Raw genomic sequence first — 144,179 nt, forward strand, 5'->3', positions numbered from 1 at the left:
TATAAATTTAAAGATATTAAATAGCTTTTTCATTTTAAAATATCATAATCCTTATAATTAAAATAAGTAATTTTTCACTTATATAGTGTTTGTTAAAACGAGTAAGATAATTTTATATTAAGATCAGATTATTATGTTATCCGCATTGAGCAACATAAGAATTGTTTGACGCAAGTAAAATTAAAAAAAAACATGGCCCTATCTTTCACCAACAGATAATTATCTTGTATCAATATAAAATTATAATATTTTTCAAATCAAAATATGGAATTATTAAGATAAGGTTAAGAAACATTTCAAATTATTTATTAAAGTTTTTACAATGCACTAAAAGATATATATATCATTTTTTTTATCTCTAAAGTTAGTATATGTTTATTTAAAAAATGCTAGATAAAAAATAACATAATTTTTTATCAAATAAATTTAATAAGTACATTAAAAATATATATTTTTAATTATTTTTCATATCTTATCTTTTTTTTATTTACATCTTGGTTACAATCAACGTTTATTTATTTTTATTTTAACTAAATATAAAAGGGTTGATGGAGAATTAGACCAACTTTAGAAAATCAAACTCATTGGTAAAATCTTAAAAGAATTATTTTAATAAAAAAATCAAAAGTTAAAAGAAGAATTAATCTAAAAGAAGAACAACTCGAACAAGGAAGCTGTGAGTGGAAATTGTTAACGTTGAATAGAGCAAAAGGAAGGAAGAGAGCTGGTTGGCCGTGCATGCTCCGTAGTACATCTCTTATCTGAGAATGCCACCTGCTCTGCTTTCTCCGAGCCTCATCTCTAAACCTGTCACGAAGACCCGCCTGCACATTTTCCCATTTCCCACAAAACATCCTTCTAACTTTCCTCGTCATCTTCCACGGATGTCCACTAAATCAAATTCCTACCCTCAGACTCAAAACGGGTACCCTCTCTCTCTCCCCCCTTTTGATTTCACCCGGAATAATGCGTATATTGTTGGCTAATTCTTGATCTACTTCGTAGCTAATCGTCTCTTATACGTTACAAGAATGTCCCCTTTTTAGGTTATTTTCTGGGTTAGGTTAAGCATTGAACATAAACTTACTACTCCATCCGGATTTATGTTTCTGTGTTTGTCCATGAAATTGTAGGTTTACGTGTTACGGGTTCATTAATGTTTACTTAGTGCAAGATTGTTACAGCAAAGTTACTAAAGCCAAAAAGTATTGCTTTGATGCAAGTGAATAAGCCCACTGATGTATTTTATGGGCGTATCTTTGAGTCTCTACAGTCTACATTAATTATCAGGCTTTTGATCTTGCAAGAAAAGTGTTCATGTTTTTCTGCCTGATTTTTGAGTTCTCTTGTTGCAAAGGGAAGAAGCACGAGTCGGAACTTTGTGGAAAGCTTCATGTAGTTTAACAGTGGTTATTGCGGTGCTAGGAATTGAAATGAACTTGATACAGAAAGCCAAATAGGCTGCACTTTCAAGTTTCTTGTGTTCTATTTCAAGGATTATTTCTCTCTTTCTTTTTCTCCTTTTTGTATGGATATGTGTAATTTGGGGTAAGATGAAGAATCGGTGTTTTTGTACTAAACTGGATTTAAATAATATACCAAATTAATTCAACCTAGGTATTTGATGACCCCCTTCAGTTCAGAGAATAACATTATAGTACTTGTTCTTCACATGCACTTTCTTGGTGAGGATATTATTGGTTACGCGTCCATCCCTTGTAAGCCTAATCTTCCACAAGCATTCATTCAGTCATAGTCACCATCTTAAGGATTTATGTGGATGCTAATGTAGGAATCTTTTACAGTCAAGATTTGTAGATTTGAATTTTAGACCTACCCGTTCATTCTTCCCCAGATTTTGGACTTGCAAATAGATTTCTTTTCCACTGTGATAAGTTTATTGAACAGCAGGCTAAGATTGTCTTTCTTTTGAGTTTTTCATCTCGTGAAGTTTGGGCATCTTTCCAAATATCTTATACTGTCAAAAAACTTGTAGTGCAACATAATTCACATCTCAGACCTGATAAATTTGTAAATAGGAGTTAAAAGTTAGATTTATTAGAATAACGTATATATTCTTTTGCTATTTGTTGAATTGTTAACCACTATCTGATCTAAAAGTTTAACTTTTAGATAAAAGGTTAACTTTATCTTTTATATTATTATTTTACTTCAATGTGCCCCTTCACATGTGGCCAGTCTTCATTGATAACTAGTCCAACCACGTTCAACAATTTTAAATATTGGTGGCAGTGAAGTTTGAACTCAAGACTTTTTTCTGCTCTAATACCATGTTGAATTGTTAATCATTATCTAATTAAAAAATTTAACCTGTTTGTTGGACGAGAATTTAGCAAAAGAAGAAGAAGAAGTCTAAATTGAAAAGGAGTGGAGAAGCTTTATAAGACTCGGTAGATATCAAGATTATCCTAAGATGTTTTTAGTAGTAGATAATTGTTGTAAATAATTTATAAATATTATATCTTGTATCTGTTTTTATCTCCTAATTTTTAAGAGATAGTGTTTTCTAGATTTTAAGAGTGGATGGCTCAAATCATTTCCTACTTTATAGGAAAGAGATTTGGCTAGAATTTGTATATATTCTCTAAAACCTCTCGGAATTAATCTAAGCAAGCATTCTTGAATTTTCATTGTTAGATGGAGGGTTAACTTTATCTTTTATACTATTATTTTACTCTCAACACTATTAAATATAGGGAGTGGTTTTCTTGGAAGCAGCCCAAACCACCTTCTTTGACTTTATTACATTGGTTAACATTCCTATATTATTCAAGTAGCTGTTATAGAAACCTTAAACTTGATCTTCATTAGCCAAGCATCTAAAACCAAGTGCGTCCACCTTTTGATTAAGCATGTGTGTTGTGGATTGTTCTTGAATGACTTAAGACATGTTCAAGAATGTTGGAAGTTACAAACAAATCCTTTCACTCTGTTCACGCCTAAATCAATTTCTGTGTACGTATCAGATATATCATTTACCTGAAACATTATACTTGGCTAATTATGTTATACTGTGATTGTTGATATGAACTTCAACAATAATGGCATCTCATAGTCTGATTTTAGTGGCATTAACGAGTCTTTGATCTTTGGAAACAGCACTTCCTCACTCTCTTCCCTTGCTCCTCTGGAGGCTATACTATTTGATATTGATGGAACATTGTGTGATTCAGATCCTCTGCATTACGATGCCTTCCGTGAAATGCTGCAACAGGTATGTTGTGTAAACTACTTATACTTGCGTGGACAGATGATTTTCTGCAATGATTCTGTTAGAGGCTAACTGAGAAAGTGTTATACAGGTTGGTTTCAATGGGGGAGAACCCATATCTGAGGAATTCTTCAGTCAAAATATTAGTGGCGGGCATAACGACGAACTCTGTCATGTCCTCCTTCCAGACTGGCAGTTTGAGAAAGCCATGAAATTTATGGATGATAAGGAGGCGATCTTCCGGAGGTAGACTCACTCTTCTCTCTGCTTAATAATATGTTTGTAGCCATGCCAGGTGATGAATTATAGTATGAAGTACCAGGATTAATCTCACTCAGGTTGAAAACGCTAGTTCCATCCATTTGATATCTGGAATAGATCCTGGAAATACCTTACTATATTTGAGAATTATAAATGCATCACAAGTTCACAACCTCAAATTTTGGATAAAAATGCAGATTAGCAAAAGAGAAACTACAACCTGTAAATGGTCTGAACAAGTTGTGCAAATGGATTGAAGAGCGTGGCTTGCAACGAGCTGCAGTAACTAATGCTCCAAGACCAAATGCTGAGCTCATCGTCTCAATTCTGGGCCTTGAAGATTTCTTCAAGACAGTAATAATTGGTGGTGAATGTGAGAGAGCCAAACCATTCCCTGATCCCTACCTGAAGGGTCTCCATTTACTCGAAGCATCCCCTAAGCACGCATTTGCGTTTGAGGTTCAACTTCCAAATATTTCATGTGCTTTTGGAAGAGAACTTTTCACAATAAGCCTCATTGTTTGATTTTTCTATCAGTGATTTCCATTTCTAATTTGCTCTCTATTTTTGTTTGCTAAGGACTCCGTTTCTGGAATAAAAGCTGGGGTTGCAGCTGGGATTCCAGTGGTGGGTTTAGCTACGAGGAACCCTGAAAATTTACTGGCAGAAGCTGGTGCAAGCCTTGTCATCAAGGATTTCAATGACCCCAAATTGTGGGCTGTTTTGGAAGAGCTAGATAACATGGCAGATATAAAAACAGGTACTACTTAGAGAGGTAATAATAGCTCATATTAATTTATTGTGAGATGTGGGATATTTGGTAGTTACCATTATATATCAAATAAAGTATTTACAAGTATGTATTGTTGAAATAATTCTTGAATACCTTCCATTGACGTAGTATCAACTCTGTCATGACCTATATATTTTGTCAACATTAGATGACAGCACATTGAGATTTCACTCTTATGGCAGTTTCAACTGCTTTCAATTTTACCTATCAAAATTGTAACCGATGTGTTCATACTTCGAATGCTGGAATAAGCATTCATTGCGATCAACTTTCAGTAAACAGCAGTACAGCTTCCAGTTCATATAATTTTGTACAAGTTAAACCCTTCTAAATCCCTCTTGAAGTTATCTTGCCATGCCTTTCTGCAGATATTCTTTCCCCATGAAGGAAAGTTAGTTGAATTCATGAAACATTATAATCTTGCACAGCATACAGCCATACTTTCAACATTTGGGTATGAAACATTCAAGGAATTGGTTGCTAACTTTCCCTTCAAGACTTGGCTTGTTAGCATGGCTTACTTGAAGAATTAATTTGATGGCTTGAAATAGATTCTGTTGTTTCACTTTGGTTTGAGGTTAACTGGACTGCGAACAATAAGGGTTTATCTCATTTTGGTTTCATGTTAACTAGACCATCGAACAGTCAAGAGTTCGTTTCATTTTGATTCCCCAGAAACAGTTGATCCTTTCCTGTTTGTAGAGAATAAATTCACCATATATACTGCAAAATGCCCCAACAGGGTGTGCATCTGTATGAAGGAACGAGCGAGTTTTTGCACATTTTTGTGCATACCTAGTGTACCTAAATGTAGACAGCAAACTCTAATATATGGTAAATAAAAAAATAAAAAAAAAACACACAATGATCGCATTGCAAACACAAAAAAGTGAAACCTTTACATTCACAAAGTGGGACGGGTAATAAATTAACATATTATAAGGAATCTAATAAATTTTACAAGGATACAGAACATCTAAATTTAGAAAATGTGGAAAGCCCTGGAATCCAAAAACCCCATCCAAACAAAAATTGAACAAGGGCGTAAACGAATCTCAGCTGTCAAATAATTCAACAATCAACAATCTGGCATTGTTTTCGTGGTGAACCATGTTATCACACAAAGCAGCCTGTTGCCGAGTCTCATCGGGTCCATGACACCGAATCGATCTCGTCCCTTGCTGCCTTGTACAACTCGAGCCGTTTTGCAGATTGTAGCCTCCTCTCCATCAATGCTGGATCTTCATCTAACCATTGTCCAAGATGTTTACCCTGAACACAGCAAAAATGACACTCAGAACGCTGCATCTACCGAACAACCTCAACAACTATCTCTTCTCATGTAATTTATACCATCCCATAACTAGTTTGATATCATAATTTTCTTTTCATAAATGGGCCATTTTATCACTATACTGCATCCCAGAAGGTATGAACCTTGTGTTTCAAATAACAAGTTGTTGCCAAAGATTAGAGAAACTCTATTAAAAGCTTTTGACAAAGGCACAAGAATAAACCAACATCCAAAAGAACAACAAAGAAACTACCTCTTTCTTGCCAATCTGCGTGTAGAAGTGATTGAGTAATGACTGTTTGGCCTCTCGAACCTGACAATAGACCACTGCCTTGGGTATGGTGTTCTTGAGTGTGTCAGACACCATGTTGACATAAGAAGATACGTTTGACCCTATCCGTCTGAAGTGCCCCTCGCCGTAGCGATCTGCAGCTAAGGCAGCTGTTGGGTTTCCGCCCTTTTCTACTTCTTGGGGCAGTCTCCGGAAGAAATCTACTGTCAGGTACGACGCTTCCATGTCCACCAATCTTATTGCTGTCTTCTTACTTTCCTCCCGAAACCTTTCTAAGGATTCACTCGCAGCCGCAGCTATTTCAGCTTGCAACCTAGGAAACCGTCTCAACTCCTATCCCACCAAACACAAAATGTCACACTTCCCAAATGACAAAATTGAAGTAATACTTCTTTTTATCTAAAATACTATGCAATGAACATCTAAAAGGTATTTCACCTGAGTTTCACCGATAGACTTTCTGACAAGTTCCTTCAGAACGAAGTGAACCTACATAAAAGAGTTTATTGCTCAGTTGCACATTCAGAAAGAACTTTAGTATGTCTTTGTAAATATAGGTCAAATGAAATCAGCATGCATCATAGTAGGCAAGATTACTACTGACAGCATCAACTGAAGCTTCAGCTGGCCCCCTAAAATAATGTAGTGCCCCCTCAATAAGTCGTCTATAACCTTGCTCAGGTGCAATCAAATGTGGTTGGTAACCATCTGCTTCTGAAACAATTTTCTTCACATTCTGCAGAGAAAGATGCCGATCAAATGGAAGCTTCCTCAAAGCAGCTGGAAGCTGGTTGTCAAATACTCCATAAATCCGATCACCTCCAGGTCGACTGAAATGCAAAAACAATCTTACATTTGTAAAACATGAAAAGTTTCAAACCGAAAAAAAGAAGGCAGACAAAATAATCGAAATCACGTCCATGCCTCAAAGATTCTACATCCATAGCAGCTTGTCATACTAAAGAAAAAAACTCAACATAAGGACTAGATGGCTATTAGCTCGGAAATGATCAGCCCGGATTGATCTACCCACGTATTAGGAAGACAAGTCAGTCCCCTGAATTCCAACAGGTATGTACCAAACACACAAGATTCTTCCACTTAAGGTCATAAAAATTATCAGATGCTCCTCTCAAACAAAATAATAATGCACCAATCACAGTGCATCTCACATGAGGTCATGTATTATTCAATCTGTAAAATGTAGAACAAAGAAGTCTGCTATCAAATATCTTCCATGAAAGACTAATCTCCAATATTTATGTTTCCTTCACAGGTTTCTTCCACATTTCATCATAATGCAAACTCCATGTCTATAACATGTTAATACAGGACAAAAGGTTAGAACTTGTCAGTGAGTTCTCCCTACTTAAACAAGCGTGCGTGCATGTCTGGGGTTTCCCCCACTTTTGTCCTTATTTTTAATCGATAACAGGAGAAAGGATCTTTCCCATCTATGAAAAGAACGACACTTGATTTAACATTCAAAAGAGAACTAGAAAATATTAACACTCTCCAGAGTGTGGGTATCAACTCATGTATACCCATACCAAGTATGCAGTTTGTTAGGACTTCACTGGCCAATTGCGTTGGCATATTACTTAAGCACAACATTTTTCCCCATTTTCAAGTACAAAATTTGAAATTGACAGGAGCCTTATTTTTAATGATGATTAAAATGACTAGAAAATAAAAAGGGTAAATTACTATTTCCACCTAAGGTTAGGTGAAATCTGCGATCACTTTTAGAAACACCCCTCTTACCTCCTACATTTCAATTTCATCAATATTCATTAGTAAATTGTTAACGTGGCAAATAGACCCCAAAATAACTTACTAATGATCCCACAAATGCCCTTCTTTTTAACAAAAAAAAAAAGTTGTAAAAAGATTAAACAAAAAAAAAAAAAATTGATATTAACAATATTTAAACTTTACACAACTTATTTTAAACTCCTCTAATATATATAGAATTTAAAACTTTTATTTAAACTCAACTTATTTTATTTAGAATTTTGTTTAAACAAATTAAAAAGTAAACTATAATCATAAAAAAAAAATTATTTAGAATTTTTTATTTTTTACATGTGATTTACTCCTCTAATATATATATGCATAAATTTAAAAAAATATATCTATAGATAAACTTTACACATAAATGTTCAATCTTGTGAAGTAAAAAGGATAAAAGGGAATAAATATTTTTTCTTAATGAGGAAAAATAGACAAAACAAAAAAAAATTAATGAAAAATAGTTAAATATGATATTAATTATAAAACAACTTAGGTAAGTCCATATATATTCTAGTTACTACAATATATAATTAATTTATTTTGATAAAAAAAATATAAAATATTGTGCTAAGGGATGATATAATAAATTTAAACATTTTACAAATACATAATTATCATACAATTTATATAAAATTGTATGAATTATACATACTTTGTTAAAAAGATGGGCAATATGGTCTTTTTTTCAAATTTTGTTAAAGGATACCGACGGAATTGGAACGTAGAAGGATAATAGGGGTATTTCCAAAAATACATGTGATCACAAACTTCACCTATCCTTAGGGGCAAAAAGTAATTTACCCAAATATAAATTCATGTGGTACAATCAACCATAGGGATTGTTCCCGTTCATCTGAGCGCTTAGAAGACAGCTGGCAAGGACACCTCTAGTGAAATATGCAAAGAATATCCAATAATATTTATGGTTCTTTTTTTGTTTTGGATTGGTACCCGCACCTTTTTATCCCTGGAATGCAATATGCACGTGAAGCTGCTGAGGCATCCACTAAGGCTAAGAGGCACATAATATAACGAGGGAAGTTCCAAATACAGTTCAAAGTACAATATCTAATAATGGCAGGTAGTTTGAAGTTCAAAGAATCAACTACGCATGATAAGGGAAAGAAGACAGATGGCTTACCCCCCATCCAGATGCTCCTTAAAAATCCGGTCAAAGGCCCGACAAAGTTCCAGGATGGTGTACAGTTGAGCCTGCAATGCAGTTTTTGGTCACTGACAACATAAATGGTTTGTCTGATTCAGGAACAAATTAAAAAGAGAAAACTACTCACCCCTGCATCAACAGCAACAGGCCTACCAAGGTGATCCAGCTCAGATTCAAGTTCGTCAATATTTTTGTTAATCAGTGATGTGATACTTGGAATTTTTGCCTTAATTACTGTTTCCAAATGCTGAAAGTAAAACATTCATTAGGACATCGTATTGTGTTGAAACAGAAAGAGGAAAAAAAGAGGAAAAAAGGACTTCAAATACAAAAATTGATACCAAAGTATACCATGGAGAGAAGTTTTGCAAGATACTCTGAACCCATTTTACTTGCTAAGTGTGAATAGTCAGGACTTGTTGCAAAGTATTCACGCTCCTTCCGCCTTGCAACAACCATGTCAATATTTTTATTGATATCTGCTTGCGAGCGGTTCACAATACCCACCCAAGGCTGTTGTAGGCGGTAAGATCTCCCTTCAAGAACCTTCAAGTGGAGAGAAATCATTGATTCATTCCAACAAAAACAATCAGGGAAGCAAAAAACTGTTGATTAGAAGTATCTCATAATGCTGCCTTGTTGCATTTAATGAAATGCACAGGACTGATGAGTAAAGAAAATTTTAAAAAAGCATCTAATGAGGTCTTATGGCATCGCTTAACATGGACTGAAAGTCTTGAAATGTGTCCCTGATTACCATGAACATAAAAGAATCCTCAAAAAAACACCAGACTTCTTATGATGATAGCATGTCTATGTATTTGTGTGTGTGTGTGTGTGTGTGTGTGAGGGAGAGAGAGGACACTTACATCCAATGCATTAGTTCCTTTATCCATCAAGTCCAACTTTGTCAACACACCGAACGTTCGTTCCCCTGAAAAGGTGAAAAAGTCATAAGATAGACCAAAGCAATCTAAAAGAAGCTGATAAATTTCCACTTGTTAGACAAAATCAGAAGCAAGCCTAACGTACCGGAGGGGTCCACCTCTCTAGAAAGTTTCATAGCATCTGATGTTGCAATATCTTGATTGGCAGGAGAGATTGCAAGTATGAGGCTGTTAGGCTGCAGAACAGAGGCTAAGACCATTTTAGTACATGCAAACCCTTTGTGTGTATAAAAGGCTCCAAATATTTTTGGAAAGAAGCATCAATTGCGAGGTTTAAGATAACCCAGAAAGAACTTGATCATTTTATGGTACCAAAATAATCTACAACCAGGAATTTTAAACTGCTGAAGCATCTACCACCTGTGCACAGTTGAAAGCAAAATAAAGAAACCACATAATACAGCATTAGACAGATCTATAAGAAACACTTGTTCTTGTAGGACGCGTGCAACGCCACCTCATCAGACATCTGGAAGTGTTAACCCCCCCCCCCCCCCCCCCCCCCCTCCTTCCCTCTGTTTTAAACCTTTTAAATCACACTACTTCAAAAACCTAGGAAGACGTGGGCTCTTAAAATTAGTGAAACACATTAAAAGTAAAAGAAAATTGCTTCACAACTGATGATAAAAAGGAAACAGTGACTTTTTTTAGTTTTAGCAATTAAAAACCCAAAAATCTTACTTTGTTTATGAATAAAGCTTTTCTTCTACAATTTAATTTGGATATGCAGGATACGAATATTAGCTTTTCACTACTAAATATAGACACTTGAAATGTAAAAAATAAAGAAGTAATTATTAATTTATTCAGATATATACAAAAGTATATGTACTTGTTGTCGTGCCCCTATAGCCACATCACTTGATTTGTTTAAAAAACTATATTTACTGGTTTATGTCTGTATTAATGCTATAAGCTAGAATGCCCAATTTATCAAACCTAATCTACAGCTAAAGCCTTAAGTTGTTGTGTAGCATAAAAATTTCTTAACAAGTAAATTGTTATCTTGATAATCAAACATTAAGGCGAACAATGTTGATTAGACTTTTTACCATAGGATTTGATACATTCATTGCTAAAGTGCTATGAGGTTACGGAAACGGATATGGAAACAGATATCGACACAAATACAGAATGTGACAATTTGAAAAAAAACAAGGATTATGGACGTGGTGGGGATATGGCAAAAAAGTAAAACTTTTACCTTTTTATTAATAATGTTCATGAACATAATAAATAGAAAAACATTGAAATTATTATAAGAGTACCGTTAATCCAGTATAAATTACCTTTCATTTTATATAATTATAATATATAAAACTATTAAAAAACACCAATTCAATATAAAGAAATCTATAATATAATGATAATACAAGAAAAAGAAATAAAAAAGTAGCAACTATTTTTGATGGAATTGTAATTAGGCTCAATTGTATTTTTCAAAATTTTGCTAAAAACTGTCTGTAAATTTTATTATAAAAAAGTTTTACAGGCTCTAAAAAAGGCTCCTCAGCATCCTTAGGTGTGTCCTTCGCACATTCAACTATGGAGACGAGTGTCTATCATGTGTCTTAGACTTGCCCAAAAATGGAAAAGTAAAAACAACAATTGTAGGCCTTTATCCCACTATGTGGGTTGACTACATGAATTCCAGAGTGAAAACCGTCTCTATCAATGGTTATATCTTCTGCAAGGTCATTTATCATGTATCAACTCTTAAGGGTTTCCCACCAAGTCTCTTTAGTCTTTCTCCACCCTTTTGCTACAAATTTCTTCTATTTCATCCACTCACTTTAGGGGTGCTACTATTGGTCTTCTTTTCACATGTTCAAATCATCTTAATCATATTTCCTCATCTTATCTGCAATAAAGGCATCACTCCAACCTTATTACACATAATCTCGTTTCTTATTTTACCTTTTATTGTATGGTTGCACATCCACCATAATATTTTCATCTTCACCATGCTCATATTTTACACATGTTGGCACTTAATTGCCTAACATTCTGAGCCATGTATAGAAAATTAGGATACACCAAATGGCATGTCCAACAAGTACCATAGAGTATTTGACAAGTATCTCCAAAGCAACAACAAGACCTTGTACATAACGTACCAGACATAATAACGAATTCCTAACACCTTTTTCCTTTTTTTATTTCATTTTGTATTCTCCCCTTTTGTAGTTCCATTAGTACTCACTTGTTAAAATTTGGTCATTATTGATTGAACCATGTCAGAAAATGAAACAAAAAAAAAAACGTAAAAAATTTCCAGATATCAAACCTAACCAAATGTTTTGTTTTTATAGATAAAGCAAATCAAATACCTCATTACCTTTTCAACATAAGATCGCACCATGTTTTCGATGTCTTGTGCAATAGTTTCAGGCTGTCCCTCTGCAATGAACAAACTTAAAGTTCAAGGTGGCCCAAGCATATACCAATCGCAAATTTTTCCCAAAAAAAAGTAGGCGTGCACACATACCAACAGCCACTTTAGTCAGACCAGGCAAATCAATTAAGGTTAAGTTGACCACTGCCAGATAAAATAGCCACGAAAGTGTTAGTAATGAGAGAGGGAGATCATGCAACAATGGACATAGAAAGAAATGCAGAGATTGTAGTCATATAGTTATAGAACGAGGAAAGAGTAGACCTAACTTAAATTAGAGCCAAAGCACATTAGAAAAAAAATATAATGTTATGTAGATTTTATTACTTGTTTTTTCACACAATATCAAAAATTTAATGCCAGAAAGAACACTTATACATTAATAAAACAACAGACAGATTCATGAGTTCACAAGCACAAAAAGGAAAAATTTGGGAAAGCTTGACTTCCAAAACCTAGAATATCTTTAGGGAACAGAAATCTAATGCATCAAAGTTGGAGTCATACCATTTCCATAAATATTTATTACGAATTCCTGATACTATTAACAACACATTTCTCTACTAACCACGGCATAAATCACCAGGTCATCTCTGTTCAAGGTAAAGTGGCACATTCACAATGGGAAGGTGACAAAAGAACTATTAGGATTGAACTGTAACCCACCATTTGGAGAGTATATACTAAGATGGATTGGAACTGGAGAAATTTGCTTAGATTTTCCAGTCACCCTATCAGTTTCATCCTGAATTTCCTTGCGAACCGTTGCTGCAAAAAAGAATCAAACGATAAAAGATCATTACCAGCATCAATCTGTGCAATAATTTCCAAGGAAACAGGAAAAGGAAAAAGGGAAAATAAATATCAATAGGAAACAGCAAATGGTTTGTAATACGTGTTGCAACTAGCATACCGGTAACAATTGAATTGAGAATTCTTTTCCTACATTGCCAATTACAACTGGACGCAAAAAATTTAGAATTCACAAGGAAAATAGAATTTTGCATTTTGCATCTGACTATATGAACATGGTCCACTAACAAGATTTTGAAAAAATTGTTTCCCATTTGAGTCCTTGACCCAGACTTGATATAACAGAAGTCTAACAACAAGCCAAGTATATCAATTATTAAATTAAGAAACCAATAACTTCATTATCTCTCCATTATTTAATCAAACAGATAACTTCATTGTCTATCCATTATTTAATCTCAAAAAACACAAGCTTATATTGATCGACCATAAAGATTGCTTGCAGTAGAAATGCATACCAAAATCAGTGAATCTCCTTCTAGGCAAATGTGAAAACTCAGCATAGTCTTCTCCTTCATCTATTTTGTACAGTTGTAGTACCAATGGCCGCCTTGTGACAATCCCTGCATATCCTCAAAAAGCTTAAATCAGAAAAGTTATATCACCAAAAATTAATTATATAGAATGGTCACTTGAGTAAATAAAAAATAGAAGTTCATAACGGGAGGAGATTTACAAAATCCTCACCAGATCCTCTAGGAAGGAAATCTCTCCCAACTATGCTTTCCAGTACTGAAGACTTTCCAGAACTCTGATCTCAATTCAAGGCCAATAAAAGTTAAAAGTGAACAACGATCAAGCAAAACAAAACAAAAATAAACTAGCAAATGAATCCCAAGTCCCAGCTAACAACACACTCTGTTTGAAACAGAGGCCCGCACTAAAACAGGATTCTCTCTCTCTCAATCAGCCGGTTTTTTCAGTCTCTGCAGTTGCTAAAGATTCTCATGTCTCTCTTGCAAGGCGCTCAAACTACCTAACAATATGTTTGGAACTGCCACTTTCGAAAAATGAAATTGCATAGACGTACATATCCTTACAAGAAATATATACTATTTTCTTCTCAACTACCCAAACAATATTTATTTTCCATTCTTTTCTATCCCTATGTACATATCCGAGTTCCAAACCCAGCATCCTATATAACTTTCTCACATGCCATTAGTCACCGGAATAAAAACTTTCAGCAGCTTAATTTCAATTCAAATCGAATGAAAGATTATACACTTCTCTCTCTCTCTCTCTCTCTCTCTCTCCCTTGCGCGCGTTTACATAAAACAAATGAGAGGATTAGGGAGAAAGTTATACCTGGCCACCAACGACGGCGACTGAGGGAAGGGCGTCCCAGAGGGAAGTCAAGGCGGCGTCGCCGCCGCCGTGGTCTCCGAGGGCAGTACAAGCCGTCTGGATCCGATTCACCAATCCAATCAAGCTCTCCATGGTCGACCTCTCAGTTCAAAAGCCCTACAGAGTACAGACTCCTTCCACGTGAAGTAAAGCTCGGAAACAGAGGACAAAGATAACGAAGAAGCAACAGAGGTATAGTTTTTCGAGAGAGAGAGAGAAGACGTGTGTGAACAAGGCTTTCGAAGGAAGGGAAGGAAGATGTTTTGAACTGCAACGAACGAATGAAGGCCAAATCGAAGGAAACGACTCGGACGAAGAAATGTCTGTCTCAGCGTCTATAGGATTAGGAGGACAAACAAAAATATCCGCCTGCGACGAGAGTTTTATAGCCCCCTGTGAAACCGCCTCTAGGATCATGCGAAAGGCTTCGACATTCCCCGTTGAGAGATCCCACGGTGGAGGGGGGCCCACAATGTTGCCGTGTCCAGCCTTCCGATTGGTAGGTTTCTGGAAGGTTCAGCTTTCCGCTTTCCATCTTCTTTCTATATATGTGCATTAATTAATTAATTAATTTATTATTATTATTATTATTATGGTCCAGCCGTTTGAAAATTTTGAATTCTGAATTCGTAGGCTCGCCTTGCCTTGGTCAAACGATGGGTGCTTGCTTGCTTCATTTGTTTTTGATGAAAGATTTAATTTATCAAGTAAAGATAATAACTTATAGATCATGCGATGTGACTCGTGTGAATTTGTGTTCAATGAGATCAACCCTTTTTTAGATTGAATCATTTTTATAATTTTTTTTGTAAAATTCATTTTTAGTTTCATTCTTTATATTTGAAATTAAAAAAAAATTAATAGAATTTAATCATAAGAATGTCACACTAAATCAAATTTTACTAACTTAAAAATGAAATTTGTTTATGGATAAAAATACCATCTTTTTCTTTTCCCACTATAGATCTTTGTTGTTGACTTTGACGTTAGTGTTTATTACTTTGACCTCACTATTGAATATCGTAAACCAAGTTGTTTTAGATTTTATTTTATTTTATTTTTTTTAAATTATTGAATATAATATATTAATTAATTCTTGATTTTAAAATTAAATTTGAAATTTAATATATATGTATACATTACAAGATATAAAAATCTATATATGTTTTCCCCCCTTTTTCTATAGCATTTATTTTTTTCTTTATTTTATTAAAATTATTATTATATTAAGTGTATTTTGGAAAGTAACAACAACAAATAAAACTTTACTTTTTGATTGATTCATTGCAAATACAAATTTGTAGGATTTTAATTAATTTTTATATTTTAAGTTATAAATAAAAAACTATTTTTTTAATAGAAAATCAGGGTTACTGGGTTCCCTTATTTTATATAAAAACATTATTATGCAGTTATTTATATTTCTATATTAGAGTCAAATTATACATTAAGAATTGGTTGGAATTCGATTTGACCAAGATTAAAGTGATTAAATAGATATTAGTTTATTTATGAAAGAATTTTGTGAAGATATATTTACGTTCATAAGATAATATTTTCTTTTAACTAATTATAAGAAAAGATAATGGTTTTAAGAAAGTCTTTTAACAGCGACCAAGTTGCAACATTAACGTAACCTAGCAAGCATTTCACGAGTCAAACCAATGGCGAGGAAGGAATAATCAATCAATCCCATGAGGATGAGATTTATCAAGCAGGTGCCTGAAATTGAATGCAATTAAATTTAATAGTAGTACCAACCAACATTTCAACACGTGCGATCATCATGCCAATTAAAGAAGCTTCGTATAATATAGGATTTTGTTTATATAAGTACCAGGTGCGTTTAATATAGATCACTTAACAACCATTAAACCCAAAGAAAAAAATGCCATAGCCATTGAGAAATTAGCAATCAATAGTAGAACCTAAGTTCAATATTGACCAGAATTATATCCACAGCCCTGTATCCAACACAAGAGAAAAAGTGGATTGGTTACACGTTGTCGAAATCTTTAAAATTCTATGTGAACCTTGCACATTTTATAGCGAAGTGGGATTATGTGCCAAATAATGATCAATTGTTACAATAAATACAGGCAACAGTACTTTTCTGTTGTGATACAAATATTGCATAGAACCACCTTAGTACAACACTATAACCATTAGCCAAGCATTCGTTATTAATAACCAAATATTTCCCAGGGCATAAAGTACTTAATCATTCTTGAAAACTAATGTTGGGTACTCTGGACGCCACATGTTATCGTGCACGTATGCCTCAATTTCCTCCTGCAAATCAAGTATATTAAATCAGTATTAAATTTAAAATCCAAGAATTCATCACAGTACCATAACCGAGGGTGAGATTGGCACGTATGTTCGATTGCCAACAGCTGCCTGATGGCAAACCTAGAGCCAATATCTCGTCACCTAATCATTTTAATGACCTAAAGATAGAAGTTAGGTTGCACAAAAAGGGTTACGAGAAATAGAAAAATAAAACAAATACAATACAAAACTGAAATATGAAAACGACATTTTTCAAAAAAAGTAAGAAATGGGAACGTGAGAGAAACGGGTAAATAAAAAAAATACTGAGAGGGAAGGGGTTTTTTTGTAAATATAATTTTTAATATAAAAAATTATAAAAAATAATTATTCAATTAACATAAACATAAATTCAAACAAACATAAATACAAGTTACTTTTATCACTAACGTGATCACGGGGATAGCAGAGATGGAATTACTTTCGTCTCTAATATGGTCGCATAACATAAACACGTTTCCAAATCAAAAATGTATTTTTTTATATATTTTTCTAATATTATAAAATGACCCCAAAATATTTTCACAATTATGAAAATGGCCCAAAAAAATATATATATATATATATATATTTTGGTGTGTTTCTTGACAACGGGGTAAGAAACGTTTTGGCATTGTTTTGGAAATGCCAAAACGGTGTCATTGTTTCCGTGCATCAGTGGATAGAACAGCTCCAGCTTCATGTCAATTCATATGCGTTTACAATTGGATAAGGTTCATTCCAGATAGGCAAAGTGTCAGTCAATACAAAATGTATACTGCCCAAAATCAGAAGCCAAACAAATTGATGAAGTTCATTGCATGAGAGTAATTTGAGGATTTTAAGTATTTCAAGAATTTGCTATAGATTCATTATCTATCCAGCTAAAAGCGCCAATGCTGCCCAATGCATCAAGCTTCTTTCTGGATTTGACATTCTCCGTTACATTAAATAGGTTCCTCAGAGTAGGCTGTATTAACTCCCATTCCAAATTTCTCATTAAATGTCCTTAAGACATTTGGAAGAAATCCAGATTCCTACATATCCCTTTCTTTCAAAAGAAATGAAGAGATAAATCCTACAGAAAAGAGGCATGTCAAACAGGCCGGTCCCAACCATTGGCACTAAAATAAGGAGTTGGCCTGGGCCAACTTGTCCATGGGACTGGTTGGGCCTAGACCTGACCCATCAATGAAACACACGGCTCAACTTTTCCCATGAGCCCGCCGAGGGCAAAGTTGAAGCTGGCCCATCGGGTCATGGGTTGGGCCAAGCTGAGCCCAAGCTCGCAAGCATGGGTTAAGCTGAACAAAAATCCATTGGGCCAACCTGTTGTTAATATAGTTTTAAGATTAATTTAAAAAAATATTTATTTATTTAATGAATAGAATATAAAAATATATTAAAAAATGCAAATTTCACTTTTAAAATGAAAATTTAGAAGTTAGAAATTAAGGTTGTATTCTCTTTACCATTTTCAACCCATTTTGAATTTTGAATTTTTTAAAACACTGAAAACGCGTTTATTTTACTATTTTTAAAAATACATTTTCGAAAATAAGAAAAAAAAAATTGTAAAGAAAACCCAAATTTTATTGTTTTGGGTGTTTTAAACCAAAATACGCTGAAAATACCCAAAATGCGAAAAACACGTAGTCCCCCCCCCCCCCCCCCCGCGTCACCAATCTCGCACAGACCCAACATCTTTCTTTTCTCTCATCTTTTCTCTTCTCTTTCTTCGGCCATCAACTATCACCGCCACCGCCACTACGACCACCGTCATCAACCATGCCTGCCAATGACGGTGCAAGTCGCCGTCGACCTCCCCTGTCGCTTTTTTGCTGGTTTTTGTCTCCTATTTCCTTTCTTCTCTCCTCTCTCCTCTCTTCTCTTGCTAGTTTTTTGGTATGTTGGTCGATGGGCCCTTGGGTGTCGAGTGGTTGCCTCTGATCATCGGAAATCACCGACCACCAGTGGCGACTAACAATGCGTATATAGGCGGGTGTTGGGTTTGGTCGAATGTTTAAACTTAGATTTAAGGAGATTTGGCCGTTGGATCTTGTTGATTTTTGGTATGTTGGTCGATGGGCCCTTGAGTGTTGGGTGGTTGCCTCTAATTGCCAAAAACCACCGGCCACGGTGGCCGATGGCGACTGGCAATGCATTTTTCACTTGTGGCCGAAAATTAAAAATTAGATTTACAAAAATTCAACAGTTAAATTTGGCCAATTTTTGTGTATATTAACCCTCATGCCTTGGAGTTTCTAATGGTAGGCTCTGATCGTGTGAATCTCCAGCCGACGGTGGTTGCCGACGACGGAAAAGATGAAGGGCACCAGAGAAGAAGAAAAAAAAAGAAAAATTTATTATGAAATTTTGGAAATAAAATTATATATTTATTTAAAATTTAAAAAATATAGTATATCTATATTATAATTAAAAATATTGGATTATATATAGTATATTATTAAGTCTGTAATTTAATATAAATTATTGTTAAGATGTATGCTAGTAATTTATTAATCAAATTTATTGTGTTTATTTTAATAGTAGAATTTCATTAAAAAGAGTTAATTTTATTATTTAATAATTAAATTCATTGAATAAAATATCATAATGACAAAAAAAAAAATTCAAATTTTCAAAGTAAATGCATTTTCTAGTTTTCTATTTTTCTATTTTAAGAAATGATTTTTCAGAATGACAACAAAAAAATATGTTTTCAAAAATCTCAAAACAAACACTCACACAAAATTGAAAAGGAATTCAAAACTCAAAACTGAAATATGAAGAGAACACCACCTAAAAGTTTCATTCTAACGATCCAATCCCACTTTTAAAACTATATTAAATTTTAGAACTTATTAGATTTTTAGTTACATAATTTTGTAACTAAAAATCTCTTGGGACATGGTCATAATTTGTACATATTTGTACGTGCGCCCAACATTTGTGCTAGGGACATGGTCTCTTGGGACATCGACAGGACTTGGACCTGCCAAACACCCCCTGGATGGGCAACACATTGACACATGGCAGGAAATTCAGCATATATCTGAATGTAGCTAGACCACCCAGCGGCAGGAGCCTAGCTGTGCACTGAGGTTTCCTAGTTTGGTTACCCATATTCTATGGCCTCATTTAGAGTCCCGGACGTGGCTCAAGCCTTCTGCAAACAAGAAGGAAACTGGCATTTTCAAGAGACATTCCTTGTGGCATAGTTGACTCACCAAAGTATAAGTCAACTATTGATGGAATAGCCAACACCTTTAAGACAAAATAACATAGGACTGCATGATGGAAGCATGAACAAATTTGATCATGCACGACTGCGACATAATAGCAATCCACTATGATCACATCACCGTTTCTAGGTTAAGGAACCCGCTCTCATGAGAAAATGTTCCTTGCAAAGTAGTTAGTTTGTGTCAGCACCCAGCCAACATTGTACCTTGCTCTAATAATCCGTACCAACCAATTACAACCCCCCTTGTACATACTTCACTTTACTTCAAGAGCAACCTATTAAATGTAATAGAGCGTATTTTTGATGTATTTTGTTAATATTTTGTGTACAGTTAGTATGTTAGAACATGACATATAAATAGGGGCAGTGTATTTAAACATTTTATTCTATTCATTTTGATAAACGAGGCATTTTTTCTATATTCTCTTTTTGTCTCAACATGGTATCAGAGCGCGTTCAAAACCCTAGGCTCGTGATTCCGCAATTCCGTCTTCGTCAATCTTGTTTTCTTCTTTGCTGATCTCTGACGAGCCTTAGGTAAGCTTTTCTCTCTTCGATTGATGTCGTGAATCTCCATTGTTCAGAGTTTCTCATTTTCTGCGACTGTGATCTCTTTTGATTGGAGATCTGCAAATCGATCCCTTTCTTTTGCATCCTTTCTTCGTTTGAAGGCTGCGATTTTGTTTTTTTCTTTCAAAGCTTGTTGTTCGCCCATAAATTGTTCTTCTGGCAACATTGATTCCAGATCTGTATTCACCGTCGATGAGTAATTCTTCTGTCGATGATGGATCGAGTCCATTTTTTCTTCATCACTCTGATAGTCCAGGCTTAGTCCTGGTGTCTCAACCTCTCACCGGGGATAATTACCCTTCCTGGAGTTGTGCTATGTTAATTGCACTCTCTGTCAAGAACATAGGGTTTATCGATGGGACGATTGGGCGACCGATGATTGGAGATCCAAATTTCAACGCTTGGATCCATAATAATCATATGGTCATTTCCTGGATACTCAATTCTGTTTCCAAAGAAATTTCAGCTAGTGCGATCTACTCAGAATCAACACACGAAATCTGGATTGACCTCAAGGAACGCTACCAGCAAAGCAACGAGCCTCGAATTTTCCAATTACGTTGTGAGTTAATGAATCTCAATCAAGGTCAGCTTTCTGTAAGCTCTTATTTTACCAAACTCAAGATCATTTGGGATGAACTTAGCAATTATAGGCCGATGTGTTCTTGTGGAAAGTGTACTTGCGAGGGGTCTAAGGCTCTGGTAGAGCATTATCATATTGAATATGTTATGTCCTTTTTGATGGGACTAAATGAGTCTTTTGCCCAAGTTAGAGGTCAACTGCTTCTCATGGATCTCATTCCCCCAATAAATAAAATTTTTTCCCTTATATCACAAGAGGAGCACCAAAGGAATATAGTTACCTCTATTGGACATGAATCAGTAGCCTTTTATGTGAAGCATGATGGAAATAAAAATGTTTCTGGTAGGAATCATAAAAAGGAACGTCTAGTTTGTACATATTGTGGTTATAGTGGCCATACAATTGAGAAGTGTTACAAATTACATGGATATCCCCCAGGATACAAGCCTAGACAAAAACATAGTCAGGAGAATTTAACCACGGTTAATCAAGTTTCTGAGGTTCCTAACCAGTCTAAAGGCCATGAGAATTTTGGGAGTTTTATGCAGATGTTGAGCCTTGTTCAGTGCCAACATTTAACGGGAATGCTCAGCTCACACCTCTCAGATGCCAAGGCTGGCATGAATGCTGATGCTTCTCCTGATCAAGCATCAGGTACTTGTTATTCTATTTTGGTAAATCTAGGGCTTAGATATCCTAAAAATTGGATAATTGACTCGGGGGCTACAAATCATATATGATGTATTAGATCTTCTTTTGAATGCATGAGACCAATTAAGGATTCTTTTATCATTCTCCCTAATCATAGTCAAATTTCAGTCCATTTTATTGGGACAGTAAAAAATAGCACTCACTTAATACTAGAGGATGTGCTTTATGTGCCATATTTCAAGTTCAATTTGATATCAGTGAGTGCATTGACTAGGAAGAATGATGTGTCTATCAGTTTCTTTAATCATGCATGTATAATTCAGGATGTACGCCACCTGAGGATGATTGGCAAGGGTAATTTGCTTGAAGGGCTATATGTTTTGGATGCACATTTCCTACGACCTAATAGCCAAGATGTAGATAAGACTTGCACTCCCTTTTTAATTCCTTGTTCAGTCAATGTAATAAGTAGCCATGTTTGGCACAACAGGTTAGGACATCCTTCTATGAAGAGATTGAATCTGTTGAAAGTTGTGTTACATTTTTCCCATGATCATAAGAAGATTGATATTCCTTATTTAGTATGTCCATTGGCCAAGCAAAGACCTTTGTCTTTTATTTCTCATAATCATTTGTCTAAATGTGCCTTTGATCTTATTTATTGTGACATATGGGGTCCTTATCATGTTCCTACATATAATGGACATTGTTATTTCCTGACTTTGGTGGATGACTACACGCGATTCACTTGGGTATATCTTGTGAAACACAAGTCTGATGCAAAGCATATCATTCCCAAGTTCTTTTCATTGATTGAAACTCAATTCCATAAGGTCATTAAGGGTTTTAGATCTGATAATGCCCCTGAGCTGTCTTTTAGTGATTTCTTTGATTCAAAAGGGGTAGTTCACCAATTTTCATGTGTCGAGAGACCTGAGCAAAATTCAATTGTGGAGCGTAAACATCAACATCTTTTAAACGTGGCTAGGGCCTTATATTTCCAGTCTCAAGTCCCTATCTGTTTTTAGGGAGATTGTGTCCTTACTGCAGCTTTCTTGATTAATAGGCTACCAGTCTCTCTTTTGCAAAATAACTCTCCTTATCAGTTGTTGTATAATGCCTATGTGGAATATACATCTTTTAGAATATTTGGCAGCTTGTGTTTTGCTTCCACTTTGTCTTCTCGTAGGACAAAATTTCATCCTAGAGCTACAGCAAGTGTATTCATGGTTATCCTTCTGGAATTAAAGGGTACAAGCTATATGACATCACCATTAAAACTGTCTTTGTCTCTAGAGATGTTTTTCATGAACACATCTTTCCTTTCCATCTTGTCACTCATTCTAATGTTGTACAAGATTTGTTCCCTGATTTTGTTTTACCTAAACTAGCCATTGATTTACCAGCTACTGATTTGTCTTCTCCTATTCTAGATGCTGATTTACCAGCTAGGATAGTGGTTTCTTCCCCTGTTCTAGATGCAGATCATCTTACCCATCATGATCCTAATCATGTTATTCGAAGGTCTACTAGACCTTCCAAACCTCCTTCTTATCTACGTGATTTCCAATGTAATCTTTTGACTGGGAGGCCTCGTTCTTGTATTCAGCCTTTGTATCCTTTGCAAGATCATCTTTCTTACACTCGTGTTTCTCCTTCCCATAGATTTTTTATTCTTACCGTATCCTCTTCTTTTGAGCCCCAACATTATAGCCTGTAAAATTTCCTCATTGGAGGGATGCAATGGCTACAGAATTGAAGGCTATGTAGCAAAATCGCACATGGTCTATTGTTCCACTTCCTCATGACAAACATTCTATTGGTTGTCAATGGGCATATAAGATCAAGTATAATTCTGATGGTACCATAGAGAGATATAAAGTCCGGTTAGTTGCAAAAGGGTACACTCAACAAGAGGGACTAGACTTTCTTCACACTTTTTCTCCCGTAGCTAAGCTGGTCACTGTCAAGGTACTCATAGCTCATGTTGCCATTAACAAATGGTCTCTTGTACAACTAGATGTTAACAATGCTTTTTTGAATGGGGATATTTTTGAGAAAGTCTATATGGATATTCCACTTGGCCATCAGTTTGAGAATTCGGTTCATTCTCAGGGGGAGAGATTAGTGTGTCGACTCCACAAGTCCATTCATGGCTTAAAACAAGCCTCAAGGTAGTGGTTTTCTAAGTTCTCCACTATCTTTGTTCAACATGGTTTTGCTCAGTCCAAATCAAATTATTCTTTATTCACTAAGGGTCTTGGTTCTTCTTTTGTGGGTCTCCTAGTTTATGTTGATGATATCATCATAACAGGCCCAAATATTGCTGTCATTGATTCCCTTAAAGGATTTCTTCATACTCAGTTCAAACTTAAGGACCTTGGCCATTAGAGATACTTTCTTGGGCTGGAAATAGCAAAATCTGATAAGGGTATCTTCTTCTCTCAGCGACAATATACCCTACAACTTCTTGAAGATACTGGATTTTTAGCATCTAAGCTTGCTTCTGTCCCTATGCTTCCTAATTCTAAACTTTGTTCATTTGAGGGAGATTTGCTTCTAGATCCTACTATATATAGAAGACTTATTGGCCGCCTATTGTATCTTACTGTCTCAAGACCTGATATCACTTTTGTTGTGCACAAACTCAGCCAATATGTTTCTCAGCCACGACAGCCTCATCTTGATGCTGTTTACCATCTTCTCCAATATTTGAAATCTACTCCAGGTCAAGGATTGTTTTTTTCAGCATCTTCTTATCTTCAACTTTGAGCTTTTTCTGATGCTGATTGGGGATCTTGTTTAGATACTCAGAAGTCTATAACTAGTTTTTGTGTATTTCATGGGGATTCGTTAATATCATGGAAGGCTAAGAAGCAAAGCACTGTTTCCAGGTCATCTGCTAAGGCTGAGTATAGAGCTCTTGCCTCTACTGCCAGTGAATTGGTTTAGTTAACTCAACTTTTGTTTGATTTTCATGTTGATTCTACTGCTCCTGCAATTCTATTTTGTGATAACCAGGCTGCTGTACACATTGTGTTTTCCATGAGCGTACGAAGCATATTGAACTAGATTGCCATTTTGTTCGAGATAAGCTAACTGCCAGTATACTCAAGCTTCTCCCTATTAGTCCTCAACACCAGCTTGCTGATGCATTTACTAAGCCTCTGCCAGCTGCTAGATTGTTCCCTTTATTAGACAAGATGGCTATTTTGGATATTCATAGTCCATCTTGAGGGGGAGTATTAAATGTAATAGAGTGTATTTTTGATGTATTTTGTTTATATTTTGTGTACAGTTAGTATGTTAGAACATGACATATAAATAGGGGCAGTGTATTTAAACATTCTATTCTATTCATTTTGATAAACGAGGCATTTTTTCTATATTCTCTTTTTGTCTCAACACAACCCAAACAAATGAGAATGAAAATCTAAACTGGATTGTTACATAAAAACAAGAATACCTGGTTAAGTTTTCGGAGTTCTCGGGCATCCATTTCACGGTATCCTTCTGCCAGATCCTCTTCTATAGCTTCCTTAACCACAGCTGCAGCTACCTTCTTTGTTATATCACGTATTCTGCATTGTGAGTAAGATCAGCACATGAGCGCCAGGTATCTCAACTGAAGCAGTTGGAAGTTCTGGCAAATTTCTAATGCATTTACCTAGATATTGAAGGATATATAATTCCACCGTGAACTTCTTCCTCTGTCATATATGCAGCCAGGCTGTGGATTGAATGAACACGAGCAACCCAAAATGGAAAAATTGGTTTGTTAAAATATCTCTTTCTAAATAAAAATCTTCTTAAAGATAGGGATTGTGTATACAATTATGCCCTAAATATCAAGCACATGCAATCAATTTCTCTGAGTGTACTGATCAATTTCATATACTACAAATAGTACAACAATATTTATATAATTCCCAAATTATTCAAATGGTTCCAAATGAGAATATATGCCTCTATTTCAAAGGAAGAGGGAGAATAGGTATGAACTTCGTTAATTTTTGGCAAGTGGGATCAATAGGAACAGACTTCCGTCATTTGATTTTTAATTATTGGCTCTTCAAGTTATTCCTTGAATTTCCAGCATGATCCATGTATCTCCAAATAATGGGCAATTGTATACCAAGTGTGTCATACATGCCTGATTCTAATTAACTTAAAGAATGACAAGGTTGTACGAACCCAATGTTGGGGTGTGTTTGATAATTGTCAGAGTACAGCATATCCCATACACAGGCAGCACATCCTCCCTCCTTCCCTCCCTGTCTACCTACCTACACTTTTTGGCAAGTCCAATTCAATCAGGATTCACCAAGACTCCAAGGAGTACAACAGACGGCAAGCCTGCCACTGAGGTTAACCAAAATGGGGTATAGTGAATTGATTTGATCGTAACGAGCATTTGAATAGTAATAGTGATTTGAGGTGGCATGTAAATCCCCACAATCTTTCTGTCCAGGGGTCTGTAAATCTCTAAATGCCAATATTATCGAGGTGACATGTAAACCTCTATAAATGCTCTCTGATGTAGAACACATATGGTATCATGTGAATACCAACTGATGAGAAGCTTATTTAGAGTTAGAAGACTGGGGGAAATGGTTGAAAAGGATAGGGTTTACATATGTAATGGGTTGGTATGCAATTTAGAGGAAAACCATGGCTGTGAGATAAAATTCGGGGGCTGAAAACAGGTCTGGATGTAGGGTTAGAAAATAAGAATATGAAATTGAAAGATTAGGAAAGAGAGAGAAATATCTTCTAGGTATCATGCCCCCAACTGAAAAGAGAGGAAATGCAGTAATTGTTCCATACACTCACTTAAAAAAGAAATTAAAATGGTATTTATAGAGTTATGCTATTCCTACAAGGGTTAGGAAAATACTTTTCCTATTAGGAAAACTAAATAAAACTGAAACCAGGAAAAATAAGACTGAAAAAACCATAAATAAAACCTAAACACTATAAATAGTTAACAGTAGATTTGAGGAATGTAGAAGGACAAAAATACCCTAATACATAACACACAAAAACTGTCTAAAAAAGCTTCTAGGAGGGCTTTTCTTCATCCAAAACATCCCAAATCAAGGTTTGGGCCTTAGAACCAACTTTAAGAAACCTCTTTTATCTCTTTACAGGCTGCAGCCAACATCCTCTGTCACTCTCCCCCTCGGGATTGAGTCTCCATGACGTGACTTTCCAAGTGCTAGCCATGTGAGGTAACACATCAATCTCCACAATCCATCCCTGCTGGATTCAAAAATCAATTAAGTCAGCATACACAGCACTGTACCCATGGGTCATTGCCATAAGAACGGTTGTCCTACCTACTTGGCTTGGAAGATGGGCTCCCCAGCTAGGCCCTCAAACCCTAGTGGGCATCCTCTACATGATTGATGAAATTCTCCACCCGAGTGCTCTGTACTGTCTACTTGTGGCAAGGATGCTTGCTCCGGGTCCTTGCCTCAGCTGATGGACCTCTTAACCTGAGCACTCCACTCACCATTAGAGGATCTCTACATTGATGCTCACATCCCCTCCACAACTGTACCAGTAGGACTCTCCAAGCACTTTTGTCATCAAAAGGTGAAACCTCCATTTCCATTGCCTCCATGATGCTAACTTGCACTCCAGAAGCCAATTGCTTATCTCCAACCATGTGATGACTCTTAAAATTAAGTTGAGGTAAAATGTATCTTACTCTTCACTATACCCATGCCCCCATCCTAAAGACGACAGTGTCATCACTATCTACATCCCCCCCCCAACTATTGGGGCGTCGATCCATGTGGGCATGTCTGTTGGACATTGGCATGCTAGACCCCTTCACCATAAAATAGGGGTCACTGCTTGTTGGGAGAACAATAGAGCAACAGGTTTTTACTCTATCCTTCAACAGATTTGAACAGTCTCTCTCCCCCTTGCTACTCTTTCTCTCTCTAATGACTTCCTAGCTCTCCACCCTCCCCCGGACAGTCTCTATGCTTGAAGCCTACTGTAATTTCCAGGTTCCAGCAGGTTTTCCTCCACTAAAACCACATATACAGTAATTATTTGAGTAGTACTGATATTGGTAAATTTATATGCAAGAATGAAAGAAGTGGACATACAAGTACCAATTGCTGTCAATTCTATTGCCAAAACAAGTAGGGTGGTGATTAAAGAGGAAAATAAACCAGCAGAACTTTCTTTACAAAAAAAAATATGTGTGAAAATTATTTAGCAAAGGAAGAGGAAGAGAATTCACTACTGTTTGGCCCAAATAAGAAAAAAGAACCAAAAAAAAAAAAAAAGGGACTCCCAACATGTTACATCCAAAACCAAGCAGTAAGGAAGGACCCTAAGCATCTTACATACTAGTTATGACAATAATCATCCAAACAGTTAACTACTGTTTGACCCAAATGAAAAACAGGACCCTTAGCATGTTGCACATTGAACCAACTAGTAAGGAATTTATGTCAACAGGACCCTGAGCATGTCATTAGTTTATGACTACAATAATCCAAATGACTATTCTAATGAATGCTTAAATGCAGAGGACATAATCTCCAGGTTTATTTATAGCAATTTTCAGAAAGCATCTTAACCTAGGAGAAGAATAATTTCCACATCCTAAAATTTTTGTGGACATCTTTGGCAGAGTACAAAGAAAAAGTACCACTCAGCTGCAGCTTGTAACATGCCATCAGATATGATCCTAGAGCCAGACAGAAGAGTACCAAGTCCAATCCTGTATAACAAGGGAACTGTAAAATCAGAAGACAGGAAAACAAGAAAATGCTGAAGCCACTGTTTGGTCAAAAGGTTGAAATTGAGACTAACCCAGGAAATATGTACATGTTGTTTCCTTGGTTGCAATGCCCAATATGACCATTTCCTGCAGAATTTGTCAATGGAGACCTTCCAAATTACGTGATGATAATTCTACAAATTCACTTCAGTAAACGTTCAACACAAGGATATTGCTCACAGATTTCACAATAAAATGAAGTTATTAAGTGTAATGTTAATTGATGAAATAACATCACGTTATGAATTTATTACAGAAAGGTTGAGCAGAAAAATGGAATTTGGCCAGCCTCCAAATTCCTTATTAGTTACTCAAAAATGAAAACAGGGAAGAGGAAGAACAAAACAACAACTAGATCTAGCCGCTATATGGAACCATTGGTAAAAGAGAGTACAATCAAGAGATTAATAGAATAATATGTGCATGTATTGGTTGGAGGATACACAAGTCTTACTCAGATGCAACATCATGGTAAATTTTTTGCTGATAAAGGGAACAACAAATATTTCTTAATAAATAAAAACTGACGCACATATCAGAAAATAAATATTAAATCCAAAATTCAATTTTCAGAACTGAAATGTCTACATTATGGTAGGCAACAAAGTAAGTACCTACAGTATTAAATGTTTTAGAGGTGATGAGAAAAATGAGTTCACCTCATTAACATCAGTTAATGGCAAATACTTGTTTCCAAATGAATAATGGGAAAACTATTGGGCTGAACGGCAACAAAATCATAGCTCAACAGTGATCTATTATCCTATCTCCACTGTCTTCATATATCCCCTTTTTGTTTTTTCCCCAAGTATGGGATTAAAAAGAAATTGACTAAAGCATTAGAAACCATGGACAAGTATTCAACACATACACCAAACCACATACCAAGATCCACATCTTGAAATGGACTTCCACTTGCAAATATAATGTTCTCGCCTAGAGTTGAAAATGCTTCCTCAGGAGTGCATTCAGCTGTCAAGGAGTAATTTAAGAGAAATAAGGTCAGGAACTTTCCTTCAGAATTAGAAACCAATAAAATGAGCGTACCATTTTTTGTAGGGTTTGACATGGCAAAGATTGCTGGTTTGGTCGAAGTTGAACCTTTAAGTGCCTCTAACACCTAAAAACATAAGCCAACCATTTCATTTAGCAAAAACTAGATCATGTTATCTAGAACCAAACTTTGAATAAGAACTAAGGCAGATAACTCCATTAATTGATTTTTTTTTTTTTTTTTACATCAAGCAAGAATACAGGTTGACAAGAGCCTAGCAAAAATGGGGGGGAAAATTGTAAATAGATACTACAAGCACATTTTTCAAATTTAGTTCAGGGACAAAATAGTCAGCATATTACAGAAGGACAATAGAATACACAGGATCATGGGCCTGTGGATTTCAATGCTTTAATATCACCCATCCTCACAAATAGCTTAAGCCTTCCAAAAAAAAAAAGATCAAGAAGAAAGGTTAAATGGCTTTGTAACATTAAGTTCTAATTAGTTCGCCTATGCACTGAAATTCCAATTTTCTAGATCTAGTAGAAGTATAAATATAATAAGCTGGTATTAGTATCATAGGTGGATGGACTAAAGCATCTGGGCAATTATGCCTATGAGTGAGAAGGAAATAAGCACTTGTTTTCTTTTCTCCTCTTTTTCTTTTTTGTTTGCATTATTTTTGGGTGATTAGCGAGAAGGTGCACAAACTATTTGTGTGTGTCATGGAATTGTCTTACTCATTGTTGCTTGGAAAGCAATATGTTTTGGGGCATGGTAAGGGAACAAGTACAGGGTATTTTAGCATGCTAATATTGTGGTAAGGTGGGGTAGGCTTAATTGGTTCATTATTCTGGGATGTGGTTGTCACGTACCTAGACTGCTGACCCTTTATTTCGTAGCTGAATTTATAATTCGTAGCTATGTTTGTAATTTTGGAGGGAATTAGCTTGCTGGAAGAATGTTCTAGCAATGCAAGTTGTATGCAAGTGGTTAGACAAGTTGTACTGATTCTAGAAGGGATTTGGCAACCGTTTTGGCACCAATCCCAAGCTGAGGCAGTATAAGAGGACTGACCCAGCTCATTTGAAGACAAGAATTGATAATTGAATCAGTCATTATCCCTCTCAATTCTCTCTCTCTCTGATTTCTCTCCCTCAATTCTATAATTCTACTCTCCCTCCCTCAAAAATTCCCGCGTAATTCTCTCTCAATCAGAGAGAATTCTCCTTATCAGATCTCAGATATGACAGTGGTACATTTTATAATTATACAAGGGCTGAGATTAGTTGGATCAGTACTTTGCTATTATAGAAATTGGTTCGTTTCGTTTTGTTTTGAATTCCTTTTTATATTCTTGTACGAGTTATAGATTGAAGAATCCTATGCAAACAAAGCTAGTTTGAATATTATCGAAAATAAATGCAATAGAATGTACAAGAAAGTGAGGTAGACAAGCTTTTTTTTTTTTTTTTTGTTAACTTTCAGTTTAGGGTTTAGGTGAGGTAGACAAGCTTTGTTTCTTTTTTTTTTTTTTTTAATTTTCAGTTTCTTCCCATGTTTTAAATTGTTTGGGATTGCCATTCTTAAGGATCTGAATCGCATTCCTTGTAATCCAAGGATGCAAAAGAACCATGATCTGGAATGCCCAATCTGGATGTGGTTCTGAGGGGGAGGAGTGAACCCAGTAACTATGGTCTAACTTGTTAATATCTTCTCTTACACTTGAATTGGAGAATGATAATTCACTGAATGCACTCAGAAATAATTAGTTTGCTGGTATAAGGTCATCAACATTATCCACATGCATAAGCATCAATGGCCATGTTCTGTGAAATGGGAGCCTAAAGATGACTTCAATGTTTTGTATGTTAATTTTTACCCATGTGGCTTCAGAGGTAGAATTATTAAAACTGAGAAGGTTAATAAAATGTTGCCAGTGCCTGTAAAAGTTCTGGCATATGTCTTCATGAAATTTCTTAAGTGACTTTAAAACTAAAGCATTGATCAAATACGTAGTGCTGATTGACAGAATATGCCAATATTTCCTTCATGAGGTAGTAACTGTTAAGACATTATGATTTATATATATTGTGAAACTGTATATATACTACATCTCCATGTTATAGTAACTGTATATCTTATATGATATATAGAATATATACGTTCCTTTGTGATAGTATAGGTTCATGTATTTAAGTGATGTACATGTTATTCAATAAACAATTTTACATTCTCTTATTTTACATGGTATTGGGGTAGGCAAAGCTCCTGAGTTCAAGCCTCATAACTAACTTAATATTTAAATTGCTATATACATGTTTGGACCAGTTATATAGTGAAACCTAGCCACATGTGAGGGGGCGTGTTGAGTGTAAAGATGATAATACAAAAGATAAAGTTAGTCCTCTATCTAACAACTTAAACTTTTAGATGAAATGGTGGTTAAAAATCTCGTCGGGCTTGGTTGGAAGATTCAATTTAGTGGTTATGGAGTTTGGGTTAACTTGGAGTCAAGGAGATCATTCAATTTTTTATTGCTCTAAATCTGGTTGCCACATGCTTTTGGTAGTATAAGTTGATGTTGTTATTCGGAAGATGATGTTAGCATCACTGAGTTGAAAACGCATCTCTAGCAACAATTTCAAACCAAGGATATGGTCAGTTGAAATACTTTTTGGGCATAGAGGTGGCACAATCAAAGACTGGCATCTATATCTCCCCGAAAAAATATGCATTGGACATGCTTGAAGAAACATGGATGCTCAGGTGCAAGCCAATAGATACCCCTATGGATCTAAATATCAGGTTGCCATTGGGATAGGGGGAGCCTATTTTGACCTTGGGCACTATCATTAGTTAGTTGACAAACTTAACTACCTTACAATCACATGTTCTAATATTTCATTTGATGTTAGTATAGTAAGTCAATTTCTAGATTCACCTTGTGATAGTCACTGGGACACAGTAATCCTTATCCTTCGGTAAAATAAAAGTGCTACTGGTCATTGTTTTGTATGGGGATCATGGGGCATAGTCAAATTGTGAGATATATAGACGTTGATTAGGCAAGTTCTCTTAGTAGCAAGTAGTTCACATCTAGATATTGTGTATTTGTTTGTGGCAACTTAAATCTTTGGGAAAAATAAGAAATAGAGTGTAGTTGTCATATCTAGTTTAGTGGCTGAATATAGGGCTATGGCCTTCGCATCATGTGAGTTGATAGATTGAAACAACTGATTGGGGAGTTAAAAGCAATTCAAGTCTATGCAATTAGTTTATAACAAACAAGCTGCCAAACATATTGCCTCTAATCCTGTGTTCAATGAGAGAGCCAAACACATTTGAGGTTGACTACCATTTTGTTAGGAAAAAATTGCTTTCTGGAGATATTGTTACCACATTTGTGGGTTCTCATGACTTAGCTAATTTGTTCACTAAGTCACTTAGAGGTCCTCATGAGAGCTACATATGCACCAAATTGGGTATGTTCAATATTTATGCCCCAGCTTAAGGAGGAGTGTTAAGATATTCTGATTTACATATATTAGGAAACTAGGCATGTTCAATATATTATATATATCATTTAAGATATGTAGTTACTTCCTTCGTGATAGTATAGGTTAGTGTATATAAGGGATGTACATATTATTTATGTTAGAAATCCAAAAATCTCTCCTATAATGGTTTCCTTCCTAGAATATCTCTATTGTCTTATTTTTAGAGTTTCCTTATTTAGTAGGATAAGAGTATGTTTCCTTATTAGAATTATTTCTCTTATTTTTCTTCCTTGATTGAGTTGACTAATCTATAATTATTTGGGATTGGTTGCCTAAATCAGGATCCACACTTATAATAGATACCTAGTGTATCGTTCCACAATACAATACAAAAAAGTATTCTTCTCCACATGGTATCAGAGCCACCATCCTTGGGGGCTCTCTCTATTAGCATTCACTACTGATAATCGGCCTTACTGCTGGTTTTTTATTTTCTCTGTGCCTTTTGCAACTTGCCGATAATCAGCCATGCCTTCTAAGCCCTTGCTGTTTTCTTTTTCCGACCTGCCCAGCACCTTTCTTCTCTATTCTTCCTAAACAGTCATAATTGACCTCCTACAATTTTTCCGACGATGATTGATTTAGGAAGCATTACCTCCACACCAACCAGGCTTATTTCGCAGCCTTCAACAAATTCATTGAATGGAGACCTTCCAAATATGAGAGAATACGGACTTGATGGAAAGGATTACATTCAGTTGTCACAAATTGTGAAGACACATCTCGAAGAGAGAGGAAAACTTAGCCAGCCACCTGGAAGGAACCAGACCTAGCAAAGAGGATTCCAAGTTTCAAGCTTGGGATGAAGAAGATTCCACGATAATGTCATGGTTATGGAGCCCGATGCAACCTGAAATCAGTAAAAACTGTATGTTTCTTCCCACTGCTAGAGAGACTTGGGAAACCGTTCGTCAGTCATACTCCAAAGCTCAAGATGTAGCAGTCATATTTGAACTCAAGACAAAGGTTTCAACGCACAAGGTACTTTTTCAGTCATCAAGTACTACAATGTCATGAAGGGACTTTGGCTTGAAATAAACCACTATTAAAACATACAGATGAAAAGCCCAACAGATGCTAATACTCTTCAAAGCTATATGGAGCGGGATCAGATACTTGAGTTTCTGGCAGGTTTGATCATGGACTTTGATCAGGTTCAAATTCAAATACTAGGACAGAAGCGGCTACCATCATTAACTGAAGTTTTTGCTATTTTAAGAACTGAAGGGAGTCGGCGGACAGTTATGCTTGAGACCCAGCAAACAAAAGGGTCAGCCATGGTATTAAAAGGGGACAAGGATAGCAGCGGCCATGGACAAAATCGAAAGCCAGATTCAGCAAAAACATCAAGCTGAGATGGGTCATGGTGTACTTATTGCAAAAAGCCTCGACACGCGAGAGGGAACTGTTACAAACTCCGCAGAAGGGCCAAGTTCTCAATTGAACTAGGGGCCAACAGCAACCCAAGCCAATCTAATGAATAAAGAAAGAACTCCTTCTCAAGAGAAGCCAAAATCTGCTGGCAAAGAAACTTTGCAAAGGGAAGAGCTTGATAAAATCATGGCCTTTCTTGACTCTCTGTAAATCTTCTAATGTGCGTTCGTTAGTTCAATCAATCAAGTGCCTAATCTCTGAAAACTCCAAGGTTTCAAATTATCGTGACTTGCAGGTTCTTAATTTAGGAGCAACTAATCATATGACACATGGCCCAACCTATTTTGACACCCTTCCCCTGGTACCAAAAGAATCATTATTGTTGATGGATCTTTTGTTACTATTGTCGGACAAGGACACATAAGTCTAAATTCTCAACTCACCCTAAAAGATATTCTCAATGTTTCTAAGCTCTCTACCAACCTTCTCTCCATCCAACTCACCAAAAATTTAAATAGCAAAGTGATTTTTTTCTACTAACCATTGTGTTTTCAAGACCTGAGAACGGGGAGGATGATTGGATTTGCCAGGGAATGGAATAGGCTCTACTACCTTGAGGATTCAAGCAAGTTCGATTGGGGTGATGCTTGGTTAGTGCTCTCTAATGCTCATGGTGTTCCTTCAACTCATCCAAACTTTCAAACTCATGAAATTTGGCTTCAACATTTTAGGCTAGAATACTGATGAGTACTAGAAAGAAAATCACTGAAACTTTGATCCAATTCACCAACTCAAATCGAAATTACAAAAAAAAAACTAGGCATTCGAAAGCCCCTTAACTATCCAGAAGAACTAAATCCAAAATCAGCCTGCTCTCCTACAATTTTCTCCCCTCTTTATATTTTCTTTTCCTCCTCCTTTAACCGAATTTGGACTCACACCTATTGGTTTGTTACACAAACCAGCGATTACCAACTCTACCCCTTCGCACATGACAGGCTGTTATGCTAGTTAGCCAATTTACTCTCCTATCCTTGGCCCTTGGATCGTCTTTGGTACGTCCAGGGGCCCCTATCAAATACCCTCCTTTTAGTTTACTCAAGACCATGTTTCCTATACTTTTTTCTAAATGTTGCAATTGATAATTTTCATTGTGATATTTGTGAACTTGCCAAACATTATTGTGTTTTCTTTCCTTTGAATAATAATAGAGCTTCTAAACCTTTCTTTTTAATCCATAGTGATATGTAGGGACCATCAAAAGTTGCAATTCTTACAGGGGCTAGATGGTTTGTGTCATTTATTGTATCTTATGAAAGAAAAAATAGAGGTTAGTTCAATGTTTTAGAATTTCCATAAAATAATAACTACTTAGTTTGGAATATCAATCAAGAGAATTAGATCTGATAATGGAAAAGAATATTTTAATCAAAATCTTGCAAATTTTCTCAATAAAGAAGGAATTGTCCATGAATCCTCGTGTTGATACACCCCAACAAATGGGATAGCTGAGAGGAAAAATAGAAACATTCTAAATGCCACTCCTACCCTCCTATTCCATACTAATGTCCCTAAGCACTTTAGGAGAGAAACTCTTTCGACCGCTGCCTACCTACTCAATCAGGTTCCCTCTAAAGTCTTGAGTACCAAGAGCCTGATACAGGTATTATCTGAATTCTATCCTGATTTCTCACCTAGTCACAGAATACCTCCTAGAGTATTTGGATGTGGTGCCTTTGTTCATATACACAATCAAAATTGAAGCAAACTTGACCCTAGAGCTCGAAGATGTATCTTCATTGGGTACTCCAACACTCAAAAAGGCTATAAATGTTATCACCCATTGACCCATAGAGTCTTCCTCACCATGGATGCCACATTCAATGAAAAAGAGTCTTATTTCCATTCCTCCAATCCCTATCTTTAGGGGAAAAATTCATTGGAAGATAGAGGATTCGACTTCACACTACCACTTCCTTCCTCCACTCATATACCACCTTTTTCATCTCCACCTAATTCATTGGAGGACAATGTGGCTCAAGAACAGCACTAACCAGTTGAACCAATTCCAAAGATAGCTCTGGAGCCAACCAAACTACAAGTTTCCTCAAAGAGGCCAAAGTCTAATCTAGAACCAACACAAATCCAAGCAAATGAACTGGTATCAAGTAATGAAATCACTCAACCTACTTAATTGTTGATGAACCTGAATTTTGTGATTTAGATTTACCTACTGCATTGAGAAAAGCTAACAGGAACCCATCATCCCATCTCCCAATTTGTTTCACTTCATAAACTAGCACCTCAACACAAAGCCTTTATCACGACTCTTGATTCACTTGCTATTCCCACCTTGGTAATTGAGGCTTTATAGAATAAAAATCGAGTACAAGCTCTAAAGAGGAGATGAATGCACTAAAGTAGAATAACACGTGGGAAATTGTGACTTTACCTGTGGGGAAGAAACCGATAGGATGCAAATGAGTCTACACCCTCAAGTATAAGGCAAAGGGAATCCTTGAAAGGTATAATGCAAGACTAGTCGCTAAAGGGTGCACTCAGACTTATGGAGTTGATTACCAAGAGACATTTACATGGATAGAAAAAATGAATACCGTGCAAGTATTGCTGTCCCTTGTAGCTAATTTTAGTTGGTGTTTGCAGCAATTTGATGTGAAGAATGCATTCTTACATGGGGAGCTAGAAGAGGATGTTTTTATAAAGCCTCCACCAGGTTTTGACAAGAACTTTAGATCTAATCAAGTGTGTAGACTAAAAAAGACTTTGTATGGTCTCAAACAATCTCCACAAACCTGGTTTGAAAGATTCACAAAAGCAATGCTTGGAATGGGCTACAAGTAAAATAAGGAAGACCACACTGTTTATTAAGCATTCAAGTCAAGGTATGTTTACAGCCCTGTTGGTGTCCGTTGATAATATAATTGTGACTAGAGATGATAAAGTTGAATAAGAGTCCTTCAAGAAGTGTCTAGCCAAAAGAATTTGAGATCTAGGTCCTCGGCAAGCTCAAATACTTTCTTGGTATTGAGGTGGCCTATTCTAAGAAGAGCATCTTCATATCTCAAAGAAAATACGTTTTGGATATGCTCTATTATGTCCTAATGGTAGTTTTGTAAATTTTTGCAATTTCTGTTGTAATAACCGCAGCCCACATGGGCTATTTATAGCGGGAGCTAGAAGCTTTTTCCCACGGTTACAATATGAACCTTGGAAGGGCCTATATAAGGCCAATTACTTGAGGATGGGACTTCTGTGTTGAATGAGAAGATCTTTCCCTCTTAAAACTCTATCTCTCTCTTCCCTCTCAATTATCCCATTTTCCCTCCCAATCCTACCTCTATCACTCTCTCGATCCTTCTAAATTCTATTCTCTCAAGTCTCATCTCTGAGACTTAACATTTTGGTATCAGAGCAAGTTGTCCTTGGCTGAGATTCTAGTATCAGGAGGTGTGTCATTGGTGAATTGTATCGGGCCAGAAGGAATTCCGAATGGCAGAAGGCTAGGGATGAAGTAGCTGGAGAATAGGATGGAAGCGATGGAATTCAGAATAAATTAGACGCAGGAGGCCATGACCCAGAGTAGAGAAGAGATAAGGACAATCCGAGAAGAGTTGTGCGAAGATATGGCAGCTTCTCGAGAAGGAGTACAACGAGAATTAGCAAGGAACCGGGAGAACATGGAGCAATTTGGACAGAGAATCAACATGCTGTCATCATTACCTCAATTCTGATTGCCACCGGAATTCCCTCCCAGAATGGGTTCCGTGCAAGGAATGGTGGGAGCATGCATCTTCCTGAGGCCACAAGGAGTCACTGAAGCAGGAAACTCATCCTACAAGGAGACGAGAGTTCAGGTAAGAGAAGCTAATTTCCCTAGATCCAATTAAGGCCCAATGCTGAGATTGGAGATCCCTCTCTTTGAAGGATCCAAACCAAGGTGGTGGATCTGTAGGTGTGAAAGGTTCTTTCAATTTTATGGGGTAGTGGAGAATCAGAGGATCAATCTAGCTACCGCCTATCTAAATGATACGACAAATGCCTGGTTTCAAGGCTGGTTTAGATCGAGGGGAATGAATGTGAGGTGGATAGATTTTGCTGAAGAATTATGTGTAAGATTTGATGAGAGAAACATGGCAGATATAGTAGAAGAGTTCAACAAGCTTAAACAGGAGGGATCAGTGACTGAGTATCAAGAGAGGTTTGAAAAATTAGGAGCACTAATGTGGAATGCGCAGCCTACATTAACGGACTAGTACTTTGTGTCTAGCTTTATTAGCGGTCTCAAAGATGAATTAAGATCAATGGTAAAAATGATGATGCCCACCATAGTTAAACAGGTTGCGGAGAAGGCGAGACTTCAGGAGTTAACATTGGACGCCATCTACAAGAGGAAACGGACAATGATCAGGCCCCTACCACCCAATAATCATACCTCGGGAGGAAATTCCCAAGCCTTAGTGACTGGAGGGATAGTAGGAGGGCCTAAGGCCAATCCCAATCCTTTACAATCCACTACTATGGAACAGAGGAGACTCATGGGGCTATGTTACAAGTGTGGACAAAAGTTTGGGCTGGGACACATCTGCAGGAGACAATTGTTGAACATGGAAAGGGAAGAAAAAGATGAAAGTGAAGAAGGGGAGGAGGTAATGGAAGGGGGGACTAGCCAAGATGCAACAACAAACTATAATAGGGAGGAAACAGAGCAAGAAAGGGTGGAAATCTCATTTCATGCTCTTAGAGGAGGCACAACAGGAAAGATCATCAAGGTGCCAAGGAAATGGGGAGAAAGGAAACTGCTAGTATTAATTGATAGTGGCAGTACACATAGCTTCCTAAATGAAGCTACTGCCTTAGAGTTGGGATGTAAGATGATGGCCACCACTCCCTTGTCAGTGATAGTGGCTAATGGTAGCAAAATGTACAGCCACAACAAGTGTGAAGGGTTCAAGTGGTTTATGCCAAGGACAACAGTTCCAAACTGATTTAAGAATACTTGAACTGGGAGGGTGTGACATAGTGTTGGGCATTGATTGGATGTGAACTGTAAGCCCTCTCACATTTGACTTCAACAAACTGGAAGTCATAGTGGATATGGGTAGTACCAAATTAACTCTAAGGGGCATCTCAGACCAGGGAGAGTGTTAAATGATAGAGGGGGGGGGGAAATTGCAGAGACTGATGCAGAAGAAGAAAGGGCAGATTATCGAATTATATTCTATTCATGTGCGGGAATGGGACGAGCAAGAAGGAAGAGAAGAGGCGAATGAACAGAGGAGGGAGAGTAGCTTGGCCACCTTATAATCCCCTACTAAGGTACTACTTCCTGATAACTTACACTTACTCTTGCAAGAATTTCAAGACCTCTTTTCTGAACCCCACTCACTACCACTCAAAAGAGCCCTTGACCACTCCATACACCTTAAACCAAACTCACTACCCGTGAACATACGTGCCTATAGATATTCACTCATCCAAAAAGCTAAGATAGAGAAGCAAGTCTCTAATATGCTCTCTACCTCTATCATCAGACCCTCTCAAAGCCCATCTGCCTCTCTTCTGTTACTTGTTAAGAAAAAGATAGATCATGGAGGTTTTGTGTTGACTATCGTCAACTCAATACAAACACTATCAAAAACAAGTACCCTATACCCCTAATTTATGACCTTTTAGATGAATTGAATGGAGCACAAATTTTTTCTAAACTAGACTTAAGATCCAGCTACCACCAAATCCGGATGACCCCTAATGACATACCCAAAACTGCATTTACTACTCATCAAGGGCTATATGAATTTGTGGTGATGCCCTTTGGACTCACCAAGGCCCCAGCCACTTTCCAGGCCCTAATGAACCAAGTTTTCCAACCTTACTTGAGGAAATTCATTCTAGTTTTCTTTGATGACATCCTCATATACAGCCCGAATTATGAACACCTAGACCACCTTCGTACCACCTTTGAGGTCTTGACTTCTAACAAGTTGTATGTTAAGCTATCAAAGTGTACTTTTGCTGAAAAGGAAGTGGAATATCTAAGCCATATTATATCGGGAGAAGAAGTGAAGACTGATCCAAATAAGATCACAACCATGGTAGAATGGCCCAGGCTGCGAACAGTAAAAGAACTAAGGGGTTTCTTAGGGCTAACAGGTTACTATCAGAAGTTCATACAGAGTTATGGCCCCATCAGGAAGCCCCTAACTGAACTTCTCAAGAAGAACAGTTTCCAATGGAATCCAAGAACAGAGACAGCCTTCTTGACACTCAAGAAAGCCATGACAAAGGCACCGGTGCTAGCTCTCTTAGATTTTTCTAAGAAGTTTGTGGTCGAAACAGATGCATGTGACAATGGGATAGGTGTGGTGTTAATGCAAGAGGGAAGGCCCTTATCCTACATCAGCCAAGCTTTGGCCCCTAGGCACCTAGGTCTAAGTGTGTATGACAAGGAACTACTAGCCGTATTAGGAGCTGTTGATAAACAGAGGCATTACCTGGAAGCAAGGCCCTTCATTATCAAAATAGACCACGAGAGCTTATAATTCTTGGACCAACAAAGGATACACACCCAGTTACAGAGGAAGGGAGTGTCCAAGTTAATGGGGATGGATTATACTATTGTGTATCGCCAGGGTAAGGAAAACGTGGTAGCCGATGCCCTCTCAAGAAGGGAAGAAAAAGGAGAGTGCAAATCGATAATGGCTGTGGTACTCGAGTGGTTAAGGAGGTAATAGGAAGCTATGACCAAACACCGTGGGTGCAAGACCTAATAACTTAGCTTGCAGTACAACCCACGAGTAAACTAGGGTATACTCTTCCAATGGTCTGCTAATGTTCAATGGCAAGGTAGTAGTGGGTGAGAATGAATCACTCAAAAGATAGATCATAACCTCTCTACATGTTTCACCCATAGGAGGTCACTCGGGAATACATGCCACTTATCAGAAGGTGAGACAAATGTTCTACTGGCCAGGGTAAAAAAAGGTTGTGGTAAGTTTTGTGTTGTCATGTGAAGTTTGCCAAAGATGCAAGCACGAGAATGTGGCTTACCCGGGTTTGCTGCAACCCTTGGCAGTGCTCGATCAAGCATGGGAAGGGATCTATGGACTTCATAGAAGGGCTACCCAAATCAGAGGGTAAGGATGTGGTGTTAGTGGTGGTAGATAGGCTGACTAAGTTCTCCCATTTCATCGGTCTAACCCACCCCTTTTTAGCACAAGAAGTAGCAAGAAAATTCATGGATTTGGTAGTTAAATTACACGGAGTTCTGAAGTCAATTGGCTTGAATAGAGACAAGATCTTCGCAAGCATGTTTTGGCAAGAATTGTTCAAAAGTATGGGGGTAGGGCTGCGCATGTCCACAGCCTACCACCCCCAAATGGATAGCCAAACCAAGAGAGTTAACCAGTGTTTGGAAACTTACCTGAGATGCATGTGTTTCAATAGGCCAAGGAGTTGGAATAGATGGTTGTCATTAGTTCAGTGGTGGTACAACTCCAACCACCACAGTGCCATCAACAGGAATCCTTTTGAAGCAGTGTTTGGCCATAAACCAGCCCTCTTACCAGCCTTATCGAGTTCTACAGCCACCTTGGCTTCGGTGGAGCAATACTTACAACAACAACAAGGAGTTTTGAAGGAATTGAAGAGGGAATTGGCCATAGCCCGGAACAGAATGAAGCAGAATGCCGATAAGAAGAGGAGTAACAGAACCTTTGAAGTGGGGGACCAAGTCTACTTGAGAGTGAAGAGATCTATGCAGCAGCCATTCACTGCTACCTCGGCATCCAAGCTAAGTCCAAAGCACTTTGGGCCATATACTATCAAGACTAAAGTGGGACGGGTAGCCTACAAACTCAAACTACTGCCATAGGTCCACATGCACCTTGTATTTCATGTGTCTCTGCTTAAGAAATTCATAACTAAGTCCCCAAGCGACATTTAGTTCAGAGCTCCCTACGATGGATGAGGAAGAGGAAGTGCTCGTGGAGCCACAGGCTATTTTGGACAAGAGGGTCATCTACAAGGGGTCGTTGCCCTTAACTCAAGTGTTGGTCAGGTGGTCTCACATGGATCCTCATCACACCACTAAAGAGTACTTATCGGAATTGCTAACCCAATTTCCGCGAGCTACCGAACTCCTACAGATTCTTGAGGACAAGAATGTATTCTAGGGGTGGGGAATGTTATGTCCCAATGGTTTTGTAAATTTTTGCAATTTTTGTTGTAATAACTGCAGCCCACATAGGCCATTTGAAGCGGGAGCTAGAAGCTTCTTCCCACGGTTACAATATGAACTGCGGAAGGGCCTATATAAGGCCGATTACTTGAGGATGGGACTTCTATGTTGAATTAGAAGATCTTTCCCTCTTAAAACTCTCTCTCTCTTCCCTCTCAATTCTCTCATTTTCCCTCCCAATCCTATCTCTATCTCTCTCTCGATCCTTCTAAATTCTGTTCTCTCAAGTCTCATCTCTGAGACTTGACATCCTCAAAGAAATTGGAAGTACTAATAGTAGGGTAGGAAGTACTCCTATTGATCCAAACTACAAAATAATTGAAAAGGGAGAGAGTAGCGTGATCGATAAAGGAAGACATCAGAGACTATTGGTAGACTTATATGTCTATCCCATACAAGGCCTAACATAACTTATGCAGCTGGAGTGGTAAGTCAATTCATGCATGACCCTAGAGAAGAGCACATGCAAGCGAGCATATGCAAGCGATCTTCAGAATCCTCCATTACTTAAAGGCATCTCTAGGGAAAGGCATCCTATTTAAGAAAGGTATCAAGTTGACTCCTAAAGTCCATACCGATGCTGATTATGCTGAGTCTCTCACAGATAGAAGGTTCACATCAGGATATTACACTTTTCTAGGAGGGAACTTAGTAACTCGGAGAAGTAAGAAACAAAGTGTGGTTGTTAGATCTAGTGCGAAAGCTGAATTTAGAGCAATGGAAAATGGAGCATGTGAACTTCTATGGCTCAAGATCATTGTTGAAGATCTCAAAGTTAAGCAAGAAGGGACTATGAGACTTTATTGTGACAAGTAGTCAATCATCAATTGCTCACAATTCGATTCATCATAATCGAACTAAACATATAGAAGTAGATAGGCACTTCATAAAGGAAAAGGTTTGATTGTGGATTGATTAGTACTCCTTACACTCCAACTAATTACCACCTAGCTAATGTATTAACCAACAGACTACTGGTGTCAAGATTTCAAAAGATCATCAACAAATTAGAAATGGATGATATCCACTCACCAACTTGAGGGGGAGTGTTTGAAATCCAAAAATCTCTTCTATAATTGTTTCCTTCCTAGAATATCTCTATTTCCTTATTTCTAGGGTTTCCTCTTTATTAGGATAAGATTATGCTTCCTTAATGGTATTGTTTCCCTTATTTTTTCTTCATTGATTGAGTTGACTAATACTAATTATTTGGGATTGGATGCCTAAATCGGGATCCACACTAGTAATAAATACCTAGTGTACCATTCCACAATACAAAACAGAAAAGTATTTATTCCCACATATTCAATAGACAATTATTTTACAGTAACAATACAACGGCTTTAGCTTTCCCAGCTTTTACAATTGGCATGATTCTTGTTATTCCAACCACCAATAATAATGGAACACATATCGACTGTTATAGAGATAGAATGTGGATATGCATGATTGCATCCATAGCATAACAACCCAAAGAGAAAGGATTCCCTCCAAGAGTTTTAAATGTTAACCTGCTTAGGAGTACAATGCACTTATGTATGATCAAAGGAAATTTATGTTTTAATCATAAAATGATCTTATTTACTTTGTCAAATTCTATACCTCTTTGGAAAACAGGCCTCCAACAGCTGACAACCCAAGCAGTACATCAGGTTTTACTTGCTTCACCTGAATAACAGAGAATGTCAAAGATGTTATTAAGATCCAACAATGATTCAATCTAAGATCCAAAACTTAGAACTACAACGATTTATAAAGATGCAAGGAGGAGAAGCATCTCTAACATAACAATACCAACATGCAAGCTACAACAGATGATAGCTTGTGATGATGTTATTAAGAATAAACATAAATATCAAAGTTAAAAGCAGAAGAAACAAAATTGGGAGATGAAAGAAAGCCGGTGAAAGGGGCATAATAATCAATAAACTATAATAATCAAAATCTCTAAATATAAATCATTCAGATGAGTGGGGCAAATAGGTGTGTCAAACCTGTGGGAAATTGTGAGACTACAGCACCAAAAAGTTTGAGGGTTAATTTCTAGAGATTGACTTCACTAGTAGTTACATCATTTTTAGAAATGATCCTAGCATCAACAGGAAGCCCATAGAGGACCTCTCATTTAGTCAGTCCCACAGGTTTCTTCAAGGGAGAATTTCTTATTAAATGCAGTAATCCCACCCCCCCCCCCCCCCCCCCCCACCTCCCCCAACAAAAAAAAAAAAAAAATCTGGTGCTGCCTTCTATCTACTGCTACTGGACATCAAACTCATAGCTATAGCGCCAGAATAGACAAGAAACTAAGTAGCATAAGTTGAAAAGTAGAAATATTGAGAGTTTTACAGCTGCAAAATTGACACAAAATGTTGTCAGATCATTTAACATCAAAATGAACTCCTTGACAGGAGAGCTTGCAATTCTGGTCTGGCATCAATCTTTCCTGGCTATTTTTCATTGTCTAGGGGTGATGATTTCTCAATGTATCGTGGTTGCGATTCTGTCGTCACGAGGGTTTAGATTTCGATCTCTCATTTTCTGTCTAGTTCAGGTTTTCTTGGGGTTGTCCATATTAGGTCAGATTGTTGCATTGCTGCTTCTAGTGGCCTTGCTTTAGAAATATAATACTGAATTCAGTCTGTCTGTCTGTTTAAATGCAAGAAGGAAAAGAACTAGCATAACACTCATAAATCATGCACGACAACAACGTAATGAATTCTACAAAGAAGAAAAAAAGATGAAATAATGAATAAAAGTTTCGGGCAGATCCTGTTATCTAAGAATGAAGACTATTCTATGAACCAGTTTGTGCAATGTTATTTCTGATTAGTTACATCAATCATCAATGCGTGTCTCTCTTAACTGGCTTGCCAAAGTAAAGGGAATTTCTAGTGAATGCCAACAGGTGCCCAGTTATTCGTAATGTCTAGTACCATGCCTCAGTTGTACGGAGGTGGCAACCATGGTCCCAATCCTTTTCATTCAGCCTTGATGTGGAGAATTTTGGATAAGTAACCAAGGAAGAGTAAAATTTAGAAAATCATCAGTGAGCAATACAAAAAAGGTGGATGCTGAGATTTGCTCCACCGTCAGTAGTAGAATTGTATCAGATTCTTTTACTGAATAATTCCCTTTTCTTTATTTTTGTTTTTATCCCCATTCCCAGATGCCCCAAACAGAAGCCTATATAACATAAAAAATTAACCCTAAATGATTTAGACAGTATCTAGGAGGCAGCTCTAAGACAGAAAAAAGATTATATTTTGGTCTTCATGGTGATTGATTCTATCTGGATGCTTCATTTAGGAGAATACAATTTTAGTATCAAAGATAATCTAGGTCAAATTTGGGTGCCATGTGTATTTGCATATATGTAAAAACCATGAAAATTCAGCAAGCAATTCAATGGCATATTTGTTATAACAATAAAAGCATCCAATTATGCAGCTTAAGTTATAGCATATGAAGAGAAGATGCAACTACTAAAGTGACAACTTGACTCCATTTTAGGTCCAAGAACACTCTTAAGCTACCCCTAGTTCCAAAAACTTAAACTACTAGGAAAAGGAACCAACAATATATCTTGGATCTTTTGTAACACTCTCCTTCGTGTCTGACCACATGGTTTCCTCACATGGAGAGATTCAATTAAGGTGCATTGACATATATAGAACAAGATTACATAAAAAAACATGAATAACCACCCGGAAAAAAAAAAAAAAAAAAAGACCTGAAAGCCAGGACATACAATAACCATTACAACTTACCAAAAAAGCATTCTAAGAAGCACATCCAGGGAGTCCAAAACCCTAGGTCCGGCTCCCCTCGAGTTAAATTTTTCCTCCATCTCCTCAAGTTCGAGTCCAGATTTTTGACACATTATTAAGAAATAATCTAAAGAGAGAGGGTGTGCCAATAAATTAATGGCTCTCCTAATTGATCTCCTAAACCAAAAGCTGACTTAATGCTATTCTAATTATTAAAGATACAAAAAAAATAAAAGATCTAAAAATTTTAGGAAATAATAGCCAAAACTTTTTTTCCATTAATGCCCGAGACAATTTTGATTCTTAATTTCATTATAATTTTTAATCTCACATTTCATTGTTCATTCTCCATAATATCAATTTTGTTTTCATTTTATCATTGGCCATGAATCTTCTTTAGAATAATTTTTTAAAAAAATTGATCAACTAAATATAAACCATTGGCTGTGAATCTTATTTAGAATTATTTAAAAAAAAAAAAACTTGTAACATAAACCATAAATCTTCAAGTTCTTGTAATTTCCAATAGCCTTAGAAATACAAAAAGCAACCTGTCAAAAAAATGAAAAGAAAACTGATTGTATGTAGAATAAATAATGCAACATGAAATCTAAAAAAAAAAAATTGAAACTAATAATTGGCCGAACACCATAAAAAAATATATAAAAGTGCTTTTGTAATTTTTTTTTAAAGTGCTTAATTTAATGGCCACTGCAAGGCTAAACAGACCCCAAGACCAATTGTTACTACAATTACCCACAACTAAGCAAGATGTATTCATGATAGTATGCCTAATGTTATGATGCTGCACCAAGAAAAAAATGATTTCACCTATAGTAGCATAAAACTACATTAGTTATTGAAGTGTCTGATTTTTACTAACCACTTCTACAAGACTTGCCCCTTCTTTTAGTCCTTGACGATCAGCTTCTTTGACTTTCCTTGCAAATGGCAAGGCCTCTGAGTCAATATGCGCACGCTCCTCTGTGATCAGACCCTAGTATCACATACACAGTTATCCACTCAGTAATCATCCTAGTAAAAAGAAACCTCTTCCAACTAAGTTAAGAATGAAAACACCAAGGACAAAAAGTATAGTACAATAATAAATATATGAATATTTTAGTGGCACGTATCAAGATAATGATGTCATTCCTGAATTGAGAGACCATAGTAAAAGAAAGAAATATAATCTAAATGTCAGTATGTTGAGCTCAGTCAGATATGTAGGGATACACTACAAATATCATGTATCCCAAATCTAAACCTCCATAAACAGGGGATACAAGTGAAGGTAACAGCACTTAAGTTAGACATTTCAACTGTGACATGAAATGCTTAAAATTCTGACTGGAATATGCAAGAGGCTCCAGAGAAAGACCATTTCTGTAATGCTAATGGCTGGTACTACTCAGTTAAAGTAAAAATTTACTTACTGAGTAAAGAATTATTGAAAAGTGAGTGCACGACATACTCATAGAAATTTTGTATAAGATATGCAAGTTTCCTAGACAAGGGCGGTAAAATTTCATAAAGCCATATGTCTTAACAGTATTTAGTTACAAAAATATCAATTTTTTGTTTACTGAAAATAAGGAGATACACATGCCCATCAATTGATCTCATTAATCATGGCTGTGACAAACCAGGTCAAGGGTTAGGATATAAAGGCAATTTAAACTTCTTAAAAACATATAGAATGACCAAGAGGATTCAATTTCTTATTTCAGAAAACCATCCAAGAATATAGCTATTCCAAAGAAAAAATAGAAACCAGATCAATTAGTGGTACAACCAGCAGCACATGAGCCAAAGAAAGGAGAACCCAACGGTAGATAATCTGTAGGATGGTAAATGATCCCATGAGACTTTGAGACTACCAACAGAATGCAACATTCTGTGGTTATCTTCACTTTTCCAAAAAATAGTGTTTGCTACCAAGACCAAGTCCATTAAGGGAAAACATAGAAAGGAAACAACGTAGGCAATTTAGCTGCAAAAGCAGTAAAGCCTGCTAATATAGAAGGCCAAAGTCAACAAAAATAAGTGCTATGGATAGGACTATATTTGAAGGGTAGTTAAAAGAAAGGAATTTCAATACATGAAATAAATATTTTTATGAATATTTCATATAACTAATTTCAATAATTAAAATTCTAGCCTGGTACGTTAGGCTCCTGCTATGGTGGTTGTATAAAGGTCAGATGTAAGCAGTCCCCTGAGTGTGAACCCGCTTCTCTGTTCTGAATTTGTGACACATTTCCAACAGTGTAACCTTACAGCTGAACCCTAGACCCATCATGTACTGATGTAATGCTCCAATTATTTCCACAAAACTCTACTATGACAAACAAAAACGACATCACCAAAAACAATAAGCAATTTACAGGCAGGAAAAAACTAGTCATGCGGAAATTTTATCTCAAATCGCTTTGCTGGGACTTAATGGCTCTTCTGGCCCATCCACTTTAGACCAAGGCAAAATAATGCATTGATGTTTATAGGCTTTCTGACCATCCTCATTAGATAAGTATTTTAGTTGTAAGTAGGAAACAGCCTAACTTTCATAGGAACATCATTACAGAAGAAAATTCCATCTATTTTTATATGACAAAGACAACTCAAGAAGTAGGATTCTTGACCACAAGAACACTGAAACCTTATGAAAAGTTATATTGTTTATGAAATAATTCACCTGGGCATCAACTACCCAGAATTGACTCCGTGCACTCTGGAAAGCAGTTTCATTATTTCCTAGCATTCTTGCCATGGTTTTCCTAGCAGCATTAAGAACCCCGATTCCTGCACTGCAATACCACTAAATTAGGCAAAGAAATCTCACTACAATGATAAAAGCGATATAGTAAAGCTCACTCTTTGTTACCAAATTTGACATTAATCACCCAGTTGCACCAAAACCTTAAGTTGTTGGATAATCAGAAAAAATATGTACATAAAAATACTGGATCCTCCCACACATGCAAGACCATTTGCACATGAATGGACAGACAAACATGAGTGAAAATTGTAAACATGGGGAAAAAAACAGCATGCAGATAGGCAACAATGGAGGAGGATAAATGAATATTCGTGGAGAGACTAACTTAGAAACTTCTTAGAACCAAAGCTTTAATAGGTTGTAGATAACCCACCAAACAAAAAGCTGGAGAAATTAAAGAATGAAATACTGTGATATTAAGGTCACAAAGGCACAAAAAAAAAAAGGACTTCAAAAAATACAATTACCATATTTACAAGTCTACTGAATGATAGAGAAGAGAAGCAAGCAAATAACAGTCTACAAATAAGTTAATTTTTTTTTTCCTTTTCAAATAGGTCCAATATATTTACATCTTGTTCCATGTTTTCTTTCCTTGGTTGATTATTTCCATCTTACAGCCATGAAGTCACCTCATCGAATTTGTCCTGAATGTAACACGGCATGTAATTTGATTCTAATTGTAACATCTATATTGCAGCTAAGGTCATTCAGCGGACATGTTTTCACCACTTGGAACATCAATGATGTATAATGTTTGATGAAAAACCATTTGATCATTCTCATTTAGTTTGCTTCAACACACACTCTCGTTGTACAATCAAAAGAATATACAACAATTAAATTAGTATCCAACAGTAGATATCAATTAGTATAGGAGACTTGCAACAAACATTAATATGAGGTAAATTACACTAACCACGCCTAAGGTAAAGCCTAAAATACAAGGATCACCCCTCAATTTTCAGAAATCACAGTGAGCACCCTTAAGGTTAAAGACTCAGAACAATTTAGCCCCTGCTCTTACATAACTACCGTGATTTTTTTTTTTTTTTGGAATTACCCAAAATGCCATCAATTTATTCTCTCCTTCCCTTTCATTTCCAGCAACCGAACTTCTCATTCCCCATCTCTCCTTCTCCAGCAATAGTGGTGGCAGGTTCCCCTCCCTATTCCACCCCCCCCCCCCCCCCCCTCTCTCAACTGAACACAACATTGCTGGGGATATTGGATTCTCCCCAGCTTAGCAAAGCTGTGGGAGATTGAACCCAGCATTGTTATGGTTGATTGAAACCAGCGCTGGGTTCAATCAAACCGCACTGCTACCTCCCCTCTATGTGGCTCATTGTCACAACCAGCGTGGCCTCAACCATGTTAACCTCCTTGAGTGCTGCCAATGCAAAATCTCCATCACTAACGCCAGCAGCATCTTTTCTGAGGATGGCCGACACCGTGGTCAGGCTGTTGATGTTCTCAGAAAAAGAAACTGCTCCTTGGTCAATACAAGGAGAAAATGCCCTTAGTTTTAAGGTCCCCCCCCCCCCCCCCCCTCTGTATATCCATCTTTACACACACATACACAACTCACATATATATACTCCTCTGAGTGAATGACCATCCATCTATAAGCATTTTGAAGATTTATGCAACTTGGTTTGAATAACCACTGAACGGTGGCGGCACTGCAGTTCAGCTTCTGGCCACTGGTGGGGTTCAGCTTGGTTTCACAAAATTGAGAGCTGGTCCATGCAATAAGACCTTACCATGGCGGTGGTCAGTGTAATTTACCCTTATTCTGGCACCTCTAGATGACTAAAAACACTTGCTGAAAAATATTCTACTTTTTCTTTCTATATGTGGCATAGAAATGCCTTAATTTTGCTGGGCATGCATGAATACAAGTAACAAACCTTCCAGCTCCAGCGACAACTATCTTCATCTTTGGGAAGTCAATCATTGGCTTTCCTTGTGCTCTTACAGCTCCCAAAAGACCAGCAATTGCAACTCCTGCTGTTCCCTGCATTGCAAAAGGACAATAATACTAGCTGTCAAAGGAAAATTGAAAACCTAAATGCCAAACTAAGATCATAACATATCTATAGATGCCAAAAGTAAATAAATCATTCATACTTGGGGAAAAAATGTCCCAACCCTTGCTGTCCAAACACAAACTCCATAGGGAGAGGTAATGCCACCCATAGTCAAATCATTTGACTCACTGCCTTATTTTACAAACTACAAGTCTCCTCAACAACTCTTTTTTGCTCAAAGGAGAACCTCCATAACCACTTCTCCAACAAATCTCTATTAAATAGGCCCAAATTTTTATAGATAACCCTCCCGCTTTCAATGGGAAACAAATGTGCCCCAATTGGACTTGTTGGTCTTTAAAATTGCCATCCAAGCTGCCTCATAAGAAGTCTCTTTATAATTTTAGTAAACACAGGGGGATATGTGGAGAGATCAGTCAAAGCTTTCATAAGCATAAGTTCACCAAATTAGAATTGGTATGGCCAATAGCATAGTTATGTCCCTAAACTTTTGTGTTTTTTTTCTTGTGAAACCCTAAATTTTTCGTGATTTCAAATGTGCCCATGAACTTAGGCCAAAAGCATATTTATGCTCATGAACTTTTTGTGGTTCCAAATGTGCAATGAACTGTGCAAAATCACTCATTTAAACACCTAGCGAGCAAGTGATAAGCACACGCACTGACGTGGCAATTTTCCAAAGTCTCCTCAACTCCCCTTCTCTCTCCAACGTCTCCTCTGGTTGGGCTATGTAGGCCAATTGGATTAGAAGGGTCACTGACGTGCACGAGTCGATGATCACCTCGCTGTCTGGGGGGATCGAAGATAAGACCAATCTGGGGGTAGCATTTCTTGCAAGAGATGCAGTCGAAGAAAGATGAGTTGAGGAGATGCCGAAGAGAGAAAATGAGCTGAGGAGATGCTAAAGAGAGAGAGTGAGAGAAAGGGAGCTGAGAAAATGGTGGAAAATTGCCACGTCAGTGCATGTGCGCATCACTTGCTATCCAAGTGTTTAAATGAGTGATTTTGTTCAGGAGCACATTTGGAACCAAGAAAAATTTAGGGTTCTACAAGAAAAAGACACTGTTATGTCATTTGTACTAGATTAGGATTTTATATGTAAACAAATAATTTTTGTATGCCTGCATTTGTGTTTTTTTTTTTTTTTTTTTTTTTTTTTTTTTTTTTTTTCTGTTTTAGGGTTAGAATGAGTATTCTTCTAGAAGGCATGTTTCTAGAAGGACAGCTGACCGATTTAGGTATTTAGTTATTTCCAGTCAAGCGGCCAGGTTGTTAGACAGTTGTAATTCACGACCCTATAGTCTATAAATAGGGATCGTGGGGTAGACAAGGTGTGTGCTTCATTCTGAGACATTTTTCTGTTACTATCTTGTGAGTTGGGATCGATTGAGTGGCTGAGAGTAAGGCTAGGGACAAGCTTTGTAATCTCAGGGAATCCAAGTAGCTTTCAGGGTATATGGGTTGGGTGTGGATTCGAGTATTCTTTGTAATCATCCTAAAGTTTGTTTCAAGATGGTGGATTAAAATGAGGCATCATCAGTCTGGACGTAGGTCCCAAAATTTGGGACTAAACTAGGATAAATCTCGTTGTTCTTACTATTTTCTTTATTCTTGTTTACTTCTTTTATCGTTTGTGTTCTTGGAGGCAGTGAGTGATTTATGTGAGTCATTGGGCTGAGAGAATCTAGACGGATTGTTGTGTTTCTACTCTAACAGACACAATAGTTTAGGGGCATAAATATGTTTTTGGCCTAAATTCAATGACACATCTGAAACCACAAAAAGTTTAGGGTTCTACAAGAAAAAACACAAAAGTTTAGGGACATAAATATGCTTTTGGCCGGATTGGTATTGCCTTCTCCACAAACCTAACCTTTTCTCAAACCTTTCCACTACCCATTTCAAATCAATTTCACTCTTATGGTAGACTCCAAAAGGCAAACCCACATAAGTAGTATGGACTTTCCACTTATACCTTATTCTATGCTACAATATTAATCTCTCTTTGCCAAATTAATGTAAAGTCTGACACAACCTCAAAGTCAAAGCATAGGAAAGTAGTCCTAAAAAATCTCACCCCAAATCCTTTTGCAACAGCCTAATTCATTCACCACCTCAAACCCTTTTACTCAACTACTATCTTCCAACCTTTGAAGCATCATGCTAAGTGCTTCCATGACTTGGATAAATACAAAGGGAAACAGAGCATCACCTTGTCTCAAGCCTTTGGAGCTTTATAAACACGCGCGCGCACGCCTGCACACGTATGCACACACAACCCCTTTGTAACACTATTGACAAGAACATAAATGTCACCATGGAGTTGCCAAACAGATCTAATTCCTCCATTTCAACCCAAAAAGTAATCCTATCCAAAACAAACAACAAAAACTCCCAATCAATGTGATCATAAGCCTTCTCAAATCAATTTGATCTATTTTATAGATGAATTTTGACAATTTAACTTACATTTGCGATGCAACTATATATGATTGGTGAGATTACATTATTTTTCTAGGTTAGTGATGTAAATCTATGGATGGGATGCAATTTCAATGTTGAATTAGTTCTATTTTTATAACAACTGGGTGGCTTAGGGATATGATAATGATGGACATGGCTTATATAATTTTCTCTATTAGCATGACATCCATATCCACATACTTTGACCTTATCACATCCCATATCCATGTCCACATTAGTATTTGCGCCTGTAGAAAATCGTGTACAAGAAATATAGATAGTTAGGCATTTAAGTAAAATATAAAAGCAGTTTCATTCATACAAAATATACAATTAGACAGTTTTTTTTTTTTTTTTTTTGTGTATCAGTCTCCATATGAACAATTACCATTTGTAATATAAATGTGTATTCAATCCAAATAATAAGTAAGGAGTTTTGTAGTCCAAACTTATTAATGGTATCAGAGCGGTGAGACGAAGAGTTCAGCGAGTGAGCGAGCAAGAGAGAGAGAGCGGCGAAGATGGTGAAGTTCTTTCCCGAGAGAAAACCCATTGCCATCGTCAATCACTGCCCATCTCCGATCAACTCCTTCATCTTCGTTCACCATCGCCACAGCCACAGCTGAAACCAAACAAGGCAGTGATCGTCCTCTAAGGCTGATTCGTCGTTCGGAAGGCCGTCATCATGTGGTCATTTGATGACAGCACTTGTGATTGCCCCTATAGTCATTGCATCGTCGATGGCCTCGCCAAATACCCTAAGAAGGTGATTCACAAGGACTCAGCCAAGAAGACCACCAAGAGGTCTCACATTAAGGCACTCATCAAACTCATCAATTATAGCCACATCATGACCACTGCTACACTCTCAATGCCAATCTCAAGGAAATTGTCACGGTCAACGCTTCTCAGTCCCAGAAAAAGAAGAGACACATCAAATTAAAGCCTAATCAGCCTTTGGGAGATCTCAAGACTATAATCTAACCAACACCCTCGATGTTTTCGACGTTCCCTTGACCCATCCTCAAAGTGGAACTCTGCCTTCATACAAAAAGCCTTGCTATTTCTATCAAGGGGATCTCACAGTCATACAATATAGAGAAGGAGAATCAATAAAATCTAGGAAGAAGAGATGCTAACACATCTTTCATCCATGCATTTAACTTCAAGCAATTCGCACACAATAGGGACTTTCTGCAATCAAATAGAAAATCGTGGTGGAATGTGGCTTGCATGCAAGATGGTGCAGTCGTAGCCCCAGCTGCTACCATTGAAAGTGAAATTCCTTCAGAAAAATTGAAAGAGGGGTTGTTGTCAATCATATTTCCAAAGGAACTGAAGGATGATGCTGGTGCAATACCAATAAAATTAATCTACTGTTAGTGAAGACACAAGAAGTTGGAGTAAATGTCATCCTCCACAAGATGACACAAGCCACAAAGGAGAAGTATTCCAAACTGGAAGACACAGGAAGTCAGAGTAAATGTCATCCTCCACAAGATGGCACAAGAGATCTGGGATGCCATAAAGGAGAAGTATTTTGACCCTAAAGACATCAAATCAAAGTAAATTTCATCTTCCACAAGATAGCATAAGAAGTCTAGGATGTCGCAAATGAGACGTGTATCAACATTAAGGACATAATAGAGGCATTATCAAGGAAACCTCTCAGTTACCCAATATCTTAGTCATCTAACTAGATATTGGTAGCAACTCAACATGTTAAAAGTAACCTAAATAGACAGACACTTCATAAAAAGAAAAATTGAAGGTGGACAACAATCTACCAAAGACTCAATTTGAAAATGTGAAGATCCAATCTAAGCTTCCTTATATTTACAGCCCAGCTTAAGGGGGCATGTAGAAAACTGTATACAAGAAATATAGACAGTTAGATAGATAGGCAAAATATAGAGACAGTTTCACTCATACAAAATATACAGTTAGGCAGTTTTTTTCCTGCGTGTAACTATCTCTATATAAACAGTTACCATTTGTAATATAAATATGTGTTCAATCTAAATAATAGATAAGGAGTTTTACAATCTAAACTTCTTCAACGCCCCTTAACTCGTGTTCCATTCCTCATACTTTCTAGAGAACTGAAGAAATTCATCTGCACAGACAGGGAAAAGAGAGAGTTGTTGCTCAAGGTAATACTATTTCTCACACTTACTCTCCCATCATAAATTTACAGTCAAGGAGATCAAGGTGGAGTAAGGTGGGCCTTTCTGCTTTCCATGCATGTAAGTGACATTACCTCATTACAGTACCTTTCTGCTACTTCGCTTAACCAACTATTGACATGCTTTTGTCCTGCTCTAAGTCAACTTTATTGATGTAGTGGCTGCTTCATTTAGACAGATTGATTCTTCTTTTAAGAATTTTGCATAAATTCTATGAAGTTCTATAGCAGTCTTTTCTAGATGTGAGAAAAGTATGAAAATCACAAATCCTTGTCACCACTGTGCTATTTTAAATTCTTGTTTATTTCTTTACTGCTTGCTGTTAGGGCTACTGTTGCATTACAATTAGTATTGTATTTTAATTTCCAGCTATGAGTCTGTTAGAATCAAGAGGCCACGTGACAGGCCCTAAGAAAAGACAAAAGTTATGGTTGTAACCGCTCGGTGGGAGCAATCTGCTGCATCCGCACCCACCCAAGCGAGTATATCAGCTCTCCCAGCTTGTGGGAGAGTTATTGAAATTCAATAGAACAGTTTCCAATTACTCTTCCTCCTTGTTCTCTCTCTCTTTCTACGTTCTCCCTCTTCTCTCTTCCTTAGCTCTGTTCTATTCTGTATTTTCACTGGTTTGAGGCCAACTACATTGTCGCACCGTGACAATCTGGTATCAGAGCTCGACCTCGGGCCGGATTGTTGCTAGCCCATGGCGGAAGGTACGCGTATGAAGAACATGGAAGCTCAGCTGCAACAAGTCAACTCATCCATGTTTGAAGTTCAGAGGTGAGTCGACCAGCTCGAGCTGGGAAATGGTCGTAATCATGAAGCTATCATGGCGATCGATCAAAAGCTGGATGGTACGCTGGTTCAAATGCGAGAAGAGATGGCGCAAACGAGGGAAGAGTTGGGTAACCAACTTCAACAGTTCATGTTGATGTTCACACACCAAAACCCAGTTAATATGGCCCCCGAATTCCCTCCTCGTGATAGAACCGAACCTCTGTTACGACACAACAGGAGTCATATCAGGCCAGTAACTCCTGATTGGGGGAGTGGCCAGGATGAGGAAGTAGGAATGCAGGATAGGGGTCATGGGGAGCAGGGACCGCGCCATCAAACGGGGTTTCCCATGCCTCGGATGGAGATACCCGTTTTTGAGGGGGACAATCCTCGTTGGTGGGTAAGGAAGTGCGAGAGGATGTTTGAATGGTATGACATACCAGAAGGTAGACGGGTGTCACTAGCGGTTGCTTATTTTGATGACGTAGTCGACGCTTGCTACCAAGGTTGGACCAGTGTAAGGTGTTAACCAACGTGGGGTGAGTTTACTGAAAAAATATGTGAAAGGTTCAGGGAGAGGAGTATGTCGGACATTGTTGAAAAATTCAACAAACTAAGGCAGGTAGGAGAGTTGAAAATCTACTTGAAGAGGTTTGAGGAGCTCAAGTCTCTTATGAGTAGTCAGGACCCACACCTATCGGAAGCCTATTTTGTGTCTAGCTTCCTAAGTGGCCTTAGTGATGATCTAAGACCAATGGTCAAAATGATCAGGCCTAGAACAGTAGAACAAGCGATGGAAAGTGCTAGGTTATAAGAAATGGTTGTGGAAACCCTGATGAAAAAACAGAGGCAACAAACTAAAACCATGACAGGGGGGGCGTCCCACTCAGGTGACAGAGGAGTAAATCGTGATTGGGCAAGGGGTAATGTCGGGATCAGGCCACAGGGGATGCCCCAATCATCAGGCCGGAACATGGACCAGAGGAGACAATCTGGGTTGTGCTTCAGATGTGGGGATAAGTATTTTCCGGGACACCAATGTAGGAGATAAATACTGCTTCTAGAGAGCAAAACAGGGGAGGTAGGAGCAGAAGAAGGGAATGAAATAGAAGAAGATGAGGACTCGGGGGGTGAGGACGGTGGTGAGATATCGCTCCACGCTTGAAAGGGGTGACCAACAATAAGATAATCAAAATTGAAGGTAGAGTGAAGGAAAAGAGCTTGTTAATTCTGATAGATAGTGGAAGCACCCACAACTTCCTTGATAAGGATACGACCAGAAACCTGAAGTGCCCATTCTCCAACACTATACCCTTAAGCGTGACAGTGGCTAACGGGGCAACTCAGCTTGCTATGGGTTTAAGTGGGATATGCAAGGAGAAGGGTTTGAGGCGGATCTTAGGCTATTGCGACTGAGCGGTTGTGATGTGGTTCTTGGGGTTGATTGGATGAAAGGGGTGAGCCCCATAAGTTTTGACTTTAATCGAATGGAGGTCTCATTTGATAAAGGTGGGAAAAGGATGACACTAAAAGGGGTAGAGAAACTGGCACTTGTAAGATGATATCCGGAAAGAGGTTGCATAAGGCCCTCAGGAACAACTGGAATAAGCTGACTCAGTTGTTCTCGATTGTAGCTGTAGAAGAGGGACTAGAGAAGCTGGTGATGGGGGAACTCAACCTGGCAGCTAGCAGTCCTCATGAAAGGCCAGGTATACTCTCAGCACCTTATTGATAAATTGCTGTTGGAATTTGAGGATCTCTTTGTTGAGCCTAAAACCTTACCACCCACCCGTAACCTGGACCACTCCATCAACCTTAAGCCCAATTCTGAACCTGTGAACATCAGAGCTTATAGGCACTCTCCCACCCAGAAGTCGGAAATTGAAAAAATGGTGAGGGAAATGTTGAAACAGTCCTTCATAAGGCACAACCATTCTCCATTCGCCTCGCCAGTGCTCCTAGTTAAGAAGAATGATGGTTCTTGGCGATTTTGCGTGGACTACCGCCAGCTAAACGCCATAACCATAAAAGATAAATTTCCCATACCCCTAGTAGAAGATCTAATGGATGAATTGAACAACGCCACCATTTTTTCCAAGCTGGACCTTCGTTCAGGTTACCACCAGATTATAATGAAGTCTGAAGATGTCCACAAAACCGCTTTTCGGACCCACCATGGACACTTCGAGTTCCTTATGATGCCCTTCGGGCTCACTAATGCCCTGGCCACTTTCCAATCGCTCACGAACCGAATATTTGAACCTTACTTGCGAAAATTTATACTTGTGTTCTTTGATGACATTCTTGTTTATAGCCCCACCTAGGACCAGCATTTGAAACACTTAAGAACCACCCTAGAGGTCCTCCGATCCAACCAGCTTTTCATCAAAAGGTCAAAATGCTCCTTTGGCCAGGAACAGGTTGAATATTTGGGTCACTTGATATCAGGAGAAGGGGTCAAAACAGACCCCAAGAAGATAGATGCCATGATCAATTGGCCTAAGCCCACAACTCTAAAGGCATTGAGGGGGTTCCTTGGGTTAACCGGCTATTATAGGAGGTTTGTAAAGGGATATGGAGTGATGAGCAAACCGTTGACGGAACTTTTGAAGAAAGGGAACTTCAAATGGGGAGAGGAAGCCAAAGAAGCCTTTCAGAAACTTAAGGAAGCAATGAGTGCAGTCCCAACCTTGGGATTGCCAGATTTCAATGAACCGTTCATACTGGAAACAGACACTTGTGGGGCTGGCATTGGGGCTGTGTTAGTTCAGAAAGGCAGACCGTTGGCATTTTTGAGCCAAGCCTTAGGCCCAAGGCATGTGGGATTGAGTATTTACGAGAAGGAGTTCCTAGCCGTTTTATTAGCTGTGGAGAAGTGGCGGCACTACCTAGAAGGAGGTAGATTCATTATTAAAACTGACCATGAAAGCCTTAAGTTTTTGTTACAACAAAAGTTACATACTCAGCTACAAAAAAAGGGTATGGCCAAGCTGATGGGGCTTGATTACTCGATACAGTATAGGTGGGGCAGAGAAAATATGGCTGCCGATGCATTGTCTAGGTGCCAAGAGGAAGGAAGTTCGACAGCGATCACTGTTGTGGTGCCAGAATGGTGCCAAGAAGTGATTGACAGCTATGCCAATGATGAAAAGATGAAGAAAATACCGGAAGAAGTGGTATTGGAACCTAATGGGGTCGATGGATACACCATATCTGATGGAATGCTAAGGTTTAAAGGCAAGATTGCAATTGGGGGTGGAGGAAACCTCAAACAAAAAATATTGCAGACTCTACATGGATCACCAGTGGGGGGGCATTCGGGTATTCAAAACACTTACCTCAGAGTTAAATAGATATTCTATTGGCCCAACCTTAGAAGGGACGTCAGGCAGTTTGTGCTGGCATGTGACATATGTAAGAGGTGTAAGCTAGAGAATATGCCCTACCCAGGTCTGTTGCAACCCCTTCCAATACTGGAAAGAGCTTGGACTAGTGTGGCAATGGATTTTGTCGAAGGAATGCCTAAGTTCGAGGGTAAAGATAGCGTGATGGTAGTGGTGGATCGGTTTACAAAATTTGCTCAGTTCATTAGGTTAGCACACCCTTATACAGCCAAGGAAGTAGCTAGGGCGTTCGTGGACAGAGTGGTTGCTCAATATGGAGTACCAAGTAACATTATTTCAGACCGGGACAAAGTGTTTACAAGCCATTTCTGGCGAGAGCTAATGGAATCTATGGGAATTAAACTCAACATGTCGACAGCTTACCATCCACAAACGGATGGGCAAACGGAGAGGGTTAACCAAGTTCTGGAAACTTACCTAAGGTGCATGTGTATTAGACAGCCCAATCAGTGGCATCGGTGGCTAGCCTTGGCTCAATGGTAGTACAATTCCACATACCACACTTCTCTAAAAATGTCTCCCTTCGAGGCACTTTATGGGTTTAAACCCCCGCTATTACTAGCGGTGAAAGGACTATTTGCGGAATTATCGGTGGAGGAATACTTGCAACAAAGGAGAGTGGTCTTGCAACAGCTAAAACAGGAATTGGCTTCAGCTAGAAATAGAATGAAGCAATTTGCAGATCGAAAGAGAAGCGACAGGGAGTTGGAAGTGGGAGAGCAGGTGTATTTGAGGCTCCAGTATCCACATTTGAAGTCCATCAGCCAAAGGCCAGTGAATAAATTGACCCCCAAGTACTTTGGCCCGTTCACTATAATAAATAAGATAGGAAAGGTGGCTTATAAGCTTCAACTACCTGAGGGAACTAAAATACACTCGGTATTTCAAGTGTCCCTATTGAAGAGGGCCAATGGGGTTGAGCAGGCCAACCCAAAGTTACCTATACTGCCGGAAGGGGAAGACAAGCAGAAGGAACCCAAAGTCATAGTGGATAGGAGGGTGGTTTATAATCAAGGAGCTCCCCTCATCTAAGTTCTAGTAAAATGGGGACCAGAAGGCACTAATGGCGATACTTGGGAGTATCTACCCACCTTGTTGCAGCGTTTTCCAAGGGCTGCAAGTCTCTTGAGCGTTTCTTGAGGACAAGAAAAGTCTGAAGGGGGGAAATTGTCACCACTATGCTATTTTAAATTCTTGTTTATTTCTTTACTGCTTGCTGTTAGGGCTACTGTTGCATTACTATTAGTATTGTATTTTAATTTCTAGCTGTGAGTTTGTTAGAATCAAGGGGCCACGTGACAAGCCCTAGGAAAAGACAAAAGTTATGGTTGTAACCGCTTGGTGGGAGCAATCTGCTGCATCCGCACCCACCCAAGTGAGTATATCAGCTCTCCCAGCTTGTGGGAGAGTTATCGAAGTTCAATAGAACAGTTTCCAATTACTCTTCCTCTTTGTTCTCTCTCTCTCTCTCTCTCTACGTTCTCCCTCTTCTCTCTTCCTTAGCTCTATTCTATTCTGTATTTTCACTGGTTTGAGGCCAACTACATTGTCGCGCCGTGACAATCCTATCTAAGAAATAGCATGTCTGTATCCCTAGTTCATTTGACTAGACTAGAAGCTATTAAAAAATTGCTAGGTTGACTGTAACTGATAGATGAAATACAGTAGTTTGACCATTTGGAACCGTCATATTTCACGTCCATGGAACCCTGATGTATTAAATGAGGCAAAGCAGGTTAAAGTCGAATTTTAGTTATATAATAACAATATTCTATTTGGCTGCAGGAGTTCCCTACTTTACTTTTTCTCCTTTCACTCTTTAAGTGGTGATCTCTCGGTTTTGTGCACCATCTATCCTCTACCATCAGTAAACATTACAAAATTCTGAGGAAACAATTGGCCGACTATTTTTTGCATCAGGCATGATAAAGAAAGAGGTTCACTCTTTTCACTTTTTCCAGCTTTTTGATCATCCTCACATTTATGACCATTCTCTTCCACACAAAGTCTCTTTGCTTTTAAGAAGCTGCTAGTATGCCTCTTAGAATGCCCTTTGAACCCTCGGCCTCTTCTGCTTATTATCGATGGTTGGACTAAGTTATTAAGGAAATGTAATCAAATTACCATAATGTGGTCCAAAAACAAGGAAGTTTCATTAAACCAATAAACCATGTAAATGCCTAGCAATTATTTTTAACTGCAAACATTTTACCTGGACATCATCATTAAACATTCTGTAGGTATTCCTGTAACGCTGCAATAACTTAAAGGCCCACTTGCTTTGGAAATCTTCAAACTGAAGCAAGCCAAATAATGTTAGAATATTTTCAGAGAAAGTGAACCATAAAAACAAGGGAAAAGCAAGTCAAATGCTACTTGATAACATTCCGAAAGAAAAATGAATCTACTTGGACAATAACGTGTGGCCAACGAGTGAACACAGCCTCCATGAACTCGTCAATAACTGCAAGATACTCTTCTCCATCAAGGCGGTGTTCTTGCAATCCCAAATCTATGACAAAGATAATCAAATCATAAGAATTCTATCACAATTTTTTTTTTTAAAATCTAGGAATGCAAGCAAATTTAACAGAATCAAGACAAAATAGGAGCCAGTAAGATCATTTATTTTAAAATTAACGGAAGTGTTATGGGAAAAAAAATAAAGCCTATGTCCATATAAAATCATTTATTTAAAAATCCAAAATGTTAAGAAGATCAAGAGACACACCAGTGAGGTGGGTGGATAGAATTATAATGAAAGAAGTTTGTAGCAAAACAGATAGGGCAAGACCAACAAGAACTTGGTGGAAAACCTTTGGGCATGACATGAAATATAATGGCCTTACAAAAGATAATGGCCATGGATAGAGATCGCTAGAGAGCTAGAATTCATGTAGATGACTCCACTCAATGGGATTAAGGCTTGTGATGTTGTTAATAACAGAAAATTTAACATCAATACATCATTTTACACAAAGGGTACATGAGCATAATTAAGAAGCAAATACTATGCAAACTAAGATCATCCAATTAATGTTTTATCAAATCAATGTCACCATTCACAAGTATAACAATTCAAACTGTTCATAAACTTAAACAATAACGCATATCAAGCCTCAACCTCACTATGTGGGAAACTATTCATAAACTTAAACTGAATAAAGTTTAAAAAACAAAAATTGAAAGAATAAAAACCTCCATAGTAGCAGGCAATATGGTGACAAAGTATCTAAGGTATATGCAATGTCTTGATTAGATTAAAAAAAGAAAAAGTTTCACATAAGATTAAGAATAAAGTTCATATTCTCCTTTTTATTTTCCCATAGTCTAATAATTTAAAATATTGCTTTGTTCCCAATTACTTGCTTCTAATAGAAAGAGAAAGCTAGATGAGGGCAAACCTTGGTAGCAAAGGTAAGATTGCCCCTTTGTGACTGGAAAATCACAGGTTCAAGTTGTGGAAATAGGCTCTTTGCAATAAGGGTAAGGTCGCTAACAAAAACAACCCTCCCCCTCCAACACTTGCAAAGTGCAGTTTCATGTGTTGGGAACACCCCTTCTATAGAAAGAGACAACTAGATTGTCACACATGAAGATCTTGGCGTGACATTGGCAGCCCATTTACAATTTTCGCTATCTTCTTATTCATTTCCTTTATGTTATGTCTTTATTTACTTTATGTATTTGTGTTGGTTTGGATATTACAGTTGTAGGGGGATTGTTAGAGAAATTCTATAGGGGAGGCCACGAGTAAAGAGCCCTGGGAAAAAGATAAAATAGTTTGTTATTGGGGTGGGGATCTGCTGTGGCAGAACCCAGGATAGAGGTATAAATATCCTCTAGAATCTGCTTGTAAAGGCATGTGAAAATCCAGAAGAAATACCATCTTTTCTCTCTAATTTCATCTCTCTCTCTCCCTCTAATTCCAATCTCTCTTCACCTTCTTCTTCTTCTCCATAATCCCTACTGCACTCTCTAATTCACACCGAATTAGAAGTGGTTCTCATTGTCACATTGGAGTTGTGACAAACTGGTATTAGAGCATTGATCCTAGGCATAGCAGTGGAAGTGAAGGATGGTAGACAGAACCCGCATGAAAACTTTTGAGGCGCAATTGCAGCAAGTGAGCTCAACAATGGCTGAGCTTCAGAATAGAATGGTGTTGACATGAAAGGAAATGAAAGAAGAAGAGGCAGCAGTGCAACCTGTTCTGGAATGCTTTATTTAAGGAATGATCTATGTAAGATTTTATCTTAATTAGATTAGTTTCTTAAACAGATTAGGAATCTTTCCTAATCCTATTGTATCATAATCTTTCCTAAATGTGTTGTAATCCTTCCCATTGTAAACTTTCTATAGTTGTAATTTCCAACCCTATAACTAGGGCTGCACATAATGAATATTCAAGCTTTCCGTTCGAAATCTTCATCGTATCAAAGCCACTTTCGATTGCCCTATGATTTCCGACCTTCATTGCTTTCTGTATTTCAGTCCATTCCCCGGCCTTCATTGCTGATTCCTTGCTATTCTTCCTTGACTATTTCTGGCCGATTGTTGCCATACTTTCAGTCGCTCAAGCCTCGAAATTCCTTCTCGTCTTTACCTTCATTGTTAGACCTTTTCCTTTCTGATCATGTCAAAAATATCAGAAATAACACCAAGTTCAGCCATAACATCCTGTGAGAATAATGGAGTTGATGCTCCAACAAGAGGTTTTTCTTCCAGCGATTTACCAAGGGTGCATCAGTCATATAGTGGGCACAGCTGGTTCGAACATTCCTAAAGGGGAAGGGACAGATTCGCCACTTGACAGAACCTAGTCCACAGAAATCCGATCCAGGGTTTAATACTTGGGATATAGAGGATTCCATGATCATGTCATGGCTATGGAATGTCATGCAACCAGAGATTAGTAAAAATTACATGTTAGTCCTCTGCTAAAGAAATATGGGAAATGGTTAGGTGTACTTACTCTAAGATTCAAGATGCGTCAGTTATTTACGAGATTAAGATGAAGTTACATAGTACGAAGCAAGGGGTCTCAACAATCACTGAATATTACAACAAATGAATGGTTTTTGGTTGGAACTTGACCACTACTGGAACATTAAAATGGAATGTGGGAAAGATGCAGCCACTCTTCATTCAATTTTTGAAAGGGATAGAGTTCTTAATAATGAGTATGATCAAGTTCGAGTGCAGATTTTTGGAAGGGAAAAACTTTCATCCCTTAATGAAGTGTTTTCAGCTGTCTGAAGTTAAGAAAATAGGAGGACAACAATGCTGGGTGATATGACTTCTGAAGGATCAGCAATGTTTACAAACAAAGGAGCAGGGTCCAAATTTAAACCACAAGGAAGAGGTGGTGTGCAGGGTAGGCTGCATGGAAAGGAAGGTATGTGGACTGATGGACGGAACAAAACACATAGAACAGAAGGATTATGGTGTTCCCATTGCTAGAGGCCGATGCATACTCGAGAGACATGTTTTAAGTTGCATGGGAAGGAGGCTGTGTTGCAGAAACTAGGGGGCTTCAAGAATATGACCTCTCAAAATCAAGCATATTTTTCAAATGGGCAAGAAGAGCGAGTAGAAAAAATCGAGGCAACACCCAAGTTGGTGCAGAATCAGCTGAAAGCTGATGAAATCAGCAAGCTTGCTGATGAAGTTAGCAAACTGAAGATGTTCTTGAAAATTTTTCAAGATGGATCATGCTCTATTGCCCAGCAAGGTAATCAGCCAGGTAATAGTTTCCATTTGAGTTCTTTAACAGCCTCTAAAACCAATAGGAATGATATATGGATTCTAGATTCAGGAGCTATAGACCATATGTCCTCTAATCCAAATGTTTTTGATACCTATCAGCCTCTTGTGACACAAACAGATTGTTATTGCTAATGGGACTTTTATTCCTATCAACGGTCAGGGACAAGTCACTCCTAGTCCTAAACTTTATGTTCAAAGAGTCTTGCATGTTCCTAATTTGTCCACTAACTTGATTTCAATTCATCAACTCACTAAGGATCTAAATTGTCGAATCATTTTCTCTCCTTATTCTTGTGAGTTTCAGGAAATGGCTATAGGGAGGATGATTGGAGCGGCTGAGGAGAAACATGGGCTGTATGTTTTGAGAAATGAGACCTTGCAAGCTCATCACATTCAGTCCAGATTTCAGCCTAAATTAGCCTGCATTTCTCCATCTTCTAGTAGTGACATTAGGCTTCATCACTACTGCTTTGGGCATCCATCTTTTCCCTGACTCAAAGCTATGTTTCCTGTTTTATTTAAATATGTGGATCCTAGTGTTTTTCATTGTGATGTATGTGAACTTTCCAAACATCATCGTGTTTCCTATCCTATTAGTAATAAAAGATCATCACGTCCTTTTGCTCTCATTCATTCGAATGTTTGGGGTCCATCTAGGATTCTCAATTGTTCTAGGGCTAGATGGTTTGTTACCTTCATAGATGATTGTACTAGAATGGCTTGGGTTTTCCTTCTTAAGGATAAAGCTACTATTAGCACTATGTTACCACACTTCTATTCCATGATTCTAACTCAATTTGGTACTCCTATTCAGAAATTTCGAACTGATAATGCAAGGGATTATTTTAATCAACACTTGCATAAGTTCTTTCAAGACAAAGGGGTTATTCATGAGTCTTCCCGCATCAACACTCCACAACAAAATGGAGTGGCTGAGCAGAAGATAAGACACCTCCTCAATGTCACTAGAACTTTTCTTCATCATCATAATGTTCCAAAAAACTTCTAGGGAGAGGCTATCTTGACCGCAACCTATCTCATCAATCGAGTACCATCTAGGGTTATTGGGAACTATTAAGTTTTGGAAAAAATTAATCTTACTGTCTCAACCTTTCATTCATTAGAAAAGCTTGATTTATACAAGCTTCTTTACAAAAATAGGAAACAACTAACTTTAGGAAAGAATCCTAGAATCTATACAATTTAGGATACAACCAAGATAGGAAACATAATCTAATCTAGAGGATACAATTTTTCTTTTAGGAAATAATATATACAATCAATCAATCTAGGAAACATATATAATCAATCACCAATCAATCATCAATCAATCAATCACCAATCAATCATCAATTAATCAATCACCAATCAATGATTGAATCATCAATCAATCAATCACCAATCAATCATCAATTAATCAATCACCAATCAATGATTGAATCATCAATCAATCAATCATCAATTAATCAATCACCAATCAATGATTGAATCATTCCATATCAGCTCCTGACACTCCCCCTCAAGATTGAGCGTGTATATCTTGCATCCCAATCTTGCTTATCATCCTGTTAAATACTGGTGCAGGCAGGCCCTTAGTTAGCATGTCTGCTAACTGATCTTGGGATGAGATGTATGGTGTGCATATCAGCCCACTATCCAATTTCTCCTTGATAAAGTGTCTATCTACTTCAATGTGCTTTGTCCTGTCATGTTGAACAGGATTATGAGCGATACTGATTGCCGATTTGTTGTCACAGTAGAGCTTCATAGGCGTAGTCCACTCAATCTTGAGATCATTTAGAAGAATTTTTAGCCACAATAATTCACACATACCTAAAGCCATGGAACGAAATTCTGCCTCAGCACTTGACCTAGCCACCACATTTTGTTTTTTGCTCCTCCACGTTACCAAATTGCCTCCCAACATAGTACAATATCCGGAAGTAGATCTTCTATCTACAACAGAGCCTGCATAGTCTGCATCTGTGTAAGCCTCAAGGGTCATAGCTTCTCCCTTTTTGAACAAAATGCCTCTTCCAGGTGCTCCTTTTAGATAGTGGAGTATTCGATACACAGCTTTAAGATGGACTTCCCTTGGTTATGCATGAATTGACTAACCACCCCCACAGCATAGGCTATATCTGGCCAAGTATGGGCCAAATATATCAGCTTTCCAACTAGCCTTTGGTAAACTCCCTTGTCAACCTTATCTCCTTCTAGAGCTTCTCCCAACTTATGATTTGGGTCAATGGGTGTGTCACTTGTTTTGCAGCCTAGCAATCCGGTCTCCTTTAAAAGGTCTACCACATATTTTTGCTGAGATATGAATATGCCATCTTTAGAATGAGCCACCTCTATTCCCAAGAAATATTTTAATCTCCCCAAATCTTTGATTTCAAACTCCTTTAACAAGCACTCCTTTAATTGAGTCATCCCTTCTTTGTCATTGCCGGTAACAACAATATCATCTACATACACAATTAACACAGTTACTCCCCCTGTGGCCGAATGTTGAATAAAAAGAGTATGGTCTCCTTGGCTTTGTCTATACCCCATGCCAAGCATAACACTCGTGAATCTCCCAAACCAAGCCCGTGGGGACTGTTTCAGTCCATACAGGGCTTTTTTAGTTTGCATACAACCGGCCCTTGTGTGGTTATTTCATAACCTGGTGGTATTTCCATATATACTTCCTCCTCTAGGTTACCATGTAAAAATGCATTTTTCACGTCAAACCGATGCAATGGCCAACCTAGATTAGCAGCTAACGAAAGGAGGACTCTAACTGTATTTAGTTTAGCCACCGGTGCAAAAGTGTCCAAATAGTCTACCCCATACACTTGTGTATATCCCTTGGCAACTAATCTTGCTTTGTACCGATCTAGAGATCCATCAGACCTATATTTCACAGTATAGACCCATTTACAACCTACTGGATATTTTCCTTTAGGCAATTTTACCATTTCCCAGGTCTGATTTTTTTCCAAGGCTGTCATCTCAGCTTCCATGGCATCCTTCCAATTCTTATTCCCTATAGCTTCAGAAAAAAATTTTGGAATAGGGATGGTATGTAAGCTGGTAAGAAAGGCTTTATGGGTAGGAGACAACTTAGAAAAGGAAAGAAATAGGTGTAATGGATACTTGGTACAAGTTCTTTTCCCTTTTCTTAGAGCAATGGGCCAATCAAGGTCATAGGTATTTGGTTGGACAATAGCTTCAGCAGATTTTGTAGAGCTCATATGAGTCATATCAAGAGAATTGGTTGCATGAATACTTGGTGATGACTCTGAAATGGCAAGATTGTCAGTGTTATTCCTGCTTGTAGAGACCGTAGGACTAGGACTTGTAGAGGATGCAGGAGCTTGCATAGGACTAGATTTGGTTTTATTCCTCCTTGAGTATACCTGCATAGGCCGAGGAGTAGAAGGTGAAGTTTTCTCAGGTGTCATGTTTTTCGAGTCTTTCTGTTTAGGAGATGGGTTCAAGGATAGCAGATTAGGGTCAGGAAGAAAGGAGGAATCCCTATTAATCAAGGTCTGATTTTATTCTAAAATAGTTGATGATTTGAAGTACGACTCATTTTCAGCAAAGGTAACATCAGCAGATACAAAATATTTCTTTGAGGGAGGATGATAGCATCGATAGCCTTTTTGTGTAGATGAATATCCAATAAATACGCATTTTAAGGCACGAGGATCTAGTTTCCCTCTATTGGCTGTTGGAATATGAACATAGGCCGTGCACCCGAATATCTTAGGCTGCCAATTACTAGTCACATGGAAGTCAGGAAAATGACTCATCAATAGTTGAATAGGACTTTGAGATTCTAGGGTTTTAGATGGCAATCTGTTGATAAGAGTGGTGGCAGTTAAGGCTGCTTCTCCCCAATAATGTTGAGGGATATTATGGTGAAAAAGAAGTGCTCGAATAACAGCTAGAAGATGACCATTTTTCCTCTCGGCCACCCCATTTTGTTGAGGGGTGTAAGGACAAGAAGACTCATGAATAATACCTTTTTGTTGAAAGAAAGCGGATAGAGTGTGATTGAAGAAATCTCTAGCATTATCAGATCTAAACCGCTTTATATTTACCCCAAACTGAGTCTTAACCATGTTGTAAAAATTGGGGAAAACATGGCTTACTTCTGACTTGGCTTTCAACAAATATAACCACACCACTCTAGTACAATCATCAACAAATAAGACAAACCATCTTGTCCCAGAAATATTGGGAACACTTGATGGACCCCAAATGTCACTATGGATTAAAGAGAATGGGAAATCAGTCCTTTTATTAGAAAGAGGGAAAGAAACTCTTTTATGTTTGGCAAGTTCACAATCAGCACAATGAAAGTGACTAAAATCCAGACCTTTAGCTAAATTAGGAAACATTAATTTGAGAGTAAGAAAGGAGGGATGACCCATTCTATAATGTTGCAACCACATCTCATCCTCGTTGGATTGAGCTAGGCATGACATAAGAGGAAAAGACTCCTTCTTGTCTGGCCCTACTGATTCCTCGAGGTAATAAAGCCCCTATTTAGCCCTAGCAAGCCCAATCATCCTCTTCTTGCCCTGTTCCTGTATCTCACAGACATTGGAATAAAAAGATACACTGCAATTAGTATCCTCAATAAGTGTTTGAACAGATATAAGATTAGCAAATAATTTGGGGACATGAAGGACATTCTTGAGGGTTAAGTGATCATTGAGAAGAATATCTCTTTGACCAGCAACAGTAATGAGTGAGCCATCTGCCATTGTAATTTTTCTAGAGCTAGGACAAGGCTGATAGGAAGTAAACAATTGTGGATGGGATGTCATGTGGTCTGAAGCACCCGAGTCTAGGATCCAACAATGTTGGTGTAAAGTTTCTGAAGCATGTAGGGAAAAAGTGTAGGAAGCAATACCTGTGAGAGCAAGAGAGCTACCTTTTTCTGCCTTTTTGTCTAGAGATCCCAGAAAATTTTTTAGTCTTTCAATTTCTGCCTTGTTAAGTTCAAGAGACTGTCCCCCATGCTCCAATCCTCTCAGTTCCAGTTGTTGATTGTTGGCTGCTGCTATATGCACTTGACTCCTTGCTGGTCCCCCTCTAGATGGCTTTCCATGGAGCTTCCAGCACTTCTCTATGGTGTGCCTAGGTTTCTTACAAAAGGTACACCATAAAGAATCCCTATCTACTGGTTTCTTTTCATCCCTAGAGCCTTTGTTTTGATTATAAGTTTTTAAAGACACTAGGGCAGAACTCTCACCGGAGATAGCTTCTAGCATTACACCCCTTCTCCCTTCTTCTGCCCTTATTAAGGAGATTACCTCATTCAAGGAAGGTAAATCCTCTTTGCCAAGAATCTGCACTCTAACCGCATCAAATTCACTATTGAGGCCGGCCAAGAAGTCATATATCCGCTCCTTTTCAACAAATCTCTTATGGAGTGCAGCATCCTCACTACATTTCATCTTCAAACATTGGTAGTGATCTAGCTCTTGCCATAGAGTTTGCAACATATTTGCATACTCCGTGATGGTCTTCGAGCCTTGTTTGGTTGCTACCACCCTTGCCCGTATTTCATAGATTTGGGCTGCATCTTTCACCTTGGAATAGGTCGAGTTTATGGCCTCCCAAATATCCTTGGTTGTGGTCAAAAACATGACAGTGTCACTAATCTCTGGAACCATGGAATTCCAAAGCCAGGACATTACCAAGGAATCTTCCTCGTCCCATGCTGCGAACGCTGGATCACCTTCTTTTGGGCCCGTTCCTAACAAGTGGCTAAGCTTCCCCTTCCCTTTAAGAAAGGTCCGGATCAGCTGTGACCACTTTAGGTAGTTTTTCCCGTTCAAACGATAGGCTGCCTGGAGAGACTGCAATTCTCCTCCCAAGGTCCCATTTTGAGTTCCAGCAATTGGAACTTCTGAGGTATGGCAGGAATTGGCTGTATCTGATGTAGGTTCTTGGACGGAAGACATCTCTTGGCCAAGATTCAGATGAAAAACGAAAGATGGGAAGACTGGTAAGGATAGGCTTTGTAGATCTCAGAGAATTGTAGAACAAAAACAATCCCTAGGGCTCTGATACCATGTTAAGTTTTGGAAAAAAATAACCTTACTGTCTCAACCTTTCATTCACTAGAAAAGCTTGATTTATACAAGCTTCTTTACAAAAATAAGAAACAACTAACTTTAGGAAAGAATCCTAGAATCTATACAATTTAGGATACAACCAAGATAGGAAACATAATCTAATCTAGAGGATACAATTTTTCTTTTAGGAAATAATATATACAATCAATCAATCTAGGAAACATATATAATCAATCACCAATCAATCATCAATCAATCAATCATCAATTAATCAATCACCAATCAATGATTGAATCATCAATCAATCAATCACCAATCAATCATCAATTAATCAATCACCAATCAATGATTGAATCATTCCATATCAGCTGCTGACAGGAACAACAGTCCTTTTCAATGCCTTTTTACATTTTTTTCCCTCTCTTAACCTACATACCCCTCTTCCTTTTAGGGTCTTTGATTGTGTAGCCTTTGTTCATGTTCCACCTCATACTCGAGACAAGTTGGATCCTAGGGCACTTAGGTGTCTTTTCCTTGGTTATTCTCCTACACAAAAAACTATAAATGCTATCATCCCCCTACTCGGAAATTTCTTGTTTCAAAAGATGTGACTTTTGTTGAGTCACAACCCTACTTCAGTCATTCTACTCTTGATCTTCAAGGGGAGAATCATAGGATTGAAGACCAAGTGTCCAATCTCCTTCCTAGTCTTGACCTTGGTCCACATTCTTCAACATCAACAGAACCTAAACATTCTATTCCTAATCTCGTCTTGCATACTGGTTATGTTCCCTTATCTTTGAGTGATCACTCTCTCACTATCCCAAATGAGTACCCAAGCCCTAAGCAAACTCATCAACCTGGATTATCAACATCTCCAGTAAGGTTCAAGGGCTCTCCTTTTGTGTATCACAGGAAACAACAGCTCATGTCTCATTCTCAGCATGAAACAACATCCGATTCCCAGGCAAATTCTATGAAGGTTTGTTCCCTTGATCTTGTTCATTCCTTTGCTATTGATTTGGATATTCCTATTGCTATTAGAAAAGGTGTTAGAAGATGCACTCAGCATCCTCTAGCCAACTATATCTCCTATCACAGGTTGTCCTCAAGACATATAAGTTTTTTTACCACTCTAGTTACCATTGTTATTCCTAATTTGGTGGAAGAGGCTTTAAATGATAAAAAATGGGAACTAGCCATGCAAGAGGAGATGCAGGCATTAAAGAAAAACAACACATGGGATTTCGTACCTAAGCCAAAGGGAGTGGTTCTAGTGGGTTGTAGGTGGGTGTTCAACCTAAAGTACAATGCACACGGCTCATTGGAGAGGTATAAGGCTCGATTGGTGACTAAAGGCTACACCCAGACATATGGAAAAGGAGATGAGGTGTGTAGACTTAAAAATGCACTATATAATCAAGAGCTTGGTTTGATAGGTTCTCTAAAGCTATGAAGTGTATAGGGTATCACCAGAGTAAAGGAGACCATACTCTCTTCTTCAAGCACTTGGGAAAGGGAAAAATGACTGCATTGTTGGTTTATGTGGATGACATTGTGGAAAAATCGTGTATAGCTAGCCATTTTAGGAAGGATTCTATATTAGCTATTTTAAGAAGGATTTTATGATCAATTAGGCTGATTTAGTTGGTTTCTTATTCTATTAGGAGATTCCACAAATTATGGGATTTGATATAGCTTTCTTTTATTGTCAGAAATTTATGTATATATAGCTAACCTCCGTATATCATTTGAAGACAGAAAAAATACAATTATTCATCTAATTTCTCACATGGTATCAGAGCAGGTTCCTAGGATTTCTTAGCCTTAATCGCCTTCATCACCTAAGGTTTTTCACCATTGCCTCTAGTGCAATTTCTTTCTTCCCTTATTGGCCTTCATCGCCGGTTCATAAACTACCCAGATCGAGAAGTCCGCCACCATCTTTACCCAGATCAAGAGGTCCGCCTTCACCGTTGCGGTCAACGCCTGTGCTGCCATCCTCGCCGTCATTGTTCGTCGCTTTCGACGGCTGCCTTCCAGATCACGGCCGCCTTTGCTCGTCGGATCTGGCCAGATCCGACCGTCATCCTCTTCCCATCAAGTTTGTCGTCGTCAAATCTAGGGCATTCTGATTGCGGAGGTGTTGCTACTATGGCCAACGATCACTATTAACGCTGCCACCGACTCCAGTTTCTTCGTGAAACATCCTTAGTCGCATAGGAGGCTAGTTGAGGAAGATGTCATAAGTTGGGGAAACTACACTTGGGACAGCAACTGTTACAGCCCAATCGAAAAAGGAAGTTCGATTTCAACAACTTGGAGAATTGCAGAGTATCCATGCCACCTACAGGTTAGATGGAAAGAACTATCTTAAGTGGTCTCAATTCATTCAGACTGTGCAGAAAGGAAAGGGAAAAATTGCTCATCTTACGAGTACAGGCCCTAAACCCACAGATGCCAAGTTTAAAGCATGGGATGAAAAGGACTCCATGATCATGGCATGGTTGTGGAATTCTAAGATACCTGAAATCAGTGATACATATATGTTCTTGGCCACTGCCAAGGATATATGGAATGCAATGCAACAACCCTACTCCAAGGCTAGGGATGCAGCTCAAGTATACGAAGTCAAGGTGAAAACTATGGCTGCAAAACAAGGAAACAAAACAGTCACAGAATATGCAAATCAACTGAAAGCCTTGTAGCAGAAATTGGACCACTACCGAGTGATAAAGACCGAGTGTTCTCAAGATGTAGTGGTCCTAAAGAACTTCATTGAACAAGATAGGGTTTATGATTTTCTAGTTGGACTTAATCCAGAATTTAACCAGGTAAGGATACAAATCCTTAGAAAGCCAAAGGTCCCATATTTTAATGAGGTTGTAGCTCTAGTTCGAGGAGAAGAAAGTAGAAGAGGAGTCATGCTTGAACCACAAGCCACTGACAGTTCGACTATGGTGGCTAGTGGTAAAGGATCATCCATAAACACGGAGAAAGGAACAGCCTTTGAAGGAGGAAAGAATGGTTAATTGAAAGTTCAAAACCGTGATGGATTATGGTGCACTTACTGCAAGAAGTCTCGGCATACACATGAAAGGTGCTGGAAACTTCATGGTAAGCCTTCAAGCCATGAATGGGGACTAAAAGGAGGGTATCAGCCTCGGAACAATGGACAAGCTCACACGACTGCAACTACCATAAGATGAATCAGCATCACAAGAGTCAAGTAGTCTCAACCAAGAGGAGATTGAGAGGGTGAGACACCTAGTCAATTGAACATGACCAAGGGCAGATTATCCCATTCCTTCGTATCAGAATGTGTTCCCTCTAACAGAGAAAGAATTCAGCTTCTCCATTCATGCCTAGGACATCCATCATTTAGGATTATTGCTCTTATGTTTCCTTGTTTACCAATTTAGCTGCTGAAAATTTTCTTTGTGAGGTGTGTGAACTTGCCAAACATAGACGTGTTCCTTCTCCAATTAGCAATAAAAGAAGTCATATTCCTTTCTACCTTGTTCACAGTGATATTTGGGGTCCATCTACTGTGTCTAATGTGTCTGGGGCACGATGGTTTGTTTCTTTCATTGATGATTATACTCGAGTCACTTGAATTTTTCTAGTCAAACATAAGTCTGATGTTAGTACAGTTCTTTCCAATTTTTGTTCCGTGATTCAAACTCAATTTGGGGTTACTATCAAAAGGTTCCGATCAAATAATGCTAGGGATTATTTCAACCACATTCTTACTCCCTATTTTCAAAAAGAAGGAATCATTCACAAATCATCTTGTTGTGAATACCCCACAACAAAACGAGGTTGCGGAGAGGAAAAATGGTCACCTCCTTGAAAAACCCAAGCTCTATTGTTTCAGACAAATATGCCTAAGGTTTTTTGGGGGAAAGTAGTTCTTGCAGCCACTCATCTCATCAATAGGTTGCCTTCTCGGGTCTTGGGTTTCAAGAGTCCTATGGATGTCCTTTCCACATTTTATCCAACCCTCACCACTACCAATAACAATGTTCCTCACGTTTTTGGGTGTGTGTCCTTTGTCCATGTGCATGGTCCAAACAAGGGGAAATTAGATCCTAGGGCTCTCAAATGTGTTTTTATGGGCTATTCTTCGACTCAGAAAGGGTAAAAGTGTTATCACCCTCCATCTAAACAGTTCTATGTCTCAATGGATGTCACATTCAATGAACATGCATTGTATTTCTCCCATCCTTCTCTTTCAGGGGAGAATTCAATTAGAGAAGTTAAGAAAAGTTTTTTGCTCGATCCGATTCCTTCTTGTTCATCATCTCCCCACCATATCCGGGGAACTCATCTAACTCTATGCCTGAACAACCTATTCTTGAACCTATGCCCGAAATACCACAAGAACCACGAGAACAACTTGATTCTGCTCCTAGAGATGTGAGATTTGGCAAGGTGTTTGTGAGAAAGAAGGCGGTTGTTCCTAAACCTATCCAAGTCCAAGAGTTCAACTCAGATTCCTTGAATGAGGTAACAATTTCTGACTATGCATTACAACTTGAAACTAAAGTTCAGGAGGATAGTAATGACCAGGACCTTCCAATTGCCATCAGAAAAGGAACCAGAGAATGCACAAAACGGCCTTTATACCTCCTTGCACACTTCTTATCATTTAAAAATTTCTCACCACACCACCGAGCCTTCCTTGTAAGTCTTAATACCATCACCATTCCTACTACCTTATCCGAGGCATTGTCTAATGAAAAATGGAAACAAGCTATGAATGTGGAGATGGAGGCATTGGAAAAGAACAAAACCTGGGACCTGGTGAGATTACCGGCAAGAAAGAAACCGGTGGGTTGCAAGTGGGTGTATACGGTGAAGTACAGGGCAAATGGGTTAATTGAAAAATACAAGGCACAGTTGGTAGCCAAATGATACACTCAGACTTATGGAATTGATTATCTAGAGACTTTTGCTCAGGGCGCAAAAATGAAAACCATTAGGGTATTGTTGTCACGGCTATTAATTCTGGCTGGGAATTGCAACAATTTGATGTCAAGAATGCATCCCTACATGGAGAGCTAGAAGAAGAAATTTATATAGAAGTTCCACCAGGTTATGGGAAGAACTTGGCTGATCATACGGTGTGTAAATTGAAAAAGGCTTTGTATGGCCTTAAGCAATCACCATGGGCATGGTTTGGAAGATTTGCAAGAGTTATGTTGGCTATGGGATACAAACAAAGCCAAGGAGATCACACATTGTTCATTAAACACTCTCCATCAGGGGGAGTTACAGCTCTCCTTGTGTATGTTGAAGACATAATAGTGACAGGAGATGATGATAGAGAGAAGCAGTTGTTGAGTCAATGTTTGGCCAAGGAATTTGAGATCAAAGCATTAGAAAGGTTGAAGTATTTTCTTGGAATTGAAGTTGCACACTCGAGGAAAGGAATCTTTATCTCACAACAGAAGTATGTTACAGATCTTCTAAGGAAACGGGCAAAACTGCATGCAAACCAACAAGCACTCCCATGGATCCGAATCTTAAGCATGGAAAAGCAGAGGAGGATGCGGCAGTTGACAGGGAGATGTATCAACTGCTAGCAGGAAGACTCATTTACCTATCTCACACACGGCCAGATATAGCATATGCAATGAATATAGTTAGTCAGTTTATGCACAGTCCGAAGACAGTTCATTTGCAAGTTGTTCACCGGATATTACAATACCTTAAGGGGACACCAAGAAAAGGGATTTTGTTCAAAAGAAATGGAGGTTTAGTCCTTGAGGTTGATGTCGATTATGTTGGGTCAATTGTTGACAGAAGATCAACCTCTGGATATTGCACTTTCCTTGGAGGAAACCTTGTGACCTAGAGGAGTAAGAAACAGAATATAGTAACACAATCTAGCACTGGGGCTGAATTTTGAGCAATGGCTCAAGGAATATGTGAACTACTTTGTTTGAAGATCATCTTAGAAGACTTAAAGAATTAAATGGGATGGATTGATAAGACTCTATTGTGACAATAAGTCTGCAATCAGCATAGCTCACAATCCAATTCAGCATAACCGAACGAAGCATATTAAAGTTGACAGACACTTTATCAAAGAGAAGTAGGAAAGTGGTTTGATTTGTACACCTTACATGCCTACAAATGGTCAACTAGCCGATGTACTTACCAAAGGGTTGAGTAGCTCAATGTTCGAGAATATTATATCCAAACTGGGAATAGAGAATACCTATTCACTAGCTTGAGGAGGAGTGCGGAAAAACCGTGTATAGCTAGCCATTTTAGGAAGGATTCTATATTAGATATTTTAAGAAGGATTTTATGATCAATTAGGCAGATTTAGTTGGTTTTCCATTCTATTAAGAGATTCCACAAATTATGAGATCTGATATAGCTTTCTTTTATTGTTAGAAATTTATGTATATATAGCTAACCTCCGTGTATCATTTGAAGACAAAAAAAATACAATTATTCCTCTAATTTCTCACAAACATCATTGTGATAGGAAATGATATGGATGAACAGTAAGATCTGAGGAGCAAACTGCCCAAAATTTTGATATCAAAAACTTGGGATTACTTAAGTATTTTGGGGGAATAGAGGTAGCCTACTCCAAAGAATGTATATGTTATATCCCAACGTAAGTATGTATTGGATCTTTTGAAGGAGACAGGTTTATTGTGAATTAAATGAGCATGTACTCCAGTAGAGCCTAAAGTGAAATTAAGAGAAGACACCAGCAGCCCACCAGTGGATAAAGGCAGATATCAGAGGTTAGTAGGGCGTTTGATTTACTTATCACACCCTAGGCCAGATATAGCCTATGCAGTGAGTTTAGTAAGTCAATTTATGCATTGCCCAACAGAGAGTCATATGCAGGCCGTAAGGAGAATATTGTGCTACTTGAAAACAGTCCCAGGTAAAGGAATCTTATTTAAAGTGGGAGGTGCTTTGGATATACAAGGGTATACAGATGCAGACTATGTTGGATCTGTAAGTGATAGGAGATCTACTATAGGGTATTGCATGTTTTTAGGAGGGAACCTGGTCTCTTGGGGAAGTAAGAAGTAGAGCATAGTGGCAAGGTCAAGTGCCGAGTTTAGGGCTATGGCACTTGGCCTATGTGAGTTACTATGGATGAGGATTGTGCTCGAAGATTTGAAGACTGATGTCAAGGAACCAATCAAGTTATTTTGTGACAATGATAGGAACCAGAAAAGAAAATACTGAAACTTCTATTCAATTCACCAACTCAATCCGATTACAAGAAAAAAATTGGGCATTCGAGAGGCCCTTAACTCTCCCAAAAACTCAATACCAAAATCTTCTCTCCCCCTACCAATATCTTCACCCTCTACATATATCCCTCTCTTCTCCTCAACTGCATTCGGTTACGCACACTTGCTGGGTTGTTACACAACCCAGCAATTTCTCCACTCTATCCCTTACGCACATGGCTGGTTGTTATGCCAACCAGCCAATTTACCACCCTACCCTTGCCTCTTGGACCTTCTTTGATAAGTCCAATGAACCGGTACCTATCATTACTTCCCCCCCCCCCCCCCCCCCAACCCACTTTCACCTTGTCCTCAAGGTGGAAAAATAGAAATTGCTGCTAGATCAAAAGGTAAGGCTCTCAAGTAGCCCCTTCCATTGCATGAGCACCTCTAACACATATGATCGGGGTAGAGACCGCTTGTACGCCAGCCCCCCAATCCTTTCTTCCACCCCGTTGATGATCTCCACCTTGTTGTGAACAATCAGTTTCCCTTCCAGGCTGAGAATCTGGTCAACCTCAGCAACCACGGCCATCAAATGACATCTCTTTTTAACTTTGGAGAAGAGATGGTCTCGTTCATAAACTATAGGTAGTGTATCAAAAAAGCCTATTGGCACCCTAAACATGATCCACACCTTCAAGTTTCTTAAAGCAGCAGCGGCCAATCCTCCGTAGATAACTTCCATGCCCAAATTCCCATTAATATTTAAGATCTTTGGGTCTATACCATTGGGCTCCACAACAGAATGCAAATTGAGGCCTTGACTTCTAGAAACATGCTGCCCTTCCACCATCATGACCTGCTTGGACGAGGCACCCACCCCCTCATGATGGTGAGAATACATGGGGGGCCCTCCATTATCAACCAACCCCATGTAAAATCTCTAAGAAACCTGGCTAAGAGTCAAACCAGCTTCCCAAACATCATGGATCGTTCATGGCGCCCCAATCCTCGGCAAGATGCTCTTCTTGGCTGTCACCAGATCGGTCGTCTATGGCATTTTAAATGGACCGATCGTCGGCTTCCTTTCTGCCTCGCTGAAGAACTCCCCAACACCATCGTCGTCGGCAGCCATTCTACCTCGCGACACCATGTTCTGCTCAATTGCCAATCCCCCTTCAATATGCAGCTCATCCAACTTCTCCACTGCACCTCCCTGCGTGGACCCTAAGCGATTCCTCAACAGCCCCTTCAGCTCTTCCTAGCTTCTCACTCTTCATCTCTGTTGCTCGCACTAGACCCATGAAAGCGAAGCACCCTCCAAACATAGTGTTGTTGTGTCCATCTTCTCCTCGTCAGCCAGCCCATTCACGGCAACTCCCAACTCCTCACTCACCGCCTTAAGCTCCCCCCAACTCCTCACTCGTCGCCTTCACTGCTCCCACTGGAATCAAGCAAAAGCAGCTCCTTCGAAGCCGAGAGCAGCGGAGTCTAACTTCTCCGCATCCGACAACTGATTCACGGAGAAGTACCGCTCGACCTGAAACACCCAACCATCCGAGTCGTCTTCTTAAAACACTGGCATCTCCAGGCGTCGGCCCCTTCCGTCCGACCTCCCATAGACGCCGTACTCACCTCCAGCTTCCTTGTGCTGATTTCCCAGTTCCGGCGTGGCCTTCTCAGTGAGGGATGACCCCACTAGTAAGTGCTTGCCAGACTGTTTCCTCTTCCTCCCTTTCTCCTGATCCTCCCATCTCTCCTCGTTCTTCCTCTCCCGTTCCTGCTCTTCCCACCTCGTTCTCATCCAAGCGAACTGTTCCAGCAAGCTCGCTACCTTCTTCCCCACCGATTGAACCACACCCCTCATGGCATCAAGTTCTCGTTGCATGCCTTCCATCCTCCCTTCCAATTTTCCTACTCAGTCCATCAAGTTCACCATTAGGATCGATGAGGCTCTGATACCAAATTGATAGAAACCAGAAAAGAAAACACTGAAACTTCTATTCAATTCACCAACTCAATCCGATTACAAGAAGAAAATTGGGCATTCGAGAGGCCCTTAACTCTCCCAAGAACTCAATACCAAAATCTTCTCTCCCCCTACCAATATCTTCACCCTCTACATATATCCCTCTCTCCTTCTCAACCGCATTCTGTTACGCACACTTGTTGGGTTGTTACACAACCCAGCAATTTCCCCACTCTATCCCTTGCACACATAGCTGACTGTTATGCCAGCCAGCCAATTTACCACCCTACCCCTGCGTCTCTTGGACCTTCTTTGATAAGTTCAATAAATCGGGACCTATTAGACAACCAATCAGCAATAAGCATTGCACATAATCTAGTACAGCAAGACAAGACCAAGCACATTGAAATTGATCGACATTTTTAAAGGAAAAGCTTGAAAAAGGTATCATTTAAATTCCCTATGTTTCTTCTAAACAACAGGTAACAGATTGTTTGATAAAAGGATTGGCAACTAGAAGATTTGAAGATCTAATATGCAAGCTAGGAATGATAGATATTCATTCATCAGCTTGAGGGGGAGTGTTAACATGAAAGGAAAGGAAAGAAGAAGAGGCGGCAGTACAGCTTGTTCTGTAATGCTTTATTTAAGGAATGATTTGTTTAAGATTTTATCTTGATTAGATTAGTTTCTTAAACAGATTAGAAATCTTTCCTAATCCCATTGTATCATAATCTTTCCTAAATGTGTTGCAATCCTTCCTATTGTAAACTTTCTGTTGTTCTTTATAAAGCATCAAATGAGGCCCAAAGGTTGGGGGGCCACTTGGCAACCGTGCGTTGCCATTTGGGCGCCCACTAGAGGGCCACTTTGGCAGCCACCTTTGGCCCAAGCCCAAGCCCTTTGCCTTTTGCCTTTTGTCACGTAGCCTGTTGCAGATCGTTTTGCACGATTTCATCTAAGCCGTTGCTGTGCCTTTATCCTTTGCCATCGCAGCCATCCAGTTGCCTTATTTATTGCATGCCTCGAGATTGATGAAGGGATCGGGGGAAGACGAAAGAAGAGAGAGGGGTTGGCCAAGATTCTTTCATTTTAGGGTTCTTACTCTCTCTCTCTCTGTGTAAATCCTCTGTACAGTCTTCGTCTTCATCTTTGTTCATATGTGTTCTCTGGTTCGTTTAAGGTAAGCTCCTAACCTATATTGAGTGGTTTTGAGCATTTTGTTTAGAGAACCAGGATAGTTCTGTTTTGATCTTGTGTATGAGTGTAATCGGATTGATTCATATAGTGGAGCGAGCTCTTCTCACCGGAGCTCAAGTGGACGTAGCCCCTATTTGGGGTGAACCACTATAAACCTTGTGCCTTTGGTTTCGTTTATGTTATTTTAATATCTGTTGTGTTGTGTTTATACTCTCGGCCATTTGAGTTGTTTCAACAATATTTGATTTTGACTGTGTAAGGAGACTTGCTATCTCTGTTTTATTCATAACACTTTCTATAGCTGTAATTTCCAACCCTATAACTAGGGCTGCACATAATGAATATTCAAGTTTTCTATTCGAAATCTTCAAATGGGTTAGATGGAGGCGGGAGAAGCCCAAAACCGAGAGGCTATCAGGGCTATGGATAGTAGGATGGAAGGTGCCCTAGAAGAAATGGGCAGAGGCTGGAAGGGATGGAGCAGAGACTAGATGGGACAGTGGCAAGGCTGCGAGATGATGTGCAGCAATTTATGGTTATGTTCACACGCCAAAACCAAGTAAGGGTGGAAAACTTTCCCCCTAGAGATAGAAATGAGCCTCTGTTGCATAGAAATGAGGGAGACAAGGGTCGTGCCAATGCAAAAATGGAGGTCGATCCAGAGGAGACATTGGAAGGGGCGATGGGAAACGATAGGAATGGTGCATCTAATGGGTAACACCCGAGGTTCACCACGCCCCGGATGGAAATTCCTATATTCGAGGGGGTTAAACCCCAGTGGTAGATAAAGAAATATGAGAGGATTTTTGTGTGGAACAACATACCAATGAGGCAGTGAGTCACAATCGCCACAGCCTACTTTAATGAGGATGTCGATGCCTGGTTTCAAGGATGTTCAAGTGTGCAGAATGAGTTTACTTGGGAGGAGTTCATAGCCAAACTGTGTGAACGATTTAGAGAAAGAAATAGGGTAGACACCATGAGGAGTTCAACAAGCTAAGACAAATTGGAAGTGTGGAGATGTACTTAAAAGAATTTGAGGATTTAAGGTCTTATATGACCCAACAAAACCCACAACTCACTGAAGCTTATTTTGTATCAAGCTTCTTGAGTGGGCTTGGTGAGGATATAAGGCCAACAGTGAAGATAATTAGCCCCAAACAATAGAACAAGCGGCTGAAAGTGCAAGGTTACAAGAAATGATTGTAGAAGCATTTATTAAGAAGCAGAGACAACAACACAAGGGCCTAATGGTGGGATCATCCAGTGGGGGAGTCAAGCATGTTAACAGGGAAGTAGGCAAGAGTGGAGGAGGAATGAAACAGGGGGCAGGGTCCAGCACCGTGCCTTATGGGGAGCAATTAAGAGAGCAAAGAAGGTTGGCTGGCCTTTGTTTTAGGTGTGGGGATAAGTATCATCCTGGACACCAACGTAAGAGGCAAATTTTATTGCTGGGAGGAGACGAGGAGGATGAAACTGAGGGGTCCAAAGAAGAAGTAGAAGATGGAGGTGAATCAGAGGAAGAAAACAATGGAGAAATATCACTACATGCACTCAAAGGAGTGACTAACAACAAGATAATTAAAGTAGAGGGAGTGTGAAGAATCATAACTTGCTGATCCTATTGATAGCGGAAGCACACATAGTTTCCTCGATGAAGGAACAGCCAAGAGGCTAAAATGCCCTCTCCAAGGAACTTAGCCCCTAAGTGTGATAATGGCAAATGGCAGCAAGGTGCTTAGCAAATCAACATGCCACAGGTTTACTTGGGAGATGTAAGGAGAGGAGTTTGAGGCAGACTTGAGGCTGCTACAATTAGGAGGATGTGATGTGGTGTTGGGTGTTGACTGGATGAAGGGGGTAAGCCCCATAAGTTTCGATTTCAATAGAATGGAGGTTTCCTTTGACAAGAGGGGAAAAGAAAATGACACTGACTGGGGGAAGGGAGACCGGATCTTGCGAAATGATCTCAGGCAAGAAACTGCACAAAATGTTCAAGAACAAATGGTGTCAACTGTCTCAATTTTTCTCACTGGTGGCTGTGGGGGAAGGCTCACTTATGACAGTGGAGGAAGGTTCCGAGAAGGTGCTACAAGGTGAAGTACACTTGACTGTCACATCTTAGCCCTGGGAACTTGATCAGATACATTCTCAACACCTAATTGATGAACTATTGGAAGACTTTAAGGGCCTATTTGTTGAACCCATAGCCTTACATCCAACCCGAGCCTTGGACCACTCCATAAACCTTAATCCTAGTGCTAAACCCATTAACATTAGGTCCTATAGGTACTCCCCAATCCAGAAAATAGAAATTGAAAAGATGGTGAAGGATATGTTAAACCAATCCTTCATAAGACATAGCCAAAGCCCTTTTGCATCGCCAATCCTAGTTAAAAAGAAGGATGGATCTTAGTGTTTTTGCATTGATTACCGTAAATTGAATGCCCTAACCATTTAAGACAAATTCCCTATACCCTTAGTAGAGGACTTGATGGATGAGTTACATGATGCCTATTTCTTTTCAAAACTTGACCTTAGATCTGGCTACTACCAAATTAAAATGAAGCCAAAAGATGTCCATAAAACCGCTTTTAGGATACATCATGGCCATTTTGAATTTTTAGTGATGCCATTCAAGCTCACCAATGCCCCCGACCACATTTCAGTCACTAATAAACCAAATCTTTGAGCCATACCTAAGAAGATTTATCCTAGTATTCTTTGACGACATCCTTGTGTATAGCCCCACCTTGGACCAACATATATCTAACGTAAAAACCACCTTTGAAGTCCTTAGAGCTAACCAACTTTTCATCAAAAGGTCAAAATGTGCATTTGGACATAATCAAGTGGAGTATTCGGGGCATTTAATTTCTGGGGCAGGGGTTAGTACTGATCCTAAGAAGGTAGAAGCCATGTTAGCTTGGCCCAAACCCACCACAGTGAGAGCCTTGAGGGGATTTCTTGGGCTAACGGGTTATTATCCTCGGTTTGTCAAAGGGTATGGAACCATAAGTAAATCTCTAATAGACCTCTTAAAGAAGGGAAGCTTTAGTTGGGAGCAGGAGGCCAAGGCAGCATTTGAGAGGTTAAAGAAGGCAGTGAGTAAGGTTCCTGTTTTGGGGCTACCCAACTTTAGCCAATCGTTTGTGGTAGAAATAGATGCTTATGGGAGTGGCATTGGGTCGGTATTAACCCAAAAGGGAATACATTTAGCCTTCTTAAGCCAAGCTCTAAGTGGGAGACACCTTGGCCTAAGTATATATGAGAAAGAATTCTTGGCGGTTTTGATGGAGGTTGATAAGTGGCATCATTATTTGGAGGAGGAAAAATTTATAATTAAGACGGACCACGAGAGTTTGAAATTTTTGTCCACGAGAGTTTTAAATTTTTGTTGTGACAAAAATTGCAAACTCAATTACAGAAGAAGGCAATGGCCAAATTAATGGGATTGGATTATTCAATACAATATAGGAAGGGCAAAGAGAATGTGGCAACAAATGCCTTCTCAAGATGCCATGAGGATGAGAATTTGACAACCATTACCATGGTGGTACCAGAGTGGTGTAAAGAAGTGGATAGTTACGAAGGGGATGAGCAAGTGCAAGAACTCATACAAAGAATGGTTGTGGGATCACAAGGAACTGATGGTTATACTCTAAGAGAGGGGATGTTGCGGGTTCATGGCAGAGTGATCATTGGCAGCAAGGGGAACCTTATGAAAAAAATATTGTAGTCCTGCATGAATCTCCTTTAGGGGGACACTCAAGGGTCCAAAATACCTATTTAAGGGTGAAGTAGTTGTTCCATTGGCCAAAATTGAAGACTGGTGTGAGAGAATTTGTGTTATCTTGCGACACTTGCAAGAGGTGCAAGTATGAGAATGTTGCATACCCCATATTGCTCCAGCCCCTACCAACACCTGACCAAGCTTGGACAAGTGTGTCCATGGATTTTATTGAAGGTTTACCTAAGTCAAAAGGGAAAGATTGTGTGTTGGTTGTGGTGGATAGGTTCACTAAATTTGCACATTTCATAGGTTTAGCTCACCCCTATATGACCCAAGAGGTGGCCAGGGCGTTCATGGACCGAATAGTGGCTCTAGATGGGGTTCCAAGATTTATCATATCAAACAAGGACAAAATATTCACCAACACCTTTTGGCAAGAATTGATGAGGTCAATGAGGATAAAACTCAACATGTCAACAGCTTACCACCCCCAAACGGATGGGCAAAAGAAAAGAGTGAATCAAAGTTTGGAAACCTATCTTAGGTGCATTTGTATCCTACATCCTAACCAGTGGCATAGATGGCTTGCATTGGCCCAGGGGTGGTATAATTCTACCCACCACACCACCCTAAAAATGTCCCCATTTGAAGCCAATTACAGTTACAAGCCCCCTATATTACTAGTCATAGGAGGACAGGCTACAGCTGCTTCAGTAGAGGAGTATTTGCAGCAAAGAAGGGCGGTACTTAGACAGCTGAAACAAGAATTGTCCTCTGCCCAAAATAGAATGAAGCAGTATGTAGACCAAAGGAGAAGTGACAGAGACTTGGAGGGTGGGGAGAAGGTTTATCTATGGCTAAGACACCCCCATTTGAGGTCCATTACTCAAGGACCGGTTACAAAGCTGACTCCCCGGTATTTTGGTATGTTCCCTATCATAGCTAAGGTTGAAAAGGTAGCCTACCAATTGCAGCTTCCAAAGGGATCACGAATTCATCCCATCTTCCATGTGTCTCTTAAAAAGGTTATCAGGCAAGGAGCAAGTCAATCCCGAACTACCATCATTGCCTAAGGAAAAGGAAAGGGTGGAAGAACTAGAAGCAATATTGGACCGGAGGGTGATCTATAACCATGGGGTCCCTCTCATTCAGGTGTTGGTCAAGTGGCAGCACGGGGACAAATGAAGTAGCACCTAGGAGTATTTGCCAAGCCTCCTTCAGTGATTCCCAAGGACTGCCAGCCTCCTCAACATTTCTCAAGGACAAGAAATGTTTTAAGGGAGAGGCAATTGTCACACACAAAGATCTTAGCATGACATTGGCAGCCCATTTACAATTTCCATTGTCTTCTTATTCATTTCCTTTATGTTATGTTGTTATGTCTTTATTTACTTTATGTATTTGTGTTGGTTTGGATATTACAGCTATAGGGGGGTTGTTAGAGATATTTTATAGGAGAGGCCACGTGTAAAGAGGCCTGGGAAAAAGACAAAATAGTTTGTTATTGGGGTGGGGATCTGCTGTGGCAGAACCCAGGATAGAGGTATAAATATCCTCTAGAATCTGCTTGTAGAGGCATGTGAAAATCCATAAGAAATCCCATCTTTTCTCTCTAATTTCATCTCTCTCCCTCTTATTCCATTCTCTCTTTACCTTCTTCCTCTTTTCCATAATCCCTACTGCACTCTCTAATTCACACCGAATTAGGAGGTGGTTCTCATTGTCACATTGGAGTTGTGACATAGATATAGCTTATTAGATATTTATAGTAAAAGTAAATATTTTCATTATTTTTTAATTTGTCAAAGCATTTTAGTGAGCTTCAGTATGTTTTAGAGGCTTTGATGAAAACACTCAAATTTTAGTTTTCCAATTTCAGTTTTCCATCAAAGTTTTGTGCCAGATCTGAAGAAATGGAAATGTTTGAAATTATTTTTTGTCCCTAGACTAATTCTGATGAGGTATACCCATTAATTACAACATTATAAATGAGAGAGAATGGAACATAATTCACATGCATGGTAAGTACAATCTAGAATAAAAAATATTTCAATAGCTAAACTCATATTAAGTTCTTGGAAGTTTGCTCGATTGCATATATAACACAGGTTAAAATGGCAATTTTTCCACAGGAACCCACTAAACTGAAACATGTGGTATTGAAATGATGTAGAGAGAGAGAGAGAGACAGAGAGTCAACTAGTTGTGTCCCTGTAAATAAATTCTTACACAAAGGATCCTTGAGAAGCCTTTCATTGCTGGTTCCAACATCAATCATGACAGGAAGTACCTGCAGGAAAGGATCAAACAGGAACAGTAACATTAAACTGGTAAAAGTTTGAGAGGGGTTTATCTTTAATCAATGAAGTCAAGATTTAGCAATATAACTTTGACTTTGCCAAGTTGACTTCTATTTGATCTTTGCCTTCTAGAGTCTAGTATATTCCCTATATGCAGCAATTTCTTTTGTAATAACTCAAAAAGACTCCAAAGATCTTTATTGGGTGCAAGCAAAATGGTTGGATGCAGGTTGTTTCTGCTAAATCACTAAGATCGTATTTTATCTTGGATGTTAGGGATCTTAATGAACAAAACTAAAGGCTATCACCAGTAACCTCTTAAGAAAATGGGGGCATGATTGAATCTGTTTTTCAAGAATCCAAGTTGGAAGTTTCTACATTGAAAGAGATTGGGAGTATTCGGGACACAGTCAGTAGATTGGGTAGCTCTTCATGCTCAAGGTACATTGGGGGCGTGCTATGATTTGGCATTCAAGGTGTTAAAAAAGGTTGATCTAACTGTTGGCTCTTTTGCTTTGTTCTGTACATTTTTGTTTGAGTACATGGAGTATAGCTTTTCTTTTTTTTTTTTTTGGCTAATTCAATAACCATACATATGAGAAAAGAGTGGCCCTTCTTAATATCCATATGATCTTTATAATTAGCACTTAGTATTCATTGCTTTTTCAGATTTATTTGTTCACAAGAAAATTTATACTAGAAATATCATTCCAGCAGATAGAAAAAGTACCCTCTGAGGATTCATTCCAGCAGCAGCAACATATAAATCCAGCTTTCCAATTGCAATACCAATACCCTGAACTCCAAGGTCACCAAGACCCAATATTCTGCTTCCATCTGTTACGACAATCATATCAACCTACGTGAAAAGGTCCATTATCAACAAACTGGAGTGGCGATTAATAACCAAGCAGAATAAGGAAACTGACAGTGAGTGAAGCTGACAGATGGTAAAACTCGTGTAAATTATCCAAGAAATGAGACCCATGAAATCCAAAAGTCAATTATTCATGCACCTAGATCAAAACCCTTCATGATGGAGAAGGGGGGGAGGAGAAGTAACAAGAAATAAATTATAGTACACCATTAAGATAGGAATTAAGAACCATAAGAAAAGGAGATGTAAGCTGATAGATGTCATATGTTAGAAACAGTGAAGGAAAGTGAAACCAAATAAAGATAAAGCCAAGAAATACCAAGTGCCTCATAATGAAACAAAGGAAAAAAGAAGCCATTAGAATATTTTTGTAATACATAACACATCAACCTATTCAATTTGATCCCCCAACAAATAGTGCATTAATCACAAATACTGCAAACCTGGTCAGCTGGCCAATTATAAACCATTGACATCATTTCTCCCCGATCAGCAGCACTGAAATACATCCCCCTGGGCCTTCTAAATAATCCACCATAATTCTGGCATACAAGACCAACTGTAGGAGTATAGACTATGGGTGCATATTCCTCAATATTAGCAATTAAGACCTGTCAACAAAAAACATATACAAGTATATGTTAACTTTTATTCAATAGCCCAATTAAACAATCAGCAAACAACAAAATTATCCTTTTTAATGGCAAACAGCTTTGATAGCCTCAAAAGGAAGAGGAACGAAAGAAGAAGAATTTCAATCAGACAAACAAATGGTTCAATACCACTAAAAGTAGGGAACACAAAGTTGATCCACAAATAACATTTCAGAAAAAGATCTTATTTTGCAGATGCTAAAAATGTGCTCTTCAAAACATGTCTGCACTGCCATTTCACAAAAGGAAATTGAAGTAGCTGGAGTTCTGGGAGTGGTATTTATCAGATGGGAGGGTCCCACTTAAGTGATAAACCAGCCCTAGGTTGCCTACTTCAGGACCTTATCATATTTTTTCAGCAATCATGGTTTTAAACCCCATTATGTTTTTGATTTCATTATTGACTCAACTAGGTTTGCTTTCAGATGTATAATCCATTTGTGCAGGGTATTGTGATTTTTAAGTGCCAAAAGAAACTTATAATCCTGTTCAGTTCAGTGACCAAATGTAACTAATTTTTGCTTTAATATTATGAGCATTGCTTAGAGAAAATATTTCTCCGATTCAAACCATGAATTGTGATTTCTATTTTTCTAGTCATCAGATGTATGCTTAAGAGCTTGAGGCTGAAAGCAAGTATCCCCAATTTCTAATACAAAGATAACTGAAATTAGATGCCTTGCAAAGAGAAGATGTGTTTGTTCCCACTGCAACTCAGTCCCCCTTCTATTATGGCACACTGAAAGAACGCAGTATGGTCTTCTGATTATTCAGCAGATAAGATTGTCAATTTCTTGTTGGTTTTTAACCATATAATAGAATCAAAATCAAATATTAATCTACATGTGAAATGATTGTAACCATCAAGTGGATTTAAGTTACATGTGGTAAACTGCCAAATGCTAGTTTCCAATCATTGCAATAGCACAGAATAAGGTTAGAAAGGGCTGAAGTTTTTCACTCACCTTGTAGTACATTGTCTCATTTCGGTCATGCAATCTGTTAAGTATCCGCCACTTGGCTAAAGCATTTGGATCAGACGGTCCATCCCTAGCATTCACTTCAAGTCTCTTCAGGTCAACCACTGTTATTTGACAATTTTTAAGATACCAGGAGGAAGTCAAGAAGATACTTAAGAGAATAATCCATATATTAAAAGACTATGAATGATGCTATGTATTTGTACAGTCAATTTCTTTGAGTTTCAGTAGTAGAGATCACAAGCTCTGGCAGGAACTACTACTGGTAAGATTTCAATACAATAGCTAATTTGATCAAATTTCAATAATTTGTTTCTAAATTCAGATGGTTTAGTTAACTGGTATCTTTAGACATATAGCAAGGTGCAGCATCCAAGTACATTCGGGATAGGAGTGTGCATGTAGAACTTTCAGAGAGAAAAAGAGAGAGAGAAGATGGGACTTACTAAATCGTTCAATTTGCTGTACTGAAGACATAACATTTGGAGGTAGAAGTCCACGAAGATCGAGACGGTCGCGCTCCGTCATGGAGAAAGCTGTTCCCTGTGTTCTTGTAGAACAACATCCATATTAATTTTGTGACCCTTCAAATTACAAATGTTAAATGGAAAAATCATAAAACACCAATGCTCAAAAGCACAGCACAAAGTGGCTTAAGAACTGTACTAAAATAAAAGCCGAAATTCTAGTACATTCAGAGAAATACAAAGTCGCATGGCTTATCTAGCCTAATAAAAAACTGAATTTCCAACAAGGTTTGTCACATGCAGGTACCCTGAATAGAACCAACTGGTTTCCAAGCTAGCTCAGCAACATGTCTACAAACAATATATATATATATATACACACACACACACACACACATTGTTGCGACTTTATAATTGATTTCCATATGGAATGTGATTCTGATTCATTTATATAGTGAGATTCTAGTTCTCTTCAACTGATGGAAAATATCTAGTGTTCTAAACTTGTCAGGTTCAGGAGATGTTAAAGATTAACAGGATGTCTGGATTAGAAATTGACACATCTGAAAGTGCCAGACGACTTATTCAAGGCTGGACTTTCTGAACATGTTTATTCATCTTTTCAGAATTTGGTTTTCATTATTTCATCTTTTAAAATAGATTTTAAGAGAATGCTTTGTAAAAAATTAATGCATGTCATATATGATTGGTGATGTAATTGTGGTTGCATAAATGCCTTTTCTGCAATGTCCTTACGTGGAGGTACAAGGCACCTTGAAATTCTATCAAATCCCATAAATACGTAACATATATACAATTGAAAAGGCAGGCAAGCTACTCCAGTACCTCTTAAATAAGCCCATGAGAAAAACGGGGGAGAACAAATACGTAACATATATACAATTGATAAACAAAGGTGGACTATATAAGAAGTTGAGTTAAAAATAAACTGTCATCTGATGCCCATTATCAGATAGATGGTAGCACTGGGAGTATCCAAGGGCAAGTGGCAACTGGTTGAGCCCCGACATGAATCACAAATATTTATATGCATGCAACTAAACACCATCTATTTGAAAGCTAAATTCCTTTGTGGAGTAAAACAAAACTTCTAGAATAAATTTGGTGTAACTGGACCGTGCTATGGCATTAATTGCAAGCTTTTGAGCTTTTCCTGTGGACTATATATAATTAGGCCCTCAAAATTGTACCTCATTTACACGTCACAGGTTCGTGATTTAAGGCACCTGGTCGAAATGAAATAAACAAATGTCCAGTCATGCCAATTAGAAATGTGCAACTGGATGGTTGCAGAAGTAACTCAGTAATGTGTACATAAGCCCATCGACAGGTTCGTCAATGGTCACCCACTTAAGCACGCTGAGTATAGTCCAAACCCCAGATCCATTAAGTACGAAAAGACTAATTGAGATCCAGTTTTCAAGCAAATCAACATTCGTCACTAGTCCAATATTCTCATACTAACAGGAAGTGCTTCACACATGCCAAATCCAAATGCAACAAGAATTGCTAAAAAGCGTGAAACTAAGAACATGAGAATAGACAAATCAATCAGTACAATCAAACATATAAAATCAGGAATTCCTATGATCCAGTCGCACTACAACTCCGACGCCACAAAGTAACAAAGAGCATAAGAAGTCGCAGATGAAAGTTGGGAATCACCTTGTTGTACCATGGATCGTGAAGAATATCGATGCTGCGCTTGTGCACAATGGACGGCCGATGGCCTTCGGTGGTGGTGAAGGACCTGGTGGTGCTCGCACCGGCGGCTGTTCTCTTCAAACGCTTGATCAGAGACGCCGATAGCCTCATTTGACGAGAGTAGCACGTCATTGTCGCTGCAGAGAGCAGTGCGAACAAGCAACACACAGACACAATTCCAAGCCCTAGAAGCTAATTTGACTAATCGAGTAGTAACAGAGTGAAATCAGACAGGAAGACGAGCCAACGAAGATCGGTGATTCAGTGGCCCTCCACCCGTGTGTGTCGAATCATCCAGCGTAGCGAATACACACCTATGGTTTCGCCGATTTTTTCGCTCATAATATTGAAATATAGTTTATAACCTTTAATTATATGGATTATAACTTTTCATTATCTTTATCTATAATTGTATCTTAATTATTTTTTATTTTAATTTTTTTATTATAATAATAAATACAATTACATTAAAATAAAAATTTCCCATTAATTTCAAAAAATATTATTTAGTTCTCAACTTCAAATTTATAAATAAAAATATCGTGACATTTTATATTTCAAAACACCATAATTTTTATTTTTAAAATTTTTAAATAAACATAAAAATGATGTTTTCTAATTCATAGCAGCTAAAACATTAGGAAACTGAGTTTTTTATTTTTTAATAGGAGATTTAATTATTTAATAAAAAAATTATAAAACTAAATTTTCAAAATTTTTGGTATCTATTGATATTGTTTTCAAGGTTTTAAGACTTTTCAACAAATTTTTTTTCTTGTCTTACAATATGGTTACTTCATAAAAAATGCGACATGATCAATTATCTAAAATTATTAATGAATTATGGAGATTTTTGTTTGACAGGTGCTACACTTCTAGCTAAAATTTAAAATTAAAATTTAGTGTTTCTCAATTCTTTAAGTATCTATTTAAGAGTTAAAATATGACGACTTAATACTTTAAATAGTCAACAAATAAGAGTTCGTATGTCATGTCATAATCTGTTATGTTTGATTTTAATAATGTTTTGACGATCAGAATTTAAATACAAAATTTTAATATACTTTCTCTAATACGATGTTTTAACGATGAAAATCTAGGATTAATTTTAATGTGTTACTCTAAGGTTTAAAGATTAATCAACTAATATTTTAATTTAATAAGATAATTATCTTTTTAATCGAGTAAGGAAATGTTTTAATTGAGTAATAAGTATTGTCCTTAACTAACTTATCCATTTATTCAAGTAAAACCTAAATATTCAATGGATTAATTGATTATACACTTATTTTACTTGAGTATGTAAAGGAAAAATATTAATTGAGTAATTAGAATGTTTATCCATTAAATAGTACTTAGTCGAGTAACTATATTCCTTAATTTAATAATAAATCAAAATAACAAATCTTTATACTTGTATTGTTAATTGACTAAGAAGAAATATTAATCGAGTTGTTAGGATTTTTACCGAAAATTGTTAATTAGTCTTGAATATTGTTTCTTATTCATAATATTAGTTTTTTGTTTAGTTTGTAATCATATTTCATAATCAGTTGTTAATTGTTGCTAGGCAAGAACACCTTTGTCTTGGCGAACAAAGAAACTAATCTATAAATAATAAGGGTGTCAAAAAATATCCGAAAATTGATGAACCAGATCGAACCGTGCATTTTGGATTGGTCATATAATTCAATTGTTAGGTTCTGGTTCTTATAAAAAATTAAGAACCGATATGTTTGGTTTGGTTACTGATTTTTTTTTTTTTTTCAAACCATGGTTTGAATCGAACCGGAACGGATATTATATTTATATATTATAATTTTTTGGATATATATATACACATATGCATAAATAGTATCACTTATTAAGAAACTAGCGAGATTCACGAACTATTTTATTTATAAACTTTTATGCACTATTGTTATACTAAATGGTCGATGTAATCTCATTTGATGAGATAGTCTATAAATTTTTTTGTTCTACTTTTACTTCAAGACTTAAAGCATTAATAAAGTTATGGGTTTATTTTAATTAACAAATTTATTTGTAATTTTATATTTTGCGAAAATATTTAAAAGCTAAATGTTAATTGGATAAAACTAAAACCAGTCCAGTGTGACGATCACGGTTTGGTTTTATATATGTAATGGTTCGATTACAATTTTTATTTTTTCAAAATCGTTAAAAATTGTTCGATTACTGGATTCTTATAGAACCGGACTAATCCAAACCGTTGACACCCCTAATAAATAAGATGTTTGGCTTGTTATTCAAAGTGAGCAAATCACATGCGAGATACCAGTGAAAGCTAAGAATTAAGTGTAATTGGGACTTGAATTTAGAGAGAGAATATTGAATTTTGTAGTTGTAAACTTTATTACATAATAATATTTATTCTTTATCGTCTTGATGGTCGTGATTTTTCTCTTTTTAGGGTTTTTCACGTAAAAATCTCTTGTGTTTAGTGTGATTGGATTATCTTTTGTTTTCTCATCTTATCTTTTATTTCAACAAGTGGTATTAGACCTTTGGTTATCGATCGCTTAGTATGCAAAAGATATGCCAAGCACGATAAAGTTTGATTTTGAAAAGTTCGATAAGAAGATCAATTTTGGCTTGTAACAAATACAAATCAAGAATATCTTGATCCAATGTGGGTTACATAAGGTATTGAAAACAAACCAACTCATGAGGGCTTTAAAAAATTTGAAAGAGCAAGTATGGCAAATGGCTCCAAAGATTGTAACACTGGAAGTTTGCCTCTCAATTTTGTGGGAGATGAAAATGTTCTCTAAAGAGATAGATACATCCTCATGGCATGTCGTTAGACCACCAATGTAACACTTTGAAATTTGGGACATAAATAATGAATATTAATTATGGTATTTGAAGTTAGTATGGAATATTCGGGAATCTAAAAGAAAAACGTTTACTTATGTAATTTTGAGAAAATAAGAAATTTAGTTATTTAATTAAAGTACTTGGGAGTATTTAAGGAAATAAGGAAATAATGATTTAAATTGTATTTTGGTGATTATTGAGTGTTTAGTGTTTAAAGAAAATAATTATTTATTAGGGAGTATTTAGGAAAATAATAAAATAAATTAAATGGGTGAAATTTTGAAAATGTCAGGGTGTAAGTGAAATAAGAAAGAAATGGAATTTGGGCGAGTGTGCAATTAATGGAAGTTCTGGGTGTTGAAATGTAATTTGCGAAAGTGGCTGAGGATATCTTTATATTTAATAGTATGCGTATATAAGTTAAATGGAGTGGCTGACGCGGGCGGTTATGTGCGAGTGTGGTGGGTGAGGTCGTGGGATCGACCCGCGGCCTGTGCGTGCGCGCGGAAGAATTTTGGGCTGATTATCAGCCCATGGTGCCTGAAACAGCGCCGTTTTGGGGCGCCAGTGCTAGCCACGTGGCGCACGCTGGTGCGCCCAAGCGGCTGCCTCTCCCACGCCTTGGTTTTGCACAGATTTTAAGGCTAAAATGGCCATGCATTCTGCCAATTTTTACTACTGTTTATTGCTTCAAATTGAAGCTAAATTTAAGTTAAATTAGGAGGAGAACAGAGAGCTCGGAGAAGAACAGAGCGCAAGGCAGCGAGGAAAAAGGGAGAAAATAAGAGAGAAATTCAAGAAAAATAATTTTTCTCTATGCAAGTGAAGATCTAAAGAGTGAGGTAGGTTAATCAGCTTGTATTAAATATTGTCTACGGATTAAATCGTATTTTTAGGTTGTATTTTGGTTTATTTTAGTGTTAATATTATTTTGCAGTGCGCAGACATTTAAGGCTAGAAATCTGCAAAATAAGGCAAGCCCTTTTTACTTTCTAATTTTTAGTGATCTCATATATCCGTAATAGCTTTGATTTTATACCAATTTAGTTAGGTTGTTGGAAATACGCGTATGGGTTTTAAATCGAAGCTTAGTTTCATTAGTAAAATGTATTAATTTGTGCAACGGTTGAGCCAGGAGGTGGGAATCTACTAGTAAAAGGCAAGCTCCTAACCCTCTCCTCGTGTTCTTTAATTCCCGTGAAAGACTCTGTGATTTCTCGTATTTTATTCTCTCCCTTACTCTAATTTGACACTTAGCATTAATTATTAAATTATTATTTATTTATTTTAATTTAAATTAAATTCGAGACTTCTGGAGTTTTATTTATTGTGTGCTTATGGGGGTTTGTACCGCCCCCACTCCTTTTGGAAATGATGCTGAACCCAGCTTGGGAACTAGGTTCCTAGACGTGCGGGTTTATTTACGATTTTTCTCAAATTTATTTATGGTTCGGTTAGAGCTATCGAGCAGTGGGGCAGGGGTCGGTTGTTGGTGACGTTGGGGTAGACTATTGTACGGCCTTGATGTGGACCGTTGGGTGGACACTCTTAGTCATTGACCGTTGACCGGTGCCGGGCACTGTTGATTAGCTTTGCCAGTTTGTGATTTACTGCACGAGTAGATTTATTATATTACTGTTCATGATTTGATATGCACGTGGATACAGGCTGCATGTTGGGATATTCATTTGTTGAGTATGCTTGGACACGGACATTCTAGCTTGGTTAGGTTGCATCCAGCACGGGCATATGCATCGCGTGTGGTTTACTATGTGGGTAGAGTATAGCTTGATGCCTGGATGTATGGGCGCCAGTGTATCACGTTGATGCTCACCACGCCATTACATTTCTATGTGCATTGCATGGCTACTGGTAGTTATTAGTTCTCGGACGGGAGTATTGTTCCGATGGAGCCTATGGCTCGGGTGTGGGGAGTACCGACATGGACGGGTGACGGGAGTACCAACCCGGGACAGCGCGAGCAGGTTTGTTGGAGATACATGTTGTCGTCCCAAGGCAGCGACAGGTTGGTATGAGACTTGGATGCCGTGTGTCTTGTGTGGGCCCCAAGGACCGGTATGTGCTTTTATTATGCTATATTATTGTGTTGTAGCGTCTCATGGCTTGTATGTACATGGGGGTTGGTGTTCTGGGAGAAGTTTGCCAGTTCTATGTAGCCTTTAGCCTTTCTTTTCTTATGCTTCCTGAGTCTCTTGACTCACTTTGTTTTTCCATCATTCCAGGTAGTGCAGCGTGGGCCATGCCAAGGGAGTCATCTTCTAGCGACGGAATCGGTATGGTGTACATGCAGTCCCGTCAATCCCTTTCAACTCTGATGTCTGAGTATGATTTACTTTATTATTTTGTACTGTGCCAGGTCTTTTCTCGAGTCTCGTATATGTCGGCACATGAGTCTGTGTTTATTTATGTAATACCTTAAGTTGTATTTTATAAAATTAAGTTTATTAATTCGGTTTAAATGATTAGTTTATTTAGTTTAAGTATATTTATTTTATATAAAGCATGTAATTGGGTATGTAAAATATAAATATAAATATAAATATGTATATAAGTATGTATAGCTATATTTATAAAATTAAGTTTATTAATTCGGTTTAAATGATTAGTTTATTTAGTTTAAGTATATTTATTTTATATAAAGCATGTAATTGAGTATGTAAAATATAAATATAAATATAAATATGTATATAAGTATGTATAGCTATATAAATAGAAATAAATATAAATATGTAATAAATTCGTATGTATGTATGTATAAATATGTAAAAAAAAAAAAATCAAGAAAAATCCAGAAAATTCGGAAGTTGCAGGCAGCGCGCATGGCCGCCTGCAACCGGGAATTAATAAGGCTAGGGGGGTTTTTAATGGCGATTGATCAGTGGTATGGCCTTCCCGGCCACGTGGGCTTCGATTTGACATGAGCGGCGTGCTTTTTCGGCTATAAATAGCCCAGTTCGCACAAGCCAATCCATCCGAAAATTGCAAGGCTTAGATCGGTCGATTGGGAGACGGTTTGAGAGATTTGAGAGTAGGGTTTTGATCTTCAAGTCGCGGCCATCATTTCTGGAGAGTTTGGAGGCCAACGAAGCAGCGAAGAGGGAGATCCAAGCGTCGCTGGAAAATAGCGACTTCGCCGGAGTCGAGCCTTCAATCGGGAAATCGAGGTACCAAATGTCATTTTTTCAAAAATTTAATGTTATAATCGAGCTATGGGGGTTGAGTTTAAGGGGGAATGAGACTTCTTTCGAAGCTCCGAGCACTGGTAGCATCGCCGGCGGCGTTAGAGCCGCCGAGGCGGCGTTAGAGCCGCCGAGATGACCGCGAGGGGGAGGGGTCGGGCGCGTGGGTGTACGCGCCCGCGATTGAGGCAGAGGCGTGTGCAGTCCACGCGCCCGCCAAAAAAAAAATAATAAGAAGAAAAGAAAAGAAAAGAAGAAATAGAAAAAAAAAAATAGAAGAAATAAAATTTTGTAAAAATTTTTATTAAATCAGAAATTTTACTTATGGCATATTTTGTGAAAAATATTTCTGGAAATGTTAAAGTTATTAATTTTTAGGTAGATTTTTCTATTATGGAAATAGAGAAAAAATAAGATTTTTAATTCCAAAAATTTCAAGAAAATTTCAGGATATTAGAAGTATTATTTAAGAAATATTAGTAAAGAGAAATTGAATAAAATAAGTGATTAGATAATTATTATGTAATAATTACATATTTAGCTATTTTGAAATAAGGGAAAAATAGAAATTTAAGTTAGAAAATTCCAAGAAAATTCCAGAATACTAGGAATATTACTTAAGGAATATTGGTAAAAAGAGATTAAATTTTTATGAAGCCAAGATAATTATTATGTGATTACAGAGAGTTAAAGCTTAGAAATAAAGGGAAAAATGGAAGAAATTATGGAAAATAGGAAATGATGTTCTAAAAATAAATGTATATTGTAGGAGTCCTCGTGAGCAAGGAGATTAAGGAATAGCTACTCGACACGCTTTTCGAGGCAATTAACTGTAAGCTTACCTCTTAAACTTAGTACAGTTATAAATGTAAATGTCGTGAATGCTTCATCATATTGGCATGCAATGATATGAAATCATCACGTAGACTGTATCAATGACATGATTATGAGCTGCATAATTACACGTTGATACTATTGATCACACCCATATGAGGCCGTAGGAAGTACGAACTGACACCGCTGCCTTATCAAGGGTGCACCCATACACCCCGGCTTCGAAAGAGGTGGCCGCTAAAATGATTGACACCTACGATGAAAGATATTGCATACACTCATGACATTGCATTGGGTACCCTTACTTAGATAGTTCATCATCTAACATGGGTTCGCCCCTGGAACATTCAACGTTCCAGCCGGGACTTGCAGAGATGATGCCGAGATTGGTGATGAGTAGGGATATGAGACATCGAGATGCGAGTACATGTACCAAGTTATGTTGTAATATGGATATTTTATTTAAAATTGTGTACATTGTATCAAACGCTCGTATGTTAACTTGTAATAAATGCCATGTACAATTACTATTATACGCATTGCCATGAGCAAGTTCGATTCAGCTTCCGCTTGTATTTATTTTTCTAGTATAGATATCTCATCTAGCACTAGACGCGGTCTCAGGGAATATTAAAAAAAAAAATAGACCAAATTTTCTGAGGCATAACACGCCCGAGAAGGCGGGCTGTTACAATTTATTTATCATGTGACCGCTATACTAGCGGGGTACCCGTAGTGCATGCATGTGTTTAGTTTCGCTTCCATTATTCTTATTTTCATGTATGCATGCCAGGGTAGTTTTTGGTCTCATGTTCCTTTCTTTCTCCTTCCATAAGTGCTCCCGTTCGGGTAGTCAAGGTGGTTGGGGATATCCGAGCGGGGGTGTTTACAACCAAAGTTGTCATGAAAGAGAATGTGATATTTCTAGTGGGTCCACAAAATTAGCACACAGGCATTGGCTTGGTGGTGATGCAAGGTGCGTGGTGGAAATGATGTCAATGGCTGAAGAGCTCTTAAGGAAACCAAGCATGGGGTTGCACCATAGTTTTTCAGTAAGGTATTTTTCAACATTGTGCCGTGAAAATCTTAAACGGTATATGGTTAAGTGGTTGTACCTTTTATGGTGGGGGTATGGTGATCTTGATGATAGAGACCATGGTGATTATCGATAATAGATAGTCATGGTTGTCGTGGGAGAATGAACGCATGTTTTTAGGAATTTTTGTTGAGGTGGTGGTTTGTTAGGATTTTTAGCGAAAAATGTTAATTAGTTTTGAAGATTATTTTTTATTCCTAATATTAATTTTTTGTTTAGTTTGTAATTCTATTTTATAGTCAATTGTTAATTGTTGCTAAGCAAGAAAACCTTAACCTTAACAAATAAGGAAACTAGTTTATAAATAAGATGATTGGCTTGTTATTCAAAGTGAGCAAATCATTTGCGAGAAACCAGTGAGAATTAGGAATTAGGTATTAGATGTAACTGTAACTTGGATTTAGAGAGAGAATATTGAGCTTTGTAGTTATAAACTTTACTATATAGTGATATTTATTCTCTACCGTCCTGATGGTCATGGTTTTTCTTTTTCTTTTTTTAATTTTTCACATAAAAATCTCTTGTGTTTAAGTGTGATCGGATCATGTTGCGTTTTTTCTCATCTTATTTTTTCCTTCAACACGAGTAAACTTAGTCCTTAGTAGAGTAATTCAAAATTTTGCTTGAGTAATATTTCGAGAGTAAAATGTCAAGTATCTATACTTGAACATTTAGTCTATTAAGAAAATATTATTAATCGAGTAACATTATACTTAGTCGAGTAACTATATATTGTCGTCGAGTAAAAATTGTTAGACAGAAAGTGAGTCTTTATATTTGAATTATTAGTTAACTAACTATTAAATTTACTTGGGTAATTTTATATTTTATTCGACTAATATTAAGAATATAAAATTACTCAATAATTGTTACATTAAATTTAAAAAATCTAGTCATTATCGACAGCATTAAATGCATACAATTTTCAATTTTTAGACATTTTTAGGTGCGTGCATTAATTGCTCTCTAATCAATCTTTCATTAAATTAATAGAAAGATTTTGCAGGTTTGTATGTTTATATACTTTTTATCTCCAGACAAAAAGATAAGTGCATTGAATAAGTTGAGGGGACTTGAGCTGAAATAGAATTCTCTTGAAGAGAATGAGAAATAAAATAAAGAAAAAAGAAATAGTTGAGCTCAAGGTCAATTTATTCAACTGTGAACTGCCTCTTAAGTCTTCGAGTGCCCTGTACCAGAGTGAAAAGCTTTTCATTATACATAATTTATTTTCTTTATCTATAATTCTTAATTCTCTCTTGATTTTTCTTTCCTATTTTTAGAGGCTATTTGTTTTATGAGCTTTTTTCTATTTGAGAGTTGTATGATTTGTGAGCTTCTGCTCCTCATTTTATTTTCTCAAATTATTAAAGTTGTAACTAAGCCTTATAAAAGTTATTGAAATGTTATAGTTAAACCGATTAAAAACTACTAAAAAATTGTAATTGAACATATTAAAAATTATTGGAAACGTTATACTCAAGCTTTTGAAAAACTCTCATTACAAAGGATAGTGAGCAATTCTCTTAATAGATATTCGTTAATAAATTTGAAAAATCTTTAATAAGAAATTATGGTGATGAAATAGGTCAAGTTATGTTCCGTCAAACCACTATAAATTATGTATACTACACGTCTTATCTTTTTATATTTAATTTTCATATTTCAAGTATTTTTCTGTTTACATCAACACAATTTGCAAAGAAAATCACGATTAAAACAATTTTTGAATAAAATCATGATTAAATAAAAAAAAATTAAAACACCCAATTCACTACCATTTTAGACCGTCTAAACTCTTATACTTTTCTTCACTTAATTTTTTTTTCTTTTTTCTAAGGAAAAATAATATTAATCAAATCCTTCGAGAGAGTCTGGGTTTGGGGTAGACTTGCTTAGCAATGGCGGCAAAATGGTGGGTGGGAAATTGAAATTGCGTTAGTGGTTCTATCCATTTTTGGATTTCAAGAATTGATCTGCCCCTTAATACATTTCTAATTCCCAGTGAAGATGATCGAAATTTTATTTTATTTTCCCACTAAATATGGTTTTGACCATTCCCCACTATTTAAAGTTAAATTAATATGGATGAATGTCCCTGGCATAGGTCAAGGGGTGGGTAAGTGATACATTAGAATTAATATTAGTAGGTAATGAGTTCGATACTTGGTTTAGACAAGGGCTAAAGACTCGCCTGCGATTTACCATCTTTGTCAAAATCGAAAACGCGAGCAACGAGAAACTGTGCAAAGACGATAATTTTAAGATGAATGAATGGAGAAAATATGTCTCATCCAACTTAACAAAGGGCATAATCGTTTTTCATTTCGGGTACGTTTGATTGCAAGTATAGAATTTATATAGAAATAAAATATTTTCTAACTAATCGAATTGCCTAAAATTAAATTTCAAGAAAAATGTTAGTTGAAGGTGTTTAATTGGCTTAATTTTTTACCTAGAAATTATTATACTTTTCTAACTTTTGATGTTTGATTGTCATTATTTTTCATGAAAATAATCACATACACATATGCAGTTAATTAATAATCAAATACATAAATCAATAATTAACTACATAAGATAATTAAATATACACATATTCAAAAAATAAATCAAATATATATACTCAAAATATTTAAAACATAAATCAAATATACATAAAAAAAATATACTTACATCTAGTCACTACAAGTCGCCGCCCAACCACAACCGTCATCGCCATTCAGCCATAGCCACTGCCATCGTCTTTGCCACCATCACTGTTCAGCCACTCTCATCGCGCAGTCGCTGCCATTCTCCAGTCACCACCCACGCCTTCGCCGTTGCCAATAGCCACCACTGCAAGTCTCCATTGATGGACAGTGGTGGAAGGGAAAGGCCAACTATTGGCGGGTGAGTTTTCCATTTTCATGGAAAATGAAATTCAACCCCCTCATGAGAAAATCAATTCCAACAAAAGTGGGAAAAGAGCATTATGTGAACACAACTTGAAAAATATTTTTTATAAAAAATTTGGTCAATTAAACATCTCAAAAGTTAGAATTTGAATGGAAAATGACCATTTTTTTTATAAAAAAAAAAAATACCAATCAAACAGATCCTTCATTTAATATCCTTGAATTCCATACAATTCTATTATATCTGTCCAAAAAAAAAAAAAAAAAACAAAGACCGAACTCTTTAAAATAAAAAGCCTAAGAAGACTGGAACAAATATTTCCTAGCAGCGTTATAAATGCGAGCAGAGAGAGTTGTATTTGGACCATTACCTCCCTCCCTCCATTCTTGACAATTTCAATTGCGGAACATAAAAAAGTCTCCCCCGTTCGGGTTGAGGTTGGGGGTTTCATTTACTCCCCTTGTCCTCACTTGACCTTGACCCATATATTTTCCCACCAGGAGGGGAAAAAATGACACATTTCTAGAATTCCCATGAAAAAACGACTCTTGCTAAAATAATATCATCATTTTTGTAATTACTGTTTAGCCTATGCATGCTTTTTTAATTAGGGCAACAATATATGTTCTCAGCTTGTAATAATAATTTGTAATAACTGTACCACCTACCCTATAAATAAATACGTACGTGTTGCACGTATATATATATATATGTACACAAGATGCATGGCTCTCACTAAATTATTTTGTGAATGGTCACGTTTCCTAATTCAATGCTTTGCCTCAGTCAAGTTGCAACTCGTAGACCTAACCAATACTGCATTTTACGTATCTTATACGTACATATCTACAGGGCAATATATATTATTTATTTTTATACATGTAACACGTGTGTGTAAAATTTCATTATATATTGAATTCTATCGTTTTAAAACAAATGATCCATTAAAATGAGTTGTATCATTGAAATATTATCCTAATACCACTTTGGGTTCTAATCAATTTCTTGATTTTTTTATTTATTTTTTATTGCTAAAATAGATTAGGCAAGAAGTTAGTTTTAAGGCTACCTTCATTCGAGAGAGGGGAGGGGCTAGATGTTAATCTTATATTCTACTAAAATCTTGTTAGATATTATTCACTTAGATAGTTTTGGTTAATCAAGATATGAGATAAAAAGAGAGAGATATAAAAAGTATTTAAAATAAAAGTATTTTATAGTGTTTATTAAATCTATGTGACAATCATTAAAGAAGAAGTCACGTGACTTCTTATCTTGCATTATGCAGATAAATTTATGTCTCATTTTCTCTAAATAAGAGATAGATTTACCTTATATTTTATAAATAAAAAAAATAACGCATATATGTTCAAATACATTTTAAAAAATTTAATTAATAGTTTGATAAAAATTTTAAAATATTTTTTAATCATATTTTAACTATTTTATATCTTAATTCAAAAAATATTTCAATTTTATTTTAATAGAATCTTGTCATGGTTAAACAATATCTTAACACTATCTTAAAAATTCGACTTCATGATGAGAGAGTATTCGTGTATCAATGGTATTAAAAGTTGAGCTCTTGATTATGAAAAGTGATGATTGCTTTTTAACTCTTTAGACACAAATTTATACGAGGAATTAATGCTAATAGCACTCTCTTAAGCACTGATTTCGTTATTATTCCTTTTAATCTCGTATTACCATCTCACCATCGCTAAGATTATTTTTTGTCCTTTTAGAAGTTTTAATTATTTGATCTTTTTCTTTCTAAAAATAACCTCAGTAATGCTTTAAGTGCAACATAAAAAAAAAAAAAGTGATAAAAAATATTTAAAAAAATATGATATATAGAGAGAGAAAGGAGGACAATACCAAGGGCCGGCCCAAGGCCCAGTAGGTATAAGCACCCCCGCCCGGATATCCCAACCACCCGGACTACCGGAACGAGAGCGCCAACGGAAGGGAAATAAGAATAAAATATAAGACAAAAATATCCTAACATGCATATATAAAAATTACAATAGCGGAAGCAAAACGATATACATGCACGCCCAAAAGTATCCTGCCGGAATAGTGGTCACGGAGTATAAATATATATATATATATATATACAGACCCTGTGCCATCAAATAGGAGATACAAGGAGCAACCCGGCACAGTAAAAAATAATAGGCAAAGATCCTATCAAAATATCAGAGACAATGGGGGCAAGCCAAATGTACACCTTACCGACACGGCTGGCTGCTAGGTGGAACGATCATCGCCCTCAGCTTTCGCTTTACCCTTACCTGGAATGATGGAAAGTAAGATGAGTCGCAAGACTCAGCAAGCATCAAGAAAGAAAATGCTATAAACTAAACAGACGAGAAAATCACCCCAAACACAGTCCCACACGTACACACAAGCCATGAGTCGCAACAATACAATAGTGCAGCATAATAGAAGCACATACCGGTTCTTGGGGCCCACATAAGACACACGGCACCCCAGTCCCATACCAATCTACCGCTGCCCTGAAAGGCAACAAATGTCTTCAACAAACCTGTGCGCACTCCTCGGGTCGATACTCCCGACACCCGAGCCACTGAATAACTGAGCCTTAGACTCCATCGGAACGGTATTCCCGTCCGAGACCACTGTATCCATAGCAACCATGCAATGCGCATATAAAATGCAAGGTGTAGTAAGCATTAGCTAGATACACTAGCGCTCATACATCCAAGCATCAGGCAGATGCTTCGCTTACATAGTAAACCACACTCAATGCATATGCCCATGCTGGATGCAGTATAGCCAAGCTAGAATGTCCGTGACCAAGCATAACCAAATCATGATAACCCCAACATGCAGCCCGTTCCCATGTGCACACCAAACCATGCAACAAGAATAAAATGTAACCAGGCATGTTATAATCACGTAACGGCAGAACTAGTCAGCAGTGTCTGGCATCGGTCAACGGTCAATGAATAAGAGTGACCAGTCGACGGCCTAAGATAGATCGTACAACAGTCACTCCATTTCCGAAGAGCCGATCCTTGCCCCCACTGCCCAACCGTGCTAGTTTATGAACAACCAACATCCATAATAATACTCGAACAACTAAGAACCTAGCCCCGGGTGAATACGACATCATTCCCACAGGCATGGGGGTGGCACGAACCCCCGTAGGCATCAAACGAATAAAATCCTCAAGACCAGTTTAATAAATTAAATTTTAAAACAAACCATTTAAAATTTCATAATTAGTTAACGACCGAAACAAACGAAGGGAGGTTAAATAAATTGATAACGAAAGAAACGTTGTGGAGGGTACAAAGAACTTGCCTTTACGAAGATATCCTTAGACTTGATTCGATCCAACACGGTAAAAATTATACAAACTGCAACACCCCAATAATTTGCCAAAATTAACAAAATCGAACTCTAAACGAAATTTCGACTGTACAAAATATTTATTACTAGCTTCTCTATATACCTGGCAAATTAAATCTTCGATTAAACCTGATTTAATCTTGATTTTTCCACCTAAATCATCAATTTTCTTCCGCGCGTTCGCTACTTCTTTTCTAAAATTTGTTGGCTGTTCGATTGCAAGAAAAACGTCCGAATTTGGGCTTAAATAGGAGCAAAAAGGAGCGGCTAAGGCGCGACCATGTGGCAGTCGCGGAGCCAACGCTGGAGGCCACCGCCTCCCTCCCAAAACGACGTCGCTTTGGGACGCCTAGGCTGATTAAAAATCAGCCAAAATCACGACCTCGCGCGCGCGCACCCTGTGGATCGATCCCACGCCCGCGAGCCACCGGCGCCACACACGCCTTCATACATATAACGCGCGCTTTGATATATAAGAGGACCCTCGGTCCCTTTTTTCGGAAACGCACTAGCCCCCCTCCCAACTTTCATTATTCACACACACACACCCTATAATATTTATATTAACACCCGGAACTTATAAAAATTCCACAATTTAATTTATTTCAAATTTTTCCTATTTCCTTAAATATTCCAAAATAACATAATTAATTACCCTAATTTCTTATTTCCTTAAAATCACATAATTTATTATTATTTATAACAACAAGTTATTTTAATATTCCTTTTAATTTAGATTAACACAATGAATCAATGATTAAATTAATTTACTATTTACGGGTCGCTACAGTGGGGCCCTAGGCGAAAATAATTTTTTTTTAGAGGGTGGGGCGCTATATTTTTTGGAGGCCCCCAATTTATTTTTATTTTTTTTAAGGGGGAGCTGATTTGTTATCTCAACTTATTGCTGTATTTTACTCTATGTGTGGGGGGCTGTATTTTTTGGGCTCAAATTTTGGCTGTTGTATTTTACTTTGGGCGGGGGGCTGTATTTTTTGGGGAGCCCCAAATTTTGGCTGTCGTATTTCACTTTCGCTGGGTGGCTGTATTTTTTGGGGCTCAAATTTGGGTTGTTGTATTTTACTTTGGGGGCTGTATTTTTTGGCTGTTGTATTTTACTTTTGGGGGCTGTATTTTTTTGAGGGCCTCAAATTTGACTGTTGTATTTTACTTTGGGGGGTGTATTTTCTGGGGGTTGTATTTTTTTTGGGGGTCCCAAATTTAGCTACTGTATTTTACTTTAGGGGTAGGTGTATTTTCTGGGGACTGTATTTTACTTTGGGAGAGGGGTGTATTTTCTGGGGGGGCCCCAAACTTTTGGGGGCCTAGTGGCCTATGCCTTACACTAGCCCTAACAATATCTACTAAGGCAAATGGAGGGAAGGGTGGTGTTCTTGGGATAATTGTTCTTACTCGGATTTCGATATTCATGTTCTTAATTATATCAGTAAAGATAAATTATAGGTTGAATCTTTGACCCTTATATAAGATGATAATTAAATTTATAATTTATTAAATTAACATCAATATATTACGTATCCGACCATCCAATAAGAGAAAAAGGTGGTCTTTCCCGGTCTTTGGAGTTAGTGGCACTAAAGGAAGGTATTAAATAGGGAGAGACAATGGCCCCCTGTTCCCAAACACCGTGTTCCGTCTGCTCACCACCCCCATTTACTTCTCCACACAACCCAATTAATTGCATGCCCATGTATTGATTTATATGCACATTCATCATATTAAATTCATATTCTTCAAAAAAATTATATTGTTTATTCTTAAATTGTATATTTTATAATAATTTAATTATTATATACAAATTTTCTTATTATTATTGTTATTAAAATTTAATTTTTCATATTTCAAAATATGAATTAACCAAATACTAATTACTTATTTCCAAGACATAAAACTTTGACATTGAGAGTTTGGAATCCTTAGATCTTAATGTACCTTCAATTGTATATATAGCACTAACTTTATTTTATTTATAAATAGTGTGAATGCAGTGAAACATAAGATCAAGTGCAATATAAGAAAAATTAAAAAAAATTAATTAAATAAAGTAATATTAAGAATTATGATTGATGTATCGTATTTTTATTAAAAAAATATTAGATAAAAAAACAATAATATATGATCTTTACGTGGTTTATGATATGGTCGGTAATGATATTTTTAATATTATTCAATTAAATAAGCGTAGTTGGGAAACCTTCGGTAGCGGTAGAGCAGAGATATTAAAGAGGAGGATTGTCGGCTGGCAAGGTAATTATTATCGTGATTAAGTGAGGCTGAGGCAGCTTCTCCCCGGGCGTTAAATAAATGTCAAGGCAAGGGGGAAAGGAAAGGCAGGCAGGCAGGCGTGGATCTAATATCTATTAATTAATAATTAATAATTTATTATTATCATGAAACGCGTAACAGTCACCTACGCCACATCCCGATTTCACCTCCTGAAAATGACTTGAGAAACTTCTTTTTAATCTTTAATATTAATTAATTAATTAATAAACCTATCAATTCATGCCACTCTTCCACTTCCCCCCCCCCCCCCCCCCAATCAGCCATATACTTAATAGATATTTGCGTAATAACTCTCCCTTTTTTTTTTTTTTTAATTTATCCGATTCTGTTTAATTAAATTAAATTAAATTAAATTGATTGGTTGGTTGGTATTATAATAAAGGAGTGAAGTACACGCGAGTACGTAGGAAACTTTTGCTTCTCAAATAGCCTCTTTCAACTCTTCATATCATTAGTTCTCGTAACACGACCGCTTCTAATTTTAATTAATTTGGTGCACCTAGCAAGCATTAAGATAGTCCCAAAAAAATCTTCCTTTCTTTCTTTCTTAAATTTGTAAATTATATGGAAAGTGACCCCAAAATAATAATTATTGACTAATTAGATTTCAACTTAAATATCTTTAATTTTTGTTTAAGGTGTATTATCTGACAATAATCATCATATTTACTAAAACTTCAGAGAGAGAGAGAGAGAGAGAGAGAGAGAGGGTAATGTAAGTAGCTCAAATAGAAACCCCATCCCACACACACAACTAACTAGAACAACTAGCAAACATGAATGAGCTTGGTGTGAAGCAAAACATGAAAATGTGTAGCGACAAAATTAAGCGTAGCCATCGTCCTCCTAACTCCTAAGTTCATTGCATTCCGCCCCGCTTACTGCCTAAACACTCGTCCTTAGATCACAAATCAACTTTAAAACAATCTTTTCCTATTTCCATTACAATCATCAACTAATTAATAGAAGAAGAAACACACAAATTTAAAAGTTAAAAACATCAATAAAAGGATCGTAATTACTATAAATATAAATTACCAGTTGGGTTGTTTTAATGTTGAATTGTCTAAGTATTGATAAATCTCACATATTATTTATTTATTTATATTAAAAAAAAAAAAAAAAACATTGTGCAAAAAAATTCTTCTTCATTAATTTGTTGGCTTTTTCTTGCAAGTTTCCTGTTTCCCTACAAGTCAGATGAAGGGGGCAACTGTTCGATGGCTGAGTCATCAAAATTAAATATATAATTTTGTGAAAAGAAAGAAAGAAATATACTTTGGATAAAATTCGTTTCCCAATGACTCTTTTTATTTCTGTGCTTACAGAATTGAGTTGAGTTTCAGGCAGCGGAAACGCCCTCGCCCTGCTTCTGCTTCTGCTTCTGCTTCACTGCTTTCTCTCTCTAGAAATTATTAACAAGGGCGAAGAAGAAGAAGAAGAAGAAGACGACGACGCCACAACTGTTCATTCTGATTCTGTGTATCTGTATTTCGAAATAGACATAGCTAAAAGAGACACATAGACGGAGGAAAGCTGTAAATGAGGTGCAAGAAGCATCTTACTGACCTGAGCAGCGGCGTCGGCGTCTGCGCTTCTTGCCTCCGGGAACGCCTGTTCGTGCTGATACAAGCCCAAGCGCAGCTGGACCTGCTTGATCGCCGGAAACCTGATCCGCAACCGCCTCCGCTCGTTTTCCCGCGTTCTGTTTCTCCCTGTATCTCTCACCGGAAATCTGACAACTCCGCCCCCTGGAAACCTCGTTATCGCAGTCTTTCTGAACAGCTGTTTTACAGTACGCCGCAGATTGGTCCCGGTGGAGCTCTAGTGAGGAATTCGGACAACAAGAAGAAGACGAAGAATAGGTTCTCGCTCTTCTCCGGTCTGTTCAGATCCAAACCGAGGAACACGGATTCGGAGGATCCGGCCGTTTCCGGGTCGGATGCTCGGAATTCTTATGCGGCGTCGTCTTCCTCGCCGTCGTGGTTTTCCGGCATGCTAGCGGTGCACCGGAAAAAGCCGTCACGGATGGCCTCAGTTGTCGAGTCGGCCGGCGTATTTGGACGGAGAATTGGACGGAATCGTGATCGCGGAATGTCGCCGGCGAGAGTTTCAGACTGCGGCGGAAAGGAGGAGGATTGCCACGACGTCTTGAGCGGGTACTCCTCGGAGTCGTCGCAGGGGTGGAGGCAGACGCCGCAAAGGCAGGTGCCGCCCGTCCGGCGCGGCGGCAGTCGGCCGACTCACTCGCGGAACGTCTCCGGACTGACGTTCTGCTTGAGCCCGTTGGTGCGCGCGAGCCCCAATCGGCACTGGAGCCAGAAGGGAATGCCGGCGGAGGTGGCCTTCTCCGGCGAGATTAGGGCCCCGGTCAAGCCTCACCTGTCCACGGCCGCGTCTTCGTGCGCGAACAGGTCGAGAAAGCTCGCCGATTTCGGAAGGTCGAAGCACAACCGTTGATGGCGATGACCGTTGACCATGATCGCCGCAGCGGTGTGATGTGACATTATAAGTACTGTTTTGCCCTTTCCGTGTGGGTGGCTGATTTTACGTTGCAGTCCTCTTGGGTTCTTCTTCCTTCCAGTCCAGCCTACATATATCTCTGATACTTGTTTTTTTTTCTTTAAATTTCAAATATTTACATTACTTTTTGATTTGATATTTATGGTTATTACAGTAAACCCATACTCTCAAATCAAATCAAAGATGGAGCTAAAGTGGATTGTTATTGTTCTTAGCTATTTTATTTGCTCATTGCTCGTACGAAATTTTTTGTGTGCCTTCTCAAGTAGTAATATGCATGGTTTGAAGTTATTACACATGCTTAATGAATTTGCAGCAATTACAGGCTTAATATATATATATCATAATTATATAAATTATAACAATATTACCATCATATTATTTGAATTACAATTATATATATATATATAGATTTTGAAACATGACTTTACATGACATAATAAATGAAATTCCGAGCCCCAATGTGATGGACAAGGACATGACAGCTACAAGCATTAGTGAAGTTTAGTGCCCTAGAGTTGTAACACTAAACTTGGTGTCCATCATGCCAACACTTCACCTCTTTGGTGCCACAGGATTTATTTATCATCTAGAGGTGTCTTTTAACATATTATGATTTTTGTGTGTGTGTGTGTGTGGGTTTAGGTCTAAAATGAAGAGGCAATCTTGGATGCATCTATAAATAAGAGTGAAGGGTTTAAATCAGCAAGTGAAATTTTGAATTCAATAACTTAAAGAGGAGGAGATTGTGTTTGAGTAGTTCACCAAATTATAACTCATTCTTACAAGCTGAGGCCATGATTTTCATGGGACGAAATGATTGGTCAAATTTAGATACTTGATGTTGCTAAATTCTTGTGGAAGAAGCATATATATATATATAGTCCATTGATTGAGCCAACATTGATCTCTCATTCTTGTCTTGTGTTACTCATAAAACATCTTTAATTTTACTGTAAAAGTGTTCATGTGTTCTTTTCTTTTTCTTCTTCTTATTTTTGTAAAAATATATATACACATAAACTGAATGTTCAACAAAAATGTTGTATATTTATTGGACGATTAAATATGTATTGAAAAATATACATTTCTTACCAAAAAAAAAAAGAGGGTCAATTGCCAATGGTTGGTTGGGCATACGCAGAAGAGTGATTGGTCACTTGAATTGACTAAAGAATGCCTATTTAATTAAATAAAAATAAAAATATGAACACAAAAACACTGAAACCATCTTTATTATTATTTTTTTGAAAACAAAAATAGTGGACCAGCCATCAACTTATGTGTTTCTAATATCTTTTTAAAAAAAAACAAAATTAAAAATAATTAAAAAACAGCCCACCCTCTCAGTTCAAAAATTGTTTTTTTTTTTTTACTAGATTCCCAAAGTGGTGCACTAGGTGCTTAGCAATGGCAAAGCTAGCTACCATGTGGCCCTCCATTGCTTCTATATTAATTATCTCAGTACAACAAACAAAGGTCACCCATGCTCCCCAACCTTTATTAATATATATATTGCAGGGTTGGTGTCAACCATTTTAGCCTTCTTTGTAGGGCCCACAATGTGTTTAATTGATAAAAAAATGACTTCTTGACAAGAAATATATGGTACATATTAAATTATTTGCTTGTGCAATATACAAAAAATTCAACAAACACATATGGTAACCCTAATTCAACTAATTGCTCGATGAGATTCACCATCTGAGATACTCAAAACTAATAATTTAATTAGTGACAGTTCATTTTTCCTAACTTTTCATACCTTAATTTTCAAGTTGATGTTACACACAAATGGACAAAATGGGTGGGCATCTCAATCATTGAACCACAATAGCACTTTCATTTCATTAGTTTTAAGGAGAATCAAAATTTCCAGAAGGAACAAACATAAAAAAATGGGTTTGAGATAGAAAAGAGAGATATAGCTCAAAGCAAACAAGACTATGTCAACTGACCAATATGTGACATTCCAGTTTGTGGGCAGGCTTCATCTCCTTTTCTTCTCTCTTTCCCCCATTGATTGCAGAGAGGTCAGTGTCATGACTGAACTATTCTATGCCTATTTAAAAAATTATCCACAGAGAGTGTGAACAATCTAACATTTTTTTTTTTCATTCTTTAATTGTACTAAGGAAGAATAAACTTACAGATTGTTACGTTGAAATACTTTACGCAATCCCAACTGGGCATGTTCCATTGTGACATTTAATTAATTAATTAATTTATTTTTGTTGCTTGAATCAACATTAAGGAACAGCCTTTTCACTGGTTAAATGAATATATATAGTCGGTCAACTTAGATTCAGATCGAGGTAAGTGTATAATTAATTGGATCATCAAGTCATGGTTACGACTTGCCGTTATGAGCAAAATTAACTTGAAGGGGTAGTTAGAAACATTATTAATAATTTCGAATTAAAAACTTTGATAAGAGATTATTAGCAGTGAAGTTTTGACTAATGGCACCTCGAAACAAGAACAGTTTTCTGGGGAAAAAAAATGAAAATTCGAATCAAAATCCACTGTCCCTTGATTTTCCCAAAAGTTACAAAATCGACGACAAGGATGATGATGATGATGATATATATATATATATATATACATTATTCATAATAGAGAGAGTGTGAGTGTTAAATAGGGGTGGGTTTTACTTGAAAGATAGAGTCACCTACTCGACAACAAGAAGTGGCGACTATTGATGATGAGTTGCTATAGATAGATATGATGGATCATCACCTATGAGATCTACTTTTAGTGCAATTTTTGTTGAAGCTCGTGACTTATTGACAATTATTCTTGTTTACAGCTAGTTTTGCAATTATTGTTTTCTTGTTAACATATCTTTTCTTTTGTGTTGTTCTGAAGCTTTCCACACTTTCAGTACAATCTTGTAGGTGCCCAACAGCACAATTCAACTCATCAATCATCTCTCTCTCTCCCCCCATGTTTATGGACTCTACTGTAGACTGTAGTCTCGTCACTCTTTTTTGATGATTAGAAAATAGTAATTAGTTTAAATTATACGACCAATTTATTTTTTATTTTTTTTAAAAAAATACGCATAAAAATAATTCCTGTATGCACATGTGCTGCCAAAATAATGTTCATCTTTTGAACATGTTGCTTGGTAGCATCACATCATGGGCCAAGGGTCAACTGATCTATAGGATCAAATGACAAAAGTTAGGGTTTTAGATTGCTTAATTAGACAAATTAAGCCATTACTTTTTTCTTTTTGTTAATGACTTCAAAAATTGTTTTTAGTTTTAGAATGAGATAAGCTCCAAAACAACATGTTTATAATGGATTACTTTTTTAAATCTAACGCTAAATAGTAATAATCGTTTTATTATTTATCAATAAATTTATTAATAAGCTCGTTTCTTATTCACAAATAAGCTCGAATTTAATTTATTTAAACGTGTTGAATTTATCATTTTTGTTGGTAAAGTATAACTTATAATTTTTTAACAGTTTATATTTCTTTTTCAAATTATTTGAGTAAGTTGGAAAGTTTGTAAGCAACTCAACTTATAAACTTTTTAACAGTTTTTTAAAAGTTATATTCTAATTTTTTTTAAGAGCTTATAATTAGTTGTTTTAAAGAGCTCTTATTAACCAAATAAAAGATCAAATATCTTTTTTAAAATCTAAGGGTCGTATAATCACTTGCAGAAGGTATTTTTTAATTTTTTAAGTCTAAGTTTATAATTAAACAAGTCCTAACATTTTATGTTTCAAAAATCAATAGTATTTGTTTTATAAAAGAATAAGTACAAACACAACCAAAGTAGACCCAATTTATTAAAACCCTTATAGATAGAGAAAGATACATAGAGGTTGATTCATTTACCATTTCCACCCTGACCAAATGATAAAATCTTCCTAGAAATAGAATGACAGCGACAGCTTGCAACTAGCCATATGAAGAGCCACCATTGGTGGCGCTTAAGATTGGAGAGAGGCAATTGTTGACCAGCTGAGGCAAGTGGGTATGAGATAGCAGCAAAATAATACATGGCATCTCTTAATTAAAGAAAGAAAGATTAATGCCTCCAAGTGTGTGTTAGTAGTGTGTGTATATCACTAAAATACACAACACATAAGCATCAAAAGTGTGATTCCGAGAGAAACTTGGATGAAAAGCCAGGATAAAAATGAATATTGGCAGCACTATATAGATACCAAGAGACTTGTGTAGCATGCTGTATTGAGAAGAAAAACAGTTAAGACAAAATGGTTGCTATATTAGCCATTATGGGAGCAACCCTTTCCTCAAAAACCAATTACTTAATACTTTTATAGAGCTATCAATGAACATATGTAGTCAGTTTCGATGGAACACCAAGCATGTCAATCAAAAAAACATACAAAAATCTATGTATGAATTCACCCAAGAATGTTTGAATCTGATTCTAAAGGAAACCAGTATTGTGAAGCCTGGGACTTTTAAGGATCACTCAAGAGTGAGTCATTCAAGTTTGTTAGTTCAGACAATCAATTGAAGGAGGGAGTCTGAGTTAAGGTAAACCAGAGGTCTGACATTGAAGAGAAGGAGAGGTGGAAAATTACACGACTCAATTCTGGCTGCTGGGAACACCTTAAAAACCCATTAGCATATGTATGTCACAAACATAAAACCAAAAATAATAATAATAATCTCAGTCGGTAAAAACACTCTATGCCCCCTAATCCATGACTTCTAAGAACTGCGAATATCATCATCATTTACCTGATCACTATATCTGATTATTGAAGTTTTACTTTGAAATTTGAATCACATATTCCGTGAGTTGTTGGAGAGAGATGTAAAAACATACTTTAATAGTCATACAATGAGATGACCCACCCACTGAGTTAGCAAGCCAACAACAAGCGTTTCTAATTCCATCTATGTTTTAAATTTGATCAAAGGAGAGAACAGAGATCACCTCACAAAATCGAATTAAAAATAATACCCATCCATTTGAATTTTATTTCACTTTATTTTTATTTACTTAGCTTAACTTTATAGCAAAGATTGGTAATATTATTTTTAACAGAAATTTTTTAATACTCATAAAAATTATAAAGACTCTTCATACAATTATCAACTAATTTTCAAAATTATAAATCTTTTTTAAAAATTAAAAATATTTTTGTTATATATAAAATATGTATATTTTTTAAAAAATAATTTATAAGTGAATTATTTTTTTTTATTAATTCCTTTAAAAAAACACTTATAACTAAACCCAAATTTTCATATCTCCAACTAACATGGATTTGACAGAACCGAGAAAGACCCAAAGTCCATCGCGATCACGGGACGAAAATGCAAACGTAACAGCATAGCAGTACACGGTCATCCAATGAAATGACTATCTTGAATGTTTGATTATCATGTTTTCTTTCTGTCTTTTCCTTCATTTTCCGCACGGGGTATTAAGCTAATTTCGGATGAGGATTATTGGAAACTCAAACTAGAAGCCTTACACATCCCGGGCATAAATAAACCAGAAGGAAATCATTTAATTTCGCATCACCCGTAACATTATTACAGTACAGACACACTCTAGAGTCCAGAGTGATTCAAACATCACATAGTTAACCAAATCCATTTATTGCATTTCCCAGTAAAAAATACCTAACAAAGCCAAGTCGAATCAAAACATGTATGCCTAAGGTAAAATTTAGCAAAATATAGTCTCACTCCCTACTGGTCCACATTAATTTGTTCAGATTACGCAAAACATGAATTCAACTAAACCATCTGTTTTTGAGTGAAAATTTTTTAATAAGCACAACCAAAATTTAAATGCTATTCAAGAACAAGAGCTTTACAGATAATGGTTGCACCAATCTAGACTGGCCCTTAATCAACATGCACACCCTCCTGACTGCGGTTGGGACAGAGATCCATTTGGATTGCTGGACTTGAGATTGACATCGACCATGTCTTCCTGCTTTGCTGAAGATAATGTTTCCATTCCCGGTAGGGCTGCAGCAATCTTCCGAAATAATGGCTAGAAAATGGTAGTCAAGGTTAGTCCAATACAAGAGTAACTAGGAAGGGATCTCCAACAAAGAGGAAATAGCAAACTCAATTTGAGTTGTCAGAGAGAGTACAGAAATGAAGCAGCAGAAATATAGAGAACACGGACGCTATACAACAGACATATGATACCAACACAGTAACTTTCAAAATATTTGGACAAAACAAGACAAGGCCATGTCAAATCCATGCAAGCAACTGTCAGACTATGTAACAGTAAAGTTAGGAAATTCAGAATTCTTGAACTTGCAATTAAAACTTCTAAGGGAGACGGAGTGGTGAATGTAAATTTATATTAATTTATTTTAATAATTGATTTTCAACTTATCTTTTAGAGCTTATACTGTGGTTCTGGTTTGTTGTACTAAAGGCAATGTACATGTAAGATCTAGCAATGGCAAGAGTATCTCTCAAGTGCCCAAAAGGTGTCTGGTAGTGAAAATATAAATAATAGGAATAGGATGTGTTTAAATAAATCCACCACACATTTAAAAGTATTCAATGATTTTCAGACAGGTACTTGTGCTTCTTAGTTTGAAGTGAGAAAAAAAGTTCTACTGAACGTCATTGTAGCAATCACAGGATCTAAGTTATTTCTTCTCACTTGTCAGTTAATATATTCTCCTACTTCCATGGAAGAGACAAGGTGATGATCCCATTCATTTTAAGAAATTGAGTCTTCCTTAGCATGATGACATCTACCAATAGAAATGTCGAAAGAAGTGCCATCAATTAGAACAAAAGTAAAATACCAGAGGCCCAATTCCTGTGTGCAAAAAGAATAACAAAAATGAACATGAGAACAGAAGCAGAATGTTGCATTGTTATGCACAATACCATTTTATTCATCCAGCTAAGAACATTCCTAAACTATCAGGATCTAATAAGAAGTCCAAATAGCATACCTTGATGTTGAACCCAGCCTTTGCACTGGTCTCAATAAACATAACATTCAGGTCACGAGCTTTGGCTTCTCCTTCCTCTATTGATACTTGTCTATGAAGAAACAACAAAGTTACCAGATGAAAAAAGCAACAAGTATCAATAACAGAAAAACAGAAAGGAAAGCAACAAGAAGAGGGGCTATTGAATACTTTTTATTTCTTCAAAAACCAGTTATTGAATACATGAATTTCAAATTGTTATTATCTTTGGATACATGGATCATCACTGGTAGTGTTGGCAACCCCCAAATAACAGTTCAGTTGAAACAGGCAATACCCAAAATTTGATTTTAGCATCTCTTTCCAATTTTTATGTGACAGGATATCTGATGGGAAATGAATAGTACTGCCTTGAGGGTGTGGAGCAATTCTATTTATACCTTTAAGGGTTTTACCTTGTTCCACTTTTTTCCTACGGAATAATGAATATTTTCCTTTTCTTTTTCTTGATATGTTAATTTTTTTTATGAGCTGTTTTTTGTGTTCTTTTGGTTCTTTTGTTGTAAACAAGAGAGAGCCAATATCCATGTAATAGAGTAATGAACAAGAGCTGCCCTCAGGGCATAGGTTAAGCGGTCGGATGAGCAATATGTCAGTGTCAATCCGATGGGTTGCGAGTTTGATCATTGCCCTGCATAAGGGCCAAAGGCTCAACTTGCGATTTATCTACCCTAGCGTAATCGAGGGCACGAGCACCGGGAGCCGTGCAAGGACGATCATCCCGAGTAATGAACAAGAGCTAATAAATCTTATATGAAAATGAAAATTACGTAACACCAAATAGAAGATTAGGTGTTCCCCGCTGAAGTTCCAAAAACTGTTTTCAATTTCCTAACACAAACTGTTTCAGAAACTATTTACTCAAAACACCTAGTTTACGAACAACAAAAATATGTTTTTGCCAATTTCACAAATCATTCTTATACGAAAATGAAGATTCTTAACAAGGGCATTATCAAAGTTTTTAGCTTCAGTTTCAAAAAATAAAACACTGCATCATTAAAATTTAACCACAAACAACAAAAGCTGAAACAATTTTGGAATAAAATGTTAGGAAGTGCTCGAAATTCAATGTCTGCATCACTCTAAAGGGGAAGAGCATTAACTTCTATAATTCTCAAATCACTCTCCATTTCTTTCCCATCTAGTCTTCCATTCAAAGCAGCATAAAAACAAAAACTAGGTTTGGTGTTTTTAACCACCCGCCCCTCCAAATGGAAAAAGAAAGTAACAGCCTGCATTATTTAAATTTCTTCTCAATCAAACAATGACGGAAGCATAAGGAGTTGACCACTTGAAGATGTAAATAAAGGCTAAAATTTCATACTTTCATATTTTGGTGCATTGCAGTTGGGCTGCATCAAAGGTCTCGAGTTCTTATCTTGCATAAGCCCTAAATAAAGGTTAAATTTCATATTTTTTCATAGAGCTGGAAACAGTGAAATGAGAGATCTTCTATAGTCTCTAGGCCCCTCTGTAACATGTCCTAGGATTATACATATGTATCTTTAGATTGAAATCAAATGACAAATAATGCACTAGGAGATAATCAATTGAATTCATTGTAAACCAGAATGACTCAATTAATTACCTCTTATCCACAAGGTCAGTTTTATTCCCAACAAGGACAACTATAACATCACTGCCCCGCTCAGTGCGTACCTCCTCAATCCATTTTGAAGTGTTCAGGAATGATTGCCTGCCTAAAACACCAAAAAGAAAAAGGAAAGGAAATAAGGGCAGCTGATAGAATTAGGCAGCTGTATGATAGAATCATACAACATTTCTCCAATCAATCAAGAAGAAATTAATTTCAAACAACTTAAATCAGGAAATTAAGCAAAACACTTGCAAAACACAATCTGGAACTATCATGTCTAATATAAAACTTCATTTATCACAGGCATAAATAAAATTTAATGAACTTGAGTGAATGAACAACAAGGTGATAGAAATACACATACTTGCGACATCATACACAATAACTGCAACAGAGGAATCCCTGATATAGCTTGGAATAAGACTCCTAAACCTTTCTTGACCAGCAGTATCCCTGTAAACAAACCAATCAGATGAAAACCATACATTCTAATACATCCTTTAGTAACAAACAAAGGATTGAACAAAATCTTAAGTGAAGATTTCCTAGATGTAAAATTGTAAACCATTCTGTGGTAATTGAACCATGCTTATCATTTATCAGTATAACAATAGATTACAGCACATCCAAAGCTAGCTTATCGGTATCTTTCCCACTCTAGCAAAGAAAGGATTTCATTATCACCTAGTAACCTTTGGCTGGGAGAGTTTAAACTAACATCTAAAATCACAAATACGAAAATAATAAAAGCAGCAGCTTTTTTCATATTTTTGAATATCAAACTAGAAACATGATGACATTGGGCAATAAATCTGGAATCGAGCACATCAGAATGTCAAAAGCATCAAGACCGGAAAACCCAAGTCACAGTAAGAGTTGAATTTATGTTGAGCAAAAGCAATGCCAAATGCTAATCAACACCTACTACCACTTGACATCTCTAACAACAAATAAAAATTCCCTGCACATGCAGTATGATGTGGCACAACAATAGAATGCTGCTCAAGAACATAGCTGTCAAATGTCAGGATTGTGCCTTTAATAGATTGCTACATGCACAGTGCACATACTATGGAATGGGCACAGGTGTGTACATGTGCTTGCACATGTACTAATATTTTGCAATGCAATAGGTCAAGACTCTGCAAAGAGAAAACTTGTGTACTTAATAAATATGATCAGAAGAACTGATAATGCAAATTGATTTCAAGTTATTATGAACAGATCCTTCTCATTATTATGACTAAGCATTTGAAAGATTTTAAATTTCAGAAATACCAACTGGATTTTTGCTTCTGGACTTCAACCAGCTGAATGAATATATAACGTCCCATGGTTAAGTTAAAAAGGAAGGACAAGGAATATGATATACTCTGATAGTAAAAGAAAATTAGAATGGCAAAAATATTTAACTGTCAAGAAATCTATTACATGAAATGATATGAAAGAGCACATAAAAATTGATAAGATGGTTCTGTGATTCTATCAAATGGATATACATTGCACTATTTTTTGTTTCCTTTTGAGAAGCTTCTTCATTGCACTAGATATTTGCTTTTTGGTGTTGCCAACTCATAATCTACAGAAGATCTGATAACCCCAAAAAAATCAAAAGAGTCAAGATTCTTCTAAGAATCAAATGATGTCATATCAAACATGTTCATGATAGAACTTAAAACATACAGAATTTTGGTTAAAATATTAAAATTAAATTTGCACTGATGATTGGGCCATTGTCAATTAAATTGCATTTTCCCATCTGATGTGCCAGTGCATAGGTCATAAACTTAAACCTGAAAAGCATCTTGTTGCAAATCCAACCCCCAACACACAACCAAAAAGGGAACTAGAACAAGAAGTTCCTCCTAACATAAGCAAGGAAAATTTTCACGAAGGAAATGCATCATCTTACCAGAGCTGCAATCGAACCGTTCGATCTTCCAAATACATGGTCTTAGATAGAAAATCAATCCCAATAGTAGCCTGAATCACAAATTATAATAAATAAATGCATATGAGAGTAAAGACAAGAAAAAAAGAACGGGCACAGCATGAATCTATCATTAATAACAAAATATACATAATGAGACACTATTTTGAGGCGTATAACATCCAATTCATTAACTGTTTCAGAAGGAAACAGCAGTCTCAAAATTGATTTTTAACAAAATCAATCAAAACAAAATAAAGCCAACCATAATGAGTTATAACAAATGCTATTTCATGCTTTCAATAACCATCAACTAGAAGTGGAAATCAGCCCCATGGCCCGAAAATCCCATCCAAGCCCATAGCATGATAGATTATGTATGGGCCCACACAATGGGTGTGGAATAATTTTTGTGCTTATGGGTTGGGCTTACAGCATGTATGTGATGCAATACTTGCTCTGCAAAATTGAGCACATTAACATATTTATGACAAATAGTTATATAATACATCTTATGTTGTCTTTTTGTAATAATGAAATTTCTAGTGCTAATTTTGTAAGAGAACTATTCGTGAGATATAAAGCTTTAACCTTAAATTTAAACAACCCCCACCCCCAAAAAAATAAATAAATAAACTACGAGGTTGCCATTTAAAAAAAAATGTTATATAATTCTAATGTCAACTAATTTTCAAATATTTGGGAAAGGAACAGAGCAATGCACTATTTTTCAAATGGTGTAAGGCTAAGATATGCTACTTTGATGACATCATGACTATCAGAGCAAGAATAAGAAGACATTTTAGTACAAGAAAATAAAAGTTTGAATTCAAGCAAGTCATGGAATGCCCATGCCATTTAGGTGACAAAGTTCAATTTGGAAGGAACCAATATAATTGTATAGTATAACTTACAAAATGAAAAATTCATACTGACAGCTCCATTTCATCAGTGTAAGACATTCTTTACAATGTAACATTTTGATTCAGTATGCATTGATACTCGGCAAAAACGGTTCTGAGACATGAGAGAGATTCTTCTTCTGTTAATATGCATATTTTTGAATAATATTTTTTAATCACTTCGACCATCATCATACACAAATTCTCTAACTTACACATAAACCTTTTACATGTGAATCCGTCAGATTTAAGTCCAAGGAATAAATTTTTACCAATAGTTTTAGGGTAGTTCCAACATTGAGAGATGTTAAAGCGGGAACAACTTGAAAAGAAATATGACTGACAATTACATCTCTAGCAAAATCTTGTACCAATACACAGAACCACGAATTGTTGATGATATTCCTATAACAGACCCTGATGCCTAACCTTGTCTTCACCTTTTCCATGGCAAGATTAAATGGACAAGGTATACAGAAGAATTGCCCCACAGCATTTCTTATAGGGTTTGATTAAGGAGCATTTACTAGCTATAATCATTCAACAGCTTGAATTTCATCAGATTAATGAAACTTGCTTTATAGTTTATGCCCGATAGGGACAAAGATTATGTGGAAAACCCTCCAATCAGTAAGATCGAAAAACCATGTGCCAAATATAAAACCTGTATCATTAATAAAAATAACAGGTACAAAACTCTCCAGAATTTCTATAGACAAATAACCTTTCTAACCCGTGCAGAAAATCACTTCCAAGAATATACTCTTAAGACTTGAGGATATCAAAATATTTACTACTCTTTCCCACATGAGAAAAGGTGCACCGACATATGGGAAGACTCCCTAATCCCTATTCATAAAAAGTTAGTGGTTAATGACTTAATGAAATTAAATTCAAATGACATGAGCTCTCTTTATGTAAGAACCCACCATAAATCCAATCACTCATGCAGAATTCAACATTGGAACCTATATACTTGAAGAACACGGATTTAATTGTCTGTTGGTACATTGTCATATAATAACTCAGCTTTGGTAATGGTGGTAAGATTGCTCCTTTATTGTAGAATAACCCATCATTAAGGTCAAATATATGGATGGAAAAGGTGCACATCAATTGCAAAAACACACAAATAATGGTTGCAAGGGTGTGCAAAAGGGGGTGTATGGATGCACTGATGAGAAAAAAAAAATCATGTACAAGATACTGGCTAGAAACATGGCAAAGCTCCAAGCAAAGAGACAAATACAAAAATGCATGGATTGAGATGAGATGGATCTCTTTTGCATCAGATCTAATACTTGAGCAATCGGAGAATATATGAGGCTACAATAGTGCATATCAAGTGAGCAGGCTCTAGCACTAATACTTGTTTAAAGGATAGTCAATGACTGGGTAGAGGCATTTAGGTAATAGAGCGTTGCCATACCTAGTCAAGTTTAGACAGATAAAGACACTCAGATAATGGAGTTTGGGCATCCAGACGGAGTAAAGGCATCTCAGTTTGATGATGTGGGCCACATAGGGGCACTTGAACTATGGAATGCTGGCACCCAATTATATCGTCCAGCCTATATTTATTGTATATCTTGCAAAGTCTATGCAAGAATAAACATCTTGCAATCTGCCGACAGAACTTGAGGTGGAGCAAGCTATTGTGCACGCCATCTGAATTCAGCAAATTCTTCAGATGAAATCCGGCTTATAATTTTTTTCAGATTTGATTGCTTCTCAAAACTTTCAAATTCAGGCGTGCACATTGAAGAGAGATATGTGGATAGATGAAATAAGGAAGGGAAGAGAAGTACAAAAACAAAATATATTCGTTCTGGTTTTGGTGTCATGAATTATTTGGGTATCATTGGAGAGCACCTGAGATCTGTAACTGCATGAGCTTACATCTATTTTTTCATTGTTTCCACTGTACCAGCGAGATCGCGGACGAAAAATCGAACAACAACCAGAGGCAGATCACTTAGCATCCAATACTTCAGTATAAAACGCAACAACAAACAACAAACCCCAATTACAGACGCAGACCGACAGTCAACTAGACTCGACCGAATATAATGCGGAAACAATCAGATCCGTTCACGTGAGCAAACTTCAAAGTGAAAATACGTATTTAAGCAATTCGATTCATTTACCTGATATGTGTTATCGAACTTGTCGTACATAAATCGAGTAATGATGCTGGTTTTGCCGACCGACTGATCTCCCAAGAAGACGAGCTTGTACTTGGCGAGGGCTGAAACCGGAGCCATGGTTGGGATCTAACCTAATATGCGGGCGGTATGGATCGGAAATTGCAGAGATCTCGCCGGAGAAGTCCAAGCGGTGATGTTGATCTCCGGACTATAGACAGGTTGATTGCTTCGATGGAGAAATGCCGAACGGGAGAATTTGCGTTAGGCCACTCCGTATAAGGAATTCAAAATGAGTTGTATCACGTGACGTCACCACCTTCGGCCGCGTTTGTTTTTCATTCTCAAACTCCAATTGTTTTTATTCTCAAACTCCAATTGTTTTTAGGTTGATTGGTGCGGCAACTAATATCTCAAGTTTGTATTGGTGGGTCGTGAGTTTGATTCTCATTTTATGTAATGAGGTAAAATTTCATATTTATGATTTATTTTTTTTATCAAAATTAAAAATACAAACGACAGGACCGCACAAAGATGATTATGCTAATTATTGTAGATAATTAATTTTGCTTGGGATGAGCCAGGAGAAAAGTGGTGTAGTCTTAGTGCTTCAAGTGATGTTATAGACACTCTAAGGACTTGTTTGATTGGTCATATTTTCTATGAAAAATTTTCATTTTCTATGTAAATTCTAATTTTGATGGTGTTTGATTAGTAATATTTTATAGGTAAAACTAATTTTCACTTTGGTCACGTGATGTCTCTTTTCTCACTTTTGATGGAAAACAAATTCTAAGGGGGGGGGATGAGAAAACATTTTCCAGGCAACCAGCGATGAGGGGACAGAGAAAGATGGTAGATCATTCCTGACCGCTCATTCCTCAAGTCTCTCTTTCATTTGACACCTGATCTTCGAGTTCCCCTTGTTCGTCGCCATCTCCATCAAATACAAGCTTCGAGGGTTCATCATCTTCATTCAAGGTAAACTTTCACCTTCCCCTGAAAGTAGATTTGTAGCGAGAGAGGGACAGAGGCAACGATGAAGTGAGTGAGAGAGAGGGCGAGCGAGAGAAAACGGCGGTGGGGGAGGCAGTGAGAAGAAGCGGGTTTGGGAGGCAGGAGGAGAGAGAGGGAGAAAGATGGGCAGCAACGACGAGGGGGGGACAGGGATGAGAAGTGGGTTTGGGAGGGAGGGAGGAGAGAGAGAGAGAAAGATGGGCAGTGGCGATGGTCGCTGCAACCTGCAATGGCGGTGGCGATGGTGGCTACAACCAACGATGAGGGGAGGCAGGGAAAGAGAAATGGGTTTGGGAGGGAGGGGGGAGAGAGAGAGAGAGAGATGGGTAGCGGAGATGGAAGCGGCGACAATGGTCGTTGTAACCAACGATGAGGGGAGGTAGGGGAGGAGAAATGGGTTTGGGAGAGAGAGGGGAGAAAGAGAGAGATGGGCAGCGGAGATGGAAGCGACGGCGATGGCCGCTGCAACCTGCAATGGCGGCGGTGATGGTTGCTGCAACCAGCGATGAGGGAAGGTAGGGAAGGAGAAGTGGGTTTGGGAGAGAGACAGATGAGGCGAGGATGAGGGAGGAGATAGTGGGTTTTGAGGAGAAAATTCCATAGAAAATAATATTGTAGTCAAACATCCTCAATTAATAATTTCTAGATAATTGAATTATCTAGAACTTATTTTCTTTCCATGCAAGTTCCTTATTTGTAATCAAACGCACCCTAATAGTTAAAACTACAATCGAGATGGCCTAAAACAAAGACATAATGGGGATTAAGGAAAGCAGTGGTTCTAATCTTCATTCATACCATTCTCAAACCATTATCTAATCTATTGCCTTTTGTGCCTGATCCATTCCAACACCACCATCTCTGATGGCAGAGCTACTTATACTTACTCTTGGCGTAGTATGGTTGGTTCTCAGGTAACAGATTGCACTTAATGATGCAGGTTCGAGTTATGACAGTTGCAGTGTTGGAATTTCACTTTCATGTGGGATGACTCCTTGTATACATCATGCATTATGCCTCCTATCTGGTGCGCTATCGTGTACCATAATTAACCCTTCCTATATGCGTGGGGCAATATGTGAGGGGCCCTTAAGGTGAGGGATTTCACCTTTTGCACCCAAGAGGTACTTATACTTAAAAGAAGGATAAGTACTCTTTATTTTATATATTTGCAACTTGATAATTTTATAATAAAGTCTTATAAAATTTTAAAAGATAAGCTAAACTCTTAACAAAACTAAAAATTTAATGGTTGTTGTGAGACAAATTAAAATATAAAGACTATTTTATTGTAAAACATATATAAAATTGAGAGAACAGCTCTATTATTTACCCTATTTGAATATATTTTCAGAGTTTTCCCTCTTAAATATATGAATTTTTTGAGTCAATTTGTAAAAAGAAAAACAGAAATGACTAAGATATGAAGAAAATTGAATGAACAATAAGTTTTTATGTTTTAAATTGTATCAATTTCATGCAAAGTTTATTTCTCACATAAACCATATCTTTTATTATTCATATTTTAATAGTTTTTATGTTACGTACTATTAAACTTAGTTTTTTGAAGTAATCAAACTCTTTTTAATATTTGTTGTAGTTATAGATATCCTTTTTAAAAATAAAAATAATATTAGATAAAAAAAATCATCTCTTTAAAAATTTATAACTTCTTGGTGAAGATTATGGAAAATATTTTTAAAAACATTAAGGAGTTTGAAAAAAACTTAATCAATCATTACTTATGAATTAAAATTTATTTTAACATTTAGATAAACAAGAGAATAAACTTAGATAGAATTTACACACCAAATAATTAAGTCTGTAAACAATGAGATTATCTAAGTGTCAAGAAGATGCCGCGAAATCTAAATCTAAGTTTAAAGTGGGTAGAGGTGCCCTGTGATCTCTCATTTATTTTTTGGTGGTGATAGTCTCCTCTTTGTTGGCACTGATGACAGATCTCATTCTCATTTGGAGGTTCTTCTTCGTGATTATTGTGTTGTTTTGTGGCAATTGGTTAATTCTGAGAAATCTTCAATGTTTTTCAGTTCTTATAAGCCACAAGGGGTTCAAGCACAAATTCACTCTTGTTTATAGGTTCGGGACGTAGACCCTAATGGAAAATACTTTAGTTTGCCATGTTTCATGGGGAGATCTAAGCTCCAGATTTTTAATGCTCTTAAAGGCAAGGTGTGGGGTTTGATTTAATTATATATGGCTGGCAAGAAAAGCTCTCTATGTGCAGCTGAGCTGGGAAAGAAGTGCTCATCAAAGCTGTTGCCCAAGTTTCTTCTTGCCCCTCAGTATGCAAGGTGTTGGAATTAAGTAGCTTGGCACTATTCTAAGAGTGGGGAATACCCAGTTAAAAGCAGGTACCATTTGCAAATTTCTACCGTCGAGGTTGGTCATGTCCCATCTGTTAGTGATTCACATACCATGCATGGAGCAGTCTTGGAAGCAGATCTAGCACTTCTCTATTCTATCAAAAATTAAGTTTTTTTTCTTTTCCCGTGAAGGTTGGTGTCAAATGCCTTGTCAATGAGGACCAATTTAGCACACGTTTGGTGGTGTCGAATGTCAACTGGCTTGGAGTGCGATTGTACTCAAATGTTCTTAAATTTATTTTGTGATTGCAAGGTGATTCACGTACGATATATATGCGTAGTTAAAGTCAGATAATTTTGTCCAGTGAAACTTTAACATCTTTGTTTGCCACAAACTATTTTATTACCTTGTTTCCATCATTGGTCAAAGAGGATGTGGAGTTATTTATGGTCATGTGTTGGAGGGTTTGGTTTGTTTGGAATCAACTTTTACATATCCTGGGCCGATATCTCCTTTTTCTTTTGTGATTCTGTTTGCTCAACAGTATTTGAGTTGTTATCCAGATGCATAGAAGGCGTGCTCTATTGGGTAGCTGACAATTATTCGTAGTCAAGGTTGGAAACCTTCTCCTAGGCAAATTTTCAAGCTAAATATAGATTGGGTGATGCATCGTGAGCAATGAGTTGCTGGGTGTGGGGGTTATAATTTGTTAATGATGTAGCCTACATTGAGTCTTGGCCCATTCTTGAAGGTCTTTTTTAGCAGTGAGGTCAAGGTTGGGCAATTATATGTTGAAGGAGATTCGGTAAATGTGATTCAACTTTACAACACAAGTCTAGTTTTCTTAATTAGCATCTTATGGCCATTATATTTTGGGCATTCTCACTTTGATGGATAATCAGGAGGGGATGGTCTTCTGCTACATTTGTTGGGGTAAAAGTAAGGTAGCTCATTTTTAGCTCAATTGGGATCTTAATCTTCTTCCCCCCCCCTATTTAATAGGTCTCATAGCCTCACAATTAATTTAAATTGTTTCACATTTCAATTTCATAGTTATGAGTATAAAACATTTGAAATTTTAAAATTTAAAATGTAACATGATGTTTAAAGGTGGAACGGAAAGTATGTTAAATATATATTTATAAAGTTATTGAAAAACCAATTCATTTGACATCTGGGCATGTGTCTTTGATCTGGCATGGTTTCTGTGAAGGATTTTGCTTGTTGGGGGCCATTCCCTGCCCTGCCCTGTCCTGGAGGTGTGAAGAAAAGGACATGAAACTGCCTGGAAGGCTGTTTTGGGCATAGGTCAAATATTGTTTGCTCTTCTTTTATCTCAAAGACGTACGCCACCAACATCAACACCTTGAAATTGAATATTTAGAGTATGAGCCCGGTATTGTGACTGGTAACAAACTACCCAAATTAAATTCGACAGTACCATGTGTAGATGTTGGATTATAGAAATTAAAATTTATATTACGCATTATAGTAAAAATACAGAAATACTTGCATACACTCTGGAGCAGATCTAAGAATTTAAAACGGAAGGGCCAATCTGTGAACATAAAGGAAGAGAGAGAGAATGGGAAGGCAGAGGCTGGTTTGTGGCCTCTTCTTCTCTCTTTACATAGGAAGTGGTCCGTGACATAAATAATTAATTTACATGTGTATAGTTAAGTAGGGGCTAAAGCTCTCCCAGATTTGTCCTGCATACACTAAACTAGTTTTGTAATAATATATTTTATTTGCTTTCGTTGTTATCTTGTGAAGTAATAATCCCAATTCTTAGTTTGCATATCAAATGACCTATTAGTTTGGATAAGAATTTTATGCTACAGTGAACTCTTTTGTGATTGTCATATCTAACTTTTGTATTAGAGCTATTCTTTTTTAACTAACACACAAATTATGAGTTAAAATAAAGCTGAATACAAAACTAACATTTTCCTAATCAAAAATTTTCATGTGAAAATGTAATTGCTATATCACATGAACAGATTTTTTTTTTATGTATATATGAACAGCTTTCATTTACAACACATTCATGAAACATATGATTTTTTTTATATAATTTGAGAAAGGGAAAATCCTTTTTGCTGACACCCTTTCTTTTTTTCTATTATCTTTTTCCTTTGCCACAATTAATTCAGGACTCGGGTCTGGAAACTTTGTACTTAGTTTACAAACAAAGTCTGAAACAAAAGATTGATTACAAGTCACTCAATCTTCAACCCATTAACAAAGACATGGCGGCCTTACTCTTATCCAGTCTCCGCAAACCAATAAAGCAAGAAATTAACAAGAAGAAAGATAGAAAATAATCTGAAACAGTATACAATTTTGATCACACACCAAGATCAATATTGATGACTTAATAATTTGAACCAGTCTGAAGCATATGCATAATGGAAAGAGCTATGGCAGAGAGCCCAAAAGTGTCATTATTTCTCTTCGTCAATGGCGAAACCCCATCCTTCATCTCCTGGAACCCATCTTCACAAGTCGTAGCGGCATCCATAACATAGCTCATCTGAACATTGGCATCAAGATACTTCTTTGAGTTGTAGCATTTCATCGCTTCTTTCACCGAAGGAATGGCATCGGAGTAGAGCTCCAGGCAGTCTCTCAGGTATGGCTTGACATGGGCGTCAATCTTCTTGTCCTTGAGCAGCTGCTTGATATGGCACCGCGCGTCGGTGACGTTGAACCGAACAAGCCTGATAGCGATCATCCCGAGTCCCCGGAGGCTCGCGCAGCGGCTGGCGGGGGCCGCGTCGAGGGAGGTGGTGCAGAAGGCGAATTTTAGGTTGGGGTCTCGTTGACAGCATGCCTGGCAGGTTTCACGGATGAGGGTTTGGGCTGCAGTGGCATTGAAGGAGAGGAAGAAAATGGAGAAAGAGAGGAGAATGAAGGGGAAGAAATGCTTCATTTTGAGGGTTTTATTGGGGGATAGATGGGCTAGTTCTTGTGACAGGCCAAGGGACTGGCTTTATATAGTATGGGGGGAACGGATTGGTGTGTGGACAGTTTTAAACGAAAATAATGAGTTTGGACTTTGTGGGCTCCCGAATTTATTATTTATTCATGAAAATTATATGTTGATAAGAATGTTTATGTTTTTGTTTGAAATCAAAATATTGTTTTGATTTAAAATTCTAATTCTCGGGACCTTATCACTCATTGATAAATTATAAATATTAGTTTATAAATACACAAAAAGATTTAAACTTTTATATATGTAACTCATATAGATTAAAGTTTGTAAAATGACCATGCTTCTAAGGTAAGAAATGGCATGCCCTCTAGAAATGGTAATTGATAAATTAAGAATACAAGAAGAAGAAGATTTTTATAAATTAACATTCTTATTTTAAAATTCTTAATTAAATTTTTTACCAAATTTAGATGCTATCAAAGTTGGGTTGGGTGGGTGGAGTAAGATCCCGGGTACTTGGTTAAAAAAAAAAAATTATAAAGTATTAGTTGATATTCATTGATTGGTTATATTAGGTAGATAATTTCTTGGCCTACGCTAACTATACGAACTAGTGGGTATTTTTTTGGCGTTAATTTTAAAGAAGGGAATGAAAAACAAGAAAGGACACAGCAAGACATGCTTGTCTTCGTCTCTGTGATTCTATTTTTTAAAATTGAAAACAATGAAAATGCCACTATCTTTCTTTGTACAAATTCTGTCATGTTTCTTGAGACCATTTTAGAAGAAAGAAAAGAATAATGTAATTTATTAATACAATGCATCATATTGGTACAAGCACCAAATTACCAATGCCTGGCACGTGGGTCTATAAGATAATTTGTAATTGTATACGATCAAGTAACATGGGATGTTTTTATGATAAGTTGAGCCTACGAGCAGAGAAGTTTGCTTGAATTAAGGAGAAAAAATTGGGGGGATGGGCATCTTTAGTTTCCTTTAAAGGGTGGTTAATTGAAGTAAGTAACTATCAATTCCTTCGCCTTGCGTAAATAAATGCACACAGATCACATGTACCGGAAAACATATCAACGCAGAGAAGGGGGTGGGTCTCATTTCTGTCTTGCTTATACGCATCTGCGCCTCTTGTCATGGAAGTCCCCCAAAGGCATTTTCACATTGGCTTCATTGGTTTTCATGGCCCATATCAACCTTAATTTTCCCTAACTTCAGTCAATTTACAATTTAGCGGTTTAAGATTAGGAGTTCAAGAGATCAAGTTCCGTTTTGTTTGGAGAGTCTTGTTATCTTGTTTGCATCAGACAATAGTTGCGGCCGTCGATCGAGAGTGGATTGGGTTGGGTTGGATTGGGTTGAGTGTGTGGATCCCGCACCCCCTTATGGGGCCCACATCCTCTCTAGAACAAAATCATTTGTTTGGATGATTTGTTGTGTTTGAAAATTTAAAAAGATTCAATTGATGGCTTTGCTAAACGTATTTCATTTAATATCACTATTTTTTCAATAAATATGATGATTTTATCAGCCATAATTTTTTTTCACATAATATTGTAAAATATGCGTTAGCATTATTGAGTGAGAAAGATATCTATTGTGTCATAGGTAAAAGTCAAAAAAACTCAAAATATCTTTTTGGGCTCAAAGACATAAATTTCCCATATATGAGGGTCCCGTACAAAGCGCGCGAACACGATAAGTTTGACATTTAAAAATTCTTTTAACTATTTCAAGAAAATGATAGATAATTATTCATAACGAATTTTAATTCTAAAATGATTATAAAATACTTGGATAAGCATCATCCCTACAAAATCTATCCCTAAAAGGGGCAAGATAAATATTATCTATAAAAGATAAAAGTTATCTGTATCTTAATTCTAATAGATTTTAAAATACTATGATAAATGTTATCTACAACTACCCTAGTCCCAATCAAATTATGATCAATCAAGATAAACGTTATTTATAAGAATCATAATTCTGCTACATTTTAAATCACTTTATATTTCTCCATAAATAAAGAGGCATTCATTCTTAAAGGGGAGGACGTTTTCTATATTAATTTCAATATAGTTTCTTTTATCATACTCAGTGTTTAATTTAAGAGTCGGAGTATTTGTGCAGGAATCTCCTTGCGCCCTTTGACTGTTTTCTTCTTTTTGTAGGATCAGTCGATTTGAAAACGACGTTTCCATTCAACAAATTTATTGTTGTATCCATGCAACAATAATTGGTGTCGTCTGTGAAAAATGTCCAAAAAGCCTATAAATATTACAATGTCTTTTACACAATGTTAAGCCGCATGAAGCCTCAATTGAGAAAGAATGCATTACACATATTCACATATATGATAATCTCATTAACAGACCCCCAAATAGCCAAGAAGAGACACACGTAACAGCGGTCGTGGGAAGCTATTGATGACGAAGGCAACAAGGCCAACGATGAACGTTGGAACCGGAGCAAGCAACGACGGCAGGGCAGTCGTCGGCGACGGAACATGATTGCGGGGAGCTAAAGGCGAACAAGGCTACAAGCCGGCAGGAGTGATGGTGGGCCGCTGGCAACTAGCGACGGCGACAACAAAAGTGATGGCAGTGAACCCAGCAGTTGGTGCTTCGTCTGAGGGGTGACATGCAGATTTTTGTGAAAATCTTGATCGGCAATGACAATTGGCTAGTAAGGTGGTATGTTATATGTTATATGTTATATATTATATATATACATATATATATATATTATCTTCAGGCGCTTCTGAAGAAGCTTGACAACGAAAGGGTAGTGACCCATTAAAAATGACAGCCATGAACAGAACCCATGGGAATTTTGCAAGCCCATGCCACATCAAAGACATCTATTTCAAGTCAATACATACAACATAGTGCAATTGAAACAAGGGTTGGGCTTAGTCGGGATTCGTATTCCCAAGTCAAAAGGAACCTCCGCCTCTAACATCGCCACAAATCCTCCACTGTTAAGCCTTTACCCTCTCGCTTCTCATAGTCTTCCAAGGAGGGTCTTGTTCATGCAAATCACATCCATTCTCTCTTCATATTCAAATATAGCTACGCGGTTACATCAAGTAATAGCAATGAAGAATCGAAGATCACAATTCAGCTAATGGTCCTACGCTTCATCGAGTTTTTTTAAATTCACCATACTGCGAATTACCCGATCGAAGCCAACTCAATCACTGATTTATATTTCGGGTTGGATCGAAGTTCTAGACCCACCGGGGTAAGATGACCCATAGATCTGCCACCTGTTGAGGCTATCGATGTTGGGTGAGTTGTCGCATGCCATATGGCATATTTAAGAGATTTTGGGGATTTTTCTTTCTCCACAACGATTTCTTGGAGGATATCAGTAGCGGGGGATGGCACTTAAGGAGGGAAAATTGAAAATAGTAGAAGAATATAATAAAGAAAGGAAGCGGTGGAATAAAGCAACAATTAGAGGAGATTAATAGTTATTTAATATAACAAAGGGAAGAAAGTAGAGCAATTGAGGACAAACACAGCTAGCTTCAAGTAGCAAGCCAGCCCCAAGTAACTGGTGGCCTCATCCACGCAAGGCTCACCCAAGCCATGCACAGAAGAGGGCAGACATGGCCCATGCAATGAGCAAATGGGCGAGCAGGTTTGGATCCAGTTCCAAATCTATGTCAAATTTGGGTAGGGGAGCTTTTCTTCTTTCAGACTTAGGCATTATGCCGATCTATAAAAATAAAATATTGTTATTCTTTAATTGCGGACGTAGACGTTACATTGAACCGCAAAAATAAAATATTGATATTCTTTCGAATTGCAGATGTAGGCGTTATGTAGAACAACGAAAATAAAATATGGATATTTTCTTTAAGTGCGGACGTAGGCGTTCATTGAATCGGGAAAACAAAATATGAATATTATTTAATCGCGAACGTAGGCCTATAACGTCGAACCGCGTGAATAAAATGCTCATCGCGAACATAAGCCTACAACGCCAAACCAACTAGAGAACCAACTAGCTTATTTCATGCACATTATTGAAATAATGTGCATCTCTTGCCTTTTGTAGAGAATTGAGTTAAATAGAGAACCAACTAGCTTTGAACTATTTACATAGCTCAAACACTACAAAACCAAAGACGGTTGAATCTCTTCAAAAGCTGCAAATATTGCCATAAGTACTAATTTTCTAACCAAATTTAATATTTATATTGACATCATAATATGAAATTCAATTTTGTTTCACATAATTTACTTGCATCTAAATTTATTATTTTATGATGAGTTTAATAGGTGACGAGGGGAGAGTCTCTTATCACAAGCATCTACAGAGGCAAGTTCTAGAGGGCAGTTGTCAAGCACCTCTTACAACGACATTTATATGGTTGTGGTTAGAGGACAGAATAAGAAGGGGTGCATATTTGGCCTCAAGATAGGATATCCGAAGTATATGGAGCATTCATCCAGTATAGTTGTGTCTCCAACTGAGATGGATGTTATGCGGCAAAGGATCTCTAGCTTGACAATAGAGGTGTAGTCACAACAAGAGATGATACGCACACTCTTTCAGTACCTGGGGATCACCTAGATGCTCCTAAGTCATCATTCACTAGCTCAGCCCTTTTAGAGTTTTCACCTCAGCCAGTTGCTCTAAAGGAAAATTTTAACCAATTTTGTGACCAATTTTAACAAAATTTAGGGACAATCTTTTTTTTTTTAGACAAAAAAAATTGTCTCTAATTAGAGATGGAATAAAATTTGTGTCTCTAATTATTTAATGACAGTGCTTTTAGAGATGGAATTCCATCTCTAATTTCGTCTCTAAACCTTTAGAGAGGGAATTTTAAGGGTTTAGAGACCGATTTTAAGGGTATTGTCTCTAAACCCTACATTGTTTGTAGTGAAGAGATTTATATTCTTAATGTTGTCTAATCTTCTAGAGGCATGCTAGAGAAGACACCAAATTATAAGCCCACTATTGTTGGTTTATAGTGTAAGCTTTGGTTGAACTTTAGTGTTGTAGATTTACCTTTGATTTGAGAGGTTTTTCATATTAAAAATTCTGGTGTTTGTTGTGGTATGAGTTGCTGGAATTTATAATTTGTTATTGGTTTTGGTTATTGCTTACTATTTAATTGACACAAGAGAGAAAAGAAGCAAATTTATGTATTTGCTTACTATCAGAGTCATGTTCATTAGTGAAGTGATCCTTGTTTCTAATTAAATAAAAGTGATTCTCGTGTCTTATTAAATGAAGAAGGAAGGTTCTAAATATTATAATATGTTCAAACTTATTTCTTTGAATTACTCTATTTGGAAAACTATGATGGAAGATTTCCCGTATTGTAAGGACTTGTTTGATCCTGTAAAAAGTAAAGGGATTAAGCCCAAATCAGGATGCATAAAAATGGAAGAAATTGAACGAAAAATTTATTGGTCAAATCAAACAATGGGTTAACACAAGTGTGTTTCATCATGTAGCATAGGAAATACATGCTTATGCACATTGAGTAAAATTGGAGAATCTCTATGAATGAAAGAATGCACAAAGTAAGGCTTAAATGATATAGATGAGGTAACAATCTTTAATTCTCCTGAGTTATTTACCTGATAGTTTGGAAACTTTGGCCATGTCTCTAAGTAACTCAACTCAATGATTTGATAACAATGAGCATTTTAAAAGACATCGTACTTAATGAAGAGAAAGAACATGATAAATTTACTTTTGAGTTTGAGACACTAATCATAGAAAAAAAAAAGGAGAAGCAAAATGAAAAGTGCTAGTGATTATTTTCTTGATTCAAGAAATAGAGGCAAGCTAAAACAAGGAAAAAGATTACTTGTTATCACTGTGGCAAACCAAGTCATTTTAAAAGGGAGTGCACAAAATTTAAAAGAGCACAATCTGAGGATAAAAATGAAAAAGAAGAAAAAGATAGAACAACAGTTGCGTTCGATGGTAATGTACAGTAAAGGTATTTTTTTTTAAAAAACCTTACACTCATTGTTTAACAGGAAAACAAAATAAAGTTAAATTTCATAGTTTTTTTTTTTCATATAAAAAAGATAATATTCTAAATTTGATTCATACTAATGTTTGCACTATGAAAACTAAAACTCTTGGTGGTGCTTTATATATTGTAACTTTTATTGATAATCACTCTAGAAAAGTATTGGTTTTTGCTTTGAAAGCTAAAGATCAAGTGTTGGGAACTTTCATACAATTTCATGTCAAAGTTGAAAGAAAGAGTAGAAATCAGTTGGAATCTATTCATAAAGATAATGGTGATGAATACAGGGGGTCATTTGAAGAGTTTTACAGAGTTCATGGTATTAGACTTGAGAAAAACTATTCACAAAATCCCATAATAAAATGGAGTAACTCAAAGGATGGACATGACAAATTGCGAAAGAATTGTTTGTATGTTGTCACATTCAAGTTTACCAAATTCTTTTTGGGAGAGGCATTACAAACTACAGTTGATCTAATTTACATTTCTCCTTCAGTCTATTGGATGGTGATGTTTCTAACAAAGTTTGGACAAGGAATGATGTTTCTTGTGGACATTTCAAGGTGTTTGGCTGCAGAACATTTGTTTATATTCGTAGAGATGAAAGATCCAAGCTTGATAGTAAGACAAAACAATGTGTCTTCTTAGGTTATGGGCATGAGGAGTTTGGTTATAGGTTGTGGGATCCAAAGGTCTAAAACTAAAACCTACTAATAAAGCCTATTGATTTGATTTCTATTTCTTATCTACCTATGGTGTATGATGATCATAGAGAGAATGTGCATGAAGATTATGATAGTACTGTTGGTGGTGAGACTAAAATTGATGACATGGAATTAATTAGAGCAGTTTTTAGATGAAGTGTCTCCTGAATCCCCATGGAATTTCAAGAATTCTTGTTATATGTTGATTCCAACCCTCAATGTAAAGTTTGAGTTAAGAATATCTACCAAATACCTTCAACCCTCTAAAAGATATCCCTCTACGAAATATATTTGGTTACTAATGGAGGAGAGCCAAAAAGTTACTAAGAGGTTTTTGTACATGATAAGAAAAATGAGTGGTTGAAAGGTATGTAAGATGAGAAGAAATCCTTACAAGAGAATAAGATTTATGAGTTGGTGAAATTGCCTAAAGACAAGAGAGCACTCAAGAGCAAGTGAGTTTATAGATTAAAGACAAAAAGAGAATAGCTCATAGCCAAAGTACAAAGCATGGTTAGTTGTGAAGGGATTTGGTTGGGAATTGATTTTGAAGAGATATTTTCACTTGTGGTAAAAAAGTCTCCTATCAGAGTTGTTTCAGATTTGGTTATCAGTTTAAATTTAGAGATTGAATAGCTTGGTGTGAATCCCACATTCCCCCATGGTGATTTAAAGGAGGATATTTATATAGAGCAACCAAAATGACTTGAAGTCAAAGGTAAGAAACATCTTGTGTGCAAGTTGAAAATAAGTGTACATAGGCTTAAATAGACACTGCCACAATGGTATAAAAAAATTTATTCTTTCATGGTGGATCATGGATATGACAAATTACTTATGATCATTATATTTATAAAGAAATTTTATTATGTTGAAAAAGTGCTTTAAAGATTTAATATGAGCAAAACAAAATCAATAAATTTTCCACTTGCAAGTCATTTTAAGTTAAATTCCAAGTAAAGTCCTACGAGTGAGAAAGACAATGAAAAGATGAAAAGTGTGCCCTATGCATCAGCACTTGGCAATTTAATGTATGTTATGATATGGACCAAACTAGATATTGCTCATGTTGTTGGAGTACTTAGTCGGTTTATCTCCAATCATGTCAAAAAACATTGAGCAGCTCAAATGGATTCTAAAGAAGATCCAAAAAGTACTTCCAAAGTATGTTTATGTTTTGGTAATGATAAGCTTGTGCTTAATAGGTTTACAAAAGCAAATAGGACATGTGATCTTGATTCTAGGAAGTCTACTTCTAGGTATTTAATTATATTTTTTGGAGGAGCAGTCTCATGGCAGTTGCTTATGAAAAAAACTTGATCATTGTAGAAGGAAAGTAGACTTGGTGGAGCCCCCACATTGCGAGGAAGGGGAGATTTGTTAGTTAGGTCTCACCTATGTTGAGGATACACAAAAATAAAGAAAGAAAAACAGTTATTGAAAAAAAAAAAAAAAACTGCCATACTGTTTTTGGTGCTTTAAAAGAATGTGACAAAAATGTGAGAGAGGGAAGGAAGAAACTATAAAGAAAAGAAGGCAAAAACAATGCAATTTTCTGTGTATAAGCAACTTTGATGCTATGATTAGATGGACAATTTTGGTCTAATTTTATTGGACTTTTAGGATGTTGCTGTTAGCATTCTGAAATAAAGATTCTACTCGTTTTGACCATTGATTTGATCTCTCAGATGTTCAATTTTGTTACTATTACAACAATCTATTATTGGTGAGATTGTTCTTAATCTCAAAGTTTATGTTAAAATTCACTGTATTTGTGATTATAACTCAAGTAATTTATATTTTTAATGTTATTTAATTTGAAAATAATATTACAAAAGATATCAAATTATAAATTTGTTATTAATTTATAATAAAATAGATTATTATGTTGACCACGTCGGACAATATAAGATTTGTCCGATACGAGCAAAATTAGAAAGGATGGGGGCCCCGCCCCCTTTGCATGCCATTGTTTTAAAAATCGGACCGGACCGGCCGGCCGGACCGAAAAAATCGGGAACCGGTGGCCTATCCGGTCCGATTTGACATAAAAAACCCAAATCTTCATCAACCCGGTCAAAATCGGTCGAACCGGTGAACCGGGAACGGATTGACCCCGGTTTTTTTCACCCTCATACTTATTTTTAAAATTTTAATTCTTAATTAATTTTTTAACAACATATATAACAATTATATATAAAATATTAGTTGTATATTAGTTAATAATAGCATTTCTCACACTTATTTTTAAAATTTTAATTCTTAATTAATTTTTTAACAACATATATAACAATTATATATAAAATATTAGTTGTATATTAGTTAATAATAGCATTTCTCATAATAATATATAGAATATTAGTATTTCAAATATATATATTATTTAATTATAAAATATATATATGACATTATCTGGTCGGACCACTCCGGTCTAACCGGTCGGACCAACTGACCCGTGACCCAATTAATAGGCCGGTTCGCTCTACGGTCCGATTTTTAAAACATTGTTGCATACCCACATCTAACAACATAAATATCATCCAACGCGAATAAAAGATCATTGTCTTTATAATAAAATATTTAATAAAAATATAATTTTGTTATTTTTTACCCTTGATTTGAAGGGTTTTTTCTTTTTTTGTTTGTTTGTTGTGGTATTGGTTACTAGAATTTATAGTTTATTGGTTTGGGAACTTTTGATTACTACTTACCTATGTTACATGAAAATGAAAACAGGAAACGTTTCTAATAGGAAACGGAAACGTGGAAACAGACATTCTTTTAAAAAAATAAGCATAAATAAGGTTCGAAACGGGAATAGAAAATGTTTCAGAAACAAAGAAACGGCTCTTATGATGTGTTTCCGTGTAACATAACTGCTTACTATTTAATTTGCAGAAGAGACCCAAAAAAAAAAAAATGCTTATTATTATACAAATTGGTTATTTGTGTAATTTTCCCAACACTGGCGAGAGATAAGGAATGAGCTCTGCGGTAAGAGAGAGACAGAGAGAGAGATGGCGAACCTCAGGACGGCGATGGATTCGGGGTTCGGGGACCTCAACATTGCTAGCCCACAGACGCTTCTAGAAGGTTCGGCGAAGTGGGTTCCCGGCGGGCCCTTTCCGCTGGACGGTGCTCGAGCTAGCCGAGCCCTAAGAGTCCAGCAGCTCTCTCTTCTGGGGAACGGATTTCCTCTCGGCATTATACCCTCTTACTCTCCCACTCCACACAAGGAATTGGGTTCTTTCTCTCTTCAGTCGCTCTTTCTCAGACATGAATTCTCCGACTGGTATTAACCTCTCAAATATATATGAATATTGTCTTTCTCTCTTTCTCGGAAATGGATTTTCCAACTATGTTACGTATTAACTCAAATTCAATGTTGCACTTCTCTTACAGATTAGCTATTGTGTCTTTATCTGTAGTTTGGATTGCAGACAAACTTAGTCCTTTTTATTTTTTGTTTCTTTTTTTGTTCTCTGTTTGAATGTTGTAAGATTTAGCAACCAGAGCTTAGGAACATCAGAATAAGGCACACCCAGAATTTTCTTTTTGTCTTCTTCTCTGTTTGACTGCTGCGGAAATGTTGGAAAATTAAGCAATCAGAATATGAAAGTGTTTAGCAAGAAGGCCAGAAAAGAAATGTGAAAACCAAAGGGTTTTTTTGTAAGATTAGGTGAACTCTGCAGCCACATAACTTAACTAAGATGGTTTTATTTCCATTTTGATTTACAAGTTGGTGCCTCAAAATAATAGAACTTAGAATTTGAAGTTACGACCCTAGAAAATGAGAAGGTGCAGAATTGCTGTGGGTGTGCTCAAAATCTGAAGAATTGAATTATAGTTGTGTAGTGCCTTAACTATGACTTTTACTGAAATTATTCATTTAATTTTGAAGGGAAGCCTTTTGAAAGATTGTTGTTGATATTCTGGCATACTTTGTCTGAAATGGAGTATCATCAACTTCTATTTAAATGTCATTGGCAGTTCCATTGAATTTGTTTTGAGAATTTTCAGATATATAAGTAAATATACACAATCCTGCTACAAGTGTCAATAATTTAGATTGCAAAATCTTTGATTCACTTGTATGATCACTGTAATGTTCTCGAAATATCTTCTAGCAAAAGCATGTGTTGAATTACAGTTGAAGGTTCTATAATTTGGTTTTCTGTTTCATATTTGCATTAACCGAGCTCCAAAATTTTAAAAATATGTTGCACAAATTTTTGCAGGTGGCTTGGATTGGCAGCACAGTTCCGCCCTAAGAAATTGATCTCTGCCATTAAAGCAGAAATACATGGCGGTGAAGAGTGGGAGCTATCTGCATTTAAAGATATTGCTAAGCATTTCCTGGACAAGTCCCTTTACTCACTTGGTCTATGCTCACAGATATCTTTGACTTCCTCATCCTCCTTATTATTAAGCACAGAAGCACAAGGTGAGAGGAAGGGACGCCGATCCAGAACTATGCTAATTCACAAGGCATGTACTTCCAGCCAGTCTTCATTTCTATAAGATGGTGTCAGTTAGAGATTTGATTTTGCTTTTTTGTTTATTATTGTTATCATCTTTATCATTATTATTAGTTGGATTTTTCAATGTTGTCAGTAGCTCTCTCTCTGGTTTAGACATTGTAGATGCTGCAGGTATATGCCTACCACATCTTTTTTCTTTTTCTCACCATGCTGTATCTATTAAACTCTAATTTCTCTCTGTGATAGTCAGATTGTAGGAGACCTTGAGTCTAGAAGCAACTCCTGGAGATATGATTGTTCTAGGGCCTGCACTAAGACAACTGAATACATGTGTGTAGTGATCTCGAGGAAGACAGGAATTCTGTGAGATGTTACTCCACCTTTTTATAAAATTTGTATGCTTGAACACTTTTCTGGGGATTAGAACTAGGCTAGAGGGTGATTATGAGCTTAGAAATTTTAATGAGAACTACAAAACAAAATGTGATCTCTTGTTCCTTGCTCATGATTGAAAATGTATTCAATTCTTGTCCTTGAGGAACAGAAAACACAATTCAAGTTTAGACCTATGTGATGGGAATACAACAAAATCATAATTTTAGTGCGTTTTTGTTAAGTCAGTCTACAATTAAATATCCAAAAATTATAAATAAAATTCGAAAATAACACTATTCACAAGAGAATCATAAAAAATTGAAAAACAAACACTATTAAGGTCAGAGATACCTTCAACTAGTTCTTTAAGTATTATTTGATGCAGAAGGGTAAACTTATTTTATCATGACATTCTGTTCCATGATAAATGCAAAAGATAAAATAAATAAATAAGTGAATAAAGTCATTATTCATTCCTTTTTTGAAGGGACTGCTATTTGTTTTCATTTTTGTTGTGGTTGAGAGAGGATACCTCTTTGTCTTTCCTTTTTCCAGTCCTTTATTGATGACCTCTGCTGTAGGTGATAGGGTTGTGA

The 144,179-nt window shown here is 37.2% G+C and overlaps 7 protein-coding genes across 7 annotated transcripts in view; 3 read left to right on the plus strand and 4 right to left on the minus strand.

The window, feature by feature from the left end:
* The first annotated feature begins 673 nt into the window (after positions 1 to 673).
* Positions 674 to 4,503, plus strand: LOC127801819 (haloacid dehalogenase-like hydrolase domain-containing protein Sgpp). The gene is made up of 5 exons (XM_052337248.1): positions 674 to 925; positions 3,121 to 3,235; positions 3,324 to 3,478; positions 3,691 to 3,952; positions 4,073 to 4,503. The coding sequence occupies exons 1-5, from the start codon at positions 768 to 770 to the stop codon at positions 4,262 to 4,264; spliced, it is 882 nt and encodes a 293-aa protein (XP_052193208.1). The 5' UTR covers positions 674 to 767; the 3' UTR covers positions 4,265 to 4,503.
* Positions 4,504 to 5,159: 656 nt separating this feature from the next.
* On the minus strand, positions 5,160 to 14,692 carry LOC127801818 (phragmoplastin DRP1E-like). The gene is made up of 15 exons (XM_052337247.1): positions 14,295 to 14,692; positions 13,674 to 13,737; positions 13,445 to 13,549; positions 12,840 to 12,941; positions 12,267 to 12,317; positions 12,117 to 12,178; positions 9,864 to 9,954; positions 9,701 to 9,765; positions 9,183 to 9,377; positions 8,959 to 9,078; positions 8,808 to 8,878; positions 6,477 to 6,702; positions 6,311 to 6,361; positions 5,834 to 6,205; positions 5,160 to 5,558 (listed from the first exon to the last, which is right to left on the minus strand). The coding sequence occupies exons 1-15, from the start codon at positions 14,424 to 14,426 to the stop codon at positions 5,430 to 5,432; spliced, it is 1,836 nt and encodes a 611-aa protein (XP_052193207.1). The 5' UTR covers positions 14,427 to 14,692; the 3' UTR covers positions 5,160 to 5,429.
* Positions 14,693 to 16,343: 1,651 nt separating this feature from the next.
* Positions 16,344 to 93,411, minus strand: LOC127801087 (NAD-dependent malic enzyme 62 kDa isoform, mitochondrial). Its single transcript, XM_052335935.1, has 19 exons — positions 93,046 to 93,411; positions 91,339 to 91,435; positions 90,878 to 90,996; positions 89,703 to 89,870; positions 89,113 to 89,241; positions 88,312 to 88,372; positions 62,523 to 62,626; positions 62,327 to 62,410; positions 51,144 to 51,250; positions 49,150 to 49,261; positions 47,338 to 47,451; positions 44,290 to 44,355; positions 29,547 to 29,619; positions 29,385 to 29,471; positions 28,532 to 28,586; positions 28,368 to 28,439; positions 25,362 to 25,424; positions 25,161 to 25,275; positions 16,344 to 16,625 (listed from the first exon to the last, which is right to left on the minus strand). The coding sequence occupies exons 1-19, from the start codon at positions 93,214 to 93,216 to the stop codon at positions 16,551 to 16,553; spliced, it is 1,872 nt and encodes a 623-aa protein (XP_052191895.1). The 5' UTR covers positions 93,217 to 93,411; the 3' UTR covers positions 16,344 to 16,550.
* A 17,508-nt stretch (positions 93,412 to 110,919) lies between these two features.
* LOC127801198 (uncharacterized) lies at positions 110,920 to 112,361 on the plus strand. The gene has a single exon (XM_052336105.1). The coding sequence runs from the start codon at positions 111,181 to 111,183 to the stop codon at positions 112,096 to 112,098; it is 918 nt and encodes a 305-aa protein (XP_052192065.1). The 5' UTR covers positions 110,920 to 111,180; the 3' UTR covers positions 112,099 to 112,361.
* Positions 112,362 to 117,747: 5,386 nt separating this feature from the next.
* Positions 117,748 to 126,044, minus strand: LOC127800969 (ras-related protein RABH1b). The gene is made up of 6 exons (XM_052335685.1): positions 125,722 to 126,044; positions 122,655 to 122,725; positions 121,107 to 121,195; positions 120,734 to 120,845; positions 119,104 to 119,194; positions 117,748 to 118,169 (listed from the first exon to the last, which is right to left on the minus strand). Exons 1-6 carry the CDS (start codon positions 125,836 to 125,838, stop codon positions 118,023 to 118,025), a joined length of 627 nt encoding a protein of 208 aa, XP_052191645.1. The 5' UTR covers positions 125,839 to 126,044; the 3' UTR covers positions 117,748 to 118,022.
* A 5,082-nt stretch (positions 126,045 to 131,126) lies between these two features.
* Positions 131,127 to 132,238, minus strand: LOC127802494 (putative invertase inhibitor). The gene has a single exon (XM_052338329.1). It carries the CDS (start codon positions 131,993 to 131,995, stop codon positions 131,438 to 131,440), a length of 558 nt encoding a protein of 185 aa, XP_052194289.1. The 5' UTR covers positions 131,996 to 132,238; the 3' UTR covers positions 131,127 to 131,437.
* Positions 132,239 to 141,688: 9,450 nt separating this feature from the next.
* Positions 141,689 to 144,179, plus strand: part of LOC127802825 (protein TRIGALACTOSYLDIACYLGLYCEROL 4, chloroplastic) — a 7,813-nt gene continuing 5,322 nt past the window's right edge. Inside the window, exons 1-2 of the mRNA XM_052338870.1 lie at positions 141,689 to 142,019; positions 142,966 to 143,215. Coding sequence (XP_052194830.1) covers positions 141,745 to 142,019; positions 142,966 to 143,215 — 525 coding nt within the window. The 5' untranslated portion in view covers positions 141,689 to 141,744. The remainder of the gene's footprint in view (positions 142,020 to 142,965; positions 143,216 to 144,179) is intronic.

This window comes from Diospyros lotus, chromosome 5, assembly GCF_014633365.1.
Source record: "Diospyros lotus cultivar Yz01 chromosome 5, ASM1463336v1, whole genome shotgun sequence".
Classification (NCBI taxonomy): Eukaryota; Viridiplantae; Streptophyta; class Magnoliopsida; order Ericales; family Ebenaceae; genus Diospyros; species Diospyros lotus.

Coding starts and splice junctions, on each gene's coding strand:
- LOC127801819 (XM_052337248.1), top strand. CDS start 768: ATGCCACCTGCTCTGCTTTCTCCGAGCCTCATCTCTAAACCTGTCACG. Junction 3,236..3,323: donor TCCGTGAAATGCTGCAACAG/GTATGTTGTGTA, acceptor AGTGTTATACAG/GTTGGTTTCAATGGGGGAGA. Junction 3,953..4,072: donor AGCACGCATTTGCGTTTGAG/GTTCAACTTCCA, acceptor TTGTTTGCTAAG/GACTCCGTTTCTGGAATAAA.
- LOC127801818 (XM_052337247.1), bottom strand. CDS start 14,426: ATGGAGAGCTTGATTGGATTGGTGAATCGGATCCAGACGGCTTGTACT. Junction 9,378..9,700: donor AAGGAACTAATGCATTGGAT/GTAAGTGTCCTC, acceptor CTCCACTTGAAG/GTTCTTGAAGGGAGATCTTA. Junction 5,559..5,833: donor CGCAGATTGGCAAGAAAGAG/GTAGTTTCTTTG, acceptor TGCTGTGTTCAG/GGTAAACATCTTGGACAATG.
- LOC127801087 (XM_052335935.1), bottom strand. CDS start 93,216: ATGACGTGCTACTCTCGTCAAATGAGGCTATCGGCGTCTCTGATCAAG. Junction 90,997..91,338: donor ACAGCAAATTGAACGATTTA/GTAAGTCCCATC, acceptor GTCAAATAACAG/TGGTTGACCTGAAGAGACTT. Junction 47,452..49,149: donor TCTGGGTAGTTGATGCCCAG/GTGAATTATTTC, acceptor ATGTGATACTAG/GGTCTGATCACAGAGGAGCG.
- LOC127801198 (XM_052336105.1), top strand. CDS start 111,181: ATGAGGTGCAAGAAGCATCTTACTGACCTGAGCAGCGGCGTCGGCGTC.
- LOC127800969 (XM_052335685.1), bottom strand. CDS start 125,838: ATGGCTCCGGTTTCAGCCCTCGCCAAGTACAAGCTCGTCTTCTTGGGA. Junction 122,726..125,721: donor AGTTCGATAACACATATCAG/GTAAATGAATCG, acceptor TTTGTGATTCAG/GCTACTATTGGGATTGATTT. Junction 118,170..119,103: donor AGGCTGGGTTCAACATCAAG/GTATGCTATTTG, acceptor ACCATTTTCTAG/CCATTATTTCGGAAGATTGC.
- LOC127802494 (XM_052338329.1), bottom strand. CDS start 131,995: ATGAAGCATTTCTTCCCCTTCATTCTCCTCTCTTTCTCCATTTTCTTC.